Here is a 142,080-nt window from a genome sequence, read left to right on the forward strand (position 1 = left end):
AGTTAATAAAGCTTCTGTCTGACCTGTCCTAAATTGTACTTGCGTAATTACACACTTGGAGTCCCCAGATTCTGACACATGCAAATAAGAATGAAAATGAAAATTGAAGTGCTCAAACCTGTACAACTTTTGTACTTTATAAGGGCTTTCACAGCTCACCAATATACAAAATGAACAAAACTCAAAGGTGTGAAAAACAACAATCATAGGATTGAAACGAGATGGAAAACTTAAAGGCAGTTTTCCTCTCTACAACAGCTCCGAGCAAAGGCAGTAAGGGGAGGGGAGGAAATCTGATAGAATCTATTTTGCATTCAGAGAGGCATAAAGCAGAATTACTGAACGAGTGGGGAGAGAGAGAGGGAGGTGAATAGGCTGGACAGTGTTCAAGGCAGTAATGGCTGTGAATGCTAATGTTCTTGCTGCAATTCTCAACTAAGCCAATTTAATGTGATGACAAACAGCAATAAAACACAACGCTGCATCATGCTCCTACCATAATATCATGACACTGCACATAACAATTTAAAAATAATTAACTTACTTCATCATAAAATTTTGCCAGGACGCCTGGCCTTAAGTATACCATGAAGATAAGAAAATTCTACACCAAAGTAGAATTGGAGATCCACAGCATTTTCCCTCTCAGGGTGTGACAAAATTGTACTTCTACCCAAGTATGTGTTTCCCAGTTTAGCATTGTTGAATAAATTGCTTTCTTTGTGGCCTTCACTGTAGCATTCCTTTCGTTAATTGAAGAAGAATTTTTATATAATCTCTCTGGCAGTTCTACTCCTTGTAGAATCTGAATCCCACCACCACAAAGGGTGCAGATTTTTGTTACAAAGGTTTTTCTCCCAATTTTTATTGCTTTGTAGAAAAACAGGACATCCTACTCACTAGTGGAATAAATACTCTTTTCTTCAGAGCATGGGGCTGTCCTATGGCATCTGAGCAACTCTTAGTGCTTGTTCAAATTCCCCCCACTTAAGTAGGACAGTGTGATCAGTTCCTGAAATTTGCAGAGCTTAAATAAGGCTCAAAGCTCTCTGAGTTTCTTCAGAAATGTTCTTATCTAAGCAAGCTTGATTAAAATTTGGCTGTTTCATGCAAGATTCTATGAAGAGCTCAGTTAAAGAAACTCCTTTGTAAATCCATGGATAAGATGCTTGCTTCCTAGGACTACACGAATGGGAGAAAGCATATAGTTTCTGAATCAGGATCAAGAGTTAGGTAGGGTTGGTCGACTTCCAGTTTGCTTATATCTTTCAACTTGTTTTCTTTCTTTTATGCATGATTTTCCAGCTCAGCTGGATTGATGGTTTTGATATATTTTCTTTGGAATAAAAATACTACTATCTTGGAACAAGCTCCTGCTATTAATTTTTACCACTGTCCAAAACATTTTGAAGATGAACCTCTCAATTATCAATTTATCACTTGCAAGACTGTTGAAGATAGGTAATGTATCTCAGATGGCTAACACAGGCTGAAATATCTGCTGAGTTACTGCTGAGCAGTGCTGACACAGAGTCAAGGCCTTTTCTGCTCCTCACACCACCCCACCAGTGAGTAGGCTGGGGGTGCACAAGAAGTTGGGAGGGGACACGGCCGGGACAGCTGACCCCAACTGACCAAAGGGATATCCCACACCATATGACGTCATGCTCAGCATATAGAGCTGGGGGAAGAAGAAGGAAGGGGGGGACGTTCAGAGTGGTGGCGTTTGTCTTCCCAAGTAACAGTTACGCGTGGTGGAGCCCTGCTTTCCTGGAGATGGCTGAACACCTGCCTGCCGATGGGAAGGAGTGAATGAATTCCTTGTTTTGCTTTGCTTGGGTGCGTGTTTTTTGCTTTACCTATTAAACTGTCTTTATCTCAACCCAGGAGTTTTCTCACTTTTACTCTTCTGATTCTCTCCCCCATCCCACCCAGGGGGGGAGTGAGCAAGTGTCTGTGTGGGGCTTAGTTGCCAGCTGGGGTTAAACTACAACACAAACACAGAGTACCCATCCTCTCTGAAAGCTCTGCAATGTTCACCTTTTTATCCACACAGCTGAAGGAACACAATTAATGCTGCAACACAATAGCATCAGTGTAGTAAATCTCAATTCAAGGCTGTATAGGAGGGGAAGGTGACTATTTTGAAGCAGAACAGATTTCACCCACTGACACTGTCATACCTACAAGGACCAAGATGCACATGCTCAAGTGCGTTTGAGCACCAGGCTTGCATGCCTCCAAGACATCTGGCCAGGATTACTTGCTGTGGAGGAGGACAAGTTGTACAGTTATCAAATCCTCACCGCCTCTTCAGGGATCTTATCAGGTTGGTTTTAGATATATGTACCCTTCAGAAACAGTGATTGCAATTCTCCCTCTCTTCATCCTGTCCCACCTCTGTGAGTCATTAGGATTTACACACGGCTCCTTTTTCTTTTTATAGGGGTGTCTTGCCTTATCTCCAGTCCTGTTATCTTCCCACTATATCTCTCAATGTCTGCAGACTGACCTTTGTTTTCTTCATTGGGATGTCCTGAGAAACTGCATGTAGGTGGGTTGGGATCTAATAATCTAGGTGCTATCAGCACACCTCTTGTACAACCCCCATTTGGTTGTTTCTGTGGCTGATCCCATACCCAGACATCCCCATTTAGGCTAGGGTGGTCCTTGGCCCACCAGCCGGCTCTGCCACCTCTTCCTCTAGGTGAGCCCTGATACAAGGCAGCTGTAATCTTGGATCAGAATGGGTGGAAACAGCTAAATTGTGAGGAGGTGTGAGAAGCCTTAGCATGGGCTTTCATCCCTGGGTTTGGAGCTGCACTTATGCCTTGGTCCTTGCCTAGGACCATCCCTACGCTGTGGAGAGTCCCCTGCCCAGCCCAGCTCTTTGCTTGCCCAGGCACCTCTCTCCTCACCCATGGGATGCCTCAGCATCGCCACCTGCCCAGCTGCCCAACTAAGCCTAGTCACCATTGCTGTGAGCTGCTGGCCCTCGCCGTCCACAGGCCATACCAGCATTAAGATTTGCTACAGGTCTCCACACCCTGGTCACATTAATTAAAAATATATTGTTAACAAAATGAACGCAGATTTTCTAGCACCACTTTTTATTCTCAACTCTGCTTATAACACCCAGCAATCACTATTACAGCTTCTTGTCTGACTTTGCTTTCCACGTACAAAACTCTTGAAGTTGATTTGATTATGAGTTTTTAAATTCACTTTTCATATATACTAATAACCGATTTTTTGTTTCAAATAAATTTAATGTAGCCTAGCCTCAAGCACCAGAAAGTGTATCTCAAATTTTGTTCTACACTGAATTACTAAATTATTTCAATTAATGTAATGGATTACACATAAAAATATTTCCAGTACTAAAATATAATCTTTTTATTGTTAAAGCACATTCCCACTTCTGTAAGAACTTCAGCATTATCTCATTAATATTGCTTAAAGCATTGTAGGAAGGTTGCTCAAAGTAGGTTAATTCAATTGTATTTACTTTTTAACATAATGAGTAAAGCTTTACATACTGCTTTTCACTGAACATTTTAAACCTCATAAAATATCTGTTGTCATCCTGAATCTCACTAAATCCCCTGTACTCACTTTTGGATCATTAGGGTTTTATAAAACAATAGATATTTTAGGCAGTTATTCTTTATAACAAAGCTTGAGGAAAACCCCTCAGTGATTCATTTCTTACTATGGATTTGTTGTTGTTGTTCATTTTACAAGGATATCCTTCATATCTTGAAATTAATGCCATGGATTTAGTCTGTTTGAAGATAACAGAAAAAGTTTTATTTTCACTCTGTTTACTAGCTAGCTTCTCCATGGGCTGGGACTAGAATTTGATTATCACCTTACAGAATTTTTTTTTAAACTGTGGCATTCCTGTCACTTCTAAATTAAAATACATTAAAGATCTTTGACAAGTATTAATTCTGTGGTTGACATACTTCTCCTTGCACTGATTTATCACTACAATTTAAGACCCTGTGAAATTTGCAGTCCTTTTGAATTCTCTAGTTTGGGATCCATAAAATTTGAAAAAACAAACAAACAAACCACCCAAAAAACCCACCACAAAAGGGTGAAAGATATACTGTTCTTTACCAGTTGTAAACTTCTTTAGGTTTGGGTGATCAGACAGAGTTCATTTCCTCTTCTCTTTTTATATAATTTACTCTCTTCTCAAAACAACAGCTAAGGATTCCAAGGTGGTAAATAACACTGTAAGCTAATTACTAGAAAAGAGACAACATACTAATTTAAACCTTAAGACGTATCCTGACAGTATATAACATGGACCTTGAGTGTAATTCTCATACCAAACTTGCTATTGACTTCTCCTCAAGTAGAGATGGATACTGCCATCTCTAAATAAAAGTAAGTAAAATTGCATATTCTGCAGCAACAATTAACCACCCCAGTTTATCACACTACATATCTAGGTGACAAACCTAATCTCTATCCCCTAAGCTTGATTTCACTGTCATAGTTTCTATTCAAAAAGTGATAAAAAGATTTTAAGTCATTCATGGATACACCTCTGAATACTGAGGAACTGAAGAAAGAAAGAACACTTAGGTAAAGTAACTCAGAGATGTCTGATTAAAATTAACATACTCAAGTATCTGCAAATGCAAATCCTTATTCATCCAACTTGGCTCTATGATCACACAATATTCCATAGTATAGAATATTCACATCTCATGTGAATCTCATCAGTCATATCAATGGTTGGCTTAAAACAATCATAGAAATAAACAAAAATGCTCAAAGGTAACTTTATACACTCCCAAAAAGAAAATATGCTGACAAGTACACAGGAATTTTCATTTTGAATATGCACATATAGTCATATACCAATGGTGTCTAAACAGGATTTGCACACTGATTTTTCCTTTCTATGAAATACATCCTCAGATGTTTCTGGAAGCAGTTTTACCTAGTGCTAATTTCTCTTGAACTGTGTGAATTTGTATTAAATATTTGTTCTGTGTCCATCAAGGGTCCAGAGTGTTCAGATATGTCTGTTATTGTGTTAAGCTTTTTAGTCTTTTTTTTTTTGCTAAGCTGTTTTTCTGCTTTATCCATTAGCTCATTAATTATAACCTGCTTTTCCCCCTGCTCAACTTGACAAGCTTGCATGCTTTCTTCTCCTGTTCATTTACTCTCTTTTTATGAACTTATGATGCTTTTCTTTCCATTTTAGGTACTTCTCAGCGGTTTTATTTGAGGTGCTGACCTCAATGGCATTATATATATTATAAAGCTAAGCAAATACAGGACTGAGCCCTTTGTTCCTAAGTTATTCAGAGTTTGCACATTTCATTACCTATGAACAATTTTCCTTAATCTTAACTTGAATTATTTTGGTTATTAAATAAACAACTACTGAATATTGCTGAAGTATTGTCTCCTTTCAAGGGACAAATCCCAAAGAACCAGTTTTCAATTATTCATTGGAACATGTCTTCTTTAGGAAAATAGTATAAAAAAAATCTGAGTATGTGTATTTACTTTCTGTTGTTTTCTGATGGATTTATTCTTATTGTTACATTCTATGCAAAATGTTCTTTATACTGCATGTCATCCAACTATCTTCACCCCGCTCCAATTTTTCACTTAGACTAAAAATTCTTTCTTCGTTTTCATTGTCTTTTTCTTAGATTGTCTTTTACCAAGGAAAATTACATTCAGGGTTTTTTTTAAGCTTTGCTACAACGGGCTGCCATTTCTCATCTATTTATGCAAACAGATGCATAACCCAAACAGCCATAAATTCATGTTAAATGAGTTGCAAGTAAAACCACCAAAAATCGCTTTTATTCTATTTGAATGATGAAGACCAGCAGCAGACATAGGAAATGACTATATGTACACCACAACCCCAAACTTATTTCCCTCTCAATTGAGCATCTTTTAGAAAGAAAGCAGTTTAATCAAAGGAGATCTCTTCAAAATGTTTTGCTGTTTTTACCTTACCTCTGTTAATACATTTTCCCCAAAATCACAATCCCAATTCCACAAGATACAAATCTAGAAAAAACACCACCAAAATAAAACTAAACACAAGGGAGGTGAGAGAGATTGTGACCTGAACAGTTCATTTCAACAAAGTTTTCACTTCTCTTCGTTGCCCCTCATTCCTCCAACTGTGCTAATTAATTGAGGACTACCAAGAGGTTGCTTCTACCTCTCCCTCTATCTGCTCCAGGAAAGGAGGAGAGGAAAAACCACAACACTGAAAAGAAGCCAGTCTTCTTTTAACAAAATACTTCAGCACACGCTTAAGGTTAAGCCCGCACGAGTCATCTTGTCTACATGCAAGAATTACTGGATAAAATGCTGTGCTCTGTTGCACACTTGTTCCTCATGCCTTAGTATCTGCGAAGCTTTCCCCAAGATCCTTATCAGCAGCATCCATAAATTTTGTAGGTAAGCATCATGACCTACTTTTCAAGATCTTCAGATACGATCATCGGCTAATTTTAGCACTCTACCAACTCATCTTGATGTCTCTGCACGTAGAGGACTACCCACTGAGGAGATTCACCTCTCTCCCCAATTTTACTAGCACATTTTCACCAGCTTGGGACCACAGATGCCAAAAGTCTCCTGCAATTCTGGACTAAGATGGAGATTTCTCACGTGAGTTACTACAAACAACAATGAGATGACCCTCAGGAAAGGTTAGGGTCGAGTTACCAGCCATCATGGCTAACCTCTGCATGCTAACAGAGCAGCTTACAGCCTTGTGGAAATAAATTATTTCTTTCAGTTTTTCTTTTCTTTCTTTGTTGGCAGCTTCCCTCGATGACCTTTTTTTTTTTTTTTAAAAAAAAAGGTTTGAGCAGAAATTAAGACATCAGATTCTTAACTCTGCCAAGACATGTCTCTGCATGAATGGAGGCCCTCTACTGACTGTCTCCAAAGGCAGATGCTTTGAGCATGATTCACAGTGGAAAACAAGAGCAGCAGTGCAGTTACTCCACAGTATAGACAGATGTTAGCAATTAGTGCAGTGCAACAAACATTAGAAATGGCCATTTAGGGGCTAAAGAGCAAGAATTGCATTAGTCTTCAGAGTCACATATGAAAGGCAAGGCGTTAACTGCAGTATGACTTGCTTAGAAGAATGAATGCTAACTGGGCCTATGAATTTATAACTTTACAGTCAACGTGACCTGAAGACCTAACCTAAACAGGCTCTCACCAGCTGAGAACACCCCATACTAACAATAAAACAATAGGAGATTTGCCTAAGGAGGCCAAGCGTATAACCACAGCCTTGGTGCCTGATCACATGCCCGACTGGTCATGCACCTCACACCCTTATCAGGGTCCTTCATGCATTGGGCTGGGGCATCACTTTGCACATAGCTAATATGAGAAAATACATTCCCTTATTAATTCTATACTGAGCGTCCTTGTCTCTCTCCTCAGTCGGCAGAGAACTGACTTTGACACAGGATATAACACAGGAGAGCAAAGTGTCCATGAAAGGGAGAAACAGGCCAACCACCACCTCCACTAGCAGCTCCACCTTCGCAGTATCAGAGTTATTTCTGGTCACTACCAAAGACATCTGCCTTACCAGAATTACAGGATGAACGTCAGTGTAAAAGCATGGGGAAGGAGGGCTGTCTTACCGACTTTGCATTCTCCAGCATGAAGATGTGCTGCACTATTCATTATTTTCTCATAAATAAAAAAGGCAAACATACCTTCATCAAAAGACTTCACTCTTCTGTTTATTTTTCTAGTGGAAGTAATTGCAGAAGCTACTTTTTTCAGTAGCTAGAAGTTGTAAAGTCCAGGATCGTGGTAATCAATATAACAAGTGTTTCTGCTTTATTACCTAAGGGAAGTCTGTGTTTCCACTGCAGGATTGCTACAGATCGTAGTACCTCATCTTTCAGACCTAGAAGTGTTAAAGGAGTCTGTGGCATGCGGTGTGGCAACCCATCCTACACCATCAAATGCCTTTTCTGTATCAAATTCAAGTGCTCTTGAAGCTCTTTTTACGATTTATTTCCTGTATATTCTGTACCATTTGTCTTGGATTATCAGAAACTGAGCAGTGTGGGAAACAGCTTAAATGAAAAGAGAAATTTTTCAGGTGTACTGAGCTTACTAAGAAGGCCAACTGAAGTCTTATTTAGCCTGTTAAGAAAGCATTTTTGTAGGCTTTTCAAACCCAGGCCTAGACAACCGAAATTATTAATAAATATAACACAAAGAAAAGTCTTCCTCGGGCTTTTAAAAAAGACTGCAAAACATAGCTAATAATTATTAGATTAAATTAAAGCAATTAATTATGGGAAGTCACAGATCCTGTAGAAATCTTTTCTGAGATATTACCCACTCCAGTCATTTTGTATTCTAATTTTAAACATTATTTATTTCCCAAGAAAGAAAAAGCCTCAATCGTGCTTCTTATGCCTACTGCTAAAAGTTTTGAAAGGTAGAAAATTGAAAAGAAAACACCAGAAAAATTTTCCTCCTTCACACAGCACCTAGGATAATTTCACACTTAGTCCATGGTAACATCCTCTAAAGTGAAAAAATTAAGGCACATAGATTTATTGACACGATTCGGTAAAGCTGCTTTTCTCAGATGGTCACTGAAATGAAAAACCAATGTCACAACATCAGTTTGGCTTGCATACCTGCTAGCACTTCTCTGATCTTAGCAAAGCCAATTATTTCAGAATATTGTACAAACTCATTGCGAACTTGAAGCATAAGCAATAGCTATAAAGCTATAGAGGGAGGAACAAGCAGGTCAATGCCTTTCCAAACAATAATGGAAAAGCATGATTTACATCTCTTCAGAAAATCCTGGTGCCAGCCTAGTGTCACCCAAGGACATAAATTGAAGGAATATTCTCCACCTACAAGCTCAGATCTGTAATCTCGGTTGAGTACTGGTTGTTGCCAAAATCTGAATAAGGACAAAATGTCACAGAGCAATACCATCAGAAAATCTGCAGCATATGCCAAAAACCCCACTTTTGATGCCACTGTTTTGAAAGACCAGGACAGCAATGACCCTGACAAAGGACAAGAGAGAAATTTCTAAGAAGTCACCAGGCTTCAAGTATGCTAATCATGTTACATTATGAAGCAGAATATATCTTCCGTTGGAGGAAAAACAAGTACCTAAAAAAAAATCCAAAGGACTCATGAAATGCTGGGTAAGTGGAAGATGCCACATGCAGAGGGGCGGTACAAAATGTTGCAGTGAAGAAGACGGACAGCAAAACCTCTGGTTTTGCCAGTAAAGGGACTGTGGCTCTACCAGATGGCTGACCCATTCTCAGGTGATGGGAAACTTTTCCTGCAGGCTGCTTCTCCACGAAGTTGGGAGGTAGGGGGGTGGGGGAGGTGTGTGAAGTCAAGCAAATTATCTAGTCTGGCTTTATTTGCAACCCTGGCTGAACAACTGCTTCTTTACTTACCTAATTACTACTGAACTTTTTCTATTATGTTTGCTAATTATATGAGTAAGTGTAAGGTGCAGCACTTCAACCACAAACCCCAAGCAACAGAAAGGGAAGATTCATTATTCAACATTTAAAAATTTTAACAGACAAAATCAGCATTTACCCATACGTGTATGTTATTTTTCAGCAAGTTTTTTCATTATCCACAGACAACCACTTATGACAGCAAACCAAGACTGAGACTACATTATGTAGTTTGTACAAAGAAAGTTTGCAGTACCACAGGCAGATCCCTCTGCTTTGAGCTAACCAAACACCCAGTCAAGGAAACTGAGCTTCCTAAATAATCTAAAATTGGTTTACAACAGAAAAATACAGTTAGGGTGAATTCAGAGACTGTTGTCATCAGGCACATACTAATCACTGTGACGTTACTGCACAACTCAGTGCCTCCAGCGATGCATCCCAACCAGTCACAAGTCACAACCATTAATGACGCCTTTGAGCTGTGCTAGGTGTTAGGCTATGCGATAAAAAGCTCATTTCCATGAACACAAAGGAGCACAGAGAAAACCTCGATAACCTGATAACAGAGAGAGGAGCCCCAGCCCTGGGCCCTCCCAGGGCTGCTCCAAGGGACCCTCAGCCCCCGGGGCCAGGAGGACACCCCGCAACAGGCAGGGGCGGGGTACCACCTACGGGAGTATGAGGCTTATTATGGGACACAGGGGAAGAGCATTTGGGGATTTCATAGGACTTATACTGGAATGTTTAACAGATGAATTGTAGGTGGGAGAAGGGAGGGAGCAAGGTGATTTGGAGAAAAACATGCTTGGTATAATAGAGGGATAAGAAGAGAAAAAGGGGGCCGGTCACGCGTAAGCAGGGCTGGCCAGTACGCTTGTCTAGCATCAGATCACCACAATCTTCGCCATAGCTGCACCAGCAACTGCAGCAAGCGAGGGTGTGCGTGTCAATGTGTGATCACTAGCGAGTATCAAGCCGGACAGCCAGCAAGGAAGGTAAGTGGCCTGAGAGCCAGGGTGCACACATGTGTGCTTCTGAGACACAAACAGGGGAGCCAGCTACCAAAGGGACCGGGAGATCTGGACCAAATGCTGGAGACACCATTGGGTCAACTGGGTGATGCATTTGCATGTATGTGCATGTGTGTGTGAGAGATAATACATATGTTTCCATGCATGAGGCAGCTGGAGATGAGATGACCCAAGGGCCATTTACAGGGTAGAATGAGTGTCTAAGGCCATCACCTGGATGGACCCACATTGCATATTTGTATGTATTTCCCACTAACAGACCTTCATCCTGATCAGCCAGAAAGGAGAACAGGATGAGGCTGTTGGTGCTGTTTGCATTTGCATGAGCAATGACTGTTTCTGTCTGTGTTCATCTGTGGCACTGGCTGTGTGTATACATATAAGTGCATTGTATATGCATGTTTGTGTGCAAACCTGTTGGGAATACATGCTCAGCCCCACAGCTAGTTGGGCCTGTGGCAGCCTCTTCCTTATCAGACAACTGGATTTGGGAACACCTAGTGACAGGTTCAGCAATAATATATTTTGCAATATATCCAAAAAGTTGGAAGGTAAACCCAGACAAGATTTACTGATGTTGACAAAGTAACTGGTTGCCTTGGAATTGATTTGTGCAGTACAGCAATTGGCTTGTTCAAGGTTTTGGTCTACAATGCTACTACTAGGGGTAAAGAATAGCTGGAAGCAGTGAAGCTTCAGCAGAGGGAATGAAATTATCAACAAATCCTTCCCAAGCTGGACAAACAAGGGAGCTTTTATCAGATCTTTCAGAAATCCAGATTCCATCTTGGATGCCCCTAAAAGTAAAATTGAGGTCAATGAATGCCATTATCAGCTCTTCAAAAGAGCTCAGCTATTAGCTGCCATAGAAACTTTTTAATCCAGTCTGAGCTTCTGCAAAATACCAAGTAAAAATTTAGAACTTGAACCTGAAATGTGAATCCAATGTACTAGGGCCACAGCTGGAAAGCAATGCCAAAAGGAACTTGGACAATTGGCAGATGACTTGACCATCACCAACCACAGTAGCCCTGACAATTGGGAAATACAACCGTGTCCATTCCTTCCAGATCAACGAATACATATAAATTAATAACTGGCTTCTTTCTACAGAACTGTGGAAAAGTAGAAACCTCTACTACAGATCAGTGATAAAAAAAATTGATGGTAGGTAATGACTTGGAGGAAGAGGAAAAAAAAAAAAAAAGAGAACTGTGATACTGTTTCAAATGCCCACCTAATGTCCTGCATGTGCCTTATAACACAACATGCTATAAAAGCAAGAAAGAAATTATTACTGCTTGTAAGAAAATTCTGGTAGTGGTTTTCATGTTTTTTGGCTGGTGGGTATCCCCCCCCCCATACACACACACTTTGCTATTGCATAGACGCAAAATACTTCCATTTCTGGTGTAGTGTAATACCAGGCTTGCTGCTAGTGCACGCAAAATTCACATTTAGTGCAAGAAAAAGAAAAGATTCACTCAGATTTTACCCAGACTTCTACAGCTCTGGTGAGCATGGAGCCCACTATCTATATGGTAAGAGTTGCCCCTGCGCAATTCTAACAATGCCTATAATGTTGTTAGCACCTTTCCTGTTTTAAAGAACTAATTGGTCTCCTTATGATCAATAAATAGCAATACTTAAGGTGTAATGTGAAAAAAAAAAAACCCACAAAACAAACAAAAAAAAACCCAAAACCCCACATTTATCAACTGGGAGGTGTCATCATTGAGACTGCAATTACCACACATGAGGCAGGACTCAGCAAGTGTTCTCATACCTAAGCTGAGTCCGCAGACTTTGATGCCTCCAGAAAGCTTAATCAGAATTTGCCATTTCAGGTTGTATCATGTGCTAAAATTTCTGGCACTTGATTCATTGACTAGAACATATTGCCTATTTGGAAGATGGTCTGGTAGACATACTGACCCTGACAAATGGGCTGAGCTGTAAGCAAGCGCTGGCTGGATAGAGCCCAAGGGGCTTTAATCCTTCCATTATCTGCGATATATATTTGCTGAAAGGTTTTGTTATTTTTTTTTTTTTTTTAAACAGCCATTTGGAAGGAGCAGTAACCAATGCAGGGAGGAGTATCATGTAGGTGCGAATGGCAGCTAGGCCTGTCACCCCAGCACAACTGGTAGTAAGGAAGTAGGACAGCTCTTCAGTGCATGGGCTGAGTCCCATCCCAGAGAGGTGAAGGAAGAGCGGGCAAATACGGGCACGGCAGAACAGCACTGCTTCTCCTGTAGCTGCACAGACATAAACCATGATCACTGCAACCTCAAAGTCTAGTCTAAAGTAGGGTGCCTTGTAAAATTTTGGGGAAGAGCTGGGAAAACACCCCTGAATGACCCCAGGGAAGCAGGCTGCTCCTGGGATGTCACTGGAGATGCAATTTATGAATGGTGCTTCACAGACTCACCACCCTCTGTGCGGCTTTTTGGGGAAGACACTCAGAATAACTCAAGCCCCCACAGTATTTTCTTGGGTGAGGATGGTAAATGAAGGCTGAGTTATTTGAACTGGAGGCAGAAGAAAACTGACATCATTTATTGAGCCTTTGTCAAACAGCGAGTGACAATTTTTTTTTTTTTTTTTTTTAAAAAGTTTAACTTCCCGCCAGATAGATACCTAAACCCAGGCCAGCTGAAATTAAGTTTAAGTTGTCATAAGAATAAAAAATGAACATGGTAGGGAAGGAGTGAGGAGCTGTAGTGCTGATAACTTTGCAAAGTATCCTCCTGGAGAGGACAAGACACTGGAGGTAGTGAGTGCTGAGGATACAGGACAGGAATGTGCAGGTGTTCTTTCCTGCACAACACCTTTGTGAAAAAGCAAAATATATTTTTAAAAAATGAGTGAAAATAGTAGAGAGAAGCCTCTTATATTCATATTTAGAGATTAATGCTCACTGAATAACTGACCCACTGGCATGTCATGTGGAAAACTGCACAGGGGAGAAGAGCTTGCTGCCTGGAAATGGCAACTGGAGAGATTCTTGCCCCTCCGCCAAAGTAAAGAAGACTCTGGCCCCACACAAAGCAGCCTCCAAGCACGGGGCTGCACAGCTACACCCCTTCATGCCTGCCATACCAGTCACTGTTAACTAGGAGTGGGAGACAAGCCTTGTAAACCCACTCTGCAAAGATGTTTCCTATGTAGAGCAGAAAAAAAGTAGCAAGAAATAAATTACTCTCTGTGGTTTGCTATGTATTAAACACATATACAACTTGATTTTTGAATTATGGATTATCAAATGCTGGACAGTTCTGGTAGGAACTTGAGGTCCAGATACCCTGTTGTAAGGAACATGTGCCTTCATCACCTTTCTCATCACCTTTTTACCCTGACTGAGCAGACCTATAGAAAAAATATGGCTGGTGACAGTTTAACATACACTGTCTTGTTCCACCAACCGTCTGAAGCAGTTGTGCTCTGGAGCACACAGGTAACCCTGAAACAAGCACGCTTAAAGCAAATTTCAGAAATGAGTTGTGGAAAAGAATTCTTACCATGTAACATAAGAAACTGGATCTTAGCGGCCCTCTCTGCACTTCACTTTGACCTACTTTTACCCTAGCAAGCTCGGGCTGCAGTGCCAGTGCAGATCGGAATCTGGGAGGTGCAAGGAGATGATAAAATTAACAGGAGAGCTGCTTTCAAGTCACAGAATCCTTGTTTTGGGAGATTCGCTCGCTACACTGACAAATACCCAACTTCCCTGCCTTTAGCCTCATATCCAGTGACATTATCAAGAACAAACTGGTGTTGAGAACCCTGCTTTAGGCTGAAGGAAGAGGAGATGCTGAACTGGTATCTGAGGGCTGCTGGAAGCTATTTTGTGCTGAGGAGAATGGTAAGCCACATTAATATACTCCAACATTTTAAAAGCATAATTTAATTGAAAATTCATTCCCTCAGGGAAAAAAGCTCAAAATGGGATTTACTTGACCAGACATTATGGTGGCTGTTATGGTGATTAAGAAGTCTGAGATAAACTGTGACAGGAACATATATTGACATTAAACCCTTTAATCAAAGAAACAAACACATCGTTAACAAGCAATAACTCAGAGTGATGGATTATAAATATAGTTAGAATGAATTGGGATCTAAATCACAGGACGAAGTGGGAATATTGCATGCCATAACAAATACTTTACATTTTGGATGACACTGGTTTCACACTATCAGTAAGATGTGGGAAGTGAATTACACAGATTTTATTTTATGAATGTTTTATGTAGAAGACAGTCATAAGGCATGTGAGTCACTGAAAGCCTCAAACCAGTGTATTATACCTTCATAAATCTATTAGTTGTGCCATTTTATAGAACACAAATATTCTTAAGTGTCCCCAAAAGTGATTCAGTCCAAGTGTGGTGGAAATAAATAGGCCTAGGACGAAACTAAACTCATTTTCCCAGTGACTTACACTGGAATTTGAGTACAAACCCCTTCATCATCCAGCATAATAATTCACCCAGCCTTCAGCAGTGGAAACATTTCTGTACCTCTTTGTGTTAACAGGAGAAAGAGCATTAGCCCTGTTTCTATGCTGTAACATAAATGGTTCCGACCACTGCGCCACCAAAGCTAAGCCCCCTTTGCATGCAGTGGGTTAAGGCTGTAGCTTGGCCATTAATTTCCTTTTCAGTGGCAGTATCAGCTCCGGCAGTTTCCAACACGCTCATTCCCCCTGCACACATCGTTCCTCAGCAGCATCAGTGCTTTTCTTCCACCGGTGCCCTGCAGTGGTCAGGGTGCCCAAACAGACAAGGTGCAGAACACGGGTGGAGCAACAGAGCTGCTTGTGGTGGTGCTGCTGCCACCAAGCTCAACGCTGGCCAGGCCATGCCCAGGCTCTGGTCACAGATGTTTTAATAGCTCAGCAATGTTCTCTCAATGCCAGTAAGAGTATATAGCTAATATGAGAAATGCAAGGAACTTATTTTACTTGGGAAAAAAAAAAAACAACCAGCATTTTCAGCTCTTACGGAAACTGCTTCATGAACAAAGGGCTCCTTTTGTGGAGGAAGAGAAACCACTTCTTGTTACATATGAGCAAGGATGGTAGATACTGGATGAAAGGATCAGAGATTTGGAGAGATTTTGCCGTGCTTTTTCCCTATTTCAGCTATAATTTCAGCAGTTCCGGAGAGCAGGGCCATAAAGATAAATTCATATTGAACAAAACTGTAGTGACCTTTATTGTGAATTGCCCTAGGGCTCCTAGGCCTTGGAGAAGATACAAAAAGTCAGATTGGAAAATAGCCTTCAGCTGGGAAGTCTGCCTCTTGCCAAACCTGTGATGAGCCACAAAGGCAGGGGGAAAATTATATGCCCTTGAAACACCACAGTTCACATTCAATCACACTTTTTTCAACATTAGCAGCTAAAGTTTCTGTACAGTCCTTGAGTACAACCCAGTCTCTCCCAAGACCTAGCTGTAAGAAGGCTGCAGTGACTCCATCCTACACCAGCTTTTGGGTATGCTTTTCTCTCACCACCCATGAGAGCCCCATCAGCCCTCAGCACACTCCTTTCCCTCACAATCCCAACACAAAACCTACCACACACATCGTCTCAAGGGTCACCAAGTACATTGCAGGCCAAGGCTCAGACGTATACAAAAGATGATCTGCAAGTCAGCTCTAGTTCATAGGACAGCTGTGAAACTCACACCCTACGTGGCTTGGAAGTGCTCACACACAACAGCCCCAGAAGACATGGCGGGACAACCACGAAGCGGACTTGCGACTTTTGTCAGGAAGGCCTCTTTCACCAGATCTCTGTAGAGCTGATTGATTTTCCCCCACAGAAAGCTTTTTGTTATCTTACATACCCACCGAAACAAAACACCACACAAAAAGCACGTTTAGGTTCACCAGTCAAGCCCTGAGAAAGGCACCACCAGCAGCCGTGCTGCCACTCCCCTGGGGCTGCTCTGAGCCTACTCCAAACCAGCACTATGCCAGCGTGCAGCCCCCAGGCTGCATACGAACTCAGTGAAGAGACAGAACTTAGCATCTCCGGCATGAACCACATCCAACAGGCTACAGCAATTTCACACCAGACCTGGCTCCCTCCTGGCCAGCTGGCAGGGAGCGCTGAACAAGCCCAGGTTTGCAGAACACCGTGTGGACATACCTTGAGCCTGCAAAACCATCATCCTAAGCATTGCATCTTTTGTCAAGGAAGTTATGTAGGCCACGTAGCTTTCCTTGGTCCTGCCAAGAGCCTCTGGCAATCCCTCCTTTATTTGCTGCTGCTTCCTATAAAAAAATGTGATTTTTTTTTTCGTTAAGTGTAAACAGGAATGTTTGGCATGAAAGCCTATTAACTTTCATGTGGCTTATGACTGTCTTGGGATCAAAGACACACACTATAGGCACCCAATAACATTTTCCAGCTAAACAAGAAGCAAAATAAGACCTGGAATTCGAGTTAGACTTCTGATTACAGAAAATTTTTGAAACTAAATTTAAACATAGAATTTGGTTTTTAAGTCTGAAGTTCTAGAGCTGCAAAAGATTAAATAAGCTTCATTTAAAATGAATTAAGACCCTTTATTTAAGGTATTTCGGATGGCACAGAGCTAACCTACTTAACATCCAAGGAAATTTATTTAGGCACAACTGGATGAAAATTTTCTTGTCAACAAAGGAGGCAGCAAATACACATTAAACTAACAATTAAAAAAAAATTTAAAAAGAACCAGGATGTTTGACCCTTGGGACCAAATGCAGAGGTTCCCATTCACTGGAAAACCCCTTAGATTTCACAATAAACATGAGCTACCAGATGGCATAGCACTGAAACATGCTTATTGGCCATTGAAACACAAAATACAGTAAAACACAGAAGTTATGATAAACAAAAACAAGCATAAGAACGATATGGGTTGGAGGTTAGAGCAGTCGATTTTGCCTTAACAAAAATTCAGGTGCAGGGTATAAAAATAGTTACTGACCTACATGCTAAGTAATAGCAGGTAACAACAGCCGGATCACCATCCTGGAGGAAACTGGACAGGGAATCAGCCTCTTACCTACAGAGAGACACCTGCATGGCTGCCCCACAAAGGGGGTTAAACAGGAGCCAAAGGTCACCCCCACCATCCAGGCCCTCACGGAGAGACACAGATCTACAGCGCTGAACACGGAGGGCTGGTAACAGTAATTGACAGTCTACAGCTCAGCAAGGGATGAGCCAGAACAAGGAGCTACCTAGGAGAGGGGACTGGAGACCAGCACCCCACAGCAGAGCTGAGGGAAGGACTTGCAGCCCCAGGCTGAGCTGAAATGGCTCCCAGGCCGTGGTGTGGTTGGAGGCCCCAGCTGGGGCTGATCAGGGTCGTTAAGGCCCGTTAGTGCCCCATTAGGCACTTCCACAGGTTGTTCTTGAGGCTACCAAAGACCTTGAGCACACAGCCGTGGCTCACAGTGCATGAGAAACTCTGCAGAAGTAGCTGAGTGCAAGATGGCTAAGAGAAATGCAACAAGGATCTGGACCTATGAACTTCTGTAACCTTCCCAGGTGTCTGAACTTATGCATACACCCACTTGGCAAAACAAGGTCAAAAAGTCTGAATATGGAATAGGACAACTCTTAAGAAAGCTTGGAATGAAGCAGATCAAAGACCACTTGGTACTTTGTGTTTAGAATTTCCTTTTTTTTTTCTTCTTTTTCTTTTTTTTTCTTTTAAGGTTATAATTTCTCTCTTCTTCATACACACTGTGTTTTCAAGCACCATCACCAAGAGGTCTCTAAGCTATTTCCCTTCCCCTGGCATGGCATAGCTTTTGAAAAGTGATGATTCCTGAGGTCCCTTCTGGCCTCAGTTATTCTGATTGAAAGCCATTTTGGGTACTCAGCTCACAGCACTTTTAAACAACCAATTTTCAAAGGACGGATGCTTAGAAAAATTAATGACTCCTTAGGGTTCTTGAGCTGGAGGCATGCAAAAGCATTACCTACTTTTGAAGGTGCCAGGACAGAATATTTCACCGGTATCAAAAAAAAGTCATGGAGCTTGTTTCCTTCAGTCAGAACCTGCAAATCCCATTATGGGCTCTAAAATAACTACGCTTTAAAGTTCACCAAGTACGGTTCTATTCTGATGACCGTAAGCAAATTGTGAACTTAGGTCAAATTATCGACCGACCTATTTTTTCCTGAACAGAACATTAAATACAATGGACATATGGCTAACGTGTACATTCATACAACAGTAATTCCCTGAGGATTTTGCAGCACAGAAGCTAGTAATTATGTTGTGCAACATTTTCAAAACACACTCCACATGTTCACGATTAACCACACAACTATGTGCATGTGCCTATAATTTTGGTCTCTGAACTGTGGTTCTTTGTGGGAACCACTGTTCTTGCACCAGTGCTCTTCGCCCACGGCGAGGTGAGAGGAATCTGAGTCATGAGAGGAATCTTGCTCAGGAGCTGGTTTCAGTGCCCTAGTTTTCACCTCGGATTTCCATGATCTGTGAGTTTACCAGCTGGAAGATGACAATCCCAAATAAGAAGCCAATTAAGATGAAAGCAGCAGCTGCAGGTCCTCCAAATATGTGGCCCCAAACCCTGTGCTTAACTTCATCCAGGGCGCTTTCCCACTGACAGTCTTCCTGTGCACTGCTGCTGCTGCATCATGACGGCCAATTACTCCAATTCATCCACACCAGTGAGAAACCTCTTGTGTTTAACCTTTAAGCATGACCTTTAAACAGCCATGGTAAGACACACAACCTCAACAATCAGTGGGAGTTGGATGCCTAAACTGATTACAGAATTGGAAATCTCATGGATTGCTCGCAGCACCGTTGATCCTCAGATTTGTTAGAAATTTTACTATGTACCTGCCTCCTAGGGATTTTCAGTGAGACACACGCTGTTAGACATCTTCAGACATCTCAGTTTTGAAAATAGGACTTAGCTGCTTCTGACCCACACCTTATTCTGCAACCAAAGCACAAAATTGTTTGATTTTTCTTTCAAATAATCCAGATGAATAAATTGGCAGGATGAGTTCCTCTGGCATCTACCTGGTGTTCCCCACAAGACAAATGCACACATTTTTTGAGAAGCTAATAAACAACAAAACTGCCAGGGTTAATTAAACACTAGAGTTACTGGAGAAACCTCTGATATTAGATGCCCAATTTGCTGTTATGCACAAGTACATGAACTTGAGCTAGAAAATGAAAATTGATGAAGATGGCAGGTGGGAAACACTAAAGCTATCAAACACCTTCTGGCCTAGGTCACTCCAGGGTCCTGAGCATGCAGGTAGTGGGTATGTCTGTGTGCTCCTAGGCTTTTTGGGCAGGGAACAGCCTGTTTCCCCCATGGGAAATAACAGAAAGCATGGTGGCATTTTTGAGACACCACCAGGCACGCCGGCAGAGCAATGCGCATGCAGAAAGGATGGAGCCCTCAGACACACTGGGAACAATGCCTGGTCTGAGGAGCGATTTCCGCAAGGGTTTGCAGGGGGGAGGAAGGAGGAGGGAAGCAGGAGTGGGGCCATGGCTGCCGCAGGGCTGTGGCACGCACCACCGTCTCTCCGGACCAGGCGATGTGGGAGGCCGTGCTGGGATGGACACATGGCTGCAGCCGCATCCAGGACTGTGGTAAGCGCCTCCGAGCCGGCGCCTGGAGCTGCCGCACTGAGAAGGACTTAGCACCTGTGATGGAGCCAGAGTGTTCAAGAACCACTGGATTTTCAAGGCTTTGCCATGTTAAGTGCAGAGTGGTTTGAGAGATGAGGCCGTAATGGAGCCCTAACTGCTTTTAATAGTCTGGCTTCTATTTACAGGCGTAAATGGAGCCTGCTTCATCCAAAAATGTTAGGAAGTCCACTCCAGGTCCCCACTAATGCAAATCCTGGCTTGCCCTTGGCTACATACATGTGCCGCAGTGGCACTACTGCTGTGCCCATGGCTCAGCAGGAGTTACTCCGTTGCACAGACAGACATGCACTCACAGGAGCTCCTCAAATCTTTAAAGAGCCTGAGAACAAAACCGAAAGGAAACTATTGATAATAACCAGTGTCACGGTAGGAAAATATTTAACCAAACCATGTGGAAAAGCAGCCTTGTCAAGGGAATACATATTGTGTTCTCATATTTGTTTTAAAGCTTTAAGAGGTGAAGGTAAAAATCGCAATGCGTGAGTCCTGCAAGCAGGAGCCCATCTGCATGGTGCTCACATAAGAACCTCGTGATTAGGAAACTGCGTTCCCAGGGGATGGTATGTACATTTGTTAATGAGGTCTGCAATGAGGAAGGCAAATATTTCAGGTCTTGCCTAGTCTTCCAGCAGTGTTCAAGACTGAGTTTGCCAACCAGTATTGTCCCATGAGCTGTGTACCGGTCAGAACGGCTGCATTTCCAGAGACTTCTGGAGATTGCTGTGTGGCATAGCAATTTTGTGAAAATTCATCAAGCAAGTTGGAAGCTATCTCTTCAGAGCACTGAAACGAGGGCGCTGGCGGTACTACTTAGTCAACACATATGGCGCTTTGCTATGATTTCCATTTCAGATTGTACTATCACTTACTCTCTGTTTTTTCTCACAGCTGCTCACTCCCAGTGTTAGCACACCCAGAATAGCCTGCTGGCGTATAAATAGGGTTCTCCCTCTGCCACACATGGCAGTGCTGCAGACTGTACCGCTCCCCACCTGATTTTAAGACGGTGCTAACGCCATTAATATCGTTCTGTGTCTTCCCGTCCCCAAGAGCCTGAGACACCGCAGGTTCCTGGGGTTGCTCGTTCTAGGGGGTAGGACAAATGATAAAACAAATAGTTACATCACAATTTACTCAGCAGGGAAAGCAATATAAAGAAAAAAAGATCTTACTAATAAGAAAATCTTACTAACTCCAAGTATCTACCACATGATTCTCGTGAGGTTCAAAATGAGCAATCATCAAAGCAGCCCCACCTATAAAGGACAAATATTGTCTTCAAAGAAACCCTGGGCTTTGGGCAACACAGTTCTCTAAAGTCAAGCTTGTGGTACGTCACCGACGGATCCTGACTACATGACCACTTTGGGCATTGTCACATCTCCCAGCCAAGAGGGATGTTCAGCCCTGAACACTCATCAAGTTTCACTCAAGTAGTCGCAGCCAGGCCCTGGTGTCCCCAGTTATTTCACTTTTCTGTCCTGTTCTAAAGCGTTGCACAGCCTCCCGTGTCATTCAGTTGGGTACCTGACTCCGATCTGCTGAGGCATTGCAAAGAGCAGTAGTTCCTTCACACCTCGTGCCGACAATAGAGAACTATTTAGAGTGCAGTTATAGTAGCTAAAAGTAACAGTGCCCCAAAAGCTTAAGAGGAAAGATTAGGGTAGAGCCCAGGGTGCAAAAAAATATTTATTATTGTTATTATTATTATTATTATTATTATTATTATTCAGATTATAATAGTGAACACATAAAAGAGGTACCAAGAAATACTGAGGCTTTTTCTCTAGCTTGATATATAATTTCTGTTTTCAGTATGTCCTTGGAAGAAGTTTGAAAACTGTGTTTTGCTCTCAAAGTTATTTTCCTTTTTCCATTTGGCAGATTCCCTGCCATGATGAACAAAGATGAAACAAAAAAATGATGAACAAATCCATAGATTTTTTTCTCTCTCTGCCCTGACTTATACAACCACTAGTGTCAGAGCATTATTGTAATAAAAATATTTTCATTCTGTGTTTTTATGGACTCTTGTATGATGGGATCTTGAAGTCTGGGTGGCACTCCTAAATGTAACTGTAATAAAAGGCAAATATAAATTAGAGGTGTTTGAACTGTTTTCCTCAATGTATTTTTAACCAATAATTACTTTTTAACCAAAATAATAAATACTCTGTGGTCTAAAACTTCTAGTTTTCCAAACAATAAATCTGACAATCAATTTAAAATAGCTACTTGCACTGTCAGCAAAAGTCAAGATTGGATTTTTTGAAAACTAATCCACTCCAAACCAAAACATTTTCTATTTTTACGAATGGTCAAGAATTCTAATAATTTTACACAACAAATATGCCGTCCAAAAATACTGGGAGAAATGATGGTCATGTTTCCAACCACTTGGTTAAATTAATAATACCACACAAATGCTCACTCTGTTGGTTGATTTTCAAACACATTCCAAATATCACAGTAGCATGCATTAAGAAAGTGTTTTTTTCTTTGGGGGGAAAAAAAAAACAAAACCAAACAAAAAAACCCTCCAAACTCCACAACCCAAATTGTGACACACAGAATAATTTGTTCAAATTATTGCCAATCTGCAAAACAAGGTTAATGACATTTTAACAGCCATTAAGCCAAATTATATGGATCCAGAACTAAGTAATATTCACACATCAGAACTCTTAAAATTTAATTTTGGAAGGTTTGCAGGCTAATTTTTTCTGGACCAGGAGAAGTGTTCTCTTGCAGTGGAAAGAACACTACTGTTATTCTCTTTTCTTGTGGAGTGAAAAGGCACCACTGTGTATCATTAAGAAAACAGTTCTCTATTAGCATTGACAACAATAATACTAAGGAGGAATTTGGGAGTTTTATTTATGCACATTAAATTTCCAACAAGTAGTTCTTTAGGAGCTGGAGTGGTTTTGTGCAGCAAGGAGCCTTCCCGAGCCTAACAGTTGCCATCAAGGAAAAAAATTCTGTTTCCATGGAAACATCCGAGGTGGACCAAGCATGGATTAATCAAAATACAATGAAGCCTTTTTGCAAGGTGCTAGAAAAAAATCCAGTTTAAAGTGAGCACCACTGCTCTTTCCTTCCATTCACACTGGAAAGCATGGGAAATTCTCCCCAAATGTCTGTGTGACATTCAGTTTAATTAGCACGGTAAAAAGTTAGGTTTTCTTACATTTATAATTAGTGTGTGGTTGTGAACTAGGAGCCAAAAATATATTAACATGAAAAAAGAGAGGGAGTGAAATAAATAATTTACATTTACATTTACATTCCTCTTTTATTCGCTACCGATTTTATCAAGTGGCTCTTTTTATGTTTAAAAAATTTTAATAGCTTTTTCTGTATTCTTAGTACTGCAGGCTCATTTCTTAGTACTGAAGGCTCATTCTGGTATTCAAAATCCAAGCTATAGGTTAGGGATTTTTTTTTGTTGTTGTTATGATTATACATGATATTATATCATTCTCAGCTACCACCAGAGGAGAAGTTTCTGCCACCAGAATTTAGCTGCGAGTTCTGCCATTGCCCAGGGATGAACAAAAGAGACTACGTAAAAGCCAGCCTCCCTTCGCCAATGTTCTCAACAAAGAAAAACGACAACACTGCTCCATTTTTATAAGAGCACTTCCACTGAAGCGGTTCTTTTGTCAGTTTTTTGCGTTAGCAAAATAAACACCTTTTTTCACAATAGCTGAAGTTATTTTCTAATTATTCTATTACCGGAAGATGTTAAAAAATACTCTGAAGGTGTAAGAGCAGCACACAATAATTACAATAGAAACCACCAAATGTCAAATGACTGTAAACCCTCCATTTGTACACAACAACATGATACTAATGGCAGAGGCACAAAATACACTTCCACTTTCAATCCTACCTCGGAGTGAGGCTCCGCTCTGAAAAATTGCCAGCAATAGCATTGGCAGGGTTCCACTTTTGTGTTTTTCAAAGGTTTGGTAGCAAATACACTCACAGATTTTGCTCCTCTTTATTTTATTACTTTCCAGCAGGGATCTGAGACTCAAGCTGGGTTTTCCATCTCCAGCATCACCATTAGTAATAAAGGCTGTGTCAGCCAAATTATGATCACAATAATCTGTGTGTAGTCCCCCTGTTATTACGAGATTTGCTCAGACGTTACTTGGTGAAGAAGACCCTGATTGGCGAGCAGCGCATGTGGATACCTTGGTGCGTGAGAAGGATGAGTGCTACAGGCTCCTGCAGGTTTAAATGAAGTAGAAAGCAGCAAATACTTCATTTCTGTCATTCAGGCGTGCAGATATGACTCTGAATACACAACAGCTTGCATCGTGCAACCATGCACCGCAGCAGCACATCCTAAGAAACAGATTACAGTAAGTTAGTTATTACTTATATTCGAGAAATATTCATAACATGCTAGATATTGTCCGGGCAGATAAGCCGGTGTAGTTGCTTTCAGGGTGGTTTGGAGGCATGCACACCCCCTATGCATGCAGCAACAGTAGCTGCAGAAGGTGCATGGGGCACCGCAGGGGACCAGGGGCAGGAGGAGTTGCCCAGCACAAGTTCAGGTGAGTCTTTGCAAGGGCACGGGCATGCCGAGCGGTGCAGATGTCCACACCAAGGTGCCAACCGTGGGAGCTAGGGACATATGGAAACGCAGCTTCCACTCCAGTGAAAACATGGCCACACGCCTAGGGCACAGGGAGGAATTAACTCTTAAAGGACTGCAGGAGAGGCCAGCACACTCCCATTGCTGGAGGCTGCCCTCCTAGCCCAGCTGCCAAACTGGTCTGGAGGGGCAAGAGCACCCCCAGCATGGCAGGACCGGCACAGCTGGCCGGAGGGACGGTCAAGCCACATGGCAAACACAGACTGTGGCCGAGCAGTGCAGGCTCCACTTGGGGCTGCGTGTGCTGGGTGACACAGGGGCTGGGAAGCATAAAGAGAGGTTTTGGGAGGCCAGGTGGAAGTAGGTTTGGGAGGTTTCCCTGTGCCCCCCTTAGGCACTGCCTCCAAGAGCCTGCAGACTCTTGCCTTTAGCTCTGCCTGCTCCATGCCACACACCTACACCAGCCCACCTCCCTCAGAGGCTGCTCCCTTTCCCACCAGCCCTTTCCACTCTCTGTAGGGGCACACTGAGCCTTTGGAGCTACAGCTGCACCAGTGAGGTGGAGGGGCTGAGCCTGGGCTGATCCACAGGGAAGGGGACAGGTGGCCCTAGGGACCACCCTGAGGAGCCTGGCATGTGGCTTCTGCTGTCCCCACAGGGCTGGGTCCCTGCTGGGTGCCTGATGGCCAACTGCAGCTCTCCCAGCTCACACAAAGCAGGTGATCTCCTGTCCCCCAGCAGCCTGCAAAGAGGAGGAAAAGTTTTATTTATTTTTTTTTTGGCGTCTGTCTGAACCAGATTGAGACCAATTTCTTTTCCACAACATGTATTCTCCCCCTGCCCCCCAGCTCCTCCCCAGCTAGCAGAAAGCGCTTTGGGTCCAGAAGCTCTTCACAGAAGTGACCTCTTTTTTTGGCCTTTTTCAATACAAACATGCCTAAAACGTCAAAATCACTAAGAAGGTGCAAGGAAAGCCCACACTTACTTGCCCCCCCTTCCCCACCGGCTCTGATGCAGGCTGCCCCACCTCGCACCGCGCAAGCCTGTGTCAGAGGTGGCAAAAGTTAGCCAAAGCCACGGTGTTAGGCTCACCAAACCAGCATTTCCTAGTGTGACTTCATTTCGGTGGGAAATACTGATTGGCCCTGGTGGAAATACCCCTTCGGAACAACCACCTCTCTATGGAGTCTCTTTCGCTGGGAAATTAAGTGAAAAGAGGCTGAAGGGGTAACTTTCTCCTTGCTACCCACGACATCGCCTCGCAGGCTAATGCAAGGCTTTTTTAAGGCAGCCACAACCTCTCTCCATATTTAACGCTTTGAACACCGGCTTCTTTCTAACGCTGCATCACACATCCCCGCAGCGCGGGGATGGGGACGAGCCGCCTGCCTCACTCGGGTGACAAGGGACATCTAGCGGCACCGCAGCTCCCGCCACCGCAGCTCCCGCCGCCGCCGCCGCCGCCGCGCACACGGCGCCCGGCTCAGGCGGCAGCGACAGCCGGCCCCGATGCCCCAGCAGACGCAGCCACCTCACCTGTCCCCACGGTGTCCCACCCCGCCGCAGTGAAACCCCACGGCCGGTACCGGGAGTCACAGCGCTCTGCCTTCCCCAGCCTCGCATCTCACCTCTGCGCGCAGAACCACCGTCCTTTGCCTCCTCCTCTCTCGGTCGGGTCTGCTCAGCTCTTTTGGTCCTGCTCCACCGCTAAGTTTTCTTAATAATATAATAATATATTATATATATAATAATATATTCACAATAAGAGGCTGGTTATCTCAGTGGCAAAGGCCTGTAACGGAGAAGAAAACATATAGCCTGCTGCCTTTATTGAGAGAAACACACGGCTTAGGAGGAATGCATCTCTGCGTTAAAGTAAAATAAATCAGAACGTGGTTAGAACAGGACTCTTGAAAATTGCAACCACATGTCCTGGAAAGATTTTCATTTTGGTTAATTAAAAAAATAATAAATAATGGCATGACATCCAGCTCAATTATTTACAGAGTCAAGACACTGTCATTATAAACAGACCAGTACATACTGAAGAAATCAGTTTCACAGAATTTCAGTTTCCTTCACAAGCAATGCCTTGTTGCATGGCTTTTCTCACATCGGTGTGTGCTCCTGGTGAAGGAGTTGGGTGCAGGCTCCTGGCGCGCAGGGAGAGACCAAGCCCTGGAGACTCGGGGAAGAAAGGAAGGGTGTCTCAGGGCAGGGAGGGGAGATGCAAGGGCATCTGAGTCCCAATAGACCTGTCAGGTTGTTGTTTCACTGGGAAAGAAAATGCTACAGGTGTTAAAACACAAAGCCCAGGGAGTGGTCTTTTAACCACTCACCAGTCAGAGTGTATTGGGAGCTTCATAGGATTTCTGCAGTTCTCCAGCTGGAAGGTGGGCAGCAGTACTGAGTCCTGCTGACAAGCTAGTAGGAAAGAACCAGTCCTAATCTCTCTTTCCTTCAGGGCATGCACGTTATTTTATTTTTGATAACCTTCGAAAGTTTGTTACGGGGTTTCTTCAAGTGGAGCAGCTCCCCCAAAAGGGTTGTCCTGTTCTTGTACATCCCCCATCGTTTCTGTGCTTTGTTTGGTGGCTCTCCAGCCACTTCTGGCTCCCCACCCTCAGGCTTCCAAACATGCATTTAGTGACTCAAATAAGTTCCTGCTGTTGACCAAATCTGTGATTTTCTCTTTATTTTTAATGAACAGATTTTAACTGTTATTTTATAGGTTCAGCCGTAAGTGGTGCAAATAAAATGTTAAAATGGCAGACCTTGAAAGACTCGTAATGAGCAATGTAAATGACAAAACTCTTATAAAAAAAACCCAAACCTTTTGTGAAATGAGGTTATAATACTAAATAAAAACTTCTCTGTACTCAGCAATTTAAAGTAAAATATGGCAATTAGGTGATTTAAGCAATGAACATGCAACGAAGGAATCCAGCTGAATGCCATGTAATAGCCAAACTGAAAAGACACGTATCACAATAACATGTCTTATTATAGAACAAAAACATGTCTTATTATAGAACTTTATTCTTGCTACACATATAATGTCAATTCCATGTTGCTGGCCCATCAGGTGAAATCTATCCTCATATATGAATGTGCTCTTACTTTCAGCAGGAGGAAAACCAGAATGGGTTCTTTGTGGGAGGAGATGGGGGAGAGAGAAAGACCGGGAGGATCAGCTGGGGTTTTGGAAGAGTGGATTATCTATCTCCCAAACAGTGAGGTGAAGTTACACGTTGTGGCTTAGGTCCACCTAACAGCTTGCTATCACTGAAAAGGGATGGTTATACTTCGCTCTTCCCTGCTCGCTTCCTTGTGTCAGGTCTGGCACTCACTTCTCTTGATAGAAAACCAACAACCAGCAAAACTAATGTCCCCATTCCCCCGCTCCCACAAAAGCTAGTTAAAAATGAGTTATGAGAGAAGTCGACTGAGTGGCACTTGCAGGTGTTTGCAGCACACCTCTGCTATAATGTAGTTACCATTTTGATCTGCTTTGAGTGCTTCTTTCTCCACCTACAGCTATTACAATAATTACAATAATTTTCTGAAATATTCAAAAGCATACGCTAAGAAACAAGAATCCCAAACTCCTTAAACTTTTTGAGCTCAGGGCAGTAGCGTTTTTCTGCTTAGTTAGGGAGGTCTGGAGCCACATATGGCTCATTCCTACTGGGTATAGCTTTTACCCCACTTCAGTACTTATATGCAGGAGCCAACTTAGAAATTAGAATAGCCTCTGCTGTCCTCACTCTTCTTTGTTTTCCAGATTGTTAGAAAATAGGACTGTGAGTGTATCTGGAGTATTCAGTATAATCTGAAAATTATAGTAACGGCAGAGGCTTGGCATATGGTCATGTTTGCAACATGCTCAAACTCAGGCACAAGTCCCCAAAGCATGTGCCAGGACCTCAAAAATATTGAGTTTTGTTTATAAACAATGCAATTTCTTTAATTAAAAGCTCCTTTTCTGTTTATTTGCCTTCTGCTTTCTGAGTTGCTAGACAATACCTGAATTTCACTTTCAAACCATTCCCAGCACCCCCAGGAATCAGGAAATCACAGACTTGAAAAACTGACTGAGGTTGTCACCTAATTTCTCAAATTTCCCACTCCTGACATTTATCAAAGCACCCAACTGCCTCAGGACCCACGACGTAACCAGTGCTGCACTTGCACACAATTTCTCCTCTGCTGAGCAGAGTGTGGTGGCCCTCCCATCCCCAGTGGTGCCCAGGGTCACCTCAGGGCTCCCAGATGGGGCTACAGCGACAGGCTGCCTGGGAGCTACTTTTATCATAGGATTTATAAGCTTTACCAGAAAAAACCCTCCCAAAACCCTGAGATTTCAGTTTCACAGAAGGAGTTTAAATGTTCCTGGCTTTCAAGGTAGCATCAAAATGCCTTTTTTTTTTTTCCTTCTGCCTGGTTTAGATTTCCCTATGAAGGCATTGGGGGAAAAAAAAAACCCACACGAGTGAAAGAGTGGCCACCCACCTGCTGGGTGGCCAAAGTTCTCTGACCTCGACTTAGAGACCTCGTGTGGCTGCAGTCCACCTGTGCCTCAGCCTGGGCTTGTCACCCATGTTTAAGAATAGCTGATTTATTTTTTTTCCTCTCGTGTTCTGTTAAAAAAAAAAATAATTATGAAGAACATTTGTGGCTGGGAGGAAGTAGGAAATGGCCCTTTGGGAGGTGCAAGAAACCCACAGAAACCCTGACTCATCAAATTCACTTTCAGTTTGTTTGGCTGCCTGTCTCCTCCCGTCCCTCCTATTTTTTTCTCCCTCTGCAAACTTCCCCCCAGTCATCTCTCTCAGGATACTTGCTTTACCCATTCACCTTCTTTCCCTTTTCTCTGCAAGGATGTCGTAATCTTTTTTTTTTTTTGCCCCCCCCCCCCCCCCCCCAGTTTCCTACTCCCCATCCATGTCCCCTCTCCTGCCACCTCCTGCAAACACTGTAACCCCCTAGAAAAAGACCACAGGCCACAAAGGAAAAGAGGCAGGGCAAAGACAAAGCATTATGGAGCAAAAGAAAAATGAGAACACCTTTTCATGGGAAACTCTTAAAGAAACACACCTGTCTTTTCCATCTGAGATTTCTCTTGGGAAAAAAAAAAATCCATTTTTTCCTATTAAAGCATTTCGCTGAAATTCTGACAAAATGAAACTTATATGTACACCTGTACATTGTCTTCTTTTTCTTCCCCTCCCCATTTTCTTTCCTTTTTTTTTCTGACCAAAAACACTGTGTGGTGCCCTGTGCAGAAATACGTAAACCACCATGTCATTTTCCCCAGAGCTTGTCGTGGCTGTAACACATATGAGCATCTCAAATTTGTAGCTGGCAAATTGCTGCCACAACTGGATGATTAAAAAAATCCCAGGGAGCACACGACACCTTTCATGGACCTTCCACTGCTCAGAGCAGAAACCTTCTTCTCCCTCCAAGCAGCCAGGGCTGGGAGATCGGGAGAGACACAGAGCTTTAAAACAACATTAACTATTAGTTTTGAAATGAACATGAGAAATGTCGCAAAGAAAGGTAACCGGCACGGGCTTACCTGCGCACAGCGGAATATTATTTTGGTATGGAAACAAGGACTACCAAACGGAGGTATTACTGCTAAGTACCCAAACCATCGGCAAAGGGATGCTGTGTTTTAGGTACCGATGGCCTCAGAATTAACTTACAGGAGCAAGCCCCCAGGCAAAGCCGGTACCCCTGGCAGGCCAGGCTCAGCAGCCAGCAGCTGGCACTGTTGCTCCACGGGAGAAGGGACGGGCGGCACCAGCCAGGGATGCAGCGGCAGAGCTGGCAGCAGGCAGTTAAAGCGCAAGCCCGCGGTCAGGTCTTCCGAGCGTCACTCGCAAACGCAGTCACGATGGTAGGCATTGCCTGCACATGAGCACGCCCACGCTAAATACACGCTCCGGGCAGACATGTCCGGAGGCAGAAAGGAAAAAGATTTCCGTCGTGCATACGCTTACCACCCTCGCTTAGACGCTGCAACTGCAAATCTAATCTGGTCGGTGAGACACGTGGAAAAGAGAGCGACGCGCTGCAAAGGAGTTGGGAAATTCAAATTGATTTGCAGTGTGTCACAAAGCAGCGCGTGACAAAATCCTTCACAAAAGCAACAAGATACTTCAAAACTCAGTCTGAGAGTATCCAGAAAATGGAAGCTTTCTTCCAAATGAGAGGGACCCTCCTCTCCTTCAGGGGTTTGCTGTTTGCAGCGCAGCCCACAGTAGCGGTAGTTGGTGTAGGTGAGTGAGGCAAGGCCAGAAGAGGGGACGTCACAACGGAAAGGCAACCTTGCAGAACTTGCTGATACAAAGAAAAAGGCGTTCGCTATCTTTTCCCATCGCAGAGCCCTTCAGTATCTCACAAGCCTTGGAAAAGTGACAGCGCAGCAAAAGGTAAAGTGAAATGCTGTGACTTTAGAACTACCATTTATTTTTCAGAAATTGATGAAGTTAAAACAACTTACATTTGTGCAGCAGGGGCAGGGACAGTCTCACTGGGGAAAAAAATACTACCCCCACCCACAAATCAGCTCTTCATGGATTTTAGTACATCTTGGCAAAAATGTAAGTGAGGAAGAATGAGGAAGGATTAAATAAGAACAAGTTAAATTTTCAAAAATCAAAAGATAAGCAATTGGAAACATCTGGGAGGTGAGAAGGAAGGAATTTAAAAAGAAAAAAAAACCCACCACATTTCATTGTGAATCCACGGAAAAGGAAACCACTTCAGTACATCACATGGGGAATTTTATCCATCTCTGAGCATAGGTGTGCTGGTTTTGGCTGGGGTAGAGTTAATTTTCTTCACAGTAGCTAGTATGGGGCTATGTTTTGGATTTGGGCTGGAAACACTGTTGATAATACAGCGATGTTTTAGTTACTGCTGAACAGTGCTGACACAGAGTCAAGGCCTTTTCTGCTCCTCACCCCACCCCACCAGAGAGTAGGCTGGGGGGTGCACAAGAAGTTGGGAGGAGACACAGCTGGGACAGCTGACCCCAACTGACCCAAGGGATGTTCCACACCGTATGACATCATGCTCAGCGTATAAAGCTGGGGGAAGAGGAAGGAAGGGGGGGACGTTCGGAGTGATGGCGTTTGTCTTCCCAAATAACCATTACATGTGATGGAGCCCTGCTTTCCTGGAGATGGCTGAACACCTGCCTGCCCATGGGAAGTAGTGAATGAATTCCTTGTTTTGCTTTGCTTGTGTGTGTGGCTTTTGCTTTCCCTATTAAACTGTCTTTATCTCAACCCACGAGTTTTCTCACTTTTCCCCTTCCAATTCTCTCCCCCTTCCCACTGCGGGGGGAGTGAGAGAGTGGCTGTGTGGTGCTTCTGTTGCTGGCTGGGGTTAAACCACGACAATAGGAGCATGAAAGCTTGTCTGAAGGAAGAGTACGCTATGCCTGTGCTCCCTGCTCGGCACCAGAGCTATTTCATCACTGAGGGCTGTTCTGTAATCAAGGTAATGACTGGCCTTGAGTACATGCAAGCCAGAAATGCAGAGAAAAGTCTGGGCTGAATAAATTAGATGGTTAAGAGTGAGAAATTCTTACTCAAGGTCTTTCTGCTGGTCACTGGTTTGAGGATGGAAATAAGACCTCATGCTAGGAGAAAGAAAAAAAAAAGAAATAATTACTGAGAAATAGCAGAGAGACGTTCAAAGAAATGAATTCTGGGGTTCGGAAAAGAAAACTGGCGAAGGAGCTAGAGCAGAAGTTTCCCTGTGCATTAAAAAAACCCCAAGAACAAGAGACAGCTTTGTCTAATAATGTGCCACAAGAAAAACATGGCAACAGCAGCAGCAAAATCCTTCCCTGCTGTGATTGCAGCAGCAGCAATTCCAGAACACATCGGGAGGGGGGGTATGTATACATTGCATTTGGTTTAATAGCCTGAAAAATAAGTAATTAGCTCCTTTACATTGAGGAAACGATGCATTTCTTAGACTGGGGACAAAGAAGAGGCAGTTTAGCGATACATTACCACGTCTGCCTGTTGCAATGATCCTCATCAGGGAGGACCATCCCTTTGGGAGCTACACCTGAGTTTCTCTACTGGTTAATGGCACAGCCTCAAAGATCATTTTGCCAAAGAGTTGTCTTTCTGCGAGCACATTCCCTCAGAGCAAACCTACCACCAACTGCATAATATTTACCAAGGAAAATCTCTGTAAATCCTAAAAGAAAATAGGATGGTATTAGCAATCCTCTTTTAATCTCCCTTCAATATTTATTCTCTGTGTTGTCTTGCATTGCTACCTGTAGTTACATACATTCGCTTTAGTCACAGCAGTATATAAGCATGTGGATAAGGGGGATACAGTGTTGTCTCAGTTTTAGCCCGTACTAAGGCCCCAACTATTGTCCAAGGGGAGGTGATACATGACTTAGGAAATCAATGCACAGTATTGAGAAATCAGCAACCAATTTCTGCATGTCTGTGTCATACAGCAGGGTCTCACTGCACTGCCTAAATCATGAATGTCTTGCATATTCTGCGTATTCACATACAAAATTCAAATTACAAAGTTTAAATTACTTTTGATTATGGTCTGGGGTCTCCGTGTGCGGAGACAAAGGCCATATAAAACCCATCAGGCCAAGTCAGGAAGACAGCATCGGTTTTGCACCAGTTATGCCCATTTTGCATTTGGAAGCCCCACTACCATCACAGGGATTCCCGCACAGAGACTAAGAGCTGAACTTTGCCTGTATCCAGTAATTAAAGTCGGGAGTTTCTTTCACAAAGGAAACATAACACAAGACACCTTTAATCTCACTGCTGCCTCTGCCCTTCATGAAATCACTTTCGAGGAAGCTGCAGCAACAGTGGAAAAACTAGATGCCTCTAGTTACATGGAAATCTGGATCTTAAAATACCGCCACTAGACGTCCCCTTAGCTCCAGCCAACCAAGCAGAGGTGCTTCTGTAGCCCTGAGAGCTTCTTCCAGCCACCCTATGCAATACCAGCAGCCAGGGCAGAGCAGCACAGGCGTATGAGTGCAAGCGGCAGAAGCAAGGACTCTCCAGGAACTCTACCTGCAGCCTCGTGGTTTCTAGACCATGTTAGCTGCACGCATGATTTATCTGCTACAGTCACACCCTGTGTTTGCCAAGCAGAGACATACCTTAAGCGTTAGCACTTGGCTGAGAAGAATGGGTCCATTCAGGCCTGGTCACAGCCTGCCTTCGCCTTCTCGGCTACCCGGGGAAAGTCACTGAGGTGGATCTGCACCAATGCTGATCCCGGCAGGTCTGGAAATTTCCTCTGATACCCTAATTAAGAAGCCAAGGTTCAGCTGGTGTAAAGCAAAGCGACTGTCAAGGGAGTGATGCCAGCCTACACTCTCTGTGAATGGCCCTTACCTTTCAGAAGAGAAAATCTTACATTCCCCACATCCTGCCTGTGACATGAGGTTAGATAAAATATGTTTAGGAGGCATGACCTGGCCTGCGGCCCAGCTGTCTGACCACAGTAACCGCACTCTTTCCTTATAAACAGGACAGTGTTCTTTCTGAGTATCTGTGATTTGCTAATTCAGCTTTATTCAGCTCACTAGGATTATATATTTTTTTTAAATGAATTTTCCAAAATCAAAGCAATGGCTGTGGAATGCTGTCCGAAAGCACTGCTCTTCCTCCAGCTTTGGTGAAACACGGAAAAATCGGCTATTGCACGGCCACTTGACGTGGGTTGTTTAGGTACTTGAAAAGGTGTTAACCTCGTTCTCAAGGAGACTTGCCTGTTTGACAGCTGTGTTCGTCTTCCGAGATTGACACTCACTTGCACCTTATGTCATAGCTCACAAGAATGACATCATCACCATCACTTCAGGCATTTCAAGCTGGAATAGAAGGAGCAGTTGAGAGCCGAGGTAAATTCTGCTCTGGCAGAGTGTCAGGAGAATAGAGCAAATGACCCCGGAGAGGATTTTCTTTCTGGTCTCCAGTTAAAGCAACAATTAGCCTCCTCCCTATTCATTTCCCCCCTTCATTAACATAAGTGCAACATTCTGTCTACCAACAGGGAATATTGTGAATAACTCATCGTGCTAATTACCTGGACACAATTATAAATATCACATTAATAATCACCACAAGATCGCCTGCTGTCTTGCTGTGCTCAGGTATTTCACTGTTGACTCTGGTACGCACCCGTGGTTGCTCACCCTAACCTGAAGGAGGTCGCAGAATTACTGCTGTTCCTGGTCCTGCCGGATGGCAGAACGCAAGTGCGTATTAAGAAACCACAAGCTCCTTGTAATAAATCTTCTTACATTCCTTTCACAGTATCCAAGCGTTGCCACTCATCAATACTAGCAGCCAGGACACCCTTAGGTGCTGTAAAACTACTGGTACGGTAAGAGCGGAATTTTCTGTTTTCCAGTCAAGCCCCTGCTCAGCCAGAAAGGCTTATAGTTACCTTCCAAGGCGTGAGCTGACTTTCTTGTCTTCTGTGCTCTCTCAGAAATACCAATGCTCTACGTTAAAGCAGGCAGAGCATACATAAAGTATACACCACAGGGGTTTTGGTGGGATAGGGCAAGAAGTAATAGTCCTTCTTTAAATCACAGGAAGGGAGATTCAGGTGAAGCATAAGGGCCTGTTTTCCAGCAGTAGGGATGATGAAGCAAGCAGTGGAGTACATGGGGGTGGTGTGGGACCTCAAACCTTGGACGTCCTTGATGACAGGTCATGAAAGCAGCCCCAAGAGACATTTGCCTGCAGTTGATTCTCCTTCTGAACATGTCCCCCAGCCCCATCACCTGTGGTACCATAGCTCCACAGGGGGAGCAGTCTTGCCCCTCTGATTTAAAATGAGATACATTCCTTCTGGTGACTGTGACAATAGAAGTTGCAGGAGATGCAGGAACCCTTTCTCTTTCAGACCTCAGCTGGGGTTATTTTACAAGGACAACTTTCCGATCAAAAAGGGGGCAGAGCTAACCCATTTCTCTGCCAACTCCACCCTCCATAAGTAGATGCCAATCTTTCTTTGGACTTTGTCCCTGAATTAGAAAGGTAACCAGAAGGCATCAGATAAGAAACTGGACACATCAAAATAGTCAAACAAAACCTGAAGGACTTTGGTAATAAACACACATGGAGTGAAGACACTTTCACATGGATTCCTTACTTCAGCATGTAGGAAGACCTACAGCAGGAATTTCATTTAGGAGAACAAAGTACATTGAGATCTTTATAGCAATCTCTAGCCACTCTCTCTGGGTTTTTTTGTCCCACACACAGACCACAAGCTCACAGAGGTGTCATTTTCTGGGCACCACATAAACACGGGACAAGTGCAGGAATGCCCTGGATTGTAATGTAATACAAACAGAGATAAGGGAAGAAGAACACCAGTGAACAAATGCAAATGCACTCTGGTGACCAGAAATATCCTGGCTTGCTTCCTAGAAAAGCTGGGTTAGCACCTGAACCAGAGGCCTCCTGGAGCAGAGGACAACGTAGCGTTAGCCAAAATACGTTGGCTAAATAAATCAAATAAGAACTTCATCAACATGACAAAGCAAAAGACATGCAGAGAAGTACAGTTAAAAGATTCAGTTTAAGAGCAATGTATACTCATGCCATCGTAAAAGGCCATTTAAACAAACTAAACTTAAAACAATTTAGCTGGTTTAGCTTATTAGTTAATTTATAAAGCAGTGTTGTGCCAGCACAGCAAGGCCTGCTCAGAACACGGGAGTCAACCCAGCTACATCCCCTCACCAACATATCTCTCCTGGCAAAAGTCGGATGGGAGATGCAGCGGTGCTGGTGGAAATGGGCTCTGCTGCCTTAGCCCATGCCGCTTTGAGGTGGCGCAGCTTTGCTGGCCGAATGGGTCCCCCGCACGGCGGCAGCAGCAGCAGGGCTGCTGCCCCATGTGAAAAACGTGCACCCACAGCCATTTACACCGGTTTCCTTCAATGGACTTAAACTCAGTCCTAAATCAGTCTGTAACTACGGCCGGCTCTGCATTCACGTATGCAAGTCTGAGCGAGCCACCAAAACAAGTGTTAAAAACCTCCCTGGGAATAAAAACGCTGTTTGTATAAACTCTCGCATCCTTCTCCCACCTTCCAACCAAAGGCTGCTCCAGCAGCTGGTAGGATGAGGCTCTCCTGGTGAGGTGGGAGCGGAAACACGACAGCTTATCGTTACGCACTGTCTTCAGTGTTTTGCTGAGTTAGGAAGGGACAGGCCACCAAGCACATTCCCAGGCACCCTGCCAAACTGGGGCCCAAAGTGTAAGCAGAAAGTCATGTGCAGGACACAAAAGCGTCTTTAAAAAAATCAAACGGCACCAAATGGTCAATGAAATGATCCAGAACAGGGGAATGTGAATGAACATTTCAAGTTCTGCTTTAACACCTTATTAAACATATAAGGATCTGTGTCAGGAGCGGGCTGCATTCTGGGAGAGCCACGTCAGGCTGAGATTTTGCAAATATTCCATCTCCTCTGGAGTCACCAGTGAAGCCACCACCTCAGTGCCCAAGCGTCCCGCTCCTTCCAGCACTACAATTAGGCATAATCACCCCAATCATTTTTTCCTGAATAAACTCAGTTCCAATACCATTAAACAGTAAATTACCACAAGCGGGTTTTGTTCATTTGCTTTTTAACTGCAGCCTCATATAACACAGTGTGCAAAACCCAATGAAAGGCATTTGTACGCCAGTGCGGGTCGATACCATAGCTTAACAGAGAGCAGCTTTGTAAACGGAGAACAAGGCTACTGCAGTGTGCTTTAGGGCTTTTACTTCCTATGGCCAGCACCAGATCTCTGTTCTGCGTTAATGGACGGCTGCTGTTCATCCACCCGTCGGGGTGGCCTGGTGGGACAGGCCACTGTGGGACAATTCAGAGGTGAAGCACCGCATGCAAAGTCCCTCCGCTTATCTGACGGCTTCGCGTGAACAATGCTGGCAAAATTATCCATGCGTATCACAAAACTCAGGAAGTCACACGGCATCATTTAGGTTTCATGCTGTTTGGTTCAAAGACAGAGTGCGCAAGAAAAGGGCTCTGCTTCTCAGAGAAATAAGCTCTCTTATAGCCAAGAGACAGCCGTAGTCCGTTACAAAAGCCCCGTTACATGAGGCCTTCTCATCTGGTGGGACGTGCAAGAAGCCACCCTCCTATACAAGCTAATGTTCCAGTGATTTTCATTCGGCCTCGACAGTCTCTTAGCTACTTAATAGAAATACATTTCTAAAATTTGAACACTGAAATGAAATTTCAAATGTCAGAAATTTCCATGCTCTCATCCTTGTGTTTCTCTGCAGAGAAGCATGCATTTGTTCTTTAAGAGGTCACAAGCTAAAATCTTGGGAGCTGCTATAAGGGACCACAACACTGATATAATAGGAAGGAGCCTGGGTACAGTGAGACACCGCAGAGACTGCCTGGGGATCACTCTGCAAAACCAGGTCCAGAAGACCTGGTTCAAGAGAAATCTGTTCCTCTTCACCTTTCTGGAAAGGAACCACAGTTTGTCAAGCTTTGTCCAGGCACGGTTTTCTACAAGTCTAAACACCATATCACAAACTTTTTTGAGGAGGTGTGAAAATGGTGTATTAATTTCAGTCCGCTCTTAATTGATTTACGTAAGCTAAAATAACTCAGAAGTGAATTATTTTTAAAAAATTAAATTAATCCACCTTCATGCTGAAATAAGAGTCCAGGCACTTGCACTAGTTTACTGGAAACCTGCTTAAACACACAGCTCTAATTAAAAGGATGTAGCTCTTTTTTACACAAGCCTGGAGAGACAGCCTTGCCTAGGAAAGGTGACGGGGACAGTGGGCTGAAGGCCAGCCCAAGGAAAACCTGGCCATGTGACTGCACAGTATTTTTCGTGCTTTCCTTTTCTTCCCTGCTAGCTGTCCATCCTGTCCGGGAACCACGCTGCCTCCCTAGGCACACGTGAAAAGCGAGCCATGCTTCCAGCCGGTCCTTCGTGTGCTGCAGCTTCACCGGCCTCACGACAGCCTCAATCAACCTCCTCTTACCTTTCTTCTCTCTCCCTTGAAACAGCAAATAAAACCCCCAAGCCTCTTCAAAGCCAGTTACCAAGCAGAAACAAAGCAGAAACCCCAAACAGAAACATTGCCACCAACTAGATTATTTACAAGCTCAGGAGAAAGAAATGCAAATACATGCCCAGTGATTGCTCTATCCTTTTAGTTTCTATTTTCTTACCTTTTTGTTTTGGCACGAGAAATAGCCAGCATGTGACTGTAAGGTCAGGGTATCTCTAGTTACAGCAGCGTCTAAGAAGCGTTGTTCTAGTAAAATGATACCATGTACAAGCCACACTATATAAAAGCGAAGGAGGCACAGGGTGCGGGATACGAAGCACTCCAGACACAGAGGTATCCACGCTAGCCTGAAATGATGATACCCCGGCTACAGGTCCTGCCCAAAAAGCAGGATGTTAGCCCATGCTGAACTCGGCGCTGCCATGGCAAAACAATTAGCGATAGCTGAAAGAGGTAACCCCACCACTGCGGCTGCCGAGCTCATGCAGCCTGGGTCCCTGCGCAGAGCTGGTCCCTCCCGCTGTGTTGCAGGGGGCTCGCATGCCTGGTAGACCTTTAGTTCGGGCAGATAATGTGAACAGCACTACGCAGCGCTGCTGACATCAGCCACAAGGTAGGGGGAGAGTGAGTAGGATGTCATCACCCAAAAGTTTGGGAGGCGAACCGCTCCCCCCTATCCTCTGCACAGCATTCCTGCCAGTGCAACAAAAAAAGCAGCTGCTTTGTTTTTTGCAGGTGTCTGTACAAGATTTCCCATCCTAGGAGTGTCCCTTTCTCCTCTTTTCCATTTGTTCTGAATCTTCAAACGATTGATTTTTACCTGGTTTCAAAGCAGCAGCAAAAAATCAGTGTAGGTTCATTAAACATAGCAGAGACTCCCCAGAAGGTTCATAAACCTTTCACTAAGCTGGCCAGAGCTTCGGCTTTCTACCAAAGTGCCTGAAAACAACTTGTCTGCTTTCCCATTTCATTAGGAGGCTCTTGCACAGCTCTAGCACTGATATGGCAGCAAGGACCTTTTGAAGCTGCTGCTTGGCATGTGTTTTCTGTTTATTTTCTAATAAAAAAGAATCATATGCACTAAGTTTTCTAAAAAGCAACTGTACCAGCACTCAGCCACAGGATAAAAAACAGTAAAAGCCCCTGGTGCTTTCCGTTAACATTAAATTCAGACAGCTTTGTTTACAAATGGGACTGACCTCTTATTTAGTTAACTTTTTTAAGGAATAAAATCTGGGAAAATTTATTAGTCCACTGTGGCAAATACATCCTCCGAGCAACAAACAGCCCTCTGATCACTTTTGCTTACATCCAGACATTTCAGAAGTGGTTGAGTAGATGTTTTCCAGTTTTCAGTTAGTGGAGGGCTGATCATGGTTTATACACTGGATCCTGTTCCCATTAAAATTAACAACTAAATCCCCACCAATATCGCTAGGAGGAAGAGCAAAAAGGAGTGCTCAAAACCATGTGCTCCTACCAAAAATCTCAGCTTTTTTCGCAAACATGGCCAGCTTAGACTCTCCCTGGCCCCACTAATCACATTTCCATAGCACCACCACAGGAACAAAGTGCAAGAGTTTACCAAAACCCCTCAGAAAATCCCAATTTGCCTTTTTTTTTAATTCAAGTTTCTAATTATATTTGCACAAAAGACCATAAGATGTTGCATAGAGGTATAACCAAGTGACAGCTGTCTTCATCAAATCCCATTTGCATTCCTAGAAGCGACGGGAAGCACTTTATGGCAACTTTTTCCCAGAAGAAACACTTGAGTTGCTGCAAGTTCCCAGCCCCAGGGAAGGTCTGGCTGGTGAGAAGCAGGATGAGCCCCAGCAGCCGCAGGGATTACGGCGCTGGAAGAAAACATGAAGGAGAAAGTTTAATTCCTTGTTGTGACGGATTTCAGCGAAGGCTTGAACTCCTGTCTCCTGCATCGCACCCAGGTGCTCTCCTCTCATGATTAAGTTAATCTCCATTTGTTTTCTCATTTTTCTTCTCACTTTCTAAATCATTAAACATTGGTCGAGAGGGGAGCAGCCCCAGCCAGCAAGCTTACAGAGGCAGGGGCTTCAGGTCTACATCCAGGTCCACCCAAGCTGTGACTTGAAGCCAGCTGCCCCTTCACCTCCCTCCCCACCAGACAGGGCTTTATCTCCTCAAATCTCCCCTCCTCAGGTTTCTTCCCACCATTATTTATAAAACTCTCTTTTTGCTTTGATGAAGAATGAAAACCAGATGTGCCAATCCTGACTTTTTCATGAGGAAATCTTGCATCACCATTTCCTGCCAACCCCAACTGCTGCCTTATTAACACGTATGTATTTCAGGGGTACAGACTGCCTTGACAATATTGGAAATTTAGATGGGAATTGTGGAGCAAGGGCACAACACGCAACACAACAAGGATCTAGATAAGGAGAAAATTGGGACTATCAGTATTTGTACAAATGTGTTTCTATAGTATATATGGTGATTTCTGCAGAACAGAGGCTATTTCCAAAAACGAAATTGTCCTGAAAGGAACAACAAATGAAGAAAGTGAACAAAGGAGAAGGAGACAAAATGAAGAGATTTCTAAAAGGAAGGGACCTTTAAAAATAAAATGATGGGGCAGGCTATAGTGAATTTAAAAACCAGCCTGCAATAAACTCCATGTAACAGGATCCCTGCACACAGCCCAGCTCTGAGGGAGGTTTCAGCTCCACTTTCCAGGCCTATCTCTTCGACCTTGTCTCTGTCACATAAATGAACTGAAATGAACATATGTTTTTAAGTTTGTTTCTAAAATAACCAGACCGAAGCAGAAATACTGCACTGCTCACACTAGTCTCCCCCCGCCTTCCTCAGGGGAAAGAGCAGAGAAAAACCATGCGTGTTAGTCACATCAGATGAAGTACTATGGCGACAAGGATTTATACAAAACAGAGATGAAAAAAAGGTCTGTCGGGTCCCAGCTGCGGGCTAACAACGAGCTGTGAGACCAGGCAGTGACAGCATGCCAAGGCTCGCTCACCCCCAGCCTTGCTGGGCTCCCCGAGGCACGCATCAGCCCTGCAAGTGTGCAAGAGATCACCAGGCACGTTGCAGGGACATGTCCACCTTCTGCAACGTGCAGAGCTGAGGTTGGGTACCGAAAGCGTCCTGTAAATGGACTGGGCAGGAGGGGCCGGGTATTGCTGCCCCTGCCTTTGCTGTCCTTTCACAGACAGAGGTAGACCACGTCCAAGGGACTCTAGGTACCAAAAGAAGATGCTTTTGTCCTTCAGAGGATGCTACAGCAGCCTGAGAGGTGCCCTGACAGGCTCCTTTCTAAAGAGCAAGGATCCTGGAGTTTTAATCACAGTAACAACTGAAAAGGAATGTAGAAGTAAAGAGATATGTGTGGATCTGGCAAGGAACAAGGATAAACAGGGAATAAAGAGTGGAGTAAATCAACTGCTTCCCAGAGAGAGAAGAGACAGTTAAAAGGGCATGCACACTTTTCATTTTGATTGATCCCAACAAAAGTAATTTCTGTTTCAAAATCAAAATGTGAAGGAAAATGTCACAACAAAGTTAGCTAGTCTAAAAAGCTGTACCTTACCTTATCTTATTCCACAATGAGTGGACACCGTAACTTCAGGGGTACTTACTTTATTTCTGAGTTTATATCCCAAGGGATAGGTTTGCACCTTATGAAGATAAGGAGAGCACAGGGCTCTGGCAGCCTCCAGCCTTTTATTCCCGTGCTGTCTCTTGGCCCGTGCTGCAAGAAACTCAAGGCAAATCCTATGCTCAGCATCAACGATTCCCTGTAGTTTCTCTGCGTATTTCTCATATTGCTGCAAGTACACCGTTACCTACAAAAGCCAACTGTGACTGCATCTACCTCCACTTGTCTCCTTTCTACCCTAAACACTGAGCCCTGCAGAGCTTTTTCCTTTCACAGGGCTGCTTGTTCCTTGAAAATCCAGGCTGAATGCTCTCCATGGAAAAAAAAGGACATTTTACACCCATGTCTATGATGATAAGCAGAACAATATACCTGAAATGGCAGCTTGGTTTTTCATGAAAGCCAATTTTCATGAAATTCAGACATATGGACTATCTAATAATTATTATTACGCTCATGAAAGGATTTTCTCATTTCCCAGTTTGGAGACTTGATAGTTTTCAGGAAGGCCTATCTGAAAGAGACATCATCAAATTAGTAGGAGAACCCAAACCCTCCTGTCAAAAATGTCACTTACTGAGGCTACAAGTAAGATTTAAAATACTTCTGTAAATGAACCAAGCTGAGTGGTGCAGTCGACACGCCTGAGGGACGTGATGCCATCCAGAGGGACCTGAACAAGCTCGAGAAGTGGGCCTGTGTGAACCTCATGAGGTTCAACAAGGCCAAGTGCAAGGTCCTGCACCTGGGTCGGGGCAACCCCCGGTATCAATAGAGGCTGGGGGATGAAGGGATTGAGAGCAGCCCTGCCGAGAAGGACTTGGGGGTACTGGTGGGTGAAAAGCTGGACGTGAACCAGCAATGTGCGCTCGCAGCCCGGAAGGCCAACTGTATCCTGGGCTGCATCACAAGAAGCGTGGCCAGCAGGTCGAGGGAGGTGATTCTGCCCCTCTACTCTGCTCTGGTGAGACCCCACCTGGAGGACTGCATCCAGCTCTGGAGCCCTCAGCATAAGAAAGACATGGACCTGTTGGAGCGGGTCCAGAGGAGAGTCACAAAAATGCTCAGGGGGATGGAACACCTCTCCTGTGAAGAAAGGCTGAGAGAGTTGGTGTTGTTCAGCCTAGAGAAGAGAAGGCTTCGGGGAGACCTCATTGCAGCCTATCAGTACTTGAAGGGGGCTTATAAAAAAGATGGCGGCCAACTTTTTAGCAGGGCCTGTTGCGACAGGACAAGGGGGAATGGCTTTAAACTAAAGGGGGGTAGATTTAGACTAGCTATAAGGAAGAAATTTTTTACGCTGAGGGTGATGAAACACTGGCACAGGTTGCCCAGAGAGGTGGTGGCTGCCCCATCCCTGGAAACATTCAAGGTCAGGTTGGAGGGGGCTCTGAGCAACCTGATCTAGTTGAAGATGTCCCTGCCCACGGCAGGGGGGTTGGACTACATGACCTTTAGAGGTCCCTTCCAACCCAAACTATTCTATGATTCTATGATTCTATGATTCTATGATTCTATGAAGTAAGCTAGGAAAAATGATTTTCCACTTTGGAGCATTTTATTTGTTGTCTGCCCACAACAGTGCTGTGCATAACTAGTTGAATTGCTGTCACAGTATAGGGTCAGCATCAGCAGAGCATACGTAGCTTTTTTCTTCTAGATGATTAAAAATTTCAGGATCTAGCACTGCAAAGGTGCTTTGACAACAATGGAAAAAATTTACTTTGCAAAATTTTAGAAAGCTCAAATTTAAAGCATTTAATAAAAGTTTTATGGTACAATCCTACCCTGGGGCCACCATTAATCCCTTACAGCTATGAGAGATACCAAGTAACCTATGGAAGCTGGAAGAGAACATTTTGTCCTTTGTTTCCCACCTATTACTGTTTACTAAACTAATTACAGAAGATTTAATAAATCATCTCAGAAAAAGAAGTTGCTGCAAGCTCCTCTTTCTTGTTATGCCAGGCAGCCCCATGACTTATCCTGGGTTCTAGCCCCAGCTCTGCCCCGACTGTTTTTCCAGTCTTACGCAAACAAGGAATTGTTCGTCTGCCTCCATTTCCTAATCCCAAACTGGATCGTTACCATTTGATTTGCAGAGATGCTACACAACGCCTCGGAGAGAGGAGGTTTAACATCATGCTGCCTCATTGCACAAGATGACATGAGGCACAGAAAAGTAGTAGGGTAGAAGGACGGGCCTTTCATAAAAGGCAGCTATGTGGGCATAAGCTTGAATAAACTTGACAATGAAGTTCAAACGGGCAAGGTGGTATGGAAGACAAGCGATAGGCTGGTAGAGCTTGGCAGAATATGATAAGCGTGTTTCACAATACATCAGGAGATTTCCCAATCTGCCAATGTACATGTGAACATCAAAAATTCAGTGGCAATGTGGGAAAAGAAAAGCGGATGATGAAAAAAGAATTTTTTTACCTGCACTGCAAAGCAGACAAAAAGAATGGCCATTGCAAATTGAGAGGGTACTGAGAGGAAAAAAACACCTTGTGGTCAGCGTGCAGCACCTTGGTACTAAACGTGGAATGGAGGGTTGAACACAGCTGTAAGTCCCGCCAGCCCCAATAAAACCTCTGTTCATAAAGGACAGACACTCAAGTGGGACTTTGTGTCCTTTGGCAGCACCGGTCTGCCCCCCCCCCCCAGCACTGCCCTCCTCCCCGGCTGCCAAGATGGTCCCCTTCTGTCATGCCAGCTCCAGGAAAAGGACTAACCCATGCAAAGCCGAGCTTATCTAGCCTTTTGAAGCACTCTGGCACACTTTAAAAAGCATGCAGGTAGACTAAAACGCATCAGTGGGATGCTTTAAAGCCTACTCTTCTAAATTCCCTGTTCCTGCTTACAGAGAGCATTGCCAAATAGCAGGTGGCACCAGCAAAACCCACAATACCTTCTGTTTTTAAAGCATCCACAGGAAATACCTGCGAGCAAAGAAACCAGCAGGCTGTTAGACTTTACCTGTGGGGCTCTCTTTACAAGCTAATAGTTTCCTTCTCCTCACGTTGGCTCTGGCCCAAGTGAGATGTACTTCAAAGGAAGAGCCTCCCTGGTAGGGACTTGAAGCTGGAAGTGCTGCGATCAACGGGGACTGGCCACTTTGGGACCCTCCTCTCCAAGCCTGTGTTGCTTTCACCCTTTTGAACAGTACAAGGTAGCAGAAGGAAACTGCAAGTGCCTGTTCCCTGCTATTTTATCTCAAGGCAATTTGCTAGGTTGGTGCGCTGTGGAAAAACAATGTGCATTTTGCATGCTGTCCCGACTGCAAGAAGGTGCCAGCGCAGCTCTGTTGCAATTAGATGTGTCTGCTTGTTGCTGGAGGCAAGGAAAGAAACAACGTGTCAGCGAGGCTCTTAAAGCAGGTAACACAGAGAACAGCTGTTCATCCAGTGCGAGGAAGTAAAATGATCGTTCGTCACAGCTGAACTAAGAAGGCCTCCTGTACAGCCCTGAGGTGGACCCAAGGGAGCCGTGTGAGGTTACGTGTCAGGTGAACACGGGAGACGGCTGGAAGAGCGGTGGTGTGCTGCGGTAAGATAAGCTTGGTCAAGTTCTGTATTAAAAGGAGACGAGAAATCTCACGTTTTTGGAACATGGTGAGATCTGATGATGCTTCTTACTCTGTCTCAAGAGCCTGATTTGAAGTAAGGGACTCACATGGGGGCATGGCCCTCTCAGTGAGTCACTCGCACTGAATCAAGAGGAAAATAAAAAGCCAACCCCCAAAACACTTTAGTCGCATGACACAGGCAGTATCAACATCTTCCCGCGGTAGCTATCCCTCTTTTGTGTGAGGAAGAGAGCTGACACGGAGGGAGCCACCACGGCTCCTCCGTCCCTCTTGCCTCTGTAAGTGAGAGGGGCTGTGAACACATGGCCACCTCTTCTCGGGCTGCCCCTTCTGCCACCGCTTACTCAGAGCTGGGTGCAATGCACAGGGTATTTTCCACCGGCATCAGGTGGATGGCATACTGGAAATCAAGACGGGGCTTGGATTTGCAGGATGCCAAAGGAAAGGGCTTTATATTGGACACTATCAAATAGCAGGCCAGACTAAATGAGGTGAGATATGAGGACACTTACTCAGGGCCAAAGGTTAATGCCTTCCCACATGACAAGGGCCGGTATCTGAGGAATCCAGAGGCCACCATGCAGCTACTGACCTTTGCCCCAGGGATCTGAGAGACAGTGCTCACCAGCTCCAGAGTTATGCATGTGCCATAGCAGAGACAGTCTGGAGCAGAAACTGAGATACTGTTGCTAGAAGAAAGTGATAACATCAGTAAACAGACCAGGGGAAAAAATAAGCTGCTCCTGGCTTGATTCGTTGCAAGCCCTGCTAACACTGAACTCGAGCATTAGGACAGTGCCCGAAAGACGGCAGGCTCATGAAATAGTGCCTATGTAAACAACACTGGTAAAGGACTAGAGGATTACCTTTCCAAAGGATTAGGAGGATTACCTTTTCAAACAGAGCATCTCTTTCCCTCTCCCAACAGCTCCTGGTCCTCCAAAGGAGCTCCTGGTCCTCCACAGGGCTTTTCGGCCCATCAGTAGCACTCCCTGGAGGCTAACAAAGCGACTCAGCACCTGAAATGGACCCCAAAGGGAAGAAGGCCACATTTTAGGGGCTGTACTGCTGGTGCTGGCTGCCCTCTTGTTGTGCCATAGGAAACGCGGTGGACGTGTATAAACAGCCTGGCTAATTTTGGCTCTCGCGTTGTGAGATTTTGCTGCTTCTCCTCTCCCTCGGCTGTGGAGACAGCAAGATCTCGCGCGTGGCTGCTGCCTCTGGTACAGCATCCACCACAGACGCATTTGGCTACTACAATCCAAACAGGAGAGGGGTTAAATTTCTGAGCAGGTGCTCACTGTTTGTACAACCGTCCATCCTGGCAGAGCACCCTATGGCACCCCACCGCACCTGGCACAGGGGCTGCGGCAGCGTGTGTTCGAGGTGACACCGCAGCCCTGGGCTCTGCGCCTGCTCCCAGGCAGCACGGGGACAGGGAAGAACCAGGACAGCCATCACCGGGCCAGCCCGCAGGGAAGCCCCTGCGCCTCACCATGGTGCAAGCGCAGCTCTGTGGCCACTGGAAGCGGCAGGAGGATAATCCGGAGCAGCTGCTGGCATTCCTCCTGTACCCTAGGAGCGATCAAAGCCCAGCAGTGGCCTCACTTTTCCAATGTTACTAGGAGCAATGGAACAGCGTCAAGGATACCCAGGAATTTCCCTTTTATCGCAGCTGTAGCCACAGAGCGTTTATATGAAGCACAAGGGACAGGTGACCCAGTCGTCAAGTATTTTCCTAATTCCCTCTGGAGGCAAAAGTGGTAGCACATTTTCTCCCTGTCCTCATGCTGTCCTTAAGGATCCAGCATGCTGTACCAGTGCTAGAAAAATGGGGCCAGATGAGGTCTTTGGAGGTCAGGTACTGCTTTGTGGGTCTTGCAGTGAAGAGTTTCACTAAAAGTGCACATATATTATACTCCCATTACTACCAAGCTGTAAGTCAGATACAATTTGAAAGCAAACTTTGGGCCTTCAAAGAAGGACTTAGCAAGAACAAGTCCTTAGCAGACATAAAAATTATTTAAATAAACAAGAGCATATCACTTAAGTGTTTCATTGTTTGCAAAGTAGTTTACATGCACCAGTGGGAGCTAGGGGAAAAGTGTTTGCATAGAAACTGCTAAAAAGGCCTATTATATCTCACTTCCCAACAAAGCCCAGGCTGTTATCCCGGCTGTGATCAGCCTCATTGTGCAACAAACATGATCAAAGGGAAAAGATCACCAACGCTTCCATAGAAGAAACCCCTTGGCCACTAAGGGAGGGAATCACGCAGGCGGTATAAAGTACCACCCATCTCACTGGGTGTCCTTGAGAAATGTATGATGACATATGTGATGATAATTGGAATCTGAGAATAAAGAGTAAGAAGATGGTACAACATTTTTTTCCAGAGAAGAAGTGTTCTCCAGTTCAGTTTATACCACTTGTTTCCACACTGAAAAAAGTAGCAAGAACAAAAAAAACCTCACTTCATTTATAGTCCCCCTACAAAACACTACACAGAACTTATTTCTTAGAGTTTAAAAGTAAAACTAGAAGTTTCTCTTGATATGTATTAGTTTATCATATTTAATGGTAAAAAAGGAAAAGAAATATTAGTTGTGACACATGCTACCAAAATCTCTAAGCTAAACAGTTGAAAATATATATTATAGATATTCCACATGCACAACGGACACATGCTAGTTTATGTGCATTATTAAAGGACTAGGCTGAAAATATGCAGACTTTAAGACCGTGTTTTCAGAAATTTTAACTAAAAACACATGCAGAGTATGCATTCTAGCAGACAATTACACACAGAGTGGAGCACGGCTCAGAAAATAGAAACAGTGTAGCAATGTGCACTTTTTATCTAATAGAGAAATACATGTATTATAAAAGTACTTCCTATTTTCCTTTTTGAAAAAGCTAATTTTTAGGCACTACAGGTCACCTACCTCTAGAATCTCACTAATCTAATCTACAATGTGTAAACATACCCAGATTTACATGATCCAGGAGAATACTATTTTTAACATCTTCCCTTGTCCAAAACAACAGCTTGCTTAAAAAAAAAAGGGGGCAACCCACAAATCTCAGAGAAAACACGAAACCTAGGAGATGACAAGGCCAGTCCTTCCCAATCAACAATGCCTTTTCATTCCCATCACTTATCTTCCAAGACCTGGGTAGGCTATATTTAAAGGCCTCACACGTTTTCTCCTGTTCCCAGGATACCCAGCAATTTGAGATAAAATGAGTAAAAGGGTGACCTCTTTACTTTAAAAGATTGCTGACAAGTTTTGTTCAGGTAAGGAGGCCGTTAAGTACTTTCTTTACCTGAGATTTCTGCAATTTTTTAACAGTAAGAAACCTCAGATGTCTGATCTACTTTTCCTGTAAAAATTTATATCTAATTTTTCTTTATATTTTTCAGTCTATTTTGTTTGTGTGTGTATACGGGGGGGGACACCCCACATTTAAGTATAAGATGCTGCTTTTCAAAACCCTACTCTTTACTTGTCTGAGATGACTAATGGAGCTATAAAACTCTGCGCCATCAATCCAGGAATCGTGACCCTACCTTAGCTGCTTTTGAAGGTGTTTTTGTGTGCTTTACAAGCTTTGCTAGAGACGGCGAACTTGTGTCGATAGGATGGTAATTCTCGTTACTTGCTCGTAAGGCCAGGCTGAAACCTCATTGTTTTTGTTTCCTAGAGAAAGAACTGAGATCACATCTGCATTTTATAAAAGCTCCTGAATAGTTGCTGATCAACAACAACGAGCAGCCAAAGCTTTGCCTCTAGAAACTTGCATTGTTTTGCAGTTGGAGTTTGCTAGATACCGTGTCCTCGTAAAAAGTCTGGTTAAGTCATTTAAGCTCTGAAACCAAGAACTGTTCTTCCCTGAACAGCTAGCAGAAATTGTTACTAACAAGAATTATATGCAACAGGCTCTGGGCTGCATTATTCGGCTTCCTTTGTTCTTCAAAGGATATTCATCATCAGCTCAAAACCCGCTAGTATTTCTAGCTTTTATGAAATAAGGCTATTTCGAGTTAGTAACTCAGATGTAAATGGAAAAAAATGCATTTTCCTATCTGTTTTCTGGGGCTTAATATAAAATCTGCAAAGGCATTAAAACAGTAGGGTAGGGAGCTAGAGCTGCTATGGGAATTAAAAAGTCGCATGCATAAAAAGCATTCGCGCTATTTGCTGTCGGTTAAGGCACGGGGCTGGGGGGAAGGACTTGTAAAACCCTCTGCCTCTCTCCGATTTCTCTGACAAGCGCAGTCATTCGTCTATCAGTGAATCTAGAAGAGAGGTGATTTTTGCCTGTTACCCCACAGCTGTCTGTCACCCCGACCCCGCTGAGTGCCGGGGGCTCATGCCTGTAGCAGGGTAGGGGTGCCTGAGGCTGCCTGGCTTGCCTCGCCTGGTGACGGACCGCTTTGCCCGACTGTTCCTAGAAGCAGGAGTTGTTCTCCTGCCCAAGCTCCCTTTTCTGTGAATTACGGCAAGTCTGTCAATCCTTCTTTCCCAGTTGTTGTTGAGGGCTATCGTGTATCAGCCTAGTGTACTCCTGCCAGAGAGGCTCCTTACACTTGCTCACTTGCCCAGGACAGGGACCGCAGACACAGTCGTGCTTTGCTTAGCTCGGGATCACGCGCAGCTCAGGGCACGCATTGCTCTGATGCCAGAGCACATGAGCAAGCTGGATGTGCTCCGAGCCTGAAGCAAATGAGCAAGCTGTGCCGTAACCCCACCGTCAAACTGCTGGATTGACCCCTGCAAGCTGCTGGATTGGGAGGAATTATGGAAAAGTGGGTTCTGGGGTGGACTTGGAGTGCGGGAGCTCACGGGTGGGAATCAGCCACTTGGCAGCAGGGCCTCTTCATGGGATACTAGTTCAGGGCTGGAAACAGGGAGGTCTCTGAATGCCCTCTGTCACATCAGGCTCTTCTCTACTCACATTTCCATCTCTCTCCATGCTTTTGCTCCTCTGTTGGAAATACTGCAGAACGAGGGCTATAGCTCAGAGGTGCGGCAGTCTGTTCCACATGCTGGCATTGACTTAATCCTCCTACAAACACACAGAGTGTGCTTAGGCATGATTGGCATGGAGAGAGGAGGTAAGAGCTTCTCCCGTAGCAAGAAAGTGGTAGCCAGTTACATGGGAACAACAGGGAGGCATGGAGAAGGTCACTGGGTTCCCTTCCTCCACATCACCTGTAAATACCTGCACCCGCAGGTACCCACAGCTTACAATGACATGCGGGTGTGGTCTAGCAGGTCCAGGCTGCCCACAGTAACTACAGCCAGGCTGTAGTTTGCCCCAGCTTCCCCCCCTCAGATGAGAACCCAGTCACCTTACAGCTAGTTCTTTGCATTGTGTTGTCCAGGTAAAGCACAGGCTATCAGGAAAGCCTCAGCCGCACTCAGCCCACCTCCCAAGGAGCATTTTACACCACAGCATGCTACCTTTGAACTACAGGATGTCCTGGCTATCTAGGAATTTTTGGGCAGGGATCAAGTGGGCTTGCACTTAGTCATGAGCTGCTTGGCACGTTCCTACCAGTAAAAGTGGCAATTTTTCCATCTTCACTGGAGATGCTTGCAGGTATCTAACCTGTAACGCTAAAAGGGTCTTTTGGTAGGGTGTTCTCCAGGTAGGTCCCCAGCCTTAACAGCCACTAACCCTTTCCCCAAATGCAAACTAATGCGCACCTATTGATTTCAAGAACCCTGCAAAGATAACTTATCACGATGGATCCATTAACCCCTCTTGGAATTGCATAACCTGCTGAACTATTACCATGCACGGACGGCTAAGTGGGGTATTAGAGGAGATAAAATAATCTGCCAGGCAAAAGACGTTGTTATGGCTGAGGAATAATGTTTTCTGAGGGCTTAATTTCATGTTGATCTAAGAAGATATATAAGACCATACAGTTCAAAAATCAAATGGGGAGAACTCAGCGTAGACACAGTTGCAGGACACAAATTGCTGGCTCAGGACAGGGTACCTCTCTGCAGAGTGGTGTAAAAGCATAGCCCTGAGTGTTTTATGGGGGTCAGAAAGGACAGTAAGAGCCGTGGCTTGAATTTCATAAAGGGCATTGTCCCCTTCTGGGATATCAGCGATAGGAAATACATACATTTTTTCCACAGCGGAGCAGAACCAGACTGTGAGGAACTTGAGCCTATTCCCTGTAATTTGGGACTCATGCTGAGGCAGAGGAACTATTCACCAGCCTCCTGTCTGGGATTTTCTTCATTCCTTCCTTGCCCCTACAGCAGTGGTTTTCAACCTGTGGCCTGTAGCCTTTGGAAAGGAGAAGTGGAAACTGTCACCGGAGGACACAAAGTGTCCTTGGTAACCCTGAATTTGGGGTTTTAAAAAAGGGCTTTACACCTCTGCGGGAAAACTTCCAAGATCTGCCACCCCAAAGCCTGGGAAGCCCGTGCCCTGCTGCGGGGGGGGAGGTGGGAGGGCACGGCAGACACCCCGGCAGGCAGGGGACCGACCCCTCGCCGGCAGCTCCGGGCCGGGCGGCCCCGAGGGGGCTCCCCGGCAGCGGGCAGGACCCCCCCGGTCCCCCGGGCTGCAGGACGCCCACCGGCCCGCCTCGAGTTTCACGGGGAGCAGCCTTCGCCCTGCGCGCGGCTCCTGCCGGAGTAACCCCGCGGGGGTCGCGGCAGGGCTCGGCGGGGCCGGCGCGGGGGTCCGCGGGGGCCGGCGCGGGGCGGTGCGCGGGGGCCGCCGGTGGCCGCGGGGCCGTGGCGGGGCGGGGCGCGGGGCGGTGCGCGGCGGGGCGCGGTGCAGGGCCGCCACGGGCACACGTGGCTCAGCCCCCCAAAAAGGCACTCCCCGCCGGCGGGAGCGGGCAGTTCGTACCTCGGCCCCTGCAGAGGCGCCGTCGGTCCGGTCGGTCGGTGGGTGCCGGTGCGCAGGGGCCGCGGTTGGCTGCGGAGCGGCGGCTCCCGCCCCTGGGGAGGCAGCCCCGGCCTCGGGGCGGCCCTACCTGCCGGCGCTATGAACCTGACAGCCGAGAGCCACCGCGTCCCGCTGAGCGACGGGAACAGCATCCCGCTGTTGGGGCTGGGCACCTACGCCGACCCCCAGAAAGTAAGTCCGGGGGCGCCGGGACGCCCCGCTCCGCTGGCGGGGGCAGGTGGCGGCCGCCCTCGCTGCAGACCCCCCGAGCCGGGGCTACCCGCCTATTTCCCCCTCCTTTCCTCCCTTCCCGGCTATTTCTCCTTTTGCTCCTTTCCCCGTGCAAAGCTGAAGCCCGAGCTCTCCCGCGAGTAGTACGGGCGGTGCGCGGCGCGCAGAGGAGGAAAAGGTGGGAAAAAAAAAAAAAAAAAATCCCGCCCAGCTTGCGGTGTGGTGCTCACCGCCCCGCACCGCCGCCCGGCTCCGCGCTGGTGGGCGCACGGGAAGGGGCCGCGGGGGGCCGGGGAGCGGCTCTGCCGCTGCCCCGGGGGCTGGGGGTCGGGGCGGTGCAACCCCTGGGCCCGCCGCCGTCACCGGGACGGGATGTGACACCCAGCGAGCGCCGGCTCCCTGGCAGGGCGGCCCGGAGCCCTCGGTCCCGAGAAGTCCGGAGCCGGGGGGACGGTGCCGCGGGTCCCCCGGGCCGGCCCCGCTGCCCCCCTGCGCCGAGCGCGGGTAAGATGAGGGATTTCGGACCGTCTTGCAGCTGGCCCCGACACTTTCCAAGGAATGTTCCTGAAACAAAGACCCAAATTCCTGCATCCTGATTCCTGCGGCTCCCAGAGCTGACTGCCAGCGGCCAAACCACTCTCAAATATTCTGCATCCTTCGGTTTTGCGTGTCCCGGGCAGGCATCCCACCTAACTGTCGCTGGTTCGGCTGCACCGAGGCTGTGGAAGCACACCTGATGCTTCTTCCCTCTGCGCACCTGGGAGCACAAAGGCAACTCGCTAGCTGCTGCCTTCCGCTCTCCTAAACGGCCTGATCTTTCAGCAGTTCTTTTTTTGTTTGTTTGAAGAGTAGGAAAAGAGATACCGTGGCCAGAACCCTTCTTGTGTAATAGTATCAGAGTTGAGATGCAATATTGTGTGTATGACTCCACGTACCACAAGGTATTTAAAAATACCTTTTTAAAGAAAACTCTTGATTAAAGCCATTTAACAACCAGTAATTGTACTACGGTATATTAGTAACAGTGTCGAAGAGGATCTTCAATAGACACTGCTGCAGACAGTGCATGAGCGATGCAGAAAGGGTGTAAGAAATCCCCAGGGCTGCAGATCTCCCTGGTTAACAATGCTGGTTTACATGGGAAGAATTAGTGGGAATCTGCAATTTGAGAGGCTGGGCACCGTCCCCCACATCACCAGAGTTTCTGGAGATATTTTCAGCTAGTGTGTTCTTTGAATAAGGTTAGTGAAACGAAATTAAGCTCTCTAACAGGAGTTTTAATGCAGCAAAACAGAATGTTGCATAATTCAGTGACAAAATAGCTCTGAGCAAACTTGAAGCGTCTCTTTCCAGGCTTGTATATCATGCCCCCAACCCTCGAGTTGGAATTTTACAGTAGTTTTGAGAAAAACGTGGATGCCAGAAGAAGGGGTGCTCCCTGCCTTGCTGCACTTCCCGCCTGCAGCCCGGATGAGCCACGGCCCGATGCTGTGGCATTAGCCAGGCTCAGGCAGGGGGCTCAGAGCAGCAAGTAACCTGCCGGAGCTGAGAGGGGAGGCAGATGGGATTCCCCTTTCGCAGGCAATGCTAAAACCCTGCTAACAGTTCATTCTGCAGAAGTTCAAATGTCCCAAAATCGGCATGGCAACGGCCTCCCCCAGCCCTGCAAAATCTTGCTGCCTCCTTTGCCCTCCCGCCGGTCGAGGTGGACGGTGAGCCTTTACATGGAGCTCATCCAGCAAAAATGAATAATTTTTAGGTAGGGTTGGTTTTCAGCTGCATCAGCCCTGGGTAGTAGTTTTTTGCTTTTCACATGTACCTCCTTTGTTTTCTGCTGACAGAAGGGGGGGGAAGACAGGACGATGCAGGCAGGGCATTGCTATAGCAACTCCAATTTAGAGCAATTGACGCTGCTGTGTAACTGCACCCTCAGTGGGGATGGGTGCAGGTACCCATTCTCCCTCCCCCCCGCGTTTGTAGGAGTTTGATTTTCTGAGCTGTCTTTTCTCTTTCTACGTGATAAACATGTTAGAAAGTTATGGGTGGGAGGAGGAGCTGAGAAGAGGTAGAGAAAGAAGCACTGATACGGCACTTGCAAAAGTCTCATTTTTGCAGAAGACCAGGTGAAACACTGTATGTTTATCTGGAGGAGCTGGGCTGAAGCTTTACACTAGCATTAGGACTGTGTATTTGAGTCAGGGAACTTGTCACAGAGGGCAGCTGGGGAAACAGGGTAGCAGGGTGCTACGGGATTTGTTGCAGAATTTTTTGCAGCTACTGGCCAGTGATGGGGCAGGATGTTTAAATAGGTCACAGCTTAAAGCTTGCCCATCTCAAAAAGGCTGCTTTGCTGATAAGAGGACGGGGGGGGGGGGGCTTCTGTCAACACCTTGCCACGGCGGCGAAGTGCCACTTAGCTGGGACAAGCTGCTCTGCCGAGTCCTGACTTGTGCCTGGTGCAACTTCCACCGGGATGCCTGGCGAGGTTTCTGTCCTGTTCCTCCCGCCTAGAGAGCTGAAAGGCTTTGTGGCAACTCGGGACCGTTTCAAGGTTTATCTTAACAAGCAAGGCTATAAACTAGCACTGACATGTTTCCCTTAAAATGCTTAGCTGTAGCCTTTTGTGGCTGAATTGCTTAAGAAGCAGCATCCGAGCCACCCATTCTCCAGCGGTGGGGGCAGGCAGCTGGCGGTAGCAAGGGTGCCAGCCATCCCCAGCATACTATTTCTGCGCATGAGTCGGATCTCTGTGACTTCTAGTCATTGTGTGCTTTGATATAAAATACAGAGCCATTCGTCAGATTATTCATCTTGCTTTTGGAGGCAGATTTTTTTTTTTTTTTTTTTCCCCAGAGGTTATTCAGCCTGGCACCCCCATGTCAGAGCAGCTTGTCCAAAACAAATCTGTTTTCTCAATTTCACGCTATAGCCCAGTAGCTCGTAATGAGCCCGGAGTGTTCTTCCTGAAGTGCAGGAATGCGCTCGCTAGTTAAGCAAACCAGGGAGGTCTAGTTAGCCACGGAGCAGGGAAATCTGCGTCTCCGATGGTCGGTTACAAGAAAACGGAGGCAGGACGCCAGCTTTCATGTTTCAGGCTTTGTCTGGATAAACTGCACAGCAGTGCCTTCAGAATTGAAATGTATCAGCATCTTGCCTTGCTCGTCTTAAATAACTTAATTGTTCTCCCAAAGACGACTTTGGGAGATAAGTCATGCTTCTCCAGTTGTGAAACACTGAAGAAAAAATAAATCTGTTGACTGAAATTTGGTCCTGCATACAAGTTTACTGACTCAACAAGGCACATCACTCAATTGGAGCAGAGCTGGACCACTGTGGAAAAGGTCTATTTCATAATCAGATTAATTTTTTCGAATGCTCTTTCCCCCCTAGGTGTAAGAGAGCTTTTCTTGTGACTGGATACAGGTCAGGATGACAAGAATTCAGCTAATTCTTTGAGACTCAAAACACTGGTAGTGCAATGTTAGGGGTTTCTTCCTTGCACAGCAGGAAAGTGCAATGAATCCATTTGCTATCAGCTCATCTGCTAGCAGAAAGAAAGGACTCTTCACTGGATCATGGAATTAGTGATAAATTTGGGCTGTTTATCAAAAAAAGCACTTAGAAATAATTGTTGCTGCTTTAATTGGTGTTTCCTATCCTTATTTTTAAGGGACAGTAACAAATGTATAATTAAAAAGCGTAGTTTGCTTTTTGGTGCAGATTTCAGTGTGTTGAAGTTGGTTTTGCGTTCTCCTTCACACAGGGAAGGAAATGTGTAAGTTGTATCGGAGTCTTGCCTATGTATACTAGGCTGTTTGTCCTAAGAAGGATGGACTCAAGCGAAACACTGAGTATCTCAGTCACTGACTCCTTCCCCTATTCTCTCTTCCCTTCCCCAAATACCCCCTCTCCTCGTGGGTCTGGGAGGGAACCACAGCGGGAGCAGTGAATCTGAACTATCAAGGCCCTCCAGACGGCTTTAAAATTTGAGGCCAATTCTGCCTCTGTCTGGCTCTGCGGATCCTTCTGGCAAAGCCCCGCACGTGCAGGAGCGGCTCTGCCAAGGCTCCAGCGGACGCGCTGTGTCCAGCTTTCCCTCCCCGAGGGCCCCCAAGCCGTTGACCCAATTCTCCGGGGTATTAAATGGATGAGGGGGAGGAGGGAGAGGACAGCCCCACAGGGAAGGGTGGAGCAGCCTGCTTGATGAGCCCGTGGCATGGCCCCGTGCCACAGCAGAGCCAGATCAGTCTCCTGGGCTCCCGCCACCTCCCTGCACCGATGCTCAGTTACCAGCACAGCCTGCCGAGTGGTACTGATACCCACCTGGAAGCAGGTGGGGTGCGGGGACGAGCAGGGTCAGAGGGGAAAGGTGCTAAAAACACTGCTAAATCCTGGAAATCCTATGCCTCGTTAAAACTGCACTTATGCCCGCTTCACTTTATAACTCATCCCTGTCAACACAGCTAAGATCATCAGCCCAGTGCCTCCACATAAATACTCGCTGTCTCCCTGGAAGGTCAAGGGGCCTTGGCCGCAGCTCCTCTCCTGCCTTCCTGTTTTGACTGAGGGAGGAGAGGGCTTGGAGGGAAGGTTGTAGCAACCACACTGTACACAGGCACTGCTTCTGAAACATAAGATTGGGCAAAGCTCTCAAGAATAGCACTGGGTGAGGGTTTTTGGCAAGTTGCGACTTTGCTAAAAATGAGGTTCTGAGGTAGCCAAATCCATTCATAAATTGGAAGCAGTTTTGTGGAATATTTTCAGGCAAAACAAATGGCAAAGCATTTCATTTTGGGCACTGGCAGTACAAGCTGAGGAATCAAAGGATTATTAAAGCAGTTAGAGGTAGCAGTTGCCTTTCCCTGAATAGCCTGCTGGTGAGGGAATCCACACGGGTGGTGGGAAACCAGATTCAGTCCTCCTCTCTACCTCCCGGGATTAAATTCATATCACACAGCCCAGGGAAATAACGTGATCGTGGGGCTATGTGATAGCTAGAGAGAGGCAAGAAGAAACATGTACAGGCTGGAGCGGGAGGAGCATCCTCCCCACGGGAAAGCACGCTGCCCACCAGCCCCACAGCTTTGGATGCTGAAGAACTCAGTATGGCATCCAGCCAGGAGGGAGAGAGACCCGTTTCCCCAAATCCTTAACTACCACAAAGTAACCCTTGTGAGAGCCCAGACAGTCTGGGTTTTGTTTAAGAAGAAATTGCTGGTTTGAATCAGGGAGAGGAAGAGTTCATCCAGGGCTCCCGTATCCAATCTGAGTGACCAAGTAAAAAAAATCTGTTTCAGATAAGTAAAAACACTGTTTTGGCACTCCGAATTACTTTTTACACCCAAGCTAGAAGCTGAACAGAGTAACTTTTCGTTGTACGGGCCTAACAGCCGCTAGTGCTCTCATAGGACTTTTTATGCCAAAGAGTTCCTTGCACAAGGATGTGTGCACACAAACTATTTCAATCACTCTTAACGCTGCAGGCTGCCTGCCTTTGGAGCTGCCATAGGCTACCTTTAAGTTAAAAGAGGTAATAAGTGACTCGTCCCCATGATGCGATCTGGATCGCTGAGCTGCAATAACGGGGGGATTACACACGATTTAATTCCCCCTGTTTTCCTCCTGGCCATCCTCCTGTTTCCTTCTGAAACGTGGTTGGCCGGAGACAGCAATTACTTTAGGTGACTTATAGGGAAAGTCACCTGGCCTGACCCAAAGCTACGAAATGGGTCGTGTATTGAAAGTCCCAGGCAGGATTGACACCTGAGATCTCTGGAGACAGGGTTGAAGCTTAAAGGCTTCCACTTCTTGATCTCTTTCCTACAAATTTCTCCTTCTCTGACTCAGACAACTGTCTTCCTCCTTCCTCCTGAGGTAAACCTCCCACTCAGCTTCTAGATTTTTTCTTGAAAGAGATAAGAGAGGCAGTGGCAAGAGCAGGAACTGCCCTAACATGCAGGTGTCCTTACAACCTTAGCTTACTTCCCACCACACGCTATTAAAATAAATACATAAAGAAAATACCACAGTCCTTTTAATGTGAACAATTACACATGAGTATGTGTCTGAACTCAGCACGTACTGAGTCTGAGGTTAGCTCTGTAATGAAGTGATCTTACTTATGAACCTACATGAAATCACCACAGATGTAAGCCAGGGAGATATTTGGCCTTTTTCTTCCCTAAAAAGGCTATTGGGAACCTGATTTGAACAGAGGTGTGGAGAGTCAGCTGGGATGTTTGGCTACAGAGCCTCATATTTATGCCCTGAACTTAAGAAGTGAAGAATGTTCCCAAAACGAAATTGTTTTTTTAAAGTTGGTGGGCCATATCCCCTGACCAGCATTTCCAAAGGACATTGTGCCCCTTTACAGTCCCTTTCGGTAACCACCACTGGCTTTCTCAAGCCATTTGCTTTTTAAGCAGCAGTATTACCTCATGCAGTACTAATTCTTCTTGTCTTCAGGGAGCGCTTTGGAGCAGCGGCACCACGGCTGGCCGACACATAGCAACACGCGGCCTTTCAGGGTTGGGATTTCTGAGATGTTTCAGAGGGTGGCCTTATGTTCCCTTGGTCTCTGAGGATATCCTAAAACCATATTCCCAAACCCAGATCTGTACACCTGGGGCAAAGGCAGAAGGGAGGGAGACACGTTACTGCAGCCCAGGAGGAGAACTGTGCCTGATCTGCTATGCGTCCTGGAGGGCTCTTTGCCTATTAGTAAACTCTTAGCCTAGCCTTCACGCTGAACAATATATATCCCAAAACCATATATCTGTAGCAGATCACTCACTGACAAAGTCATGACTCAGTTTCACACTTGGAGGACTAAACCATATTCAGACGATTCGGCTTGCACAGACCGCAGATGGGGACACCTTTCCTTCAGTGGCTGGTATCCTCGTGTTAAGTGAAGCTCTCGTTGCTTAATCTCTCAGATTTTACTCCTTATTCCTCAACTAAGTCACAGTTACTGACAAGACCCAGTTGCCAAGATGGATAAAGGCAGGATTTCTTGGTATTTGGTCCCCAGATGCCTCGAGGAGGCGCAGTACCAGGTGTCAGCTTTTAGCAGGCAGCAAAACAACATGGCTCTCGGGCAGGAGCACGGCTGCTTGCTGGAAACACAGTCAAAAGCACCGTGAGTAACAAGATACAGGAGAAGGAGTCTGTGTGAGGATTCAAGAAACTGCAGCGGCTCTGGACTGTATTATTGTCTTAATCCATCCCTGCTGTTTGCTACAGAGATGGCAAATACACCAGAGGATGAGTGATGAACAGATGAACACTTAAGATACTGCTTTCACAGATCAGACTTCTCATAGCAAATGGGTGGCAGTACAGAGTAGAAGAATGTACTAAACCTAAAGGGTCTTGGACAAATTCTGCTTTCATCAATGACTTTTGCTAAAAACTTAATGTTGCATGACGCATTTTGAAGTTCCCTTTCATATATGCTTTAATGGCATATTTACCACCTACAATAAGCAGGGTTCGTTTATCTTACCTTCGCCTTTTCTCCTCTGCCATACAACCTTTCTGTTTTGCTACTGGAACAGTCTTCCTACATTTCTGTGCCTTCACAACACTTTGTCTTCTTGGTGTTCAGCCATGACCTCTCCTCCCATGCCTGCAATCACCTCTTGATGCCTCAATTCCTGCTAGCTCCCTGTAATCTCATGTTATACAATGGAACATTTTTGGCTTGCATAAATGCAAGATTGCGTCTTTATCTCATTAAGAAAGGAAAATTAAGTCATCTAATTAGAAAAAACAGGTAATCAGAAAAGGTAGCTGCTTTTTTCTGAATTGTGGCAGGCTCAAAAACTCCTAGCTTTTGTGTAAGAACTGTTCTTTAACCATTAAAGTCGTATTTTAAAGTTGGATTTGACAAAATGACTCATCACTCTCTGTCAAGCTGGAGGAAAGATTCTTGCATGCAGCTTTCTTGGGGCACAAGCTTTGTTCTTATGACTTTGATGTGCACAAAACCCATGGCTCTAAGACACTGTTGAATTTGCAGAAATGCTTGTTTACCTCCATGTATCTTCTCTGCTGAAATCTCTGTGGTTCTTCATTTCTATGAATCCTGAAGCTTAATAGAAAACAAATTGATAGTATGACTAATCTCTACTTAGAAGAGCCATGCCAACGGCTTCCGTGGCGTTTCCAGCTATGAACACAATTAACGTCTGATCATGTGTGGCAGATTGAAAACTGCATTTACTGAAATCGTCAACATGTAAAATTCCTGATGAGGATGGGCCCAGCCCTGTAAATGAGGGTGAATGAAAGACTAACTTTCTAGCTACAAAGTTCATCAACCTATGGAGGACTTTTGAGCCAAATGGGCACAAAATTGCTAGTCCTGGAAAATGGTGGATTTTTTGGTTTGCTCTGAGGAGTAGATTATGCCCAGAATACACCCACCCCCCCAAAAAAAATCTGAGCATGCCTTAAACTATAAGCCTTCAAAAAAACTCTTCTTAAAAAGATAGTACCTCTAACCTACGCTGACATCTCAGCTGCTATGTGAAGACATTTTCAGACTACTCCAAGACGAAGAGACGTATCCACTCGCAGAGCAGAGGACTTCTACAAATGAAACCGTTGACAGCCAGATAATCGCCTGGCCCCAGTGCAGCGATGCCTGCCTAATCCAAGCAGAGGGGCTGGCTCTTACAGCCAACCTGGCACCACTTCACTTGGCTCCCAGACGTGGTACTGACACATGTGGACTTGGACACCGCAAAAGCGCTCCAGAGGAAAATGTTCCCAGAGCAAGGTGACATTTCAGAGATGACAACTTTGTCTGGGAGTTGGTACGGCTTTCAGATGGTGGATATCAGATGCCAGCATCACCCACCGAGCTACATGTCTGGCTATGACATAGTGTAGAATTGCGTTTAATCAGCCCAGATCCAAAACTAATAGAAGGTTAATCCAGATAAGCTTTTGGGACAGTAGTACTACCCAAAACCAGTCATAGGGATTCTTGTTTGAAAAGTAACCAAACAGAAAGCAGACCTTTTCCATTCCATAGCTGCATACTGCAGTGACAAGCACTAGCTGTTTCAATATACCCCTCTTCCAAAAACCACAAAGCTAGCTGTTACCAATGCAATAATATCAAGGCCAAATATTGACACAAAAAAAAATTAATTTTTTCTCTTTCCCTCTGGTTTTTTAAACATACTGGATTTTTAACCCTGCTCAAGAGCCTCAGGGAAAGCCCTCCTATGTAAATAAAAGTTATGAAGATTGTTTTACAGACAGGGAATCACTGGCATTGTTGCAGAGGGGAAAAACTGAAACCCTACAAGTGAGTAATCTGAATTAACACAACTGAAAGATATGCTTTTTGGCAAGAACATTTAGAACCCAATTTTCCAGACAAACCTCCATTTTCTAAAACCTCCCTGACTGACTCCATACGTTAAATATGGCTGTGCACTCCCATGTGTCCCTGATTCCCTGCAGTTCTCTGAAGAACAGCGTAAGCATGTTCTTACAGCTCATGCGGGAAGCTAACATCTGTGTTGTGTCTTCGGTTGACCTAGGAGGTCACATTTGTCAAAACTTGAAAACACTGTGCAGAAAATGCCTCTCTAGGCTTCATCAAAGCCAACTTTTGTTGGTTCAGCTAACTAGGTGGTGGAATTCCCCAAGTTTTACATCTGCCTTTGCAAACACTTCTTCGAACTGGCACCAGAAACCTCTCCCCTTTAACTCTAGGGAAAGAAGTAGAAGCATTACTGGCAACTTTTTCTTTCTCCTCTGTTATTGCACAAGCTGGTGCTTTATCTTCCCCTTGTACCTCACGCATCCCTGGGATCGCATTTCTTGTCTGAAGGGTATTTTGATAGCATCCACCCTTCCAGTTAGATCCATGCTTTCCAGGGCTGGCCGGCTGGCTATTGTGTCCTCCAGCTGTTCAGGAAACTGTCCCAATCCACCCTGCTGGCACTGCAAGCATGGGACCTGGGTATGCACATCATTTGCTTGTTTTGCCTTAATCCTCTAGCTGCCGACAGAGAGGCATGGCAACCCTTTAGCTTAGTCTTGCATTAAGTGAATTTGCATTAAGTGAAAAGTTGCGGCGATCCTAAAACTGAGGATTCTGCAATCAAATGGTAAAAATAACTCCAGCAGCCTCTGCCAGCTACAATAATAAGGCTTTCCTGAACACAGCTTTGGCTAAATCCTAGAATAACAATGTCACAGGAATTCTAGAAATGCTAAATCTGCAGTTATGCAATCTAATTTCTGTTGTACGGGCAATCAAACCTCATGCTTCAGGCCACTGACAGGACATCAGGCTAGAGGAGAAAGGCACCCCTTGCCCACGCTCATTCACAGCGTGACACGAGACAGCAAGCATCACCATTCCCCCCCATCTTCTCTGGGCGCATTTGCTATCCTCCACTTTCTAAGGCAACGCACTGCGTGACGTAGAGCAAAGCTCTGGGCTGGCATAGCAACTTGTGGCTCTCAGCTGTGCTCCCTGCCTCCGTTCTCAGCTCTACCTGCTCTTGCAGAGATCACTTTGCTGGGTTTTGCTTCCTGGATGGTGGCTGCCAATGCTTCCGGGGGATGAAAGCCAGTTTTTCCTGCGTACAAGAGAGAGGGATGTGCTGGCAGTTGCATTTTCCAAGAAAGAGGTGTACAGTACAGCTTCTCCTTTACAAGATTAAACAATTCTAAGAATGTACTCTTGTGTGGCTCATATCCTCTGGCTTTGTAAACTCAACCTGTGCTTTCCTGTAATGCTTTCAGTACACATGTTTTCTATGCTCTGTTCCTAACATCTTAAGCCAGTCCTCTTTGCCAGTTTGTCCGGAAAACAGGCAAATGGAAATAAGCAACTGGGCTTCTAGAAACTTGCATAAGAATCTGCGTGTGAGTGCCGAGCTCTGGCGAAGGAGGCTCTGAGCCCAGGAATGTACCTAGTTTCTCCTTCCTGTATTTAGCTGACTAAGATTCCTAAACAGTGGCTCCACATCTTAAATTATAGGTTAGGACTGGAGCACTTAGCCCACAGTTTGGATCTCTTGTGTAATTCAGCTGCAGCTACATTCAGATTTTTCCAGGAGATGGCCCTGTCTCTCCCAACACCTCAAGCTCTTCCTCCCAGGATCATTATTCCCAGCTGAGGGACTGGATACCATTGCACTACCCAGGTGAGATGCTCAGGACTAAGGTAAACGGCTCCTTCCCTGAAGTGCGGCTTCCTGAGCTGTCACATGCTGCCAAGACTGGTGCAACTCTGTAAAGCTGCATATGTGAAACGAGGCAGAGCAGAATCTGGGAGCCTAAGTCAGATTGTTTTCCTTTACTGTATGCACTAATAAAGAATAAATGACAATAGCGATGTTAATACGTTTATAAAAGCGGTGCCTATGGTAGTTGTTCATGTGGTTTTGCCAAGATTATGATCTGCCGCTAATGTGTCCCATTAGCTTTGCCTTTGGAGGTAACCAGAATCGCTCTTTATCAGCTGGAGAGCTGATGGAAATTGCTGACCAGAAAAGGATGCTATAGAAAAAGCAAAAGAATTGGAGGGCAGCTGAAATGCAACACTAAATAACAGTAATGAGTAGGACAACCACTAACACTGCTAAGTAAATACTGTTCTAATTCAGAGGGAACAGTAAAATTCATGGGTATGCCTGCACAAAAAATATTCTCCTGTGGCTTGGTCACAGTCAGTCATGAGGAAAACTGAAGCTGTATGTTTTCTATGGTAGGGAGAACAGTTTTTGACAAAATGGGTTGTGATGGAAGGTGTCTGGAATAAACATTAAAAAATAAAGAAGTTCATGGTCTCAGAGGAAAAAGAGAGCAGACCCTTTCAGACAGGCAGAACTGATGAAGCACATTGCCTTTTCAGACTCATAAAATGTGGTAACTGGCCAGTTGGCTACTTCATCTATGGAGAAGGGGCCAAATTGCCTCTTCCTTTCTTTCAGTGAAGGTGCAAATCTGAGCCTGCTCCCCCTGTGCTTCTGCCAGATTTGTTTGTCATGGAACCTGAAGGAAATGGATACTGGTTTAATCTGTCATGCGTGGTGGTAAATCAGCAGGTTTACAAGCTATTGATTGATAGAAGGAATAATTGCGTGTGTTGTTTCCTTAAACTCTGTGATCTTAAAAATAACCTACATGCTATTGAAGGAGTTATTAGTGATTGAGTGACTGATTCTAGTTAATCAAGCAGATTTTCTTTTATCATAAAACATGTAATAAATTTAATACATTTTTTGGCACAAATTAGTGACGGACTGTAAGAGCACTGAAGATAAAAATCTGACTTACAATGTACAAGTGGTTTTAAAATTCCAGTTCTAAAACAAGAGTCCTTGATCAAAGTAGCGTAGTTGCAGGGCACACTGATTAGAAGCTGAAACATTAATTAGAGCTAAGGTTCAAGCATACCTCTTATCTACACTTAAATAAAAAGTAATAAAGAAGCAAAGGTTTGTCTTAAGGCCAAAGCGTCCTGAATTACTACTGACAAAGCACAAAGGTTTATAGCATGGAGACATTTCAGTACCTCATCTGGCATTTGTGCTGCTCTAAACCTGAGCCCTGCTTATTTGGGAATGGTGCAAGAATAAAGGCCTACCTGAAATAAGCAGACAGCATAGGCAACCACGTTTTAGATAATGTACGCTAGTGAGTATAATCCGCATTAAGAAGGAGGAAGTCTGGCTTTTCTGGTAGACTAAAGGTGGCTGCTCCGTGGCCGGGCAGGCTGGGAGGCACTGCTCCATCAGCCGCTGTGACTGAAGTGCTGACCCTTATACAACACCACGAGATGTAAGAGCAGTCATATCACAAGCTTCTATCTGCACTTAAGTAAAAGTTGGTTTTCAGTTGGTAATCTCTGATCTGGTCACTACTAGTTAAAGACTTTATTGCCATGAAAGGCAGAAGAGATTAAAACGCCTCAGGTTTAACAGCAGGGTAGAGGAGAAAGACCCAGGTTTGTGCCTTCTCTGATGGAAAGATGGATGAGTAGTGGTGATCTGAGTCATCCAGCTTTAATATGGTCTGTCAGGAAACAATGGAATAAGATACGACACTTAAGGCAACACTTCTTAAAAAGTGGCAAAACCACAGCATGACTAGGCTGTGCAACTCATCAGCACAGTTTACCACAGCCCATTACTGCAGGATTTGGAAGGATTAGATATGTGAAATGCTAGAAATGATAGTTTCTCCATTAGAATGAAAATAAACATATGGTATAAAGTTTCCAGACTCGCAGATGTCCCAGGCCTTCAGCTGGGATGGTTCAATAGAAGCAGGATTTTCCAAAAACTCTCCCCTAGGTTGCCTTGCATTTTTATATGAAGCACCTTAGACCAGAATCTGTCAGAACTAACACACCACATCAGATGAAATGAACTAGTGCAATGAAAACATTTATATTTAATGTAAACCCATCTCCGGCCATTGGTAATCAAGGCCCGATCCAAAAAAAACCTCCTCAAGCCCCTAAAGAATAAGATTAATCCTTGAGATGGAGGAGTCTTTCACAAGATTATTTATACAGATGTGTGTAAGTCCCATGCAAAAGATTAAGAAATACATAGAAGTTCAGCTCTAACGTAAGTTAACTGATTCAGCCAAAGGCAATTGCAATAACTGCAAGCTTTCTCATTTTCCTCTATTCCACCCTCCTCCCAAGTCTGCAATTATGCCGTTCCCCTATATGTGAGACTCTACCCTTCTTCACCTGTTCCTTCTGCTTTTGTTACTGACCAAACTGGCCCTGGTGTTTGAGAAAAGGTGCAACTCAATAATCAACATTTCCTTGCTTGGTGGAGTTCAGTTTACAGCTTCGGGAAACGAATGGGAGCCATGTTCGTGCAATTTCTCAAGACTGCAAAGAGAAGAGAGAGGGAATTCTAGGGTCACACCCCGTTTTCAGGCTCTTCAACATAAGGAAAAAGTTAAAACGAAACCTTTTTTTTTAAATCTGTATTAAGGTAATGCATCACTGTACTCTAAATGTTCTGCTTTCATACACTTGAATGGTAGAAGTCAAACAGGCTGAAGCAATCTAAAAGTCACGCTGTTTGAAAAATCAGGTTCCATAGTGAAAACACTGAATGCACTTTTAAAAATATATTTCTCTTTTGGATAACTAGTCATCGCTTAGACTTGAGCTCACAAGACCTTTAAGTTGAGCCCCGTTGCTCTGTGCTAGTCAGCCTGAGCTTTGCACCCGTGGCTACAGCCTCGTGCAGCTCATTGCCGAAACAAAGGTCTGAGGTTACTGTCATCAGTAATTGCAGGCTTGTAGTACTCGTGTCAGAGCTTTTTGCCTGCTGCCTTCCTCAAATCCTTCCTTGCAGGTTCAGGGAGGGACAAAGCAGTCAACATGTTGGAGGTTGTCACTGCTCCATGCCTCGTGCTTCTGTAACGCTGCACGATATGCCCTGAGTGAAAACCAGCCATTGACTGCTCCTGAAGGTCTTTTAGCTGCTGTGGTCTTCATTACAGCCTACTAACAACTAGGAAACGGCCCTGGCAGGGGCCAAGCATGCCTTTGGAAGGCTCCCACAGCAAAAGCAACAAAGCATCCAAACAAGTGTTTCATTGTCTCTCTCAATTAAGCAGACAATATTGTGTCGTCACTGACGTAAATATTTTAACATGCCAAGTTGTGCCGTTTTGCCTCTCAGCCCTCACTCACGTCTGTAATAAATAAGGGCAAGCGTGGGCGGCTTTGTATTTTAAGTAACCTTTAGGCACTGTATCCTGGAGCAGAAAGTCCCGAGTGTGAACAGAAGTCAGTCCAGTTGTGTCTGACAGCGGCCAGCCCGGATGGGACACTGAAGAGCAGAGCGAGCAGGCAGGGATACAATCCCATTACCCCAGAATAATCTGCCACCAGCGTTCAGCTCTGGGAGTGAAAGACAGAGAGGTTGATCCCCATGTGTCTTCAGCAGTCCTTCATAGATCTTTCTTCCATGAGCGCGGAAGGGCAGACCAGTGTCTTTAGTCACTGCAGCATCCTACGGCAGCTATGGGTTTCACACCTAGTTCAGCAGGTGTTGAAAGAGCAGCTGCTTATTTTATGGCAAACTCCCAGACAGCCAAGCCAGTGGCTGCTGTCAAAGGGCGGCTTGGAGGGAGAGGAGGGAGACTGATTGCTGTGGTGTAAAGTGGTCCTTCCTAACAGCACATATTGCCAGTCCTGCTTCTTGTCTTTCCTTGGCATCAGCAAAACCAACAAACTTGACATCCTCTCTTCATACCCTGTCTCACTTCCAGATGTCTCTCACATCTGTTTTTTTCATAGGACAAGTAGCGTGGTCTTGGCCTTTCACTTGGAGGTAGCAAAATTCACCTCTTGGCATTTGCTGCTGGCAGACAGCAGCGCAGCAGAGCAGGTTGACTCACCCTATTTCAGTTTTCCTTTAAGTGAATCAGACATCCCTGTCGCAGCAGAGCAATGCATATGAAAAGGGTGGAAGAATAGTGTTGCCACATGTCGCTGAGAGCCCTTGACGACTTAGAGCTGCCCTCTCGTTATACAAAGTGTGGCAACAATGAGATGTTTTCAGTACAATTTCAGTGATCACTCAAATGATATCAGTGACCAGTCTTATGCCTTTTTGCTTGGTTTGACCTGTGTGTATTTTGCTTGCCACATTGGCTAATGGAAAATATGACTGTTCTGAAAAAACAAGCTTACTCTGAATTTCAGCAAAAATGAGTAAACATAAGTGCAGCACACAGTACAAAAATGCCACTTGGACTTATTAAGAGGTTTCTTGGTATCATCTTAAATGGAAGCAGTAAGATGTATATAAACGTACACTAAAGCAGCTACTAGTTCTTAGCCACATGGTAAAGCAACTGTTCAGAACTAGGAGTACCAGTAGACAGTCCTGAGCTGTCACCTTCAGATTGTGATACCACCAATGGAAAGCTGATTTGAGGAGAAAGAAGTCAAGTCCAAATTCCTGCTCTGCTGAAAGCTCTACCAGGGCCATAAGGTATTCAAACAGCCTCTGATCAGGCAGGTGGTTGACCAGCTCTGCTCAACCAAAAAGCCCTCTTCCACTTGAGTAAGGGATTTTATCAAACAGCTGTTGTAGGAAAGCCCCTGCTCTCTAGATAGGAAATTCTGAAATGATTTTCATATCAAATACATTCAGTTCTACTTTCTGAGGACTCTAGTACTCTCTCTTTCCCAGACACTTAGAGAATTTTTTGCTTTGCTCCTTTTTCCAGTCTAATTCCACATTTGCGACAGTTTTGAAGAAAAGTGCACAGCACATTTTTACTCAGAAGTTGAAACACAGGTGTTTGGGGAGGTAAGGGATGGTTAGACTGGATGAACTCCAGCATGAACCTTGTGCATATCTCAGGGGCTCTATACCATTGCAAAAGAGGTGAGCAGAAGGCTGGAACTCTGTTTATTCTTTTTCTTCTCCCATTAGACTCCCAAAGGTTCCTGTTTGGAGTCGGTGAAAATTGCCATTGATGCTGGTTACCGCCATATCGACGGTGCCTTCGTCTACTACAATGAGCATGAAGTGGGACAAGCCATCCGGGAGAAGATTGCTGAAGGAAGGATCAAGCGAGAAGACATTTTTTACTGTGGCAAGGTGAGAAGCTGCACTCAGATTATTTACACTAAATCCAGGATTTCTGTGAATGGGCTTTCTTAAGAATGCTGGTGGTCAACATCTGGCATGCTTCCAGACCCAACATCCTTTATTTTTGTTCCCTAGCATTACCATAATGCCTCAGAGCTTTATGAGCACTAGATTTGCTGTAAAGCACAGGAATCGCTGCTGTTCTCAGTTTAAAGCTCAGTTAGCAGTGGGAACCATGCAACATCCTTTCTGCCTGGTATTGTTAAGTACCCGCAAGTTTAGACCATTGCTACACTCAGCGGTGCTGCCTAAGCTGTTACTGTCCCACATGTTGTGCTGGCACGCACATTTGTGTAGTCACACACTGAGCCTGATCTGGCCAATGATCCTGCAAATGAGTTATTTTTTGTTAGAGCAATTCCCTGTACAGGTTTGCCTTGAGGTTGCACAATGAAAGGGGTGGGAGCAAGCACGTGCATGCAAGTGTCTGTGTATGGGAGAACAGCAAATGCTTACATTGGTACTACTGCCAGAAAATTACTCATCAAACTACACCCTTAGTTACTGTATCACCTGTCATTAAAAAGTTCTAGGATGATAAATCAACTTACTTGGAGAGAAGATGTCATCACACTTCTGCTCTAGAGCAATGAGGCCAGAGAAATGCATAAGCTAGTTAATACTTTAAAGTCTTAGTAAGAGTTGATTCTCTCCCAGAAGAATGAAATCCCTCGTCCGATCAAGTGTCTGACAAAAGCTGGTACAACTACGATGACTAGATCACAGGTATAAGAGAGAGAGCTCATTGCACATTGCAGAATAAAGATCAGACGGCCCCAGAAAATTCATGGTGCCTGTCCAGTTTCTAATGGAGTTTATGGCCTCAAGTTCCCCTTCCTGCAGTACTTCTTTGGACATATCAGCCTAATATTTTCCCTTTCTCCTTTCCCAAATAAGACGTAATCCACAAAAGTTACTCAACAGACTTGGAAATAAATACCACGGTTCCTAGAGTGAAAGATCCCATGGGATAAAAGGCCCGTTTTACCCGTTTTACTGTGAGCAATTTAGTTAAGCTCTATGATCTGGGAAACTAAGCTTCAGATTGGGTAGTTTGCAGACCAAGTGGATTTTCAGCAGCTATAGACCAATTTCCCAGTACAGCAATTTCCAATCTGTAAAGTATGCAACTCTTTTCCAAGTTCCTTGCTCAGTTCTACTGGTAACAACCTTGCCATCCTGAGAAAAGCTTCACGTCCTCAAATTTTCCACCTTTATCAGAGTAGTCTCTCAGTCTCCCATATGCCAAATATGTTGATTTGGATCAGTCAAAATATTTTGTTTCAACTGTTTTATAGTTTCATTACTGCAAATTACCAGCAATATTTCAAATCAAAAACACAAAGTTGTGCCAAAAGGTTAGAACCAGATGTCCTAACAATTTTGAGTCTTTAACTTTCCCAACTGCTTCCCCTGCAGTTTATTTTCCCATATAAACCTTTAGGTTCTGTGAAAGTGCATCTCTTGGAAAAATTTTATCAGGATTCCAAACTTATTTATTAAGCCTTTCTATATTCAGTTGTCTGATCTAATCACTAGATGATTTTCCTAGTTGATGATCACTACCCAAACATTGAGCCACCTGTGAAACTGCGTTTGATTTCTTGATTGTAAGTTCAGTTGTTCCCTGAACTGCAGATCCTGCAAGCCACAGGGCTGCAACTCGTAGTACCATGATAGTCAATGCCTGTGGTTCCAGCCTGTCTTGTGACCGTGAGATGGGACACATATGGATTTATCTTTCTGTTGTGTCCTGTTTGTGCTTGACAAAACTTCAGGTGCTCAGGGTGATGGTTCATTAGAGCATCTCTGTAGTCTTTAAAGAGTTCAAAGGCAGAAGTGGAAAATAATCTGCAACCAAGTCAATCCACCACAATCCAGGATTTTCACAGCAGCTCTGAACTTCCCAGGAGGAGTGGGACTGGGTGTCCCTTGTCTTATGAGTTTATGTATCTTCAGCTTTATGTACCTTACGAACTTACGTATCTTATGAACTACAGACAAATATCAAGCCACCGGTAGATACCGGTAACTGACTGATATATTGGTAACTGACTGATACGAACTGTTGCATCTTCTGAGAAACATGGTAGATACAGTAGACCATTCTTGAAAGTAGCCTGCACAAGAAAAGTTGGTTTTGTTTTCAGCCTTACTGACATCAGAAATACTGGAAATTCCCAAGACCCTTCAGACTCAAGCCCCTCATGCAGATCTTTCCTTAAACAAAGATGATGCAAATTGAAGGCTGGTCCATCAGGAGGGACTAACAAGAACAGCCCCGCTGAGTGGCAGTGTTACTGGAATAGTGACCTGGTGTAATTGGGCTGCATCTGCCAGTTGAAATCATCAGCACTTGCACTTGGCTCTTGCTGCTGGCTGGCTGATCAGGCAGAGCAGCTCAGCATCCAGAAATTTTAGAGGTTTTATATCAACTGCCAACATCTCACTTGGCTTATACAGCAAGACCTTTTTGGTCTCTTCTTTCATCCCAGGATATTTCTTTCATTAAACTAGAAGTAACATTTCCAGGAAATGTGGTGTCCTGAAATGCCAAAGCCAGCTGGCAGCTTTGACTGCTCAAATGTCTACATGGGTTCTGCTTAGGTAGATAATACAATAACTTGCACAAATCATGAAAACAGTTATGAAACTCTTAAGTTTCCATGGCATCTACGTATTAGCATAGTACAAATGTTTGCTATTTCTAAAGGCTGTTTCTTTAGAACTTCTGCAGTTTTTTAAAGGGAAGTGTATTCACTGGCAAGTACTGAGCTCAATAGCACTGGGCTAGAAAGGGCACTTGGAAAAACTGCTTCTAAACTATCGACATACCTCAGGTTACTAAATTTCTTAAACACAGTAACGAAACAAGCTCAACATGAAGGTTATACAGAATCATTTCCTTACCTATATTTAAGTCCAAAACAACATCTCATTTTACATGTAAAATGAAAATCTAAGATTTGCAAATGCTTAAAAAACATTCAGACCAAAGGCTTTCAGGAAATCCAGCAGAACAGCTTAAAAGTCTGAGAGCAAGACCTTGGTCCCTTTACTGTACTACACCTCAGCCTGTGTAACCACCGTCTTAGTGATCATAAACTCTTCAGGCCTTGCAACATACAGCAGGGCAGGGTCAGGTGTGTTGCTCTCACTACAACAGAACTTCAAGATAACTTGTCCTTGCCTCTGCTGGCAGAACTGAGCAGCTAGTTATTCTCTCGGAAAATAATAATCTGATTTAAAAACCCCATACATCTAAAATACTTTAAAACTTACCCAGGCTATGTCCTTTGACACCTATAATCACTATCTTCTCCTGAAAATCACAATTCAAGTGTTTGACATCTCAAGAACGGATTAATTCTATACCTTGGCATGCTATGACTGCCAGCTTTGGTGGCAGAACTGGCTAGACAATGACCATACCAACAAACAGCAGGTTTTTCCAGCCAATAAAGGTGTCAAAAACCTCAACATGACTCCACATGTCAGTTTTGTGCATTGAAAAAAGAAGAGAAAGTAGCCCAACTTATTGTGTGCAAGCAAATGGCACTTCAAACCTTCTATTGTATGTTAATTTTGGGTTTTGTCGATTTTAACAGCAGCAATCAGTTTACAAAGAGCTCTTGGTTACTAATTACCATGCTATGGTTTTATTCTTGCAAGAGATTTGCATCAGGAGAGTTCAGTTAGAGATAGTACTGAAAGCTAATCAACTAAGCACACTCCATAGCAACCTCAGGGCATAACCCCGCAAAGAAGCAGTTGTGATTAAAGAGGTTGAAAAGGCTGTGCTTTAACTAGTCACACCTGCATTACAGTAACTAAACAATAATACATCTTTCAGTGAGGACTGGGGAGTAAATTAAAACTTCCCTAGATCAGGCAGTCACTAAAGCTCCATGACCACAGGAGAAAACCAAAAGATTCTCTTTGTGCTGGGTGCTTGGCTGTTCAATAGCTAACTCACATGATCCAAGCTTCTGCCTTCAAGCATAAAACTGACCACAGATTTCTTGTGGGAACAAAGTTTTCCAGTGAAAGCATATGCTTGGAAAGCTCAGAAAACAAAAGGAGTCTGCCTAAGTTCATTGAGCAAGAGTTTGCAATATACGCGACTCAGAAGAACCTGTGCTGTAATAAACAAATATGTAATGGCTTTACTGGGTCGGCACTGGAACAGTCCTAGCCAAGGATTCCTGTCTTGACCTCTACATCTGCCTCTGGCAGAGGACAGGATAAGGCCCCTCACCTTTGTCTTGCAGTGATGTAGACCACAATGTCTTTGCACTGTGCGTAACAGGCTCTGTCAGAAGGACGAATGTGTCTGTGTGGGTGGGGGGTCAGCTGGAGGATGTTCACTGTTCCTCCTGGCACCCAAAAAAAGCCTGTGCTTGCCTCCCCAGCTGTGGAATACCTGCCACCCCCCAGAGCTGGTGCGTCCCACACTGGAGAAAACCCTGAAGATCCTGCAGCTGGACTACGTTGACCTCTACATTATTGAACTGCCAATGGCTTTCAAGGTAAAAAGAAAAATTGCCTGAAAAAAGTGATTGGCTTGAACCAAGGTCTCCATCTAGCATCTTCCTTGCAGCTTCCAGTCCATGTTGAAAATAGCACTTTGGCCAGGTAATGTTTGATATATACTGCATGCATACATTTCTGTGCACTACCCACACAAAGAGAGGCTTATAGGTGATGTGAGAACAGTTACTGACAGCTGTTGCATGGGGTCTCTCCACTGGAAGGACAGGTCTCCTAACTGGGGTTGAACACTTCCCATGCTGAAGAATTACTGTAGCTGAAGCAGCACATCTGTCTTAATCCTCTCTGAGCCATGAGGAGGGAGTCACTGGGGGAAGGTGACTACAAAGCAGCAAAGGGCTAGGGGCAAAGTTTGGAGGGGGAGAAGGAAAGGGGAAAAAGCCACCGAGTTGATTTCCTTACTCTGTCCCAAAAACCGAATAGCCTCAGTAGTATTAAAGCCACTGGGCAAATTGTGGTTATGATCTTAATCTCCTTAACTCCAGTGCTCCTCTTGGACAACTTCAGTAGATCACAGTTGGTCCCAAACATGGGTTTTCCATCTCTCACTCTCAAAAGTTAAAGCCTGATATTCCTTCATACTGCTGGCTCCGGGCAACTTATAACCGAAACCTTTGAATGCAAGGAGCTCCCATCAGAGTTGCATGCCTCCCTTGCAACGAGCTCTTGCAAGTCCCCAAACTTTCTGGTTTCACAGCCATTTGTACCTTGCTTTACAATTTTCCTCTGCAAGTACATGATATAAAGGCAAATTAAATAATACTGAAATTAGAAGAATGAGATTCAAAACATATTTAAGTGGTTTTGAACCAATTAAATCCTTTTTCTTAGAGAGAATAAGGTCAGGCAATTAGCTGGCTAATTGTTTCTGTGGGATGTTTAAGTTCTAAACTGGCCTCTTTTTGCAAGGAAGGTAGTTCTCTGATTATTAAAATTATATTTTATTACAGACTCCAAACTGCCAGAAGCATCAGATACAAAGCAATTTACCAATGAAGCAATCACCTTAGACCTGCAGTTCCTTTTTCCCCAAGGAAGCCATATCCCATTAAGAACTGTATAGGAGTAACTGGAGTCAGATATTAAAACTCTATTTATACGGTCCCATGTATGGAATCCTTTTGGGTACATTTTTAAAAATTTCCCACCACTTGCAATTTCCTGTTTCCCTTTGCTTGTGTTTGTATTCTCTAGTAGTTCATTCTCCCACATAGTGAAGGTCATTGTCTCACAATATAAAAATATAGACAGTTGGCTTTAAAGTAATATACATCTGACTCCCTGAGGCCTGTATCAACAATCTGAATTGTTAAAGGAGTAGCAGTCCTAGAGATTCATTCATGTCCCCCGTGAGAGGAGAGAAAATGAGAAGTCGCTTTCTGCCTGAAAAATATACATTTTTCTGTGCCAAATACAAAAAGAAAAAACCCCACCCTTTTGCAGTGGTGACAGGTTTCCTTTCTTTGCTCCCTCTCTCACAAATACACCCATCCCACATGCGATGCTTGCCTTTGGTGAGGAGCGTGTAGGTTTAATGCTAGCGAACTCCTACTCTGCCCTAGTCTGCAAATGTTGGTGCTTTCCTGTCTCCCCAAAAGCCTTCTAGCTTGAAGGTTTCAAGTCTTTGCTTGAAACCAGTGCAGTGCTTGAGACAAAACTTACAGTCCCAGTCTGACACCAGTAAGAAACATGCCCCTGCAGAGCCCAGCAGTGCAAGCTGGTATAGGGACTTTTAGGCAGAGTAAGAGGAATTTCTTTTTGGAGAGCACCGCTCAGAGGAGGAAAGCCCCACCATGCCAGCACTTTTGGGTGGATCAAGAATGGCTGACATTTGGGGTGACATTATTCACTGACCTACCAACTTAGCCCGCACTTCCCTGTATTTTTCCTTCACGCAGATTCCCCATTCAGGACTTTTGTCCTTCCTCCTTTTAGCCCAGCAGTGGTGCTCAGCCCTTCTACCCTAGCAAGGCAGATAACCAGCAGGAGCAGATCTCCTCCAGGCTACCATGTGCCCTCTGCCTGCGGAGCTCATACCCACTGGCAGGTTTTCTAGGGGGCTCTGCTCAGATGACTGATCCATCAGTAAGCAGGTACTTGTGCACTAAATGATCTCCAAATCCCTCCCAACTGAATTGTTCTGTGATCTAGCAGGAAAGCAGTTATTTTAGACTTACATTGAACAAGTCTCATCCAAGTATCTTCTTGTCATTTTAAGAGAATAAATCAAAACAGGCCAATGGCCTCACTATTTGACTTCCTATTGCCTTCACAAGTTGTTAAAATTGCTCTCTTGAGAAAGTCCGCTTGTCAAAGACCATTTACGGAATGAAACAGGAGACCTGGTTACCCGGGATACGGAGAAGGCAGAGGTACTCAATGACTTTTTTGCTTCGGTCTTCACCAGCAAGTGCTCGAGCCTCACTGCCCAAGCCGCAGAAGGCAAAGGTGGAGACTGGGAGAATGAAGAGCTGCCCACTGTGGGAGAACATCAGGTTCGAGACCATCTAAGGCACCTGAAGGTGCACAAGTCCATGGGACCCGATGAGATCCATCTGCGGGTCCTGAAGGAACTGGTGGATGAAGTTGCTAAGCCACTATCCATCGTATTTGAGAAGTCGTGGCAGTCCGGTGAAGTTCCCACTGACTGGAAAAGGGGAAACATAACCCCCATTTTTAAAAAGGGAAAAAAGGAAGACCCGGGGAACTACAGGCCAGTCAGTCTCCCGTCTGTGCCTGGGAAGATCATGGAACAGGTCCTCCTGGAAGCTATGCTAAGGCACATGGAGGACAGGGAGGTGATTCGAGACAGCCAGCATGGCTTCACCAAGGGCAAGTCCTGCCTGACTAACCTAGTGGCCTTCTGTGATGGAGTGACTACATCAGTGGACATGGGAAGGGCTACAGATGTCGTCTATCTGGACCTCTGTAAGGCCTTTGACACGGTCCCCCACAGCATCCTTCTCTCTAAACTGGAGAGGTATGGATTTGATGGGTGGACTGTCCGGTGGGTAAGGAATTGGTTAGATGGTCGCATCCAGAGGGTAGTGGTCAACGGCTCAATGTCCAGATGGAGACTGGTGACGAGTGGTGTCCCGCAGGGGTCCATATTGGGACCGGTACTGTTTAATATCTTCATCAATGACATAGTGGGCTCGAGTGCACCCTCAGCAAGTTTGCAGATGACACCAAGCTGAGTGGTGCAGTTGACACGCCAGAGGGACGTGATGCTATCCAGAGGGACCTGGACAAGCTCGAGAAGTGGGCCTGTGTGAACCTCATGAGGTTCAACAAGGCCAAGTGCAAGGTCCTGCACCTGGGTTGGGGCAACCCCCGGTATCAATAGAGGCTGGGGGATGAAGGGATTGAGAGCAGCCCTGCCGAGAAGGACTTGGGGGTACTGGTGGGTGAAAAGCTGGACATGAGCCAGCAATGTGCGCTCGCAGCCCAGAAGGCCAGTCGTATCCTGGGCTGCATCACAAGAAGCGTGGCCAGCAGGTCGAGGGAGGTGATTCTGCCCCTCTGCTCTGCTCTGGTGAGACCCCACCTGGAGTACTGCGTCCAGCTCTGGAGCCCTCAGCGTAAGAAAGACACGGACCTGTTGGAGCGGGTCCAGAGGAGGGCCACAAAAATGCTCAGGGGGATGGAACACATCTCCTGTGAAGAAAGGCTGAGAGAGTTGGGGTTGTTCAGCCTAGAGAAGAGAAGGCTTTGGGGAGACCTTTTTTTTCAGCAAGACACAGCAACAAAGGCAGCAAGTTGTCTGTGAATTCATTGAGGAAAACCAGCACATTTGGAGGACACAGGCTTATGCCTGTAACTTAGACATTGGTCTCTGAAATCTGAGGCTGTGTTTTCCTTAGGTTCACTTTTCCCATGAAATGCCTTGAATTTGAACTTCTTAACTGAATTGGGAGGCGCCAGTTACTGATCGTATTAGTCACAGCTGCATGTTCCCAAAGAGTTACCATGTCAACATCTTGTACCCAGGCCTTTGCAGTCAGATCAAATGTCAAAAATCACTGAAGGGTTTTTATGAAAAAAAGTGAAATTGCAGTCACACAAAAGGGAGAGAGGTGTTAATGCATTGCCTGCAACAGCAGTGAAGTGACCAGCAAATAAGAGAAAGCTGTGCTTGTGAGATCAGCTCATAACTCTTCTCTGAAGTCTTGTTTATGGGGTATAGAGATAGGAAGAAAGAGTTCCTAGTGCCCAAAGAAAGGTGGATAATGCACTTAAGACGTTCATGGCCTGTACTATAGCTACACACGTAGCCCTTTACTACTAGTAAGTAGCTCTTGGAAATGGTCCCTCCAACTGTTGGGAGCTGGACTGAGCTGGTACTCTTCCTGGGTGCCTAGGACACAAGCAGGATCAGGGGAAGGGCTGGGAAGAAAGTAGGGAAGAAGTGGAAGAGAATACAGGTTGGTACTCTAACCCAGCCCTTTGGAAGGAGACTAGTCTTTTGGATGCCATAACGTAAAGGTCGAAAGTTTATTGAAAAACAAGGCCATCCGGGAACTCCTGAGTGTGCATTCATGTGACAGTTCAGAAGTGTATCCAAGGATGATCTAGCAGTGGAGGATGTGGTAAGCCCAGCATGAATGACCTGTTGAACTTAAGGTGTTTCAGAAAGCTTTTGAATTCTTTTTGTTTGCTAGTAGAAACAGTCTGTGGAAAAATCTTTGCTCTGAGGAGTGAAAATTTTTCTTTAAAGCACAAAAGTGTGGTTTTATTTTTCAGCCTGGAGATGCAATCTACCCAAAAGATGAAAATGGAAAAATTATCTACCATGAGACAGACTTATGTGCCACTTGGGAGGTAAGCGAACACAACATCCAACCATATATGCTTTAAAACCACAGATCCTCATTCTCAGTTTTACTTGTGGCCTTCATAAACAGAGCTGAGGCATTTTGACAGGGCAAATGGATCAAATTCTACTAGCTCCATGGATAAATTTTACTTCTGTCCCTAAGGATGTTGCTTCTTGCCATCATTTAATTATTTTTATAATAAGATAAAACATTGTTGAAATATCTGACATCCACATTCCTTCTTTCAGAGAGTGCACTCTACATTTGCTAGTTGAGGTATCTGTAGGTTTGTACCAATCATCTCTCCTCTTTATCAGATCTTTACAGCAGGAGAAAGTTGGAGCCCTAAGAAGTGACTGGATCCTCCTCAAAAAGAGGAAGCTTTTCACCTTCAAGAAAAAACAGAATTTGCCCTAAAGCTCACAATAAAAAAAAAACCACAAAAAACAACAACAAAAAAACCAAAACCTTGCCATCAGAACAAGTTCACTCACTTCTGAATTTAATTATCAGATGAGAACGCAAGGTTTTTATGCTAAGAAAACTTGGAGGGAAGTAGCATTTGCCTGAAAGATTGCATCCTAAATTTGTTTGTGATGTGCTCTGGTCCTATAGCCACATGTCTCCTTAAGCCTACTGCCACTTGGCTTCAGGATCTCAGGTGAGGCAGAAAGTGGATTAGCAATCTCCTCACATTCCTGCCTTTCGAAGCCTTGGACACTCTTTAATTCATGGCCAAAGCTGGTCAGCTCTCCTTCTGCACCAGGTCTGCTGCAAAAGCATCACTAATTCAGCCCAGCTCACACCAAGAGAGATAACATGGGCTACTACACACTCCACTTCAGCTTGCACCGTCCAGAGCTGGATAGTTGTGTCCCAGTTTAGCTCTATTCAAGGTGCAGCAGATAAAGATGGAGAATGGGCGAAATTCTGAGTGAAAGTTCAGAGGGGGAGAGAGGCTGGGGCGGGCTTGGGCTTCCCCCTGGCAGCTGAGCCATCCAGGCTGGGTCTCAGGGGGAACGGGGACTTCCACGTTAGCTGTTTATGTTACCCTTGTCTTTGGCTGATGCAGTTCATTCTTCTCTTTCACAGGCTAGTTGCTCAAATGTTGAAAGCAACAGCTGTCTGAACACTTACGTTTTTATCTTCAAGCTGGTGCTTATTGTAAAGGATATATTGTAGCAGGTCACTCTCTTCAGCTAATAAGAGAAAAATAGGTAGTGATGAGTGCCTGCAAATAATAGCATCAATCTAAATAAAACTGGCTAAACTCAATCCAGGTAATTTCACTCTCTCAGTATGGTGCTAGCAGGCAAAAATGGCTCCAGATTACTGTATTTGCTGACTTGTCACTGGGTGATACAAAGCATATGAGGCCAACTAGAGGTCATCAAATACATGGTGCCTCTTACCTCCCTGCTTTCAGCTCCTGTGAGACAGAAAGGAGTAACAAAACTGGCAGGAGGGACATCCAGCTCCACGGTGGGGTCTGCTCTGCCTCAAACAGTCACTGAATCATTTGATGTTTCTGGGAGCAAAGGGGAAGACTGTAGGAAAGGACCCTCTTTCCCCTTAACAACCCAGCAGATGAAGCTAATGAAGACCAGGGCATGTGTTCATATCCAGTATTCATAAGGCTTTCTCAGCTATTAGGATTTGTCTGAAGTGCAGAATATCTAGAATTCCTCTCTCCCCCCTTTTTTTTCTACTTTATACTGTACTGAAGTTTTCTGTGCTGGTTTTGTGATGTGCCTTGCCAGATATTTAAGGGATTTCACTAGAGGCTTCATCTGAAAAACTTGTACAATCACAAGGAATAAATTGACTTATCAGGAAAGCAATCTGTTTTGTTCACTCTCCCTTCTCCAGCTTTGAGGCAGTGCTAAAGCAGCATAAAGTAAGCAAAACTCTTTGAAAGCAGATGTCTGGCACTTAAGTATCTATATCTCAGATTAATCTTTCTGCTCTCCAGACAAATTCTACCTTCACAGGAGGTATAAAACATCAGGGTTTGGTCTGGAAAGTGGGTCTACAGGGGAACGGAGTTTAGAATAGCGGGACGGCACCAGCCCTCATGCTAATAGAGCTGTTAGTTCTGCTGCAGCAAAGGTTTTTCTGCAGTCTCAGGAATGGACCATCTTCCACCTATCTGTAAAATGCATGCTCCAAGGAATCAAGCCAACATGTGGGACTCCACTGGTCTTTGCTTTCTTTGCAGGCTATGGAAGCATGTAAAGATGCAGGCTTGGCAAAGTCTATTGGAGTATCCAATTTCAACCGCAGGCAGCTGGAGATGATCCTGAACAAGCCAGGACTTAAATACAAACCTGTCAGCAACCAGGTATGACTGCAAGCCAAGGGCAGTGCCTGCCACGGTGCCACTGCCCTGTAGGGAACGCAGAGGCAACACGTGGCCTAAGCCGCCATGTGCAGAAAGGTGATGTACGCTTTGCCACAGATGCTGCCCTCCATACTGTCACACTTCTATTTCTAGCTTGAAAATATTACTCATCCTATCTGAGCTAAAGATAAATATTTGAAGGTGCTGGAATGATTGCTTTCCTCAGTTCCTGCTCCAGGACTATAAAACTGGTGCCTCTGTGCCAAAGCTCCATAACAAGGTTGAATGCTGAGTCAATACAGATCTTAAATCTCTGCCATGTACCTTACTTCAAGTCCAAAAAATTCCCAAGACAAACCATTCAGAGCTAACCAGTCCTCAATGAAGCCGTGTCTACCTCAGCTGACACCAAACCAAAACAACCCTAAGTATCAGGGATCCTGAGTCACTCTAAGCTTCCCAAGTTTAAAAGCCATCAGAAGTAACTCCTGAATTTCCTGTACTTGCTCTCTTGTGCCTTTCCTATAAGACATCAGTAAGAATTAGAGAAAAACCTAAATTAAAGGGGAGACCTCATTAAGCGACCGACTTGAGCTGAACAAGCCCATGAAGATGATAGGCATGTCCAAGTTAAATTAGTAGTGGGGCTCAGAAAAGGTGGTAAGTGGCAGTGACCCATCTGAATGCCCAATACCTTTGACTCTGGCATTTGGCAGCTCACTGCATTTCCTAGAAATCACTGGGAAGCTCTTCTGACTCATCTGGCACAAACGAACATCCACGTTAGCAGTATCAGAGAAGAGGCCAGAGACCAACTGAGACCAACTTCCCACCCTCAGCACGTGGCCTGGAGGGCTGGGATTGACATGGGGCCGGGCAGGGAGGCTGGCCATAGCCTTCATTTCTGTCTTTGGCCTGCAGGGAAAGGCAGCCTGTGAGAGGAGGAAATTCCAGCACCCTTTGCTGGTATTAACATGCCCAGCGGGTGCAAAATGCAATTGCTGTTTCTGGTGTGCCCCTAAGACGGCACTGAGCATTGCTGCTGCTTTCTGGGGTCGAGCAAAACCAGGAAAAAGATTAAGCCCAGCTTAGGGCAGCTAGCCAGCAAGCATAGATGTGCCAGCTAGCTTCAGACTGCCTGCAAACAGTGGTTGCTCTGTCACCTTGTAGACATCCCTTTCCCAGAGACTGAGAACGCAGCCAAAAAATCCCTGCCTGTAAGGGAATGATGCACAGTATTTGCAATGTGGGAGGGCAGAGCTTGTAACAAGGTCATAACCGTTATGAAGATGTCTCACCTTTTACATATCCTCCCCTCACCTTTCTATCTGGGACAGCTTATACCAACACTTCCCCTAAAAACAACATCAGATTAGTCATCCTGAATGCAAGAGGCAGAGAAACAAAGATCTGACCTACATGAGATGGGTTGCCTTCTCAGCCTACTTCTCTAGTGAGCTTCCCTCACCTCCATCCCCCCCACTTATTGCCACCTTTCCACTGGGGGCCAATAAAAATTCCCTGCAGCCAAATTATAATCTCAGATGTTGATCTGCTGTCCACCACAAAAAAAAAATCCATCATCCAGCAGTGTACAATTAGAACAGTAACCACAGATTGAGTTTCCCTATTCCTTAACTTACATGTATCCTTTCCTGAAAGCATCACCTGGTCTGTAGCTCTCACAAATATCGGGACACCATCTGCTTCTGTACCTGGTCCTGTTGATTAATCATTCTTTCTACATTACTCTTGTAGGTCGAATGCCATCCCTATTTCACCCAACCCAAACTCTTAGAATTTTGCAGACAACACGACATTGTTATTGTTGGGTACAGCCCATTGGGAACCTCAAGGGATGAAACATGGTAAGTCCCCATGTTACTTTCTGATAGAAGGACAATATCCAGGAAAAGAATAATAGTTCTCCACTGCTGGGTCTCTGTGCAAAATGCCTTTTCCCCCATTTTTCAAAGTAGTTTTGAACTTCAGTGTCTAAATATTACTGTTGTGAATGTAAACTTGCAACACTCTGCTGCATGCTGTCATCAAAAAATGCCAGGTGTCTGTACAGGAGGTCGCCTTAGGTCTCCTCTAACAGAAAGCAAGTGTCTGTAACTGGGAATGTTGAGACCTAGGTAAGGAAGTAGAAACTAAGTCAATGTTAGGACATCACATAGGAAGTTGCCTTTGACAGCCTGCCAACCTAAATGCCAAAGCTTTTCTCCCATCTTTCACACTACTTGTCAAAAAGGTGCAGTATTCTGTCTACAAACAAGTAGATGCCTCTATGTTTTGACATTAAAGATAAGGAGGGGTTTTTTGGTTTTCTTTTTTTCCCAATTTTCTTCCAGGGTAAATGTCTCCTCCCCTCCTTTACTGAAGGATCCTGTGCTGAATGCCATTGGCAAAAAGTACAACAAGACAGCTGCACAGGTTGCTTTGCGTTTCAGCATCCAGCGAGGGGTGGTGGTCATCCCAAAAAGCTTCAATCCACAACGCATCAGAGAGAATTTCCAGGTAAATTCATACTCCCATGGTGCATGGGTGAATCCACTTACATTGGCTTAGCCCCTATAGAAGGTGATTGTCCCATTTCTTTCTGTAGACATAAGGCTTGACCAATGTCAAGCTTTACCACATTTGATGCTTTTTGTTCCCATCACTTAATGGTACCATGATATGACAATAATAGAGCAAAGTAGAGAGGAAATTTTGGTGTCTTTTAACACTCTGCAGTAGCTAAAGTTCCAGATGGTGGTGTACCCCAAAGCACCAGTTGCTGCAGTGAGCAGCACAAGCGAGATGAAGTAATTCAGTAGGTCAGCAGCCCAAGGTTGCTGGCTGTAGGTGTTCAGGAATGACTGACTTGTTCTGCCCAGTCTTCAGGTATGGGGCAGCTTTGTTAGGGAAGGGTTGCTGCATACAGATGTGCCAGAAAGGCTCATAACCACACCACCAGAAAGCAGCTGGCTTGACCACCACACCCAAATAAGATGAAGAATTTGTTCCTGTGTCCCTTGCAGCTCTCAGTACCCACACTGCTCCCTGCTTTCCCTGCCAACGTATTGCTTTCAAAGCTGGTGGCCCAGTACTTGCCAGACTACCTTTCTCTTCTTGCAAAAGAGTGTAAGCAAATGTGACTGGACTTACTCATGTCCTCAAGACTTCCCTATAAATGCAAGCAAGTATGGATTTGTGGGGGTGACAGAGGGGAGGAGGGGGGATTGTACTTCTGAAATCTGGAACATATGAATGTTGATTATAACAAGAAATGCTAACTTATTCCTAACATCTCCCTCCATTAGATTTTTGACTTCTCCCTCACTGAGAAAGAGATGGAAGAAATCGAAGGCCTGAACAAAAACGTTCGTTATGTGGAACTGTTAATGTAAGTCCAGGAGGAATCCTAGATCCTCACAGAACATTCCTGTCTTTTCAGAGGATTTTTTTAAAAAATCACTTCCTTTTAATATTAATTTTTGTATAAACAACCTTATTTTAAGGTAAGGCTTAAATATGGGAGGTCTTTAATGCAGCCTGAATATGCTCCTGGACCCCTTGCAAAAATAAGTGTGCAATACTTGCTTACAGCTCAGATGTCAAAAGCCCACCTAGTAGAAAGTGACTGTATCTGGCTATTCCATCTCTGGTCCATCTCCTTAAACGCTTTCTGCTATATGTTGTAATGACAGTTTCAGCCACTCACAAGGAGTAGCATTGCCCCTGTCTAGCAGTGTGGCTATCGGAGCTGAAATTCAAATAGGAGCACTTTCTTGTCTTTCCCCTCCTTCCCACCTTCACTTCCAGTGCTCAGCAAGCCATGTTGCTGCTTGAGTACAATGGCTTATGGATTGTAAACCTAGTGTTTCCAGAGTCAACTTGTCCTAAATTGCCATGTGGAAGGCTAAGAATTAAGAACACTGTTACATGAAACCACAGAGCTAATTTAGGGAGAGCTCTGCTCCTTCTCGCTTAATACTTTGGTCAGAACATCAAAATTTGCCTACCCAACTTCCTCATAAAAGATGATACATCTCAGTGACCACAAGTGGTCAGAAACTTTGTTTTGGCCTTTCCTCTGATGCCATCTTCTTCAGCAATCTCCCCCTCCTGCTGTCATGTTGAGTTCCTTATATGGACCTTCTTATATGGAAAGCAGAAAAACATGCAGCTTGTTTGACTGCTAGACCACTTCCTAATTCTCTTCTGAGAACTAACAAGGCTTAATCTCTTGCTGCTTGTGATATAAAGCTTACGACCCAATGTAGTTTTGCTTCACCTGAAGGCTGCACTACCCCAGAAGGCTGAGACTGACCCAACATCTCCTCTTCCAGAGGATGAGGCTGTTTGTTTTTCCTTCAGCTCAAGAGCATCTACAGTTTATGGCCAAATGCTTTCCCCTTTTCAGGGCACTCAATGTGTAGCCAAATGCTAGAGATTCATTTCCATGCATCTCTCTTGTTACCTTGGATTATCTGTGTCTTGCCAAACCGTAGTGTGCTCAAGCACTAAAAATAACAAAAAGCAGGATAGCAGCATCAATAGCACTCTAAAATGTTGACCATTGCTCAAAAGATGGGGGGAATGTTGCAAAGGAACAAATAAACCACTTACTGTGCTGCATAAATATGATAGGAAATATGAACTAAGTTAAAAGCATCATAATGGAGTTCATCTTTCACATTTAAGCTCACCCAGGTGCTCTGAAGCTTTAGTTTCTTAAAACTTAAAATAGCCTTCCATCAATTAGCAGCACTTAGTTCCAGAAGGCTTCTCACAAATGGCCTAGCAGATTCTTACGTGTTTTGGTATTTGAAATTGTTTGGGTTTTCATAGCTAAGTTGAGATATGATTTAAACTTTTAGTGAGTATATACATGAAACGTAACCTTGGTGTAAATGCAAAAGCCTTTTCCAGAAGCAATGTTAAAGGATGCAAATGCCCACAGGAGAAGAACTTTCTAAGCCACCAATCCAAAAACTAATAAACTAAATGCTTTGCTTTATTAGACTAAATTTGGTCACAGGAGGCCACTGAGGACAAGGAAAACAGGATGCATAGGCTGGACATTGCCAGCTCTGTTTTTCACAGGAGTGCCATGTTTGGGGAAAATGCTTAAATACAGTCTGACCTCAGCTGTGAAAAATGCCTTCTCGGAAAAGTGATGTTGCCATGTAAGGAGCAGCTAAACATATATCTGCCTACTATGTGTTCTCACACTGAAGTGTCTGGAATTGACACTGCAACAGATGAGTTAACAGCCTAAAGAGATTTCTTATTTCATCCAGCAATATGTATCTGAAAAAAGTCAAACCATCATACAGAAAGACTTCTGGTTAGTCAACTTTGTGCAAAACCTTCGACTGCTGTGATGCAAATGCCAGCAGGAATGGAAAAATCTAGCTTTCCTCTGGCTCTTCCAGTTATCAGCTACCATGGGTACTGTGTGCATATCTGTTGTTCTGATGGTGTGAGTAAGCCTATATGAACAGCATACTGCAATCAGTGCTAAAAGTTAAGCATCTGAGCAGAAAATGGAGGTTTTGTAAAAATATGAGTACTCCAGGAAATCTCAGTCTGAAATGGTTTCTTCTTCCCTTGGAGAAATCTAGAAATATTGTGCTGGGCAAGTTTTACATTGATCTGTCTGCTTGATTTATCTTGTGCTCCCAGTCTCTGCTATGGATATTCTTCCTTACCAGTTGTTCCAAGCTACATTGACTCCTCCGAGTGAATCATTTTCACTCAAAGGATGCAGACCTTTGAACATGCAAGATCTGATTAGCAAGCGTGCTCCATAGATGGAAAGTAGAGATTATGACACTGGCAACTCAGACATTGTCAAGTTATACTGAAACCAAACAAGCCAAAGTGTCGTGGCTTGTTTTTTTGAACCAACTCAATCTGTTAATGTGTAAACACTTCAGCTTGGCTGAATATTGGAATGAAATGTTTTGACACAACCAATCCAAAATGTTTGATGCCTTCCAGTTAGTTAACTTCAATATTGTGAAATGTATCATTCCCAAACTGGAACGATTCACAGCTGGGATAAATGCCAGTAGTTGTTGTCGTCTGCTGTAAGGCAAGGCAGCCAGCTGCCATGGTGCACCTGAGAGTGCTCTTCAGAAATTTGGGATTTTGCTAAGGGAAAGTGTTTGTCAAGCCAGGGCTTGTGGTTTAGCATCATCTTCTCAAACAAACAAACAGGAAAACCCACAACAAAAAACAACCACCTCTCTCTCAAGTATGTCAATAATGGGCAAACACAGCATTATTTTTTCACCTGCAGTTGACCCTGAGAATTTTCTTCTTGCTTTTTATAGTGATCATGGATCGTGCATCTTCCCTGAGGATGCAGTTTTTAAAATGAAGCCTGAAGCATCTCTACCTTTGGTAGTATGCAGCCATGAACATACCTTTCTCTCCTGAACTGGGTTACCCCAAAGCTTCTTTGGGGTAAATTCTCTGTCACTGGTGCTATTAACCTAGCAGAGCATCTACATCTAGGCTGAGCTAGAGGACAGCCAGACCTAGTCTGGATATGGCAGCCACTTGGAGAAAGTACCATACCAGACCCAGACCTGTTCATATCAGCTCTAAGTGCCTAAGCCAAAGTAGTACAGTCTAGTGTCTCCACCTCTCCTTCAAATACAGCCCTTATTTCTGAGGGTCTTTCTAGACAGCTGAACAAAGAAGTCTTCCCCTTCCACAATGCACACATAGTGAAGCCATCCCTCTTCCCTACAACACTTCTACTAACCTGAGTTAAATCCACAAATATAGCAAGAATAGCTGACATCCAAACTCTTGTTGGTTTTTCCCATCTGTCTTTAAGGTATGCAGTCTGTAGGCCTGAAAAATGGTCCTTCGCTGTCCTTTCCTTAAATGCACAGGTTTGCTTCTGACTCTGCAGGGAAGATTATTCAGAGCAGACAGCTTCTGAATAAGCAGAAGAGCCTTCCATGAAGGCCACCTATATATTGCAAGGAGGAGAAGAGGTTTGCTAGGCACAGGACAACTGCATCAGTGATGTGATATCCTGCTTCACCTGAGAAGCTCATTTGTTCAATCTGACCTATCCACAGGTGGCGTGACCATCCAGAGTATCCCTTCAGCGATGAATACTGAAAACAAGGTGTGTCCAGGCAGGTTCCTAACTCGGTGCCGTTAGGCTTCGCTGAAAGTGACCCAACGTTTGGTGCTTTGACTTCATGGGAGATTGTTCAAATCGGCATTAAAAACATGACATTTACTTCCTCTTGTCTTGTCAGTCTCTTATTGCTACTGAAGAGCAAATCTATTTAACCTATTGAATTTCTGGTTTTGGCTTAGGAGGCTTTAACTCTGAGCATTGAAACTTCAAAACTGACAGGTGATAAAATTGAAGATTTCTCTTGAAAACAGGCTCACTAGTTCAAGCCAAATCATTTTCACTCAACGGCACATTTTTCACTGAATTTGAAACAAGAAGTTCTGCTTCAGTAGATGTGAAGCAGTATCATTTTTTTCACAGCTCAAGTGAAAGAAAGTTAGGAGTGGGGAACTAATTGGATTTGAGAGAGATATATGCGCATATGTATATTGATATATAGATAGATATAGATATATTCACTGCTTCATGCAGTGAAGCCTGTTTCACTCTGACCAGAGTATTCTTCAGCTGCATACATGAGCTGCATTCCGTAGGTACACCCCAGCTGGCTCCACATGCAACTAGTTCAAGCCCGAAAGCATTATAAGCATGTTCATATCCCCCCCACCTCAGCAAAACACAGAAGAGAGTATGACTCTATTGCACCTACATTTGAGCTGCTATACAAGGATGGTATTGCATATTGCATATGCAACCTGGAGCCATCCTGGAGCTAGCACTAGCGAGAGCCTCATCTCGTTAAAAATCCCTTAAACTTCTTTCCTGCTCCACAAACTGATATTCACCCAAGAAAATTTCTGTTCGCTTCAAAATTATTAGTCTTTTGTATAAACTCCTGTCCAAGACAATACTGAATTAGGAAGCTGTTTTAAAGGAGGAGAAGGTTGTATTTTGTTAAATACCAGTTTCTACTGTGCTTTGAGACTGCAGAACACTGGCAGGTCCAAGAAAGGGTAGGAATCAGGCAGAAGCAGCCGGGCTGAAACCTGGACAATTCCTTCAATCTGTCCTCAGCTCTCTGAAACATGGGGGCAGAAGCATGGACACCAGAGTAAGGAAGACTAACTCCTTCAGCATTAATTTCTTTTTCAGACCACTTGTTTGCTCAACAAGTTTTGCAGCCTATAGGTGCGTCAGTCTATACCCACATGTGCAGAAGACTACTTTCCCTCCCTCCTGTGCCCAAGCACTCCAGTTTCCTGCCACAGAGGGGGTACACTAGAGAGGTATTGGAGAAGAAATTAAACATGCACAGAGAGAGTACTTCATGTACTAAAACATGCATACTGCCTTTGGAAAATGGGTCCTACATAATATTCAGTCTATGGCATCTGCTTTTATTTATTACCATTGCTATTTATTATCCTTGGAGTGTCTGGAACAGGAAAACGCCAGAGTGTAGTGTTCATGGAGACACTTCTGTTGGGTCAGGGTGTGCTCCTCAGAGCTGAGGCACAGAGGTACAGGTGTGACCATTTCACAGGAGGAGCAGGCAAGGCTCTTGAATGGGTCGAGTGCCAGCGCATCCCTGGATGAGCTCAGTGGGCACCACTAGAGAAGTCAGGCTCCTTCACCGTGGGTGGCCTTCACATAGCATTTATAAATCCATTTATAAAGCTGTGTCAACAGAGGAGCATTCTGCTTGCTGGAGGTTACCCAAGGGCAATTCCCATTTTAGTCTATTACCCACTTAGACCAGAGGGGGAAATAAAAAAGGTGGGGGAGGTATAGCTGAGGAGGAAGATGACACATTAGAAATCTGCCGGTGTAGATCTAAGACAGTCCCAAGGTCAGGTGGAGCTCTGCTCCCACGGGTCGTCAGAACCACTATCACAGCCCTGCTTTGCCCCTTTGCGAACAGCTGAGGTCCTGGCCAAAAACCGGAACAAAATCCAAGTCTAAATTCAAGTGCAAGAGAAGAACACAGTTACCACCATACCCAACATGTTACTCCAGTTGCTTCATAAGTACAAGCCTTAAATAGAGCTATTGGGCTCAACTGCTTAACAGTAGCACTGTACAAATTTTTGCACTGTAACTTGACCAGGTGCAGGTCTCTGGCCGTGGCCAACATTCAGGACGGTTTTGGCAAAGCTCTTGTTTTCTACACTGCAAATGTCAACTAACGCTCAGCTTAAATGCTTACACCGACCCCTTCACAGCTATCTGCTCTTTCCAGACATCCCCCCTGAGGTTCTAATAAATCAGGTGACCTTGTATGTGTGAGTAAGGAAGACGATGTGCTGAAGCCTCTCTAACAGGAAATACCCTATAATCAAGTCTTCAATCTGTACTGAGTTAATAGGCAGGACAGATTGTGAGAGTTTCTCCAGCCGAAGTCATGCCAGCAAATCCCTTCCCCCCCACCCCTAATTTTAATAGAATCCTCCTCCTCTTTTGCATTGCTTCATTTGAATCTGATGAAAAAAGATTCAGCCTCTTCCCAGGGGCAAACGCTCCCATACTTGTTTCCATCGGTTATGAAACTGCTATTGATGTCTAGCCTAGTTTTTCCCCCGCTTTGCTCAGTTTCAGACCATTGCTCCTCATTGTTCTCCATCTTGCCCTACAAAGAAAAGGTTTAGAAGAGGGAAAATAAACAGGCCTGCAGATGGGGGCTTGGGAAATGCATTCCACCAGCAACTGCACAGAGACAGAAAAAACCCAAACCCCGGCCCCATGTACGATCTGCTCGCATCTAGCGAATTTCAGAGGCTTATTGAACTTGCTGCCTGGTGCAAAACACATCGCTTGGAAGTGCTGCATACAGCCCTGCTCCAACCAGAAGGGTCAGGCACGGACAGAGGGGGCTCCAGCACCTCCTGCTCTGATAGCAATCGCACATGACAAGAATAGACCCAAAGTGTACCGGGAAAACTTACTTGCTTTTACCATAAGCAACCTGAGTAGTTTGTGACTCTTCCTGTAGCTGCAAAGTGGAATGAAATCCAGACCAGAGAAGTTTGCTTCAACTATGCACAAGTGACTTTATGGCAGAGAGAAGAATAAGCGATGCAGCATTTTTGCAGCCCAAGAGCTGCTCTGGGCTGGCCAGGAGAAAACCAGATGATATACTCACGTCCCCAGCAGCAAAGGAGTTGCCACAGCTGTACATTAGAACATGGGCTTACCCGGCTTCGGAGGAAGAGACATTCCCTGTTGTTACACAAGCTCAGGGCAGAAGAGCACAAGGCTTTGCAGCTGCTGCAGCTGGGCCCTTTCTTGGGCACGTGCATGCTCATGTTTCATAGGTGAAGCAACAAGGAAGCTGTCGAGCAGTTATCGTGCAACATGCTGACATTACCCAAACCCTGCACTACATGGTTAGCTGAACTTGTTTCCCCATGGGGAGGCAGAGCTTCATCTTCCCCAAGACTAAATATCTGGAATAGGACCCTGTTTCAGAAGGGACATGCATCCAATTTTCCCTGATGCTGTGTGGGTGCCCGCAAGAGGAACAGGGAAAATAGTAAGAGGCAAAGTGGGATGGGTCCTGTGTACGTTTTACAGCCTTACATTAAAGAATGCCCTTTGGATTTACATTGCACATTTTTGTACCACAAAGCTATCAAGAGGTTTTATAAGGGTGTATAATGTGTCCTGTGGAGGAAAGGGCAAGGGGCCATACCAAGCCGTCAGCCAGAATTAGGACACAGTTTTGGGTAGACAGAACTGGACACGGGAAGAGAAGGCAGTACGTCCCATAGTTTTCATCCCTTGCCTGCCAATAAGGTCTAGGTGCCACAGAGCTGGGTGCTCTGCAGTAAAAATGAGATCTTTCTTCCCCTGGCCAAAGTGTAATGATAACTGAGGACAGAAAGTGAGTTTTGCAAACAGTACGAGAGGATCGGGGGCCACAAAAGACAAAGTCTTTGGTTACATACAGCAGGGTCCTCACCTGGTAAGGTTTCCTCACTTCACTCCTCTCTTGAATCCAACAAACCCCAAAAGCTGCTCATCTCCAGACTGACAGGATATTTAACCACTACCACATCCTTGGGACGTGCAAAGGAATTCAACAGCAGAGAGCCTGCTATTTTCCTTAACTAATTAAGATCACCTCATAACCAGAATCAGAGCTGATTCTTCAATTTAGCGTGTGAATCACTGAAGTGTAGAAGCAAAGCCAGTGTTGTAGAGACTTTTAGAGGAGAAGAAATCACATGCCTGGGATATGCAAGACATCTCTTGCATCTCTGCAGTGAGCAGAGAGGACAAACTCAGATCCCTTGCGTACATTAGGTCTGATTTGTACATTTAAGATGAGATACCACCTTCCTCACTGTGAGTAGCACCAAAGTCCCCTTGTTGCCATCCACCAAATTGAAACACTTTGAAATAAATCGGTTTGGTATTTGCAAGACAACTCCCTTATTTTCTGGGGGGAGGAAGGGAGGGAGCAGCTGTTTCCAGACGTATTTTGCCCAACTCTCAACAGGACACAATTCACACATCTAGAGGAAAGCACTGAGGTGGAGAAGAAAGTCCGTAAGAGAGTGACATGTTAGAATGAGATTCATTATTTCACTTGTGACCTAAACTGCAAAAACATTTGCCTTTGGGGGTGGGGCAATCAGCACGCAGTTGGGTACTAGTGCAGTTTTTATACTAATAGATTCTCAGTAGTGCCATATTTCAGCTCTTCCCAACATCCTACTACCCTGGAGCAAAAACCCTAGCTCATAATAAAGGGCTTTGAGAGTGCGAAAAACAAATAAAGTTAATTTTAATTTTTCAATGCCAGACAGGCTCCTCGGGGAACCTTAACTCAACATGCATGAGCAATACTCACAACAGGACAACACATTGCAAATAAAATGCAAAGCAGAACCAAATGGAAAAAGAGGAGGGAGAGAAGGAGCTGGAAAGAAGGACAACGCATGTGTGTGTAAACACATACACATGCACACAGAGGGGCACCACTCGATGAAGCTGCTCAGTTTTTGCTCTGTAGACTGCAAAGCTACCTGGATGGAGGCCTCAGATCGGTCTAAGGTCATTGAACATAGCAAGGCAAAATCCTGCACTGGGACAAATGTGCACTCAATTACAAGTTAAATGAGAGCTCATGATGACCTAGAACACATCTCAGAGCAGCCTCATGCATAACAAGGAAAAAGCTGTGCAAGCGCAGGGTGCTGAGGACACTGGATAGGATCCCGCTAACATTTCAGCACACAGAAATCAGGAGTAACTCTGCTGACTCAAGGTTTACGCCAGTGCAGGTGCACAAAACAGAGGTTCCATGCCCTCAGTGCAAGGAAACTCATCCTAAATTTTCTGTTCCCCCCAATTAGCCTGACCAATGTTGTTCTCCCAGGTCAGGGCAGACCTTGGGGAAATCTTGCAAAGAATATTTTGTCTTTGTGATCTCTTAGGAAAATTGCTTTGCTCCTCATGCCACCGTGTCTCAGCTTCCACCTACAGGGCAACACCCAGAGCTCCTCACATGTGAAATAGAGAGGTTTCCCAGCAAGGTGACCCCACCAGCCCATATGTTCAGTATTGATGTCCCCAGACAGTCCAGAGTAGCTCACACCAGCTGTTTGGCAGCATACTTTGCACAGGTCCTCCCTGCTTTTCCACAGTGGTCAAACTGCAGTCCTGCATTGCTTTTCTATAGGATGAGGAGGAGACTGCCTTTACATTTCATTGAGTACACTGATCTGCACTTGAGGAACTTCAAAGAGGAATCTCCAACATTCGGAAAGGTTTTTCTAAGTCATGGATCAGAAATCCACACCCTCATTCAACAAGCCAGTGCCACCTCTCTGGTCCCCTGTGAGGTATGGTCCTTCCAATATAGAGTAGAAGAAACAATGAAGCAGGAAAGTAAGAAGTAACATATGAGAAATACCTACATGATTTTGGATTTCTACTAATTTTTTTCCTAGGCATGGCATTTAGAGCATACCAGCAGTCATGAATTCCCTTGGCAATCTACATGTCTCCAGGCCTGAGATCACCAAGTTACTTGGCTCATGCCCCTGTGTTTACAGAATTGGTCTGTTGGGTGTTCAAGAGTTTGAGGCAATAAAAGTGCTCTCAGAGAGCACAGCTGGAGGGATGGGGGCATTACAGCTCCCTTCCTTCAGCAGTTAGAGCACTGAGAAGTGATGCAGCAAGTCAGGTTCAAATCTTTATGGGGGTTTAAACCTACATATCTCACCTTATCTGGTTACCAAGCTGTACAGCCTTCTGGAAGGGAACTGGCTCCATCCACCCCACTAAACTTTTCAACTTTGCATGAAAAATTCATCAGGGTGAAAGGGGGAAGGACTTGGTAGCTGAGAAACATAATGCACTTTCTTCGGAAGGAGGACACTTGCAGTCCAGCCCTCACTCAGGTCGCCACTGACTGGAAAATAGTCCCACAGAACAAGGATCAAACTTTTGCCCCTTGTACTATGGCTCATTCCTATGCTATGCGAGTTGCTCTCTCTGCTGTTTCTTTTGGACACAACACCAGTCATATTATCAGAGAGGATTCTCTGTGTTGGAAAGGATGTTGTACATACCCCTTCCATCACAATATGTGTAAACATGAATTTCACTGCATTTCTAGGGTTTATTACTACAGTGAGAGCAAACTCTATAGCAGCACTTAACCAAACACTTAGCCCAGCAGGCTGTACAGAGATACTACAGATCCAACTGAATTAAGACATTGATTTGTACCTCCCTCTCACCCAATTGCTCCAGCACTCCACAGACATTAGTGATTGACCTTGTGTGATTATCTTTGCCTCCTCCAAACCTTATTCCTTTGACCCCCTTTGCAGCTAAACACATCCATCCAGGTTCTCTGCTTTCTCCCAAGTTTTGTTTTGCCACATACCTGAACTACTACAGTGACGGCGAGCAGGATGAACCCCCCATAATCCAAGTGGAAGCAGTTAACGACCTGCTACACCACCTGGACGCTCACAAGTCTATGGGGCTGGATGGGATCCACCCAAGAGTGCTGAGGGAGCTGGCGGAGGAGCTCGCCAAGCCACTCTCCATCATTTATCAGCAGTCCTGGTTAACGGGGGAGGTCCCGGACGACTGGAGGCTTGCCAATGTGACGCCTGTCTACAAGAAGGGCCGGAAGGAGGATCCGGGGAACTACAGGCCTGTCAGCCTGACCTCGGTGCCGGGGAAGATTATGGAGCGGCTCATCTTGAGGGCGCTCACAAGGCATGTGCGGGACAAGCAGGGGATCAGGCCCAGCTAGCATGGATTCATGAGAGGGAGGTCCTGCTTGACCAACCTGATCTCCTTCTATGACCAGGTGACCCGCCTAGTGGATGAGGGAAAGGCTGTGGATGTGGTCTACCTGGACTTCAGTAAGGCCTTTGATACCATCTCCCACAGCATTCTCTTAGAGAAGCTGGCGGCTCATGGCTTAGACAGGTGGACTCTGCACTGGGTAAAAAAACTGGCGGGACGGCCGGGCCCAGAGAGTTGTGGTGAATGGAGTTACATCCAGTTGGCAGCCGGTCACAAGCGGTGTTCCCCAGGGCTCGCTTTTGGGGCCGGTCTTGTTCAATATCTTTATCAATGATCTGGATGAGGGGGTCGAGTGCACCCTCAGTAAGTTTGCAGACAACACCAAGTTGGGCGGGAGTGTTGATCTGCTCGAGGGTAGGAAGGCTCTGCAGAGGGACCTGGACAGGCTGGATCGATGGGCCCAGGCCAACTGTATGAGGTTCAACAAGGCCAAGTACTGGGTCCTGCACTTTGGCCACAACAACCCCATGCAATGCTACAGGCTTGGGGAAGAGTGGCTGGAAATCTGCCCAGCAGAAAAGGACCTGGGGGTGCTGGTTGACAGCCGGCTGAACATGAGCCGGCAGTGTGCCCAGGCGGCCAAGAAGGCCAATGGCATCCTGGCCTGTATCAGAAATAGTGTGGCCAGCAGGACTAGGGAAGTGATTGTGCCCCTGTACTCGGCACTGGTGAGGCCGCACCTCGAATACTGTGTTCAGTTTTGGGCCCCTCACTGCAAGAAGGACATTGAGGTGCTGGAGCATGTCCAGAGAAGGGCAACGAAGCTGGTGAGGGGTCTGGAGAACAAGTCTTATGAGGAGCGGCTGAGGGAACTGGGGTTCTTTAGCCTGGAGAAGAGGAGGCTCGGGGGAGACCTTATCACGCTCTACAACTACCTGACAGGAGGTTGTAGCGAGGTGGGTGTTGGTCTCTTCTCCCAAGTAACTAGCGATTGGACGAGAGGAAATGGCCTCAAGTTGCGCCAGGGGAGGTTTAGATTGGACATGAGGAAAAATTTCTTTACTGAAAGAGTGGTTAAACATTGGAACAGGCTGCCCAGGGAAGTGGTGGAGTCCCCATCCCTGGAAGTATTTAAAAGACGAGTAGATGAGGCACTTAGGGACATGGTTTAGTGGGCATGCTGGTGTTGGGTTGACGGTTGGACTCGATGATCTTAGAGGTCTTTTCCAACCTTAATGATTCTATGATTTTATACTAATTCAGTCAAACTTGACTGCTGAGCGAGGGTCCCCTCACGCTGTCACTACTTGCAAAGATCACTTGGACACTTGTCCCCATTCTTCTAGTTACCTCCTGTCCACTGAGGAAAGAGGCCTTGACATGGCCCACCTCCAGGGAAAGGTCACTCACCTAAGCTATTTCCCAGCTCTGGTAAAACTCAGCATTTAAAAAGAGCATTGGGTGTGAAGTATGTCTTTCCTGTGGCATTTATGATGGAAATGTGGATATGCTGTGCTAGACCATAAGAATTACAAACCAAAACTAATTAGGAAAGAGAAAGCACGAGGAAACAACATTGTACGCCTTTCAGTAATTTTGACCCTGTGAAAGATTATGAACTTTGCATGTAATAAAGGCCTGATGTGCCCCACAGAATACAGCCTCTGGCAGAGTCAAGACTGGAAAAGGGTGAAAATGGTGGTGAGGAAGCCAAGGAAGCCAGCTGATTGATAGTTTATGGAGACTGGCCTGTTTAGAGTGGTATGGAGAGAAGCAAGATTCTCCTATTGCAAACCATATAATAAGGGAGATGCATTAACCTCTACATTTAGAGCTATATCACGGTGCAGGAATGAGGAAATACTCAAAGAAATCAAAGAGCATAAGACTGGTCAAGATATGAGTTTTCAACTATGCAGGGCCACTCTTTGGAATTCATGGCTACAGCCATTAAAGGGCCAAAAAAGGGTGTTGGGGTTTGAACCTAATGGCTTGTATAATGGCCAGTGAGTAATACCTCTGTGTCAGATACTGCCTAGCTAGCTGGACGGGAACATGATGGAAAGAGGAGAACTTTCCCACCTCACCCTGCATGCTGCACACAGGATTATATGACCAAGGACTTAAAAGGGATTTGTCTGGTGCCAGGGTCACACACTGCTCAAGGCTTAATATTTTCAAGTGGCCTTCAATAGAAGCACCTTTTTTAAAAAACAGTAACTCCAGTGCTCCAAGAAGGCGGCCAGAAAACAGAGATATTTGGAGCTTTTCAGCCAGGAGGCTGCATGTATTTATGGTTGCAGGCTCGCATAGGCATGCACACACACGAGCTGGGAATCCTGCCCTTTGCAGAGTCCTGCTGCACGTTTCCACGGGGGGGTGCTGGGATGAGGCACATCAGCTTCCATAGGCACCCAGAGCACCTCATCTGCTACAGCTGTACATACAGCACTTCACTGGCTCTAAGGAATCACAGGCTGAGAGCAGCACAATAGCCTAAACCCAACACTTGCACTGCAGATACAGCCTCCCAGGGAATATCACTGGGATCTAACAAATAAAACAAAATACTTAAATCCTTTGCATTAGCTTATCACCAGGTTGATATCAGCTACAGTTTAACCAGTTAGCCTGCAGTAGATTGTTTCACACCCACTTTGCTTTGTAGCTTGACGCTTTCTGTTGACAGAAAAGTTTCTCATAAACGGGCCTGAAGCAAAACCAAAAAGCATTTTTTCCCCCTACACTCACTCAGTCTTTTTTCAATTCCTTAGAAATCACTGCAGCACCCCACCTTGTAGACCCATCCTCTGATCAGGGAGGAGGCAGGTTCCTGCCTCCCCAGTAAGAGCTCAGCAGCCCAAGCTACCAGAGCAGACTTACTTCACCTGACACTTTCTTCCTTTTTCTTTCCACCCCGCTGCCCCCACAAGTGCAAATGTCTTGCCTGAGGGAAGGAAAAGGTGCAGTAAAACCAGCAGCCCCTACCTTAGCAGCTTGAATTGGAACCAGGAAAAGAAACAGGCCACCATGACCCTCACATCTGAGAGATCCAGAAGCTATGGTGAGCTTCTGCGCTGCTAATTTAAGAAGTCATAGGTGCAGCTAATCTCAGTTACCCCACCCTGAGAGGGGCAAGAGGTAGAAAAAAAGCCCCTGAGCAAGTCTCCGTGCTATATTCTTGGTGTTGGCTAGGGCTCAGGCTGTGAGGTAAACCACTGAACTTGGGAAAATAACGGTCTGTGTATGGCTTTTAACTTATTTTTCCTTTCCCCTACATATGAAATTTATCTTTACTGTTTCTGGGTCATCACTCTGCAATCTGCATCTGCCTTAGTCACCCGGCTAGGGTGTTCACAGAAGAATAAATAAATGAATCACACTCTTTGTAGGCATCACTGTGAAATAACTCCCTCCCCCTTGACTTTCCGAGTTGAGGAAGCCAAAGCCTACAGCAGCTGCAGTGAGCGTGCTTTGGTCATCGACTGTCTCACCGGGCAGCTTTGCAGGAAAGCAACCTGTGCACAGCTCTGCTGCTGCCTGCACATGGGGGCAGCTCGTGCTCGTGGGCTGTGTCAGCTCCACTGCCTGGCCGGGGACCTGGATGTGCCCCTGCTGCACCAGGAGATGGAGGGCGAATCCATACCCATAAGGGTAGCACAGCATAGGCACACCTCACACACGTCCCCTGCTCCTGGGGCCGGGATGTCTTTGTATTTGCAGTTTCCTTAGATCTTGAAAATGAAAGCAGGCAGGTAAGAAAAGGCAAAAAGAGAAGCTCAAGATAAATAACACTTAGCACTCCAAATTCCTCCTACAGATAGGCTCAGGGGGCTTGAACCCATGCTCTGCACTGGGCTGTTTAGGTATGATTTTGGGAATCATCCTACCCAACATGGGAGAGCAGTAGGTGGAAGGATACCCGTTACAGTCTGGCTTCATTTGCAGGGTGGGGGCCTTGGATGGTGCAGTGCTGACCACTGCAGCACCGACTTTCGGTCCCACAATGTGTCACTCTAAGGTTGTGGCTGGGGCTCTGGTGAGCAGCAGGACCTCAGAGGGCCTGCAAGGAGCACAATTGTCAGAAGAAAGAGAGGAGATGTAAGCCTCAGTCTACTTCCACAGTGAATGAAACACTAATGTTTTGGTTGTAGGAAGGCTCCAATTTACCTCTCTCCTGGAGAAAAACATGGAGGTTTTCCTTCTGAAAATCCAGAGGATAGGTGTTTGGCCTTTCAAAAACACGACAAGAACAAAAGGAATTTCCACTACCCTTTAACCAATTCCCTTCTCCAGTCAATAAGCAGAGCATTAAGCAAGGCCACAGAAGGCCTTGGTGTTCATCCCTTGTTGACCCTAAAAGATTTGCTCCCCTTGACATTTTTGAGGGAAGTGTCCTAGCACAAGGTTTCAGGAGATCTGCTGAACCTGTGTTTCCACAGCTCTTTCAGGTTATGCGGTGAGTTTAGGCAACTCATGACAATCTCTGCTGGAGAACTCTTGCAGCCTTCTGAGCAATCGAGTTCAGCATTTCAGTTCATCGGGAGGGTTAAAGTTTGCTTGTCATTAACTGCCTACTGTTTAGAGCAGGAAACCCAAAGAGCACTCCCAGGATCCTACAAGCAATTACTCTTGCCTATTTGTAACTATTACGATGCATTAAGATGGGATTTTCCACCCATCTGGGGAACACTATACTTTGGTCTAATTTCCCGAAGAGTGCATTCCTGCTGGGATCAGGGCCCGCTCCAAGCTGCCCCTTGTTGAAAGCTCTTGACAGAGAACTATGCAGAAGAGATTTATGTGCAAAGTGACCTCATTTTTTTTCTTTCCTTTCACTGATTTTTTTTTCTTTTTCTATACCTTAAGTAATCACCATTAAAAATTGCATTTTGCTAGTTACTGAGGGTGATGCTCAGTGTGAACCTTCTGTGAATAAATTGGTTCAGATCATTTCTCTGAACAAGCTCTGAGATGAGCCAGTTCTCAGGACTTGCCCACAGTTAGTTGTTTTCTGCATGTCTAGTCATTCATGGAATAAAATTACTTGGCCTTCAGTATTTTAGTAAAACTTTCCTCTTCCAAACAAGGTGTAGAGGTTGTTGTTATGTTGTCACAGCTCCACAGAAGAATTTTTTCCTCCAACAGAAAATTGCTCCTCTGGAAATATTTCAGCTTTGGTAATACATGTATAATAAAGTTATAAAATTTTATTTCTTTATGTATGTGCTTATACGTAGATTTACCATTCTGTTTATCTCTTTACTTATCCACATTTCTCTTCTGTGAGTTTGTGTTGTTTTTTAATATAAGGAAGCATTATATTAGCACAGCGTAGAGAGCAGTGCATTTACCCAGCACCTTGATACTTAGTACTATCTTCATTCCCCATCAAGCAGAGTCCCAGAATTTTAATTGATACTCAGCAAGTTAAAAAAAAGCATAACTGAAAGTCCATGAATCCTTAGGTGTAACAAACATGCCTAATAGCCTAAAGTAAGCAGTCATCTATCTGTTCAAGTGATCAAGTGGAACAAAAGCAAGCTAGCCATAACACATCCAGTCTTATTTACTAGCTCCTCTTCCTGTTCCCAGCTATACACACAAGTGGATCTCTAACGTTACCAGAGTGATTCATTTTACCAGTGTCAGAAAAGCAAAACACTGTAATGCTCCTGCAAGGCTCTCAGGGCTGCAGCCGATGTCAGTGCCCTGCCTGCATCAACCTCCACCGCCGCATGGATGTCTGAGTCCTCTTGAAGCGCTTCTGTGTCGTTGGCACTCATGGGTCCCCATGCATCGACCTTATGCCCATTAGCAAGCAGAGACTCCTGGATCAGACATCAGAGAGAGTTTCCACCTTTATGAGAATTGCTAATCAATGCAAGCTTTTGGAGAATCTGTGTGTGGATAGTGGGATAGGTTTGAGCATGGGTGGGACACATGTGCTCCCAGAAATGGGTAAGGTGGCCCCCAGACTAGTTTGGGGGTGGTTAGAAAGATGAGGTATGAAGTCATGATCTGGCTAAACTCTTTGAAAATCATAGTTTCAGGAGATGCCCAGGGTCCCTGTAATTTCTGAGGGTTTCTTGTGCCTGTGGATGAGAGCTCAGACAGGTGATGTTCCAGCTGCTATTTTTTTCCTCCAGTTAGATGCCGAGAGTGCTTTGTACAACAGTCAGGGAATGCTGTTTCAGAGGAAATGGTTGAAAATTGTTTCAGAAGTGATTTCTGTAGATAAATCATGGTAGGAGAGGAAGAAACAGCTAACAGATGTTTTGTGATCTATAGAAAAACTATGGAAAAGAATCTGGGCAGGACCACAGAAGGCCACCCAACACCAGAATGAAGCAACCGTACCGTTTTGACAGATTCTTAAAGACTTTCCTGAATGGGATCCTCACTTTCCCTGGCAATCTGTAGCAGGGCTGAATTGTCCTTATTGGTACAAAGTGTTTTACCTAAGTCTAAACCAAATCTTCCCCTGCTGCCTTTCAGAGTCTCTGCCTCTTGCTTTACCCAACAGGGACTCAGCCCTCCTAGTGGGGGTGCCCTCACTCTCTCCTGTTCCCATGAAATAGCACACGACAGCTGCAGGGCTGGGTCTTTTACCACAGACCTCCAGGTTGTCTTGAGGGCCTTGGGAAGCTTTTTGAGCTGCTTGGAGTACATGTTCTACCAAGACTTTTGAATTAAACATCTACAGCTTGCTAGCAAAGGGGGATGGGTCTCAATGACTCACCCATCTCCTTCCAGCACCGTGTTTTGGTGCTGAGCAGCTCGAGTTAGACACCATTTCCATTTCATGTCATGTGAGCACTTGAGAAAGCTACGCTCCCAAAGCACACAAGCTGCCACATCAGATCAGATCAGGTCATCTAGCAAAAATAATAAGAGAACAACTATGGGAAAATCTGTCCATTGGAGAAATTTTATTCTAAACACCCATCAGGTACTGGGCTGGGTCATGCGTTGAAATGGTGAGGGAGTTATACTAAAAGGTGGTTGATGAATATGAGAGGGAAAAGTATTGTTTTGGATTAGCCAAAAAAAAAATTCTTTCGAGCAAAAGGAAAAAAATTAATAGGATGCGTTGTCAACCTTCTGCAAATTAAAATGAGAGGACATTCCTTAAGGGAAAATTGTTTCAAAATAAAACAAAAAATGTTGCATTTAGAAAATCTAAACCATTGTAACTTTCCCCAGCTTGCTTTGTTTGCTTTAGTTTAAGGCAGTCTGGATTTGTAGAGCGCATGCTCCATCACATACCTAGGCTGTCTGTGCTCTCTCTCCCCTCTTTCCTCATTGGTTCAGTCCATCTGCATATGGTTTCCAAGGGCCCTGCTTCTTCTTCATGAGGTTGGCACTCTGAACATGGTTTGTGGAGGATGTCCTAGAGAGAAAGACTCCAAAGACATTGGACAAAATGTAGATAGAGCCTTTTCCCTAGCTCAGGAGCTTCACAATTCATCCTGCATTTGCTGCCAGCAGCTGCATGCACCCTAGGTAAGCCTCATACAGACCGAACGTAAAAAGTTGTATTAGGTCATTCAACTTGTTCTTACTCTGCACAAACTGACCATCATGCTATTTAAATTCAACGTGTCAGGGGGTGTCCCTCTTTTCTGATCAAGTCCTTTAGTCCTGCAACAAGGTCAGCATTCACTTACATGCCACAGTCACTTTTACAGAGGCAAGGAGGCTTTGACAGTCCAGGCAATTCTCACTGGTTTTGGTGGTTCCTCATTACTGCAAGATGGATGAATCTCCCAGTCTAGAACACATTTACCCCTACAGCATTCATCTGGGTCAAAGCAGTGACCCCACTTTATGGGCTGGGAACTGAACCCCAGAGGGAATAAAGACTGGAGCAACCTGGGCAAACACATAGGTCCCCACATTTCTGCCATGCTTCCCCAGCTCCCACTGTCATGACCACAGCTAAACATTCACATGAGCTCCATACCATGCTGAGTTCCTGCTCACACAGTTCAGCAGCCCAAGATCAGCATGGGACCAGAGCAGCAATGCTCATTGCTTGTAACGGAGGAGGAGACGATGGGGAGGGGAAGAAAAAAGAAAGACTTCTTTTTTTTCAGTGACAATCTCCGACTGCTTTTTCAGTGAAGTGTTAACCAAGAAACTCCTGCTCTGATACACCTTTCCATTCGTTTTTTTAACTGTCATTATTTACTTGAAGCACGTAGTTGTAGATGGGCAGTGAGTTTTCAGTGCTGACTTGTAGCTGGCATAGCAACAAAACATACACACTTGTATGTCCACGCGGTGGGTGGACCACATAACACTGACTACTGCTGGGTTGCCTCATCCCTCCTAACACCTTGATTTTCACCGCAGCTAGCTTTGCTCTGTGTAAATATTGAAATTTTCCATGTTGGAGAGCTGCTTCCTTGTGGTTATTGTTGTTATTTAACAACATTAATATCCAAGGAACATTATAACATTTATTCCATGAGGAAAACTACGCTTTGTAGCAAACCATCAGATCTGGCAGAGCAGCAGGTTTCATGGCAAGGCCGTGTCTTTTGCTAATCCCAGGAAAACCTGCCCAATTTGGTCAGTTTATAAGTCTTTGCAAAATTACACTTCATAAATGTGCTGTTGAAATGCCTTTAGACTTCTTGGCAGCTGAGTTCCCCTATGGTTTCTCGGTGTTGCTCAGGCATTTGAACAGCCAGCCCTTGGGACTGCAGCGCATGCAGTCTTCACTACCTTCTCTTCTGGCCTTCCCTTGCTAACTTTTTCAAGAAATCACTTTTGTACTCTTGACAATTTCTTTAACCTTCTGATTTTTGTGTGTATGTAATCACGTACAGGCAGGCTATCTCACAGCAAGTCTGAACTGATTTAAAATTATTAGAGGACCTTGGCAGTAGATGCTAGAGGAGTATGAAGTGTTTACACTGCATCTATTTGCTTGTAATGCACCCTTGCCAGAGCCATAATCCAATTTATGCATACAGAGCAACTTTTTAATACCTTCCAGGAATAATTATTGTCATAATTTTATGTTTCAGTATGTGTATTCAAATAAAACATGTTGCAATTGAATTGAAAAGGTTGAATCCTGTTTTGAAAAGTCTCATTTAAAGTTAATGGGTTTTGGCACTTTCAGAATAAAAGTCATTTTAGAAGTTGTGATGTAGCAGTCTCACAAATACATTTTTGCAAAACATGAAGACATACATTCCTCCATGTTCTTACAGAATTTAGCTTAATGAAGTGTGATTTCATTTAGTAGCTTTCAATGATACATACATATATATATACACATGCATATGTATATATAACCACAGCTCTGTATGTTCAAAATTATTTTTTGTGATCTTACCTAGGGCTATTTGAAATGTGTAATTTTTGCTTCTTGACTTCATTTAGAAACATATTCTGGTGCAGTTGCAAGAAACTGACGGAGCTGTATGCTGAGATGCATGCATTAACAACCGTGTAGGCAGGTATGAGCAACACACTGCAATCCTATACCATTCCTCCAGTTGCAAGAAGTGCAGTCCCATGCTTTCCTCAGTATTTTAACTACTGAATGTCAAAATATTAAATAACCACCCCTTAATAAATCAAGACCAAAAATTTCTGTAATTATTTTCTTGATGGTCAAGGAGTGCTGCCAAAATCAATAAACTCATTGTCTGTGGTAAAATTTGTCAGCACTGCTATGAACCGTAGAAACATATTATCAGTTGTTTTCTATAGATGCATTCGCTTTTTTATTTTTTAATTGTTGGCTGAAAATTGACCTTTCAGTTGGCCATGAAATGAACGTTCGTTTTCATGGACAGCCACCTGTCTGAGATCACAGACACCCCCCAGACCCTGCAAGCCTAGATACACTGACAGGAAGGAGTCCTCTTTGCACAGCAGTCATCCACCAAGTCAGTGTAACTCCTATAGCTTCTGTTTGTGTCCCCATACCCGACATCTCCAAGGTGAGTGCACATCTGGAGTGATCAGTAGTGCAAATCAAGCCTTGACTGTGTCTGCTATCAGGTTCACAGAAGATACTGCTGGAAAACACTATGGCTGCTGTGTTACACCTTCTGTCTCATTCACCTGCCACCTTTGCAGCCTGTGGAGACTCACCTCCCTAGACTTTGAGGCTTGGGGTTCTTCTGCAGTGTCCGAACCCCAGTGAGCGCTGACATCAGGCCAATGCTCCCCATCCTTCCCACCCTCCAGCACGGTCCCCAGCACCTCGGCTCATGCACATTGGCAAAGGAAGCGCCAACATCCAACTTCACATTCGTACCACGCACGAAAGCAGGAGTGCAGAGAAACTGGATGATTTGGCCAAATACCATCCAACATGTTGCACTGCAGCAGTGACATGATTCTGCTGTAGATTTGTACAGGGACACTCCTTTAGACTGTAGGGTTTCAACCAAAAACATCTCTTACTGCACACGCCTCTTGGACCTAGTGCAGCCGAGACCTTACCTTCACAGAGGATTGTGGAGGTGCTACCACTGCTTACTAATAATACTGATAATTTGTCAGAACTATATAATAGACACACCTATTTTTCCACTGCTGTGGATGACTATATAAGACTTCAGATGACAGTGGATCTGTTGCTGCACGTAGACAAAGTCTTCTAAGAGTTACCCATACTTTAATTCACACAGTGACTACAGATATAATAGTTCACTGTGCTTCTTGTCTAGTCACACCAGTTTATAATGTTCCCCTGTCAACCTTAATGTGACTGAGTGTTTCACTTGGTATCATTGGTGAGGGAGAGACCTTTTGAATAGAAGTTGGCCAATAACATCCCTGAGTGCAATAAATGAGAACAATTGAATTAATTTGATTTTTCACTAATCAGCACTCAGTAATAGACCATATTATTCCGACCCCAGCTGAGCAATCAATGAAGAAGTTTTATTCCAATGGATTTAGAGCTTTTCTAGATCAGCGGGACTGATTTTCAAACTGCTCTTCAAGAGTGTAAGTTGCAACCGGGGATATTTTTTCCAGAAAAAAAGGGAATTGGAATAACTTTTCCAATTACTGCAAGAACAGCTACTCTTAAAGATTTTGCTTTGGAGTGGGAAATAGCTTGTGGTTTTGTACAGCAGACATTTTTTGTGGCACACGGTCAGCACCACGTCCTCTTCTAAGAAGCTGGACGATTTTAGTCCTTGGTGTTCACGGGGCAGTGACAGCCCCTGGAGGAAGAGTGGCTGCGGCCACCCTCCGGTTCCCCTGCTGCTTCAGCACGTCTCTAAAAATGAATCCTTACATACTTGTTTTTCAGAGAACAGCAATGGGCTTGTTTCACAACAGCTTTTGCTGTATTTTACTTATGTTTCTTTTTCTCACTCTCTTCAAGGAAGAAAACACATGAATCAAGCCTTTGTTCAGAGTGGCAGTCTAGATGGCTTAACCCTCACTGCCCCAGAGACACGCATCATCGCAGCCTTCCTGACACAACGCCCATCAGGGACAGGGCACACTTTGTCCCCCGCGTAGTCATGAAAAACATGGAATCCCACCTATGAATGACAACATATGCCTTTGCTGTTTTCCAGTCTCAAAATCATACTTTACCAAATCCAAATCTTAAAATTGAGGTGCCTCTGTCCTGCTTGGGACTGAAAATTATTAAATACAGTATACATTACTGGTGGTTTGCTTATGCCTTACTGCTTAGAGTATTGTAACAGTGCTGGCTGCTGACGAACAACTGCTGTTATTGTCAGCAGTAATGCTGTCACACATAGCAACATGAGAGAACTTCAGTGTTTCAGATATACAAACTTCAACTTTTCCACTGGAGATATCTAGATCTCCGACTTTTGTCCAAACTGATACTCCCCATGTATTTTTGCAGGAAGACTGAATGAAGCAAATATCGGTACATATCTAATTAATTACTGTCTTGAATGTTGTTAAACACCAACAGAAGAATGACAGAGCGTACAAGCATCCTCATCCATTTAATACCTGAATCACTGCACGTCACTGTTAATGGATGCCAGCCAGCCCAGGTTTGTGGCAATGTACAACATCGTGTAGGGACATCTTAAATTATTATTGGTACAACTTAGAGAGACAAAAATCCCACTAGAAGTAACAAATTCACACTTAAGAAAATGAGCTGATGAACCACAGAAAGAAAAAAACCCAGGAAACTATCTATGAACATCAGAAACTTTGCAGTAGACTGTTTTCAATAGATCTTGCCACAGAGATACATTAGACAACAGTTCGTTCATTAGATACGGACACTGTTATTTTTTAAAATATAAAATGATTGAAACATTTCATAGAAAATGCATCTAATTTGGAATTATAAAAATAAACTTACAAGAATACCATTTTTTTAAAGTACCATACTTTTATTCTATGTTTTCTTTGGTCTTTCATTATTTTACTCCAAATGGGATGGAATCTACAATAACCTTGTTGGTCAGGTTTTCACACTGTGTCAAGAACCGAAGTGATCGAATACCAAACCGTGCACTTCAATTACTGTCTGGTGATTTTTAACCCCAGTCCACCTCATTGTTTATGTTCCCTACTTTGAGCTACTGATAATACCAAGCCTGACACTGGCTGAGGTTAGATGTTAACAAGGTTATTTGGAGCACCACCCAGAGCTGGCAGGCTCTACTGCTGCTGGGGTGAATGATGGAGTGGGTGATACCAGCTAACTCTGAGGAGTCAAACACCTCACCCATGTGTACCAGTCTGCTTCTGGCTGAGGCTGGAGAGCTCTTGGGCAGACCGAGAAAACCTTGTAGAAGATCCCCTAACAGTTGCCATGCTTTTGTGAAGGGTAAATTGTATTATTTGTTATTCAAGAACAAATTCCATGAGTCTGGGGAAAAAAACTGAAATTGCGGATGACCTGCAAGCCTAATCAACAGCTTGTCAAAGGATTTCTGTGCGTCCAAGTTTGAAGCTGAGCTGCAGTATCAGGACACACTGCATAAAATGAGTGTATATAAAATACATAAAATGAAGAGTGCAGCTGTTGACAGCCAGACACCAAAACAATTTGTTTAAAAATAAAACAACTGAAGAAAACATACTAGCAACTTCAGTGCCTTAACAGAAGCAGATGCAAAATGTTATGAAGTGATAATTAGAGTGAACTGCCTGAATGCATAGTGATGTTGTGCAAGACAGATCAGTTTAGAAATGTACAGCTTGTGATGAAATATTTGCTTGTTCCAAGCCATAAGAATACAGAACATTGAGTTTTCTGTTCTGAGGGCATGGGGATGTTTGGTGGAAACCAGGTCCTGCCGGCCAGAGGCCACCCTGTGCTCCAGCAGGCACCACCTTCTGATAACATTTCCTTTCCTCCTGCGTGAGAGGACAGAACCTGGGAAGATGAATTAATGACCCAGACCAAACAGATCTCCCACAGTGCCAAATTTCAAGCTTGCACTATTTGGTGGTGCTGCCAGAGACCATGACAACGATGATGCTAACACCAAATGGGTGGCACACATTTGATTTCTAAAGCCTGCTGAAGAAGAGCAGCATATATATGCATGTGTGCCTGTATGCACTGGACTCTGACTTTGAAAGGAAGCTGTTTATGTGGGAGAGATGAGTCTCCAGCTTTTTTTTTTTTTTTTTTTTTTTTTTTTGCATAAGAGCTCTCTGGCTGTTTGCCTGATTTCAGAGCAGGGCTATTTTGCAATTATTGTTGTCTGGTTTGTCTTATTCTTCTTTTCCTGTGAGAGACACTGCAGCAGGACAACCCTTGGTGGACTCTTCTGCTTCCAGGATGCAAACCCATGTCTGCAGAGAGGCTGGGGAGGCAGCAGGGAACTTGCACAGAAGGAGGACCGTGGGGGTGATTTCTGTCTGCTGATATGCATACCAGGGGTAGGGACCATACAACAGTGTATGGGAACAACCAGCCCTCCTCAGCTGTTCATTAAAACAGCTCCCGAGCCGGAGGGGTTGCTTCCCTGCAGGCAGTGAGAACAGCACCATGGTTCAGCAGAAAGCACTTAGGGTATGTTTCCTAGGAGGGTGATCTGCATAGGGGCTAGTGTACAACTGACCCTTGCAGCTGGGGGGGTTCCTTTTAAATGTGCCTAAAGCAAGGCAGAGGGTTGTTTGATAGTGGCTCAGTCTTTTTTGTTTATTTTCCAGAATAAAATCTGGCCCAGAGACCTCCCTTAATGTGGCCATCGCATTCGCTGTCCCTGGCAGGCAGGAGAGGCAAGGTCCATCTGCCACGCGGCTTCACACCCTCACGGGTGGGCAGCCTTGGTTTCACCCGGACAGCCCTGTTTGCACCACTGAGTTTTCTCCAGAAACCTGTTGCTGCCACCAGACTGCTATGGATGGAGCTGATGGCAAACAGAGCTCCTGCTTCGCTGTAAAAGAGAGCAATGGATCAGGCTCAGGCTCTGAGAAAATCAGCTGGAGTGATGTGGCTGCATTGTGAGAGCTGCTCCATAGTTACAAATGCAAATTTCTTCTCCCAACGTTCTCTGGGAAAGATGAAGGAGCAAAGGGAAGACCTTGGGTGGAAAATATGCTTTTGACGATCCCAAGCTGTAAGCAGAAATTTTCTGTCTCCAAAACCAAGCTAAATAAATGTCACAGTCCCCTTACTCATGTTAGGATATTCATTCATCCCTCCTAGGTTTTAAAGGAAATAAACTACCCTCTGTGTTTTGCCTTATCCCCTTATCTCAAGATTTATCCTAAGTTCTCGTGTACTCTCAGGTTCATTCACACAGAAATGTAAAATCCTAACACTATGTCAGTAAATGCATTTTTCGATAATGAAACTGCAAATTGAAAATGCTCAGGTTTCATTTGGATAAAATAAAAGTTTGCATTAATATGTACTCACGTTCTCACCATATGTGTGCATATCTATATACAACTTTGCTTAAAGCTGTTCAGGCAAAAGAGTGCCTACCATTGGATACACAATTTTAGAATCAATCTAGTAAAATTAATATTTTTAGTGATCAGGAAACAGAGAAATTAAAATCATGGTAAAACCATGGTGAGTGGGAGGGAGGGAGGAATGGAGAGAGGTAAGAAAGTGTATGATTAATTATGGATCAGAGAGGAGCTAAAAGAAAAGGAACGGCACTGTGCTGAGATGCTAAAATCCAAAACGCGCCCCAGAAGATACACTAGGTGTGCTACAGGTTAGACTTTTTGAACCACAAAGATCATCTCTTGTCTATTTTTAAAGGACATTGTGACTAGAAGCACCAGTAGGTACTAAAGTGTGTCTGGTATGGCCATCAAGCATGAACTACTGAGTTTTCAATGCCCTTTGGAGATACTATCTGATGGACCATTGCCACTGTTGCTAAGCATCTGAAACAAATGGTAAGTGAAGTGGCCAGAGCATCCTTTCAATAGCGCACAGAAGGATTCAGATCAGCCGTATCACTTTTGGGAGCCTTGCCCACATTAAGAAACCCAAAGCAAACATAGCCATTAGCTCAATAAATGTATAGTGAACTGGGAATCCTCGTTAATTCATTCAGTAAGGGGGTACTCTCTAATTTGTTTGCCAGGAGGATTCATAAATAAGATCCAGCTGAGCGTGACCTAAGCCATAGGACTTGTTCTCACTCAACTTTGCAAAATAAGAGCAATTAATAAGGCAAAGAACAGACATCCTGCTAAAAGGAATTATTTGAAAATACTATTTAAAAAAATAAATAATAAAAGACCTGCTCAGCTGGAGAAAGGACATTGTGTTGTTTCTGTGTTTTGAGCACACACACACCCCCTCTGCTATTATTAGGGCTCAGTTTGTAGCAGGAGCAGAAAACCAGATGGTAATCCCCAGTCTCAATAAATGGGAGTCTTTTCTGTGTGCTGTCATCTGCTCGACCAGCCTGTGTGTTGTGAACTCAGGGCCCAATGTGGGGGAATAGAAACAATTTTATTGACAGATGGAATTGCTGCTATTTAAGGACAGATGTTTGTGTATGTAATTTATTAAGGTCTGCATGTTGTTAAACGCTTGGTTACAAGAATGGGAAAAAAAGATCGAATGATTGATTTCTTCAGGTAAAAGATATTTTATCTAGCCAGGGTTAAAAAATTTCACATGCTTATGTATGATACTATGAAACTAAAGTAATTTCGGAATTTATACAAATAAAATTTGTTTAGAATTAATTCATAATTAATTTAATAAATTGCGGTATTTTTGCAATACGTTCAAATGCTGTTTGAAAAAAAGTTTTGGGGCTTTTAGTATGTGTTTAAACATCTTTCCCTTTCCTTCTGATAACGACCATGATGTAGTAAAAGTTGTGTAAAGACGACACATTTGTAACCTATACAAGAAAGAAACAAGGTACAGAGGAAATTCACAATAAGGACAGGGAGGCTTACTGGAACCAATGGGAGAAGAAAGAAAATTAAATGTATGTACCAAAGAAAAGTAAGCATGGTTAGATCCCAGGTATATTAAAAGGATTTGAGATTTATATAGACCCTGCACTCCTTCCTGTGCAATGGTCAATTGAATCCCAGCCTCTGCTCCAGGGAATATTCAAGGATTTCTGAACAATGAACTGATCTGAACAAGAGTAGAGACTGAGTGGTGCACTTCAAAGAACTATATTGCTTTGGTGTATTTGATGTTTTGAAGGAGCCTGGTGTGTTTGAAGGAGATTCATTTTCCAGAGTCTAAATTTTGACATTTAGATTGTCTTGTTTAACTTATCTTAGGTGCTTGTCTTTATAGTCCCTGCACCTCCTGGGAAATAGGTGATGTTTTGTCCTCATATTACAATATGTCCACTTGAGAAATAGTCATCTGATGGCAAAGCAAATTTGTGTAAAACAGCCACAATGACATGTTAATGAATGTGCTTGATGTACCTCGGTCCTCCGAGTCCAGATCACATTCAGGTAGCTGTTGTCTCCATGAACCTTTGAAGGACACCAGATGTAAATACTAAGTTTCAAGGCACAATGCAAATAAATGCAGAAAACTTTTTTTTCTATTCAATTTAGACTTTAAAAAACTTGATTTCTGGTTTCCTGAAAACTGGGGGTGGGGGGTGTTGAAAAATCTAAAATTTGCTGCTGTAAATTTCAATTTTGCAGATCCAGCCTTTTTCTTCAAAGAAGGTTCCATGCTGGTGATGGCCATCTCAACACCTACATTTTAATACTGGCAAATGAGAAGTTGAGTAATGCACAGAATATAGCACATCTAATTGGTACTGTTCATGCAGACGGCATCCTGACAAAGGCTTTGACCTTTAGCAATTTCACCTGAGTCAGCTTTCTGTGACAAACCCAACATTTGAGTCAGCTTTCTAACCCGCTGGCAGTTTTGAGAGGGCAGAGGGGTTTTAGTGTTCCTCCTTCCTGTATAATGTTCATGGATTTGAATTGTGTTTTAATGTAAAGTACAAAACTCAACTGGTAAAGCTTAATTTCACTCTGAACAGTTAACTCCCTCTGAGAGAAAAAGATGGACTGGAGCTGTAATTCTGTTTTAAGCAACAGAGTATTTGAAAATGAATCGTAATGAAATTAGAAAGGGATAATATTAAATTACCTATACCTTGCTCTGGCCGCCAGCTGGGTATAGCAGATGACTGGGGAATTGTTTGCCTGGCTTTGGGGTTGAGGTGTGTTATACAAAAAGAAATTAAGACGATTTGAAGAATGAAAAGTGAAATCTGAAATCCATGGGAGGACCACTGGTTTTCTTTCTCTTTCTGCCTTGCTTTCTGGTGCCTCAAGTACTTTTATTTTTTTCAGAAGGATTTCAAAGGGAATTTTAATTGTTTTAAGCTATTTTTTGAACTCCCAAGCTATACTCGGTGCCAGAGAAGTGACACAACAATATGACCTTCGTGGCACAATCCCAGCTCTGGCTCTGCAGGTGGCAACAGACAAGGAACCCTCAGGTTCAGGAACAGACAAGGCTTCCTCTTCACTGGGGTTTGGCCGTGGCATGTAGGCAGCCTTTACTTTTGGCTGAGTCACATTTTTCTCACCTGAGGATTTGAATGTACCACATTACTGTCGCTGGGGCTGGGTAGACTCAGGAGCTGGTGTTTAGGTACCAACATAGGTCTTTCCCGGTTATCCACGTCAATGGATTTTCTAGCTGTGATGTTGTGACTGGACATTGGTTTTGAAGGTCCTAAATGATCTGGCAGTTGTCTACATTAAGGTTAACAATTTGTGTACCCGCTTGCAAAAGGCAGTTAGAGCTCTTTCGATTACAGGGGCCCGTGAGGATCTGTGGACCTGGGAAGATTCTTCCCATGGCCAAAAGTAGGGTGAAAGCATTGGGTTTTGTAGCTTAAGCCATCACCAGCAGTATTTGAGGAGGCAGGGGTAATCTGAGCTGCTGGGTGTGTGACCTGACTGGAAGGCAGAGGGTGCCCACAGCTCTGTGTGGGCACTGACTTCTGCTGTTTTGGGGCCAAAGACAGGACACAAATGGCAATGAACAAAGGGATGCAACTGTAATCAAGCTTTCTACTGTCCCCAAAACAGTTTTAAAACTGGAACAAGTGCTTAACACTGAGCTGCAAAGCAATCTTTCCTTCATTTTCAAGCCATCAAATACCTGCAGATGGGCAGACTGGTGTCCCGCCTATGGGAGATGCACTGCTCTGCAGAAAGTAACGCAACCCTGTAAGGCCAGGGGAAAGAGCACGGTCAAGAAGTTCATCTGTGCGTCACTGATTAGGGGAAAAACCTCAGCTGCATTTCCTGCTGTGAGTGCTCTGCGACCCCAAGGGATATTGCCTGCCTTACTATGGTGTGGCTTTCTGGATGAGTACCTGACCAGAGCTGCAGTCTTAGCCTTGCCCTCAGGCTCAGTTCCTCCTCAGGTTTCTAACTCAAACCCCAAACAAACTCTCAGTTTCATCCTTACATACTCCTATCCTCCCTTTCCATATGACATCTGTGAGTCACCCCCACAGAGACCTGGTCCTTTTCCAGGGAAAAGCTATCATCCTGTCCTCCACATTGATGTAGTAGCCAGCTCTTAACATGCCTCTCAACAGCATTTCCTTCAAACACTTTTCACTTACAGAGAAAATCCTCCTATCCTACTGGAATAAGCTGATTTCTAAGGAAAAATATATTACAGCTACTATTTGCTATGCAATTGTGTTAGAAGCCTCACTGAGTGGAGTTTTGTGCAAGAAAGAAACCCCTTGGACAGCCTCATCCCAAGAGTTAATGCAGAAATGGGAAAGCTTGGTCCAAGCAGAGAGAGCAGACACTGACATACGAGAGAATGACATGACTGCCAGCAGTCCTGCAACCATCTTCTGATTCAGTACTAATTAGCCATTGCTTCCTACTGCCAGAACACCCTTCCATTACCAATACTAAACTGGAGCATTTTCTACGACCCTTATCTAGACCTGCAGGAACCAAAAGCCATTATTTCTTTACTGAAAGAGTGGTAAACATTGGAACAGGCTGCCCAGGGAAGTGGTTGAGTCCCCATCCCTGGAGGTATTTAAAAGACGTGTAGATGAGGCGCTTAGGGACATGGTTTAGTGGGCATGGTGGTGTTGGGTCGATGGTTGGACTCGATGACTTTAGAAGTCTTTTCCAACCTCAATGATTCTATGATTCTGTGATTCCCATGAGAGTTATAAATCCCATGCAGTGAAAATAGCTACATTTATCACATTCATCTCCCTACATATAGGGATACAGTGAGTTTATTTGTGGGTGGGTAAATAAGTAATCAGTTTAAGCCACATAGGGCCTTCCGGGTGGCTGGACAGTAGCTTATCTACTTGGCAGACACCAAATCCTTTTCCAGTAAATACACTGCAGCCAGCTGTGCCGTCTACAGCCAGTAGATATTCCCCAGTACTGGTCAAAGTCCATCTCCTTCATTTCCTCCTGCACCTCAATAGACAGAAGTCACTGTTTCCCTTTATCATGCAATAATTGAAGCAAAATATAAGAGTAAATTTATAATAGTGCTCTGGGGTGCTTTCCCTTCGGGACTTGACCACGTGAAGGAACAGTGTGCTCTAATGGTGTGTTACTCCTCATGTGAAAGCTTGCCAGAGAGCTGAAGAAGACGCATAGTGAACAGCAAGATATTACATTCAGTTCTCCAGCACTTCGTTAGCAAAGAAGTCTTCAAGCATTCAAAAATACAAAATGCTCTAAGCAATAGCATTTTGTGAAATTAAAGTATATAGTCATCTCCCTCCTCAACTTCAAAAAAACTTGAAATGAGATGGCTGGATTTTGCGTTAAAAAGTTTAACAACAGAACAGGAAGGAAATGAGCTGTTTGCCTGTATGTGATTTAACTAACAGCGTTTGCTCTGTTACAAGCCTGTCGAGGCAGAGTGTTTTTGTTAAACTGGGAATCTGAAACGTGGCTTCCATAAAAAGCATAGCGGCAGACTCCCATGTATGTGTGCAGTCAGGGGAAGTAGTTCATTTGAAACCTTTAAGGGTATTCTGCATCGCAGAGGAAATACTTATACCCGGTAATGGCAAGAGTCCATCTCAGACACCCACACACGTGCACCTCCAGCTCTGAATCAGAAACTAGCGATTCAGTGAAATGGGGTCCTCAGATTGTTATGCAGAGCTAAAATGTATATCTCAGTCTTATCAGTAGAATTCATTTAGCCAGGTTTCACTATCCAGACAGACAGGAACACTTCAGGGGTAGGAATATGAGATTTGATAAACCTGCAATGAAAAGCACCTACATCCCAGCAAACCCCAACAACACCTAGCAGGACTGGTGGTTTGGGGGAGCAAGAACAGACTTGGATTTGGTATGCTGATTATTGGAGAGAGAGAGTTAAAAGAAGAGTCTTATCACCAACTGGAAGTGCTGTCTAGTAAATATCACCCCTTCCAATGCATCCTTTACCTCCTGCTTTCATCGAAAGCCCTGTGCTTAGCCATGGTTAACGAGATCCACATGCAGTAGGTCCACAAAGCTCCTGATGAGCTCACTAGTTTGCTTAAGAAAAACCTTCAGTTTCTGGTCAAATCCCCCAACTCCCCACCGAAGGATAAGAAGGTGGAAATAAACGAAGTGCAGCAGTTCATTCCAGGGGCTAATTTACTTATGGGATTTCCTGCAGACACGAGCTGAAAGTTGAGATGGTAGAACAATCCTCTGTCCATCCCAGTTGGAGCACACACCGCTAGGGCACTTCTTAATCTCCTGGAGAAGTGCCAGGCAGCAGCACAACAATTCAAAATAGTCAGCACCAACTTCAGTCTGCAGGGTGGGAAGCGGGGTGGCCGTGCCAGCGGCCACCACTCACAAAGCCCCTTTGCCTCTCTGCTCACTGCTGCAAGCACTGGCTCTGCAGCCCTGGTGGGACGCTGCCGTGTGCATCACCATGGACTTCCTCGCTGTTAATGTCATGGTGCAGTGGGAATCTAACTTCAGCAGCTGCAATATCCCTGCTTCTCTTGGCCTAAACCCAGGTAAGCTCTGCTCTGGGGCAGAGAGTCACCCAGTGGGGACAGGGTGAGGACAGGGTGTCACCAGTGGGACAGGCAGACTTGACACAGAAGAATAGGGCGAGAAGTGCTGACAGTGATGCGATCAGGGAACAAAGCAAACCACATCCCCAGCATTAGTTATGGGGCTCCCAGGATGTTTTATAGCATCAGTTGCCTACATCCCCAGGGTTTCCCGTGGCAGAGGCTGCAGGACTCCTCCTCATGGTGTTTCCCATGGTGGCCAGGACAGGGCCACCAGCACTTAGGTCTTTCCAGCGTTATGACCACAAACTCAGCCCTGGGCAAAGGTAGGAGACAGCATCCCCAGGGAAGAGATCATTCAAAGCAGCCATGGTGTCCTGCACCCTTGGCCCCTTTATGGGCCTGCTGAAGCCATCCTAGTCCTGCAGGGGCTGGGGCTGCTCATGGAGGATGGCTGAAGGTAAGGGCTGGCACCAGGGCAGAGCACAAGGGAGCTGCTTCCAGCTGGTCCATAGACAAGACCAATCTTCAAGCAAGCACAGGAGAGCTTGCTCTTCCCTCACCAAGAGCAAAATCTGGGCAACAGCTGCCTGCAATGGCACCACCACTCTGCTCCCCCCTCCCAGCTCCAGTTTAACATCCGAACGTGCCGGAGCTGCCCTCAGCATGGGAGGGCCAGGTGCACAGCAGGCTGCTGCACACCTATGTGGCAACACCCAGTAGAAATCCACTAATATCCTGGTGTGAATCCAAGGAATGCTTCACACTCGTCCTTCAAGTTTTGGGAGGGAGGTTGTGTAAGCCCCTTAAAGCGAGATCCCAGCCCAGCCTGCAGTCCGGGAGGGCCCAGACAGCTCAAAATAACAACTTAGCTCTTTCTAGAGGAGCAGAAAATTACTGTTGTTTTGATTTGTGGTATGACTGGACTGCAGTATAGCCTGTGGCATCTACCCATTCTCTCAGAGGGGTTATGTGAAGACGGGTCCCTTCACTAGCCGTCCACTGTGTTGTGTACTCCGGCTTCAGTACACGATCAATGGTCAAGGCAGACTGAGGAAGACTAATGAGTCATTTGCTTCTTTGTTATCCAGGAATATTTTTTTTCTGTCTGAATTGGAGCCCTTTTGATGCTTATTGCAAGATAACCAAATGGAACCAGCAGAGAAATTACGGAACATGGTGTAACAGTCCTTTAGGATATGATCTAAAAGCCTTTTCTTGCCACAAAACTCAAAGCAGCCAAACCACAGGACAAAAACAGCTCAGAGCCCATTGTCTACTTTTTTTACACTGACAAGATTCTGATGATCTTCACTCCATGGAAAAACAACTCCAAAGAGTCACCCCTCAAACATGCTTTTTATACTCCATTTTCCCCATTTTCTGTATTCATTTCCCCAAGTACGTCCTAAACAACATCTACTTATGTACCATATTTTACGTGGAAGCAATTAGTTTTATAAATTAATCATAATGCACATTTGAATCTACATTGCACTTGCATCCAAATCATCATCACATTGTCATGGTTATATTACTTATTATGATTTAACTGCCACCAGCCTGTTTAGGAGGAAAACAACTCTCGTAGAGGACCCAGCCATTCCCTATGTTACCACACTTGTAGTTTCACTCCTGTAACTGAAACAGCTGCAGTATAGCTGAACATCAGGTATGAGGTTCTTACATGCAACATAGAGTTCAAAAAAGTCGAACCTTAAAGTGTTATTTTCAGACAAGATTTTATTACCTCTGACATCATCTTTGTCGGGGTGAATGTGTATACTCCAAGATATAGGCTGGGTAAATCTGGTGCTTCTCAAAGATGACAAAGATGGAAGGATTTTTTCGATTATGTACACAGCTGTCCAAAAGTCTGTTTGAAATCCCAGGTCTGGTTGGAGGGCGAAGGTAGACTTGGTTTCCCCAAACAAAGTCTCCAACAAGAACTTGAGCTACAAACATGCTGTGGTGGTCTATGCTGGATGGACAGTATTGATGGGAACAACTGGCATCTCTGGCAAAGTAGCTTCCTAGGGACCAGAAAAAGCCATGGGTAAGAAAATGCATAAACTGAAGTAACAAACATCTACCATTGGCACTTTGGCAGCCAACTCCTCAACAAGCACCTTCTTCTCTTTCCTACCCCAGATTGCTCCAAACACATCCTTGCCAGGTGTTTCCACGTGAGTTTATTTTAAGGCTTCAACGGATGGGGCTGATCTGACGGCTTTCACCGCTGCTTTTTGTTGCTTTTCCAGTTACAAAAGGTCTAAGGAGGTAGGATCAGGCCCGCACAGTAGGAAGCACAGCTTGTGCTGTGCTCTTCCCTGCACTCTCAAAATACCCCAAGCATTTTGATGCAAGTCCAGATCATGCACTTGTACCTTTTCCATACGTTGTCCCATGAGTCCCAGAGATCCTCCAGTTGAAATTCTGCTCACAGATAACGGGCACGTGAGATGGACTCATCCCATGGAACAGGAGTTGCTCATCCACCTCCTGCCCTGGGCTTCTCTTTTCCATGTGCTCTTTCTGCCTATAGAAAAACATATCAGAGGTTTAGCATATACAACCATGCACAAGCACTTCTTACCTTTATGGATCAGCTGCCTTCTCCACCCAAGTCCCAGCCAGATACAAAATAATATGGAAGATGGAACAAAAAAATGGTTTAGCCATACAACCTGTATCCCAGCACATGATGAAACACATGCACACTGCACACATTGGAGCATTGCCTTGGTCTCCCCAGTAAATCTGTGTGCCTGACCAAAGCAGAGGCAGTGGTGTTTGAAATCAGAAGAGGCGAAGGAGCTCAGCTAAGACGCTTTTTCCTTGACACAAGCCTTCCCCTCTCTCACTTGTCAGGACAAAGCCTTGCACCTGAAATCAAACTGGCTGGTGGTGGTTTCCTGCATGCCATGAGAAGGCAGGTATGCCAGTGCCCATAGCTACTCCCTGTTCAGCATTGCCTTTACAAAAATCCCTTAACAGAGAAAGAGGGTATGTGGCTGGGGTAAAAGAAAAACAACCTTTTCCTTTTGTGATGTTAGATCTGATCTCAGCAGACTATGGCCTGACACTGAAATACTGAACTAGATGGCTGGAATTGATGGTATGGCTGAAGGGGTGGCTTGATCCTTAGCTGGCATTCAAAAAGTTTTCTTCTTTGCTGTTCATATCAGTACCAGGAAGGCCAAGATAAATAATGTGTGTCAGGTGGTCTTCCCCAGTCATGTTTTTTCCTTCCCTGGCCTCCATCCTAAGGAAAGTGTCTTAGACCTTCTTCCCTGCAAAACCAGCAGAAGAAACAAGGGAACTTTGAGCTGGAGCTAAGAGGAATCACTGTGTCATCACAAATGCCAAAAATCCCACTGCGCTTAAGATAGTTTTAAAAGAAACTTTGCTAGTATAACAGGAGCTATTTCAGAAATACAAGATTGTCTTGATGGGGGAGAAGAGGACCAAAACAAGAAAACTGAGTTTCTGATATATAGCAAATAGCTGCTACTCACACCTCATATGGGGATAAAGACAATAGGTCACAGGCCAAACAGTGCTCTCTGGCACTCTCTCTGCAGCCCTGAACTCTAATTCTTGATAGAATTAACACTTTAAGCTTTGGTCTCAGACCTCAATTTTTCTGATAAAACACTGGCCAGTAAGCAGACCATATTTTCTACAAATTCAGTAAATCTGTTCTCAGAGAAGGACTGAAGTAGTCACTTGTTTAGATGTATTGAAACATTTTCAGTTCCTCTCTCTATCAGAGGCATAACATTCATTTAACCAGTTATAACCATCCCCTTACTGGCCTTTAAACCAAACCTGTCTACTAATTTCTCATGCTCTGTTCAGTCACGGCCAAGTTTGACACAGCGAAATGTGTCAAACTACACATTACACCTACAAAACAAAGAACCCACTCCGCCAGAGTTTTGACCAAATGTTTTTGCTGAATTTGTGGAAAATGCTCGTGCCAACTGGAACCACTTTTTTTGCAGGAACATTCAGTTTTGGTGTTGTTTTTTTCTTGGAAAACTTCAGACCCAGACTGGCATCTCTGGTTACTACACTCGAGCCCAAGTGACCCTATCCCGTGCTCCATTTGTGAAATGATAGGGGCAGGCACCCAAAACAGGGAGCCTTAGGTTCAGTTCAAGTACAGGATTAAATGTAGGTCTCCCATATCCTGGGGAAACAGTCCACCAACTCCTCTGGCTGTGGTTAATCAAACTCTCAGATTTCATTAAAAAATAAAACTCTGGCCTTCTCCATTTTGAATGAGAACACTGCAGTTGTGAGAAGCCAAACAGTAAAGAAAGCATTTCCCCAATTCATGTTGTTCTACCAACAGGTAGGGTATATACAACTCAAACTCATAATGCCTGGGTTTGTTGTTTTTTTCCTAGAAAAGGTCATAGAATCTGATAGTTTTAAAAATGGCTTGTGTAAAGACAGGCTTACAAAACAAGATTTGTATGCACCCCAAATCTAAACTCCAGTTTTATAAAAGCCATCTTTAAAATAAAAATCTTTTAAGTTGCTGTGTTTTCCTAATCAAAACATAAATTTCATATAAACCCCAGGTCTAATTCCACAGGGAATTCCCAACCTTTTTGTCATCCCCCCTCCCATTTTTGGATTTGGTTATTTTTCCACCATAAATCAGAGAACCAGAGCAGTCTGCTCCCGAGGAATGTGCCTGAGCCCACGAGGGCTGGGATACAGAGCTGCGCGGAGGGGGAGGCGGTTTGCCTTTTGCCAAGGGGGAACCACCCACACGCTGGGAGGACGGGATGGGGGCCCAGCCATTATCTGAATGGCTCCGCTGCCACCGGGGGAATGAAGTAAAGCGGATACAAACAACTGGAAATGCTGCCAAAGCGTCAGGCTCCGAGTCCTCCGGAGCCTGCCGATGCTGTAATCCTTCATTGTCTGCTGAAATAGGTTCTCAATTTCCCCGTATTTGCTGTCATCGTGGCTGACTTCTACTAACTAGCTGGAAAACAGTTAACGCAACACAGACCAACGTGTTACAGCACTTTCGGTTACACCTCCCCGGTCCCTCCCAAAGGACCTAGCCACCACCCACTGTGGGTGCGATCGTGGCCTGGGATTTTTCAGAGCCCTCTCTCACTTATTCATGGTCCTTTCCTCACTCTCACTCCTGTCCCAGTGTGCTCTAAACTCCTACTCTGAGAGCTTGTCCCTAATACAAAGGAGCTATTGCTCTCTGTGGAGCACATTTCTTCTGCCCAGAGAGCATCTGCAGTCCTAAGCAAGCTAAAGCAAAGCTATGCAAAGACACTGGGGGTTCAGAATAGGTGTCCAGCTGGAAAAGGGAAGCTGAAATCATTGTTCGATATCAAGTGCACACTTATCTTTCTTGTGCACTAACTCATCTTTATAGACAAGCCCTGATGTTACTGTAGTGAGTCATCAAAGCAACTTTATTTATAATCACGCTGCCTGATGTTTCAAAAATACACACGACCTAAATCTCATTATAGCAATACTAAATGAGCTGATGGTCCCCCTAACGCACATGCTTCGATTTGAAATTCTAGAGTGTGACTGAGTTTTAAAGGAGAAACTGTCCTGTGAATAGGGAGCACTGAGGCTCGACCTCCAGGTTATCAGCTGTCATCTAGGTCAAACCAAAAGCACAATGGATAAAAAAACATTCCTGTGCACTGGCCATTTAGATGTACAATGCCATGGTGTGAATGGGCAGCCCTGTGTCCCCTGCAAAGCTCTTCTACACAGCCGTCCTTGTCCCTCTTGTAGCTGTACATTTTGGAGTGACACGTTTGCAAGCTGAAAACTAACAAAACCAGCTCCTGGACTCAGGCATGTATTTTAGATTTGCTTGATGCAAGCCATTACAGACCATAACTTTCCCCAAAGTAGTAAGCAGATGTGAACAGATATATACCTCATATCCTATTTCAGGCAGTGCTGAATGGTCCCAGTCTGAAGGAAACATGACGTATGTGAACAGCATCCGATTGCCTGTTTAAAACAAGTTTGACCAAGATTAACAAACTCAAGGGCTTTCCACAAGACAGTCTCCTGGTCGTGTTTCAGGCAGTACCTCAGAAAACCTTCTGTCTTTATATTCTATATAAACTCTTCTCTCTTATTGATGCAAGCTACAAGTAGAGAATGTCCATGTATGTTACAGTGATGCTCTGCAGCAAGATGCATCACACATTGCTTTCAGCAAAGTGTTACCTTTTCCTTCCTTGCTTGGCTACATGCTTATAAACATGCCTAATAATATTGCGACCTAGTCCTGTCTAAAGAAAGTACAAACAGCTCTTCAAGCACGATCCCTGCATTACCTCTCCTTACCACCACCGGGCCATATTGGTCTCTTCTGGCAGTAAGCTACCAAAAAAAAAAAGTGCAGTGGCACAAACAGCTCACACAATGCCTGTTGAGACCCTAAGAAAAGATTAAAACTATCCTTTTCCTGAATTGCATGGCATGCATGACCATGCAATTCAACCCATTGGGAGAGGAATCAGAGAAAGAAAAGCTCACCAAAACCATGTCAGATTATCAACATCTGCCTTTTGCTCCAACCAGAACATTCACTTTCTTCTCTTTTCTCTTATTTCCCCTGACTGCTACAAGACTCCACCCACCCCTGTTCCAACAACACTGTACAAATTTCCCCTAATTGATGCCTCCTCTCTTCCAGTCCCACTCTTCCTCCTGCTCCAGACTACAGCATCCATGAATCAGGATGTCAGCTTTATTCCCTGAGCTCACGAGCAGGCTGTGTGGCAAACCAAAAGTATGTTTTCCCCAGGCTATATGGCTATGCACACCTGAGTTGGACCTGCTGTTTCATTGTCACCAGTATCAGCCTTGATAGAAGAATATAAAACACCACCCTAGAAACTCCATTATGGTAGAGGTTTTGTATCTCCATCAGATTTATTTGAACACCCCCAGCCATGTAACTTCTCATCAGCAGAAAGTGGGAAACTGCCCTGGCAGTCTCCAGGCTGCTGGGATTTCTCCTTGGTGCACTCCCCTTACAGCATGCCTGCCACAGTGACAGCCTGCCAACGCTGTCAAACTCACCACCCAGCCTACCTGCACAAAGTCTACATCAGCAGGTAAATGAATCATCTTCAAGCAGGAGAGGACTCAATAAACAGACATTATTTTCCACGGGCAGGAAAATAATGAGCATAACATCCCATACCTTTCCTTGTCCTGTTTCCTACTGCCACTCCTTGCAGCGCTAGGACTTCTGAAAATTTTTATCACGGTCTGAGGATTCAGGTTTCTCTTGACCATTTCTTGAACGAGAAGACAAATGCACCACGAATGAGAAAGGAGGTTTTTGCCATCTGGGAATGCTGCCCAGGAGAGCAGATGTCATTGTGCAACACAGTGGGATTAGCCTCGCTCATGCTGCTCCTGCACCCACCCCCTCCTCTTCTCCCTGCCATTTCTGCTTCAGGCATTTTGCTGTCAGTAAGAACAGATCTGTGCAGATGTTTCGTGCTGTAGCAGTTGAATGAGGAGCTGATTATCACCATCACCCGATTTCATGTTTTCTTCCCTTCACATAGATTCTCTCTCCAAAGCCACCGAGACTTAGGGTTGCTGACCTGGCTTCCAACCAGCACTAGCTCCTGTTGTGGTGTTGAAAGAAGAGACCCTCTCCTCTCTGACCTCGTGGTGATAGCACAGGGCAAACACTCACAGGCGCTTGAAGTGCTGCCTGTGAAAGTTTTGGGGAGGTTTGTGGACATCTTTTTGACTGTGCCTCACTCCAAGTGGTCAAAGCGTGGTGACACTCAGCAAACTTTTCCTTCCATTTATAGTAGTGTGATCTCTATCACAAAAACAGGCCTCTCTGAATTACGAGTCCTTCTCTGGGGATCTAGACTCTGTCTTACTCATGCTACATCTTTTCTGTTTTCCACCGGTGTGACACAGTGCTCACACTGAGCTCCCCATCCCAGGCGCTCTCGCTGTTTTGCTGTTTGCCAGAGATGCTCGGGGTAATTCCTGCCGCTCCCCACAACCTGGCAGCTGGCACTGCCCACACCAGACAAGAGCCTGGTAGCTCAGCAAAGGACTATGCCTCGGAGGCTGGGGAAGCCCAGAAGCCTGCTGCGTGCAGGTGCCCCAAGAGTCCGGCAGCCTCTCCGGTGAATGCCAGATTCACCAGCCCCCACACAGCAATGTGCCTGGATTGTGTCAGATGATTCAGACTCGGCTTTATCGCTAGGGAAGATGTAAGGATAAAAACTCTACACATTCACTTACAAGAGCACAGTAATGGAGCGGAGCTATGAGAAGATAAAAGCCAGAAGGAGCTGCTGAGATGGTGCTCGGCCACCATCTGAGCACTAATTCACTGGCCTGCTTACAGCTCACTCACCCTGCAAAGATCTTGGACAAACTTCTCTCTTTTTTCCAGCTGTTGTAGAAGGCCACCAGAGAAGCCATGCTCTTTTTCCAGCCTCACACAGGAGAAGGGGACATCCTACCTACCTCTTGCTCCCTCGGACTAGTTTGAAAGATACTATATGGCGATGCACACCGCCTCCTCTAGGCGTAAGACATACACACATTTTAACCAAGGCTGCCTTCCACAGCTTACAGCCCCCTTCAAATATGATATATCATGAGCAACCGTCACTGCATACAATTTCTTTTTAAGCTCTGCACAGAATGTATATATACCATAGAAACTCAAATACAGTTCACAATTAGCTTAAGCTGTGGTGCCCCTGACCTTTCTTCTTCCCTGTTCTTCTCCTCCAAGGCAACAGCCACAGCAGTTTGTGGGGTTTTTTTCTGCTTGGAAAACCCCTAGCTGTACGGCCCATTCACACCCAAGGAAAAGCACAGTCACCAGCATGTCATGCTCACTGTGTACCATGGTAAACTGGATTCATATAGAAAGTCAAATTACAATGCATTCAACAACCACCTACGCTGTGTATGCACAAGAGGGACAACATATCCATGATGAATTAGTCACTATCATTCCCTTCAACATACTTGCATCCTTATTTCAGCCCTTGATTTCCCAATTGTAAATTCATAAGAAAGGTTCCCATATTTACAACCTTAGCTTGCACGGTGTAACATCAAGGAGACAGAGACGCTACTCTAAAATGTCTCTCTATTCAGACCAGAGCCACCCCCAGTTTTGATTAGTCTGCAAAAACTGCTTCCATTTTCTCTATTTTATATTTCACTTCCTTCCCCTTCCCCTTCTTACTGTGCTAAGAGAGGCTGCTTGTGCTCCATGAAATGTTCCCTCATTGCTCTCACATCCAAGCAGAAAAGGATTTTCAATGACATTTTGGAAAAGAAGCTGCATGACAGTTAGTTCCCCCGTAAGTGGGGGGACTAAGTCATCCCTCGTAAGGATGACCCTATGGCCACATATGACCAACTGTGTGGCCACAGTTACTGAGGAATGGCCTGCCACTCTCTAGGGGAAAGCGGCTCTAAATGGCATCACTCCAAGAATTTCCTGCAATGACCCTTTATAACAAATCTCCCTGAGTCTCATCTAAAAATAGGTGAGAGGTCTGGAATCTCTTCCAGACCAGATGGGCTACTGGTAGTGCAGGGTGCTTCACTGTGTGCTCTTGTGCAGATAACATGTTGGCTGGATGCTTCAAGACATGCTGCCTGTGGTTTGTCACCTTGTAGTCCATGAGCAGCAGTTGCACTAAATCAACAACTTCTTTTCCTTTGCTGTCTTCTGGGAGAAAGGTCTTGGTTTCCAAGCATGCTGCAAAAGGTGGGCTCTAAAGGGCCTAAATCTGCTTGTCAAGATTTAGTCAATCTTTACCTTGTCAGGAGGTAAGCACACAGATCTTTTACCCTTGAAATCTATCTCATATTTCTGTGAACCAACTTGAAATTCAAAAGCGCGCTGATGAGTTTGAAACCACGGCTCCACATCTGCAGAAGTTACAGGGGCAGCACCTTGTTTTGGATGCTAACAAAGGAGAGGGATATTTGTTAGCAATGGGCTTTGGGCTGCGGTGATGTCACACACTTAGCAGAGTTGGATTTAGCATCTATACAAGTCATGAGGAAAGCCAGTGATTTAAACCAGTCAGATCATGGACTCATCTCTCAGCTACGGCAGGGCCTCTCTGCTGCCTTTGCCAGTCCCTGCACCACAGCAGATTGGAGGGGCTCTCTCCTGTCCGTCTTTTCTCTCTGTGTCCCCCACCAAGGAGCGCTGGTGGCTGCAGTGCAGTCTGATTACCTCTGCGTGTCACCTCCCTTCACTGCCCTTGCGCAGTGCCACCCACCTCACTCCCCGCAGCACTTCACCCTGCTCTGACTGCCCTGGGGGAGAGGAATAGAGGCTCCCTGGAAGGAGGAGCTGCGATTCCATGCTCTGGAGTTATTTCCAAGTGAGCTTATAGATGGGGATGGCTCCCAGGGGCTTTGATGGGAAAAGCAGGTGGTTTTCAGGGATGTGTTTTTCAGCAGAAGTATGCAGAAAGTGAACCCTTCTCACACACACAGAACTTTCAAATTAAAATGAGTTTTCAACAAATTCCCCAGACACCTGTAAAGACAGCCTGTTTCCAGAGCTGGATTTCTTGGGACCATTGAGGAAAATCAGCAAAAATGACAGAAACGTGCAAGGTGATCAAGAAAGCACTGGGAGAATATCCGCATCACTTTTATTAAATAAAGCTGGCAGGTGCTAAGTTCAAAGCAGGGAAAAGGAGAGCCTCCTTCAAGCAACATTCAGTTCAGCTGTGGGAATACTTGCCACAAGATGTTGTGGATGCTAAAAGTTTATACAGATTTTAAAAGTGATGGAATAATTACTGAAAGAAGAACGCATCCTCGGGAATTACATATATAGATACCAACTCTGATGCAGGAGATCCCCAAGTCAAAAATTGCTGGAGGCAGGGAGAGCATTTTGGGAAAGTATCGCTACATGCCTGCCTTGAGCTTATAATTTCCTTTGGGCACTTCTGTCATCCAGCGATGGGGATGGGCTCTGGAGCTAGATGCACCTCTTGTCCTGGCATGCTCCAGCCTTTCCTACAGTTTGGAGGGAGGAGACAGCAGGAAGGGAGTGACTGGCATAGGGTGCTGAGCATGAGAGGGAGATGCTCACCTGCTTCCCATATTCAACGCAATGGGAATAGTTGAACCCATCCAGCCAGTACCAGCAGCTTTCCATCCTGCCCATGGAGCGGGCATCAGTGATCGACACACAGTGCAGAAAGATGACCACGGGCAATAAAAAAGGCAAATGAGTTTCCGGCAGTCCAGAAAGCATTTGCAGTAAGTCTGCAGCCTTTCAGTGTGCTCTGCAGCACTCCCTGTCTCTTACATCCTCCTCCAGCTCTTCCTGCTGTGGGTCAAAATCTGCACTAATCTGCACTTAGTGCTCAGCAGCTGCGATCAAACCGTGACTTTTTGGGGGAGGGGGAGCTGACCTGGTTGTGGTGCAGATGCTCACGAAGAACAGGACCCAGCAGATCCTACGGGCTGCTGACGGTTAACGCCGGACTTGTGCGACACCCCCCAGCTCTCCCTCAGCCCCACACCTCATCGCGACCACCCTCAGCTCTCCCACCGTCCTCTCACCATACACCAATCCTGCAAGCTCCTACATCGTCCCCCCCTCCCCCCCCGGAGCAGCCCACAGCCCCCCGCACCCGGCCAGCCCTCCCCGCAGAGCGGGGGGGGTCGGGAGCCAGCCTGGCTCTTGCCGGGCTGCCCGGCCAGCGGGGGCTCCCGGCAGGCCCCGAGAGCTGGACGGGCACCGCCACCTAGGGACCCGCCAGCAGAAGGCTGCGGCACCTCGGCGCGCCCCGCGCCCCTCCCGCCGCCGGCCACCGGCAGCTCTGCCTGGTCGCCTGCGTCCGCAGGTCCCTCTGGAGCATGGCTGGAAAGAAAACATGAAGGCACGCAGAATGAGAAGCACCGATTTTGGCGTCGGGGTACGCTGGCTGTGAGCAAAGGGGCAGTCTTGTGGCGTGCCTCGAACACCTCGTCCACCTGGCACAGGCAGCAAAGCATGAAAGTTTGGGTAACCTTCTTTTTGGGGTACTCCTAATTCCACCCACCCCCCGCTTTATTCTGTGCCATTTTCATTGCCGCTGTCAATTGCAATGACTCTGCACACATGCCTGAAGACCTATCTGACAGCTGAAGAACAGACTGTCACCTGGTTTTGCCCCGTTTCAAGGAGCACTTTTTTTCTTGGCGTTATCCTGACTAAAAGATCAAGAGGCCTGGCACAGCATGGGTCTTGCACCACATCACACGGTGCAGTCATGCACAGGGGCTCCCAAATCCACCCTCAGCTCCCACCCCTTCCCGCTCCCTCTGCTTAGACTGGGGCTGTATTCTTCCTTGCACCAACATCTGCACATGTCCTTGAGCCTGCTCAGTGGAGAATCCCCTTCTTCCCATCCTCCCCTTCATGCTGCTGTAGCACTGACTGCTTACAGTCCACAAAATGCTTCCCACCCCTCTTGTGCCCCTGCCTGCAAGCCTTCACACAGGACATGCTGCATTGCAGTGCCAGTTGCATCCCACCTGCATTAGACATCAAGCAAACAGACATTTCACCTTTGAAGTTGATGTCATACTACCAAGAACCTGCTTGAAACTGGAGAGTGCCTTTCTGGTCAACCTGAAATGCCGTCTCCATCTGTGTAGAGGTTACAGTGGCAGCATAGTGGTTGGGAGACTAGAAAAAGGAGGGGAAATACCCATCAGAAGAAGGTTTTGGCTTAAAGGGCCTGCAGAGCAGCATTTTACTTGCTAACCAGGGGAAATTGCCCGTGACTTGGAGTTTCCCGGTGCAGAGGCCCACCCCAGCCTTACCCCACCTCCCACCAGAAGCTGTTTGCTGGACTCTGCCCCAACTTGCTCCCAGCCACTGCTCCCTCCTCATCACAGCATGCACAGACAAGGTCTGGTGGGGTAGCATATCCCCAAAGCCCCGTCCATCTCTGCAGGCTGTGGTGCTCACCACCTTCTCCTCAGCCCTTCCACGTAGGACTGGAGAACATCACCACGGCTCTCAAAATGGTCATGTTTTGCTATTGTTCCTTGTCAGCACATGGGATAGCTTTCTGGCACTTTCTTCTGCAGTGAGTTATTAGGATTTCCAAAAGAAAAAAACACTCTCCTCACAGATGCCCTGTTGTGGTTTAACCCCAGCCGGCAACTAAGCCCCACACAGCCACTCGCTCACTCCCCCCCGGTGCAACGGGGGAGAGAATCGGAAGGGGAAAAGTGAGAAAACTCGTGGGTTGAGATAAAGACAGTTTAATAGGGAAAGCAAAAGCCGCACACACAAGCAAAGCAAAACAAAGAATTCATTCACTACTTCCCTTGGGCAGGCAGGTGTTCAGCCATCGCCAGGAAAGCAGGGCTCCATCACTTGTAATGGTTATTTGGGAAGACAAATGCCATCACTCCGAACGTCCTCCGCTTCCTTCCTCTTCCCCCAGCTTTATATGCTGAGCATGACGTCATATGGTGTGGAATATCCCTTTGGTCAGTTGGGGTCAGCTGTCCCGGCTGTGTCCCCTCCCAACTTCTTGTGCACCCCCAGCCTACTCGCTGGTGAGGTGGTGTGAGGAGCAGAAAAGGCCTTGACTCTGTGTCAGCACTGCTCAGCAATAACAAAAACATCGCTGTATTATCAACAGTGTTTCCAGCACAAATCCAAAACATAGCCCCATACTAGCTACTGTGAAGAAAATTAACTCTACCCCAGCCAAAACCAGCACATGCACACACAGCATAAAAATTGTTTAGATTAAAGCAATTTTGAAAGGCTCTGGTTTGGCCAAGAAAATAAATAGCGTTCAGACCTCAACCTCACAGGGTTGAGTGTTCTAAGTAAAATTATGAGAGGCTGCTGAATAAATCAAAATGCACATGCACCATGGGGAGGCACTAAGACAAGACCCGAGACGTGTGAAGGGCACTGCTTGTGAAGGGCAGAAGAAACGGCAGCCCCTGAGGGGCGGCCGGCACACGGGCAGGGAGGGGAGAGGTGCTTACTGCCTCTCCATATCCCTGCCACTGGTGAGAGTCATCCAGCCAGTACCAGCTGTTTTCCCTACTGACCACGGGCAAGCACCAGCGTGTGACACACCAAGAGGAAAGCTGTGGAGGAGGAAGGGAAAAGCAAATCAGTGCCTGGTAGCTATGGAAATCAGTAACCTCCATTTTCACCTCTTCCATTCTCCGCGTCCACCTCCTCCTGCCAGTGCAGCTATTGCAGCACCTTCCCACCGCCAGTCCGGGCAGGTCATGTGTGAGAGGACATCTCCAGTTTTGCTGCCCCTCACCTCAAGAGGCCCAGAAAGCAGAGTTGTTCTTCATGGTACTGATGATGAAGGAGGGGAGAGATGGCAAACAGCACGACATGTGTGGTTGGACATCAGAGTCACGTCACCTCGTGACAAGTGGAGTGGCCAAGATACAGTGCAACACACGACCCAGTACCCTGTGACCCTCTGCCCGCTGCCGCTGCACAGCACACCAAGGGCAATCCCACTGCTGTGTCCAGGGCCCACAGTGGACATTAAGCTCTCCCAAGGGGCTGGAAGCCAGGCCAGACCTGCTGCCCCCACCTCAAAGACCAAGGCTGTTCAACACTGGGGCAGCAAAGATGGACCTGGGGGCCTCACTTCTCCAGCCACCACAGCCCTCTCCCCAGCGGACCTGGAAAGCTGGATTGGTACTGCCAGCTAGCGATATGGCACATGTGAACAGAGCACCCCAAACCTCTCCTCCAGCTGGCTCCTGCCTCCGCCAGACTCATTGTTTGGCCAACGGCAGATTTTTCTTGTCAGCTGCATGCTCAGATTTCTCTGGACCATGTCCTGAAAAAAAAAACCATGAAGGCAGGCAGAAGTAGAGCAGCTATTCAAGAAGTGCATGGCTCTACCGCAGATCCCACTGCCCCGACACAATGCAGGCGCTAGAAGTCTGCAGCAGTTCAAGAAAGACTGAACAAACCTACAGGAGAAAAGAAATCCAGTGAGGGCCATTAAATACAAATGTTATCTCAGGCTTAGAAAGTCCTTGAGTTGCACGTCACTGGCAGCGAGGGATGTATCACTAGCTGCTGCTCCTCCTCCTCTTTTGCAGGGATCCAGCGCCTGCTGCTGCTGAAGGCAGCTTTGGCAAGTCCCAGTTCAGCCACCCTTACGTAGAAGGGCATATGAAAAATTGCTAACATAGCCATGCAATGCCTTACCTGTGGCCTCCTTCTCTGTGTTATTCCCACAGTGTGAGGTCATTTTGTCTAGTGCTGCTCCCGCTTGAACTGGCAGCATGAGCAGTGCAGACACGTATCCCCTTGTCCACCTGGAAGGCTCCTCTTTTGATCCCATCACACAGCCGGTTTTGAGCTATTGCAATCCCACTCCTCAAAAATGGATGTGGGCATTTAAAATAGTACCTATACATGATTTAGGTCTTCTCTTTTTCTTCTTTGAATATCATCCCCTCCTTTTTGCTCACAAATATCAGTCACCCAAACAATGTCCTTCTCAGCAAACAGCACCACAGTTGAGCAGCTACCCTAGGGCGACGCAGAACCACAGGCTGTCTCTCATGCAGCTCTCCTCCTACACCGCCTCAGCAAATCCAGGTCTCCTCCTTAGCGCCTCCTCTTTCACAACTCCTCCATTGCTCGTGGTGCCACATGCACCATGGTCTACGCATTAGTCTCAAACTGTCCTCCTAATACTTTATTTTTTTTGCGTGTTGAATACCATGACTTTATTTTTCTAATCTTTTAACTGTATGGATCTCCAATAGCTCCAGCAATTAAATCACAAAGTTACACAAAAGAGTGGGAAATTTTATATACTTCCCACATTTCATGCTCTGTCAGACACAAACAGCATGTCCTCTACTTCTCCAATTTAGACAATTAATTTTCTAGCAAGTGCTTTTAAAGATGTACATCCCCTCTGGCTAGGACTACTACAGAAGTGGTTAATAGTAAAAGTAGTGCTGCACTGTACTTTAGAGAAGCAGCTTTCTAAATACAACTTTTTCAGCTTTCCAGGGAGTCGTGACATTCCCTGCCCTCCCCCAAAATTTATATAATGTATATGTAATATATGTGTGTGCATGTGTACAGGCAAAAAAACAGCCTTGACAAAGATTTTAGCTACTCCTAGGACAGACAACTGTGCTTAGAGATGGCGTTCAGAAGCTCCCCTGAGAGTATCGGTGACACTCCACGAGTTGGCCAGCACTACGGGACTGCGGAGAAAGCCTGTGTGCCACCTGACAGGCAGTCCTCGCAAAAACCCAAACATTCAAAGCAGGACTTCTGCACTAGTGGCTGGGACTTGGAGCTGGGTTTCAGGGGTGCAGTGGAGTTTACCTGCTTCCCGTACTCGATCCACCACAGGGAATCGTCCAGCCAGTACCAGCGGGTTTCCATGCCACCAAATGAGTAAGCATCAGGAATGATCAAAAGTGCAGAACTGTCTCAAAAAAGATGGAAGGGGAGAAAAAAAGAAAAAAAAAAAAGAAATAAAATATGATCAGCTTCTGGCAGATTGCTTAACAGTAGTCTTGAGAGGGAAACCCAAACTCAGCAGGAATTCCTGGACTGTTGTCATCATTTCACAGCCCAGAAAATTGTCTGGTTTCCAAATCCTCAAGGAAGAGAACAAGTCCTAGAAGGTTTTCTTTTTTGCCTGTGCTTGAACCCAGACATGCCGTTTTCTGCCCTCTGAGCGTGCCAGCCCATGGTATACACACTGAGCAGACGACTGACCCTGGTTAGGTAGCAATAGTATTATTTGGTTGTTATTGATGTTTCACCTGTAGAAGTCAATACTTCTGAGTTTCCCTGGGTTCCCCAACAAAACCTCAGCAGATGTGGGAATAGATCACCTGGCTACCAAGCCCATGTCCCTCATGCTGCCCACTGCAATGAGCTGCTTCCCATGATGAGCAACAGCTTTCACAATCCTCATGAACTCACAAAGTTGTTAGAGGATTCTGTTCATTTTTATCTCAGTTGATAGCCTTTAAACAGAGAGGAGTCCTGCAAATGGCCTTCCCAGCTGCTACGCAATGAAGCTTTTGCTTTACTTACGAGTCCTGTTAGTTATGTTTCAGATTCAGGAAACTGCCTAGACACCACATGTGAACAGGAGCACGTAGAACTAGAAGTTGAGCGGGCAAAAAAAGAAAACAAACCCAAAGCTTGATCTGGGAAGGAAAAGAAAAGCCAGTGAGCAGGACACATCATGGAGTTACTCAGACTATACAGAAATAGCAGCAGCTGGAGAAGGTCCTAATGGGAAAAATGTATTTTTGATAGTGCTGTCACAAAATTTAGTTTTGGTTAGTAGCCTACAGTTTCAGGCAGTGAAACTAATCACATCTCAGACTACACTAAAGAAATGTAAGGAGGCCATTCTGTTAGTAAGGAATTTGAGTTGCTCAGTCAAAAAGAATCCAAAAAAGGGAGGCATTTTTTAAGCCATTATGATGGATGAGAGGACTTTCAGTCAAGTAAGTTCTGTGAAGGGAGAGGCTGTTTAATCGTTAACATGAGGTCAGATTGTATGAGGATCCAAGAGGAAAAACGATGTGGAGAAGACTCTTAGAAGAACCTGCTTGAGCTGAGAGGCAAAATGAAGGTCAGTTGGCCTTCAGGACAGAACAGATCACAGCTTCAGACAGATGCCGCAGAGTATAGGTAAAAAAGTCATAAACCTACAGGAATTTTCAAAAGGAAAACAAACTGGAAGATGCAAGGGGCTTTCTGCAAAATGCAGTCCGAAAGAGTCTGCAAGAAGCAAGAGTGAAAGGGTGTACAAGGTGTTAAAGAAAGCAGAGACCGATGCAACTTCTAACATCTCCTTTGGACTTAGTAAAGGGAAAACCATTTTGAAAAAAAAATAATGAAGGAGACCAAAGCTGAAGATACAGCCCAAGAAAAATGACTCAGAGAACACACAGTGAAATAAAGCTTCTCGTTGGGAATAGGTAAAAACACAGCTTCCTCCCGTGGCGGGGTATCATGTGTAGACACTTCCCCAGTATTAAACAGGTTGAGCACTGGCGCACCGATTAATGGGTCCTCTGACATTGCAGTAAAGCATCTGGAAGGAAAATCTAAGCTTATTAAGAACAGATGGATAAGAACCAGGTCAGACTTTCGTATTGTTCCTATACGTAAGCTAGATGTAAAAGTAATCTTGGAAATACAGTTTGAGTTGTTTCGGGAAATAGTGTCTAGGACTCAACATGCCAGACAATACGCTTCATCAAAAGAAACAGGACTGCAAAAGAACAGGAACAATTAGAAAAAGTTGTTCCCTGAGCAGCAGAAGTCTGATTCCTACAGATCTTTCTCCTGCAGCCCCTAACTGAGGACCCCTGCCCTCCCCTAAACCCTCAGCCCTCCATCATTACCACAGCTACACATTGATTCGGGATCGTTATTCCCTCGATCCAGAAACAGTCTTGTTAAGTAATGCATTGAGCATAACTGTTGAGCATGTCATGCCAAGAACAATATCTTTGTTTTCTTCACCTGGCACCCATACAGTGGTAGCGCCAGGTTATTGGGCTCAGGTTGATTTTTAGGAGTTTAAATGTTTTGGAAAATAACATGCCATTCAGCATGTTCAATCAAGCATTAAGTTTCTACAGTTTAATCATCCTGTAATAAATTCTGTCAAAATTGTTAAAAAGGATTCTTAAAAATGCTGAAAAGTCAAATTTAACACCACTAAACTAAAAGAAAGCCTGAATACTTGCTGAAGTGTTTTTTAATAGAAAGCCTAGAACAGGTGCATGAATATGTAACAACCAACAACGTTAAAACCAGGGACACTGTGAAGTCCTAAGAGCACCACAAGAAAATCAATTAGAAGTGCATTACATTGAAAAGATCACTTGAGCTAACAGCTTTGCGTTTGGGGACTCTTGCAGAGGCAGCTGGCCTCTCAGCAGATCCCTCGCCCTCTGGTCTCCTGCAGCTGCCACGCTCCCAAAAAACCTCCCCATGGCGGCGCAGATGAAGTGCTCCCACAGCACCCTCCTAACAGGAAATATATTCAGAAGGTGGAGAAGTAATTAGCCAAGATACCAACGGATCATTTCATCTCATGTTGAGGGCAGCCTTACTCCCTATCTTTGGGTAGAAGCAGCTTGGTGAACCGTGGAGGCTCCAGGAGAAGCCCACCCCGACACCTGCTGGACTGGCACCAGCCCAGCTGGCAGGGAAAGCGGCAAACGCCACAGAAATCAGTTTGGCTACTCATAGCATTCCTCAGGTCAGACCTTTTCAACCACCATCTCATGCATCTGAGTCAGAAGTCATTTAACCCTTTCTCAACAGGGTAGGGAGCTCTTCAAACACTTCTTTTCAGGAGAAAAGAAATAATAAATGAAAAGCCCACAGATCAGATCCACACTTAGTGCCTGCCAACAATTGCATGTGTTGCTGCCAGTTTGCAAGTATTTCTCCTCTAAAAGGATGCTGAGGAATGCTTTCTGCTCAGTACTTTGGAGGCACCCAGGTACTCCAGTTAGCAGGAGGTTCAGGTCTGGAGGAAGTTTTAGCACATTTATAATACCGAACAAAACTCCCATGAAGAAGTATTCACAGATTAAATAGCTTTTCACTTTTACTAGTGGTTTCTGCTCTCAGTGCCTCACTGACCAAAATATTCCCAAATCTTTTACCATTCAAAGCCCTGCGTGGGCTAGAGGCTCAGTATCATCTTACGCCAGTCAAAATCTATACTGCAGCCCCCCCTTTTCTTTATCAGTGTTGGCACAAGCAGAACTGGGAACTGTTCTTGCCGAACACCATATTTTGGGTTTGGTTTTGGGGGGGGTGGGGTGGCGGGGGTGGCTAAATCAGTTTTCAAGTAGGTGAACACTCTGCATCTGATCCTCCCCACCCCAGTACAGTCACTGGTACTGGCATAGGGAAAACAGCAGCAACACACACCTGGAGGTGGGACTGCTCCTTTTGGCAACTGAGAGTTGCAGAGAGTGACCTCGAAGTACTGCGGGCTCTTCAAGGAGTGCTTCTGCTTCGGATCTGGTACTCCAACACCTACAAAGCCAACAGCAACTAGACCTCAGCAATCCCACACCACAGCGCACCGTTGCAGCTGCGCACACCAGCCCCCTGCCTGATCTTCTCAATATAATACCCAGCCACTAATTGCTGAATGTTGTATGAACTCTCCCTGCAACCAGAAGTAGTTTTTACTTACTGGAAAATCTCCTTTTCTTCAAAACTCTGCACATTTGCACCCGTCCTCTCCTCTCTGCCTGATTTCCTCTTTTTCAGACCAACAAAACTCCCTTTTTCAGTGACTGGCTTGCCCTTCAGCGAGCTCTCACTTACCTTCTCCTGCCCCCGAGGAGGCTGGCAATCACATCCCGAAGCCCACCTTGCTGGAAATAGCTTTCTCCCACACAATGGATGGTTTCTTCTGTCATGGCAGGGGAGAACGGGGGAAGATGTTTTGTACAAGGGCATCGTTCCACAGAACATTTTCTCTAATATCAAAACCCTTCCCAAACCCTCCATCTCCCAGCCCCTGTCCTGCCCAAAGGCCGCACACACAACCCCCCTTAAGCTGATGAAACCCTGGCACAAATTTACGCTATGTTGCAAGGACCAAGGCAGGGTGACAGCTGAAAATGGCCATTATTCAGTTCTTCCCATCCTCACGAGTCCGCAGCTTGGAGGCAGCAAGGGGAGGGTGATTGCGGGGTGAAGGCTGCCCGTGCACGGCACCCACTGGGTGCCACAGCCAGGCAGCAAGTCCATAAATTGAAAAAGATCTCTATATAATCCCATTTATTTGTAAAATCAACAGCTTAAACCAGAATTTCTGTTATTATTTGTACAAATAAAGCCCAGATTCATGTTTATGCAAAGCACAGGATGCAGATCTATGACAGCTGACAAATCTTAGGCAAACAGCTCTCCAAAATCACTGCAGTTTTCCATTGCAGTGGTATTGATAGCAGAGGAAAGCAATTGTACACCACTTTCCTTATTGAGAAAGCCGTGTGGCAGATAACTTGGTGCCATTTGTTTTTTGGGGTTTTTTTAATTAAAAAATACTATATATTCAGGAATAAGTCCATTTAAGTGACTTCCACTGTTACTTCCTGACTGCATGGAAAGCTCTCTGCTCACCTGTGGCTGACAAGATTAGATCACTAATTTGCAAAAAAACAACCTTTAGGCTCCAGCTTCCTGCAAGAAGAAATGGGACATGGAAGTGCACTAAATATGGCAGCTCGGGGACTCATTGCAGCCAGTTGCATTTCTGACATTTTCTAAGGACGCTGATTGTGCCTGAAGATAGCAGGCTTTACGAAAGCTGATGAGATCCTATACACATCCATACTCTTGGTTCCTCCCACTCATGACATGGACAACTGAGCCACTTGTGACTCCTTTGCTGAATTACTACAGCTTATACAGAAAGACTGTTTTAAAATAAACCATTAATTTTTGTTTCATCCTGAATGTTATCCTACCATCCACCAAGTTTCAAGTACTATGTCCATCATCCAAGCTTTCCCCCGTCCATCCCAGTCGGAGCACACACCGCTGGGGCGCTTCTCAGTCTCCCGGAGAAGTGCCAGGCAGCAGCACAACAATTCAAAATAGTCAGCACCAACTTCAGTCTGCAGGGTGGGAAGCGGGGTGGCCACTGGCACGGCCACCACTCACAAAGCCCCTTTGCCTCTCTGCTCACTGCTGCAAGCACTGGCTCTGCAGCCCTGGTGGGACGCTGCCGTGTGCATCACCATGGACTTCCTCGCTGTTAATGTCATGGCGTGGTGGGGGTCTAACTTCCGCAGCTGCAATATCCCTGCTTCTCTTGGCCTAAACCCAGTGGGGACAGAGCAAGGACAGGGTGTCACCAGTGGGATGGGCAGACTTGACATGGAAGAACAGGGTAAGAAGAGCTGTCAGTGGTGCGACCAGGAAACAGAGCAAAGTTCATGGCCAGCATTAATTACAAAGTCTCCAGGATGCAGGAGCTTCCTGCCATTTACTGGAAGGACAGGCCATGCTTACTCTCTTGTGCACCATAATGTAGGTACTTTCACTTTTCCTCCTTCTGCATTCCCCACCATGACTCCCTTTGGCACATCAGCACCATCACAGGCAGGAATAATCCCTAAGTGACTACATCAGTGGATCAAGTTAACTGTATATTCAGTGGTGCCGCTTTCAGTGGCAGAAGGTGTCACTGCATCAGGGTACGCAAGGCAGGTACGCCCCCATCCCATGCTGGAGATGAGGTGGAGGTTAAAGTTTAGCACTTTCTGCTGGTAAAAGAATAGCCCCCATCAAAAAATTGTGCCCCAAAATCCTTCAGGGAATTGATATTGGTTCAGTGCATTACAAAATGTTCTAAAGCTACTACTAAAATTGAACGAACATTAAAAAAAGATGTACTAAAGTGTAATTTATTCAGTGTAAATTCAAAGGAGATTCCACCTTTCATTACAGGATCATACATTGGGCCTCACTGCTGTACTCCAAGATATAGGCAGGGTAAATCTGGTGCTTCTCAAAGATGACAAAGATGGAAGGGTCTGTCGGGTCATCCACGCAGCTGTCGTAAAGTCTGTGTGAATTGCTGGCTCTGGGTGGAGGGCGAAGGTATTCGGGGTTTCCCTGAACAAAGTCTCCAACAAGAACGTGAGCTACAAACATGCTGTAGCGGCCACTGCGAGAGGAACAGTACTCATGAGAATAGCTGGCGTCTCTGGCAAAGTAGCTTCCTAGAGACCAGAAAAAGCCACAGGTAAGACAATACATCAACCAAGGAACAAACATCCGCTATCGGCACTTTGGCAGCCCCAGGTAGCTCTACACACATCCTCGCCAGGTGGTTCCACATAGGCTTATTTTAAAGCACCGACAGACTCTAGCCACATTTTGCCATCAACCTCCCAGTCCCACCCGTCCAAGAGCTTTGCTGAACAGCAGGTCCCTGAGGTAAAAAGGAGTGGTTTTAGCCCCTCCTGAAAGGGGATTGCTGCTGATGCTGCCTGCAGCGATGCAGATGCACACAGGTGAGAGTGCCCTAATGGCAGGAGTGCAGGGGTCAGGGACAGTCAGTCACCTTGCACCCACCCACCAGCAGCCCATGCTGCTATGGCCCCTGAACCCACACTTCTGCACTTGTACCTTTTCCATACATTGTCCCATGAGTTCCACAGATCCTCCAGTCGAAGTTCTGCTCACAGATGGCAGGCACATGGGACAGACTCGTCCCATGGAACAGGAGCCGCTCATCCACCCATTTCGATTTATTGAGCTTCTTCATCTGCTCCTTTTGCCTACGGACAAAAAAAAAAAAAAAAAGAATGACATGTTACCCTGGTTCAAACAAGGACAATTTCCCAACTCAACTCCTCCTACTTTTGGGTTATGGAGGAACAGTGACACAAACCACTCTCAGTGGGGTTACTGCCTGCTTTGCACTTCTGTTGGTACCCTGCTGCACAGCTGGCTCCTTCCAGCAAAACAAAAAGTTCTCAGCATCGCTATGGACTGTGTCACCCACAACCTCACACCACATTAGAGAGTAGGGAGACAAACATCTCTTGACTGGGAATTGGTCAGTTCCCAGGTCATATAAATCCCGAATGCATAAATATGGTTATAAGACTGAGCTGTATGAAGCCACAGTGAGGATTGTATAATCTCTACCCCTATCTTTCTCATATAACAAGTCCCCCCCCTTTTTTTTTTAAGCTCCTATGTGGAAGAGACTAAAACAAAAAGAATAAATTTAAGATACTACAGCTCAGTCATGGTGAAGGAAAAGAACTTTCTTTTTGAATAACACTAGCAAGAACTCCCCACACAACCTGTTAGGTTATGCGATAAAAGGCTCATTTCTACGCACACAAAAGAGCACAGAGACAACCCCAATAACCTGATCCCAGAGAGAGGAGCCCCAGTCCCGGCCCCTTCCCAGGGCTGCCCCAAGGAAGCCTCAGCCCCAGGGACCAAGGGGACACCCAGCAACATGAGCAATGGAAAGTGTCCAGAGCAGCTCACGGACATAAGGAGGGTACTGCCTATGAGAGCGTGGGACTTGCTATGGGACAGAGAGGAAGAGCATTTGGGGATTGCACAAGACTTATAACGGGATGTTTAACAGAGGAACTGTAGGTGGGAGAAGGGAGGGATCAGGATGGTCTGAGGGGGAACAAACATGGGAAAATAGATGGATAAGGGGGTAAAAAGGGCTGGTTGTGTATAAACAGGCAACTGCCTGGTCTACAGTAGGCTTGTCTGGCCATGCCCTGTGCCTGATCAGCACAGCCTGCCCTATCTTCTCATTAAACTCCATTTCTAACTCTTACCTGGGTGATGGACTCTCCAGTCTGTGTGCATGCGCGTGTATGGGGGTCTGGGTGCAGCAACTGGAGTGGGACCTTGGGTCACAGG

At 45.1% G+C, this 142,080-nt stretch overlaps 2 protein-coding genes and 1 long non-coding RNA gene across 3 annotated transcripts in view; 1 reads left to right on the forward strand and 2 right to left on the reverse strand.

Annotated features, from left to right (window-relative positions):
• The first annotated feature begins 53,074 nt into the window (after nt 1–53,074).
• AKR1D1 (aldo-keto reductase family 1 member D1) lies at nt 53,075–88,998 on the forward strand. Its single transcript, XM_076339961.1, has 9 exons — nt 53,075–53,313; nt 69,813–69,980; nt 74,444–74,560; nt 79,326–79,403; nt 81,618–81,740; nt 83,499–83,608; nt 84,095–84,260; nt 85,049–85,131; nt 88,832–88,998. Exons 1-9 carry the CDS (start codon nt 53,221–53,223, stop codon nt 88,872–88,874), a joined length of 981 nt encoding a protein of 326 aa, XP_076196076.1. The 5' UTR covers nt 53,075–53,220; the 3' UTR covers nt 88,875–88,998.
• Nucleotides 88,999–119,297: 30,299 nt separating this feature from the next.
• LOC143155777 (uncharacterized) lies at nt 119,298–120,085 on the reverse strand. Its single transcript, XR_012994471.1, has 2 exons — nt 119,960–120,085; nt 119,298–119,605 (listed from the first exon to the last, which is right to left on the reverse strand). It is a non-coding gene; the product is annotated as an uncharacterized LOC143155777 (long non-coding RNA).
• A 19,980-nt stretch (nt 120,086–140,065) lies between these two features.
• LOC143161244 (protein mono-ADP-ribosyltransferase PARP12-like) overlaps nt 140,066–142,080 on the reverse strand; it is a 7,396-nt gene continuing 5,381 nt past the window's right edge. Inside the window, exons 6-7 of the mRNA XM_076340025.1 lie at nt 140,809–140,960; nt 140,066–140,399 (exon numbers count right to left, since the gene is read on the reverse strand). Coding sequence (XP_076196140.1) covers nt 140,119–140,399; nt 140,809–140,960 — 433 coding nt within the window. The 3' untranslated portion in view covers nt 140,066–140,118. The remainder of the gene's footprint in view (nt 140,400–140,808; nt 140,961–142,080) is intronic.

The sequence above is a fragment of the Aptenodytes patagonicus genome, chromosome 1, assembly GCF_965638725.1.
Source record: "Aptenodytes patagonicus chromosome 1, bAptPat1.pri.cur, whole genome shotgun sequence".
In the NCBI taxonomy this organism is placed as follows: Eukaryota; Metazoa; Chordata; class Aves; order Sphenisciformes; family Spheniscidae; genus Aptenodytes; species Aptenodytes patagonicus.

Excerpts from the sequence above, each read along its gene's own strand:
- AKR1D1 (XM_076339961.1), top strand. The coding sequence starts at position 53,221 with ATGAACCTGACAGCCGAGAGCCACCGCGTCCCGCTGAGCGACGGGAAC. Across the intron at positions 69,981-74,443 it reads ACATTTTTTACTGTGGCAAG|CTGTGGAATACCTGCCACCC; the intron begins GTGAGAAGCTGC and ends TTGCCTCCCCAG. Across the intron at positions 84,261-85,048 it reads GCATCAGAGAGAATTTCCAG|ATTTTTGACTTCTCCCTCAC; the intron begins GTAAATTCATAC and ends TCCCTCCATTAG.